At 44.6% G+C, this 103,906-nt stretch overlaps 8 protein-coding genes and 2 long non-coding RNA genes across 39 annotated transcripts; 6 read left to right on the forward strand and 4 right to left on the reverse strand.

Moving 5' to 3' along the window:
• Window positions 1–4,368: 4,368 nt before the first annotated feature.
• On the forward strand, window positions 4,369–18,735 carry LOC130522482 (sodium- and chloride-dependent GABA transporter 2-like). Of its 5 annotated transcripts, XM_057026922.1 has the most exons (15): window positions 4,370–4,516; window positions 5,119–5,349; window positions 6,348–6,482; window positions 11,633–11,773; window positions 11,861–11,948; window positions 12,019–12,151; window positions 12,471–12,605; window positions 13,270–13,373; window positions 13,728–13,852; window positions 14,503–14,615; window positions 14,701–14,838; window positions 14,932–15,034; window positions 16,725–16,825; window positions 17,017–17,187; window positions 17,264–18,735. In XM_057026922.1, exons 1-15 carry the CDS (start codon window positions 4,447–4,449, stop codon window positions 17,399–17,401), a joined length of 1,926 nt encoding a protein of 641 aa, XP_056882902.1. In that variant the 5' UTR covers window positions 4,370–4,446; the 3' UTR covers window positions 17,402–18,735. The 5 variants fall into 5 exon arrangements, 4 of the variants coding, with proteins under 4 accessions (XP_056882902.1, XP_056882900.1, XP_056882901.1 ...); XR_008949634.1 differs by lacking the exon at window positions 17,264–18,735 and adding an exon at window positions 15,194–15,397 and having other exon boundaries at window positions 4,369–4,516; window positions 11,633–11,948; window positions 17,017–17,034; XM_057026920.1 differs by having other exon boundaries at window positions 11,633–11,948.
• Window positions 6,489–7,004, reverse strand: LOC130522490 (uncharacterized). The gene is made up of 2 exons (XR_008949638.1): window positions 6,869–7,004; window positions 6,489–6,828 (listed from the first exon to the last, which is right to left on the reverse strand). It is a non-coding gene; the product is annotated as an uncharacterized LOC130522490 (long non-coding RNA).
• A 2,895-nt stretch (window positions 18,736–21,630) lies between the features above and the next one.
• LOC130522697 (A disintegrin and metalloproteinase with thrombospondin motifs 5) lies at window positions 21,631–36,213 on the forward strand. Its single transcript, XM_057027336.1, has 8 exons — window positions 21,631–23,797; window positions 30,017–30,149; window positions 30,332–30,499; window positions 30,571–30,854; window positions 31,698–31,881; window positions 31,976–32,151; window positions 32,233–32,408; window positions 32,525–36,213. The coding sequence occupies exons 1-8, from the start codon at window positions 22,730–22,732 to the stop codon at window positions 33,207–33,209; spliced, it is 2,874 nt and encodes a 957-aa protein (XP_056883316.1). The 5' UTR covers window positions 21,631–22,729; the 3' UTR covers window positions 33,210–36,213.
• On the reverse strand, window positions 23,711–27,401 carry LOC130522698 (uncharacterized). 3 transcript variants are annotated; one of them, XR_008949685.1, is made up of 5 exons: window positions 25,740–27,401; window positions 25,554–25,624; window positions 25,376–25,397; window positions 25,065–25,216; window positions 23,711–24,977 (listed from the first exon to the last, which is right to left on the reverse strand). It is a non-coding gene; the product is annotated as an uncharacterized LOC130522698 (long non-coding RNA). The 3 variants fall into 3 exon arrangements; XR_008949684.1 differs by having other exon boundaries at window positions 23,711–24,754; window positions 24,839–24,977; window positions 25,554–27,401; XR_008949683.1 differs by having other exon boundaries at window positions 25,554–27,401.
• Window positions 36,214–38,108: 1,895 nt separating the features above from the next.
• Window positions 38,109–43,904, forward strand: adamts1 (ADAM metallopeptidase with thrombospondin type 1 motif, 1). Its single transcript, XM_057027674.1, has 8 exons — window positions 38,109–39,080; window positions 39,835–40,175; window positions 40,265–40,397; window positions 40,542–40,999; window positions 41,117–41,303; window positions 41,456–41,634; window positions 41,865–42,040; window positions 42,131–43,904. Exons 1-8 carry the CDS (start codon window positions 38,471–38,473, stop codon window positions 42,867–42,869), a joined length of 2,823 nt encoding a protein of 940 aa, XP_056883654.1. The 5' UTR covers window positions 38,109–38,470; the 3' UTR covers window positions 42,870–43,904.
• Window positions 43,905–45,720: 1,816 nt separating this feature from the next.
• On the forward strand, window positions 45,721–51,980 carry cyyr1 (cysteine/tyrosine-rich 1). Its single transcript, XM_057026822.1, has 4 exons — window positions 45,721–46,119; window positions 48,181–48,280; window positions 49,689–49,849; window positions 51,195–51,980. Exons 1-4 carry the CDS (start codon window positions 46,050–46,052, stop codon window positions 51,326–51,328), a joined length of 465 nt encoding a protein of 154 aa, XP_056882802.1. The 5' UTR covers window positions 45,721–46,049; the 3' UTR covers window positions 51,329–51,980.
• A 423-nt stretch (window positions 51,981–52,403) lies between these two features.
• appa (amyloid beta (A4) precursor protein a) lies at window positions 52,404–75,908 on the forward strand. Of its 3 annotated transcripts, none has more exons than XM_057026820.1 (17): window positions 52,404–52,649; window positions 64,485–64,652; window positions 65,494–65,623; window positions 65,767–65,876; window positions 66,178–66,368; window positions 66,599–66,909; window positions 67,458–67,625; window positions 68,876–69,009; window positions 69,475–69,549; window positions 69,624–69,782; window positions 70,130–70,258; window positions 70,656–70,755; window positions 71,425–71,631; window positions 71,713–71,766; window positions 72,273–72,364; window positions 73,286–73,432; window positions 73,682–75,908. In XM_057026820.1, exons 1-17 carry the CDS (start codon window positions 52,590–52,592, stop codon window positions 73,781–73,783), a joined length of 2,337 nt encoding a protein of 778 aa, XP_056882800.1. In that variant the 5' UTR covers window positions 52,404–52,589; the 3' UTR covers window positions 73,784–75,908. The 3 variants fall into 3 exon arrangements, with proteins under 3 accessions (XP_056882800.1, XP_056882799.1, XP_056882801.1); XM_057026819.1 differs by having other exon boundaries at window positions 52,405–52,649; window positions 65,764–65,876; XM_057026821.1 differs by lacking the exon at window positions 67,458–67,625 and having other exon boundaries at window positions 52,405–52,649; window positions 65,764–65,876.
• A 359-nt stretch (window positions 75,909–76,267) lies between these two features.
• Window positions 76,268–77,962, forward strand: atp5pf (ATP synthase peripheral stalk subunit F6). Of its 2 annotated transcripts, none has more exons than XM_057026664.1 (4): window positions 76,268–76,412; window positions 77,040–77,209; window positions 77,349–77,473; window positions 77,863–77,962. In XM_057026664.1, exons 1-4 carry the CDS (start codon window positions 76,308–76,310, stop codon window positions 77,889–77,891), a joined length of 429 nt encoding a protein of 142 aa, XP_056882644.1. In that variant the 5' UTR covers window positions 76,268–76,307; the 3' UTR covers window positions 77,892–77,962. The 2 variants fall into 2 exon arrangements, with proteins under 2 accessions (XP_056882644.1, XP_056882645.1); XM_057026665.1 differs by lacking the exon at window positions 76,268–76,412 and adding an exon at window positions 76,429–76,449.
• A 302-nt stretch (window positions 77,963–78,264) lies between these two features.
• Window positions 78,265–90,092, reverse strand: jam2a (junctional adhesion molecule 2a). Of its 21 annotated transcripts, XM_057026649.1 has the most exons (12): window positions 89,536–90,073; window positions 84,585–84,650; window positions 84,310–84,420; window positions 83,404–83,553; window positions 83,109–83,296; window positions 82,843–82,945; window positions 82,357–82,464; window positions 82,227–82,242; window positions 80,512–80,583; window positions 79,635–79,668; window positions 78,970–79,051; window positions 78,265–78,638 (listed from the first exon to the last, which is right to left on the reverse strand). In XM_057026649.1, exons 1-11 carry the CDS (start codon window positions 89,588–89,590, stop codon window positions 79,013–79,015), a joined length of 942 nt encoding a protein of 313 aa, XP_056882629.1. In that variant the 5' UTR covers window positions 89,591–90,073; the 3' UTR covers window positions 78,265–78,638; window positions 78,970–79,012. The 21 variants fall into 21 exon arrangements, 18 of the variants coding, with proteins under 18 accessions (XP_056882629.1, XP_056882632.1, XP_056882631.1 ...); XM_057026652.1 differs by having other exon boundaries at window positions 78,265–79,051; window positions 82,227–82,239; window positions 82,357–82,461; window positions 89,536–90,076; XM_057026651.1 differs by having other exon boundaries at window positions 78,265–79,051; window positions 82,357–82,461; window positions 89,536–90,076.
• Window positions 90,093–94,774: 4,682 nt separating this feature from the next.
• Window positions 94,775–101,108, reverse strand: mrpl39 (mitochondrial ribosomal protein L39). The gene is made up of 10 exons (XM_057026663.1): window positions 100,933–101,108; window positions 100,541–100,747; window positions 100,310–100,449; window positions 99,428–99,527; window positions 99,212–99,279; window positions 98,762–98,874; window positions 97,763–97,828; window positions 97,507–97,660; window positions 96,850–96,897; window positions 94,775–94,930 (listed from the first exon to the last, which is right to left on the reverse strand). The coding sequence occupies exons 1-10, from the start codon at window positions 100,967–100,969 to the stop codon at window positions 94,853–94,855; spliced, it is 1,011 nt and encodes a 336-aa protein (XP_056882643.1). The 5' UTR covers window positions 100,970–101,108; the 3' UTR covers window positions 94,775–94,852.
• Between the last annotated feature and the right edge of the window lie 2,798 nt (window positions 101,109–103,906).

The raw sequence follows: 103,906 nt of genomic DNA on the forward strand, positions 1-103,906 counted from the left end.
AAACACAAAAACGGCAGTCCTCCTGGACTGCAGGGAAGCACTAGTTCAAACTTCTGGGGCGCACAGGGAGCTCCAGTGCACAGCCAACAAAGGAGTTGGGTTCTGCACGTTTCGCAAGTCCAACAAGACGGCATGAAGACCTCAAAAGAGCAGGGAAACGCACAATTAACAAGACTCCAAAATACTCCAACACTGGCAGGCAGACGCACCCTCCTTAAATAGGTGTCCTGCCTGCAGCGCCAGCTGTTGCTCATCGACTCCTCTCCAAAAAAACCAAACAACCCGGAACCCTGGACCCCAACAACTATTCCTGTTTGGCTGCCAAACATGTAATGTCCATTTTCAGATGTCTTCACAGTAACTGTACCTTTTGACATCAACCATCCTTCCAAAGTAGTTTGTTGTTGTCCACATGATGAACTCAACATAGCCAAGGAAGTCAGAGAATTTCCTTATCATGTGCAAGCCTGAATTGTGTGTATTTTCATGTATCATATGTGCAGTAAAGATGAACATGCTCAGAGTCCACCAATTACTGTAGGTGCGCAACCACGCTGTATAAAATGTGACTGTGTCGCTTACAGGCATCCGTGTGGCTGCATAGTAGAGACAGCACACTGTGGACTTGCAACCATGGTGCTGATGCAAGACCACGGTGCCCAAACACACACAGTGTATGGGACCAGTCATTGAACCTTTTGTATAGCCACCCAAAAATGTACGTGGTACATTTGTACCACGCAAAATGCTACATTGTGACAAACTAAACAGAACTCAATAGCATGAAGCTATTGTCTTCAGCTGGAAGAGCAAGAGGATAACTTGGTAACTGTCCTTGACATCTGCTGAAGTGTGGCCATCAGGACTGGGGCAAACCTTAACAATGTGTCAAGTGGGTCACAAGGCCCAGGGGGGCTGAGGGTCTACAATCATCACCGCAGAACCCTATGGAATGTCGGCTGAAGATGACTGCCACTTGGACAGGACTGCAGCCCAGGTAGTACACTTACATGAAGCGGGCTCCGAATTGGTCAGCAAGCACTTGTGCATGCTTCCACTGCCTACAACTGAGGTGCTCATCCTGAGGAGACATCCTGAGGCAGGGTGACCCTCAGACTACCCCATCAGCATTTGATTGTGGGACTGTGCACACTCAGGACGCATGTGGCCAAAATGTAATTTACATTTGCTTTGCATTATGTACACACAGGTCCTGATACGTACACAGAGCTGAGAGCAATGTTTCCTTGATATTTTTCTCCAACATGCTTCTGTTCTGCTACCTAATATGAAGTCCTTTCCATTTTATTGGAATGGCGCGAACTGTTGTGACTGGTGACACAAAGCCAACCACTGTAGATCAGTGACTCACTGACCTCATTGTCCGACATAATTACAAGTAGCCTTAAAGCATGCAGAAATTGCACATGCTGTGACAGTTGTAATCCTTGTTGCACCAGTTTTTACGAGTGCCAGTCTGTCGGGACACAACAATGGTGTCTAAATAGAAAGACCCTGAAAGTAGTGCTTTTTGACCCCTGAGACAAAAGAGTGCATTTTATGAGGCTGTTTGTTTTTTTCGTGTTGTTCTTAGCTGTTATCCTTTCGAGTGACAAAAACATCTAACAGTCTGTTCTGACATATTTGGTAATTACCTCCACCAAGGAGGTCATCAATCTATCAATCAATCTTTATTTATTTAGCGTCTGTTACAATCAAAATTGTCTCAAGGTGCTTTCCAGAATCCCAGTGCCTGACCCCCAACAAGCAACAGTGGCAAGGAAAAACTCCCCTGTAACAGGAAGAAACCCTGAGCAGGACCAGGCTCATGTAGAGGGGGGCTGGGTAGAGAAAGAGGAGAAGGTAGGACAGGTAGAGGACAGAATAGGTAAAACATACCACGACTCCTGATAAAATTTGCCATTATTCTCTGATTGAAGTCCATGAAACTGAGCTGGTTGGAGCCTGGACTTTTCTTTTTTATTTTTTTTTTATTAAGGCCAGGGTTCAAATCAACAGTCTTTATGGCTAATTTTACAGCTTCACAGCTAATTTTGAATCTTACAAGCTATATTTATCCATTATGAACATGTAAACTAAAAACAGACGGACTCAAATTACAAACCATTGTGAAAAGCAATCAGAAGTTAGAATAACAGGGGAAAAAGAAATGCAATTTTTCTGCAGTAAAATATTTTGGTTATATAATCCCATTTTAGAAATATCCTACAACCCCCCCTTACTGTATTATTGCACATTATAATTTGTCTTTGCATGCTATTTATTTTCTCTTATTCCCTTTATTCTATTGCATACCTCTAGCATTCTAACTTTATTACACTCTCATATTATCTGTATATATGTTCTTTTTTTATATATACATGTGCTACCTTATATTTTTTATACTTATTTTGGAAAAATTACTTTTTGTCACAACACGAAGAGAAAACAGAGCTTTTCGTGCATTGGTCATTACCTTGTACCCACTGCTCACTGTAATTTCTTACATTGATATTTAGTTTCATATTTGTCATTTGCTTAACAGGAAAAGATAAAGATGAGACTTTACTCTGTTAATTCCAAAATATTCCTCAACAAAATAACGTGTTGCTTACATTTACAAATTGTTGTTTTGATATATGACTAAGGAAGTAGTAGCCAAGGGACCAGACAGGTAAATTGGTGACCGGAAGGTCACTGGTTTGAATCCCTGGACCAGCTTCACCACTATATCCTGATGAGTTGCCATGGCTACCTGGGTCAAGCAAAATTAAATTCCTAAATTTATAATCAATTTTGTTATAAAGTGCAATGATTGTACAACTATGGCCTAAGTGGTTGGCAAACATTAATAAACACAAACACCTTTTTCCGTCCACTAGCCAAACAACAATATAATTAACAATGTAATTGTCAGTGTGTGTTCACTATGTTTTCCAAATGTTTATCAAAATTTAGTCTTCCAAGGGGGTGGTGTCCCCCAAACTCCTTGGATGCACCGGTTTAGGTCATACCATTTGAGCAGCAATGCTCTTGTTTGACCTCTTTAAACTTGGTCCCAGCTTCAAGTATGTTTCAGCTAAAGGGGACTAGGACAGTGACGCATGCTGAGAACCAGGAAATAAAGTGTTCCATTACGAAACGGTCTGTGCTCTTATAATGAAAAGCACCTGCTTTTGTGTTAGCTCTCGGATTAAACCATTTGTGCGGCTGAATGAAGGGTGGCAGGGATTTTCAGAATGAAAGGGGGGCGAGATGGATGGTGATAGTGTAGATTTATTCACCATCCATCTTTATTGAGGATGATGGCCCAAGATGGGAAAATATTGAGAGAAGGGAAAAAAAGGGGTTAAAGGAAGAAGGGAGATAAAGCAATCGGTAACTCAGCTGGAATACGGGGAAAGAGTCGGTGCTGCACTTGACACTGGTGTTGAGCTACATTGTAGCTTGATGTGATTGGTGAACAATAGGGAGTGATCATTATCCAGAATGGTGCGAGATAAACATTGCCTCTCTGCAGACAGGACAGAGTATGGGAGGCAAAGGGATCATTTAAAAAAAAGCAAATTGGCATTGACATTTATGAAGGAAAGTGATAGAGAGTTAAATGAAGTCAGTGAGGAACTGAGCATAGAGGTGCTTGATTCTAAAAATAAAACAAGGCATCTTAGCAGGTGCAGCAAAAGCTATTCCAATGACCAAAGGTAATGGGAGAAAGGAGGCATTACCATGAGAAGTGAAAGGAGGTAGTGGAAAACAGAAAAAAAGGCATTTAGACAAAAAAATAAAAATACAATTTCCAACATTTGATTTAGTTCAAGAAGGCCTGGGGAGCACTGAGAAGAGAAATAAGACAGACAAAAAGAAACTTCTGGAGATAATACTGTGACTCTTGGAAAGGTAACAAAGGTATTGGAGGTATGGGGGGTGATTAAAAAGATGGCTGGAGATAAGAGAGAGTAATGCTATCGGCTTTGGTGGAGGACGGTGTCACAGCAGTGACAGACAGAAAAGGCAGAGCTGATGGCAAATACCTTTGTCAAAGTCCAGTTCAGATAATTATCAGAGAAGGGAAAGAGGGGAAGAAGAATAACTAAAGCGGAGAAAAGAGAAATATAATAGCAGGTTATAAAAACAAGGTTAAGAATCGCTACAGCAACTTAAACAGTACGCTATATATTGTGGGGGAAACACCCAAGTGGTCGAAGTGAGCATTGTTACGAACTGGAAACAGCACAGCTTGTGTTTTTTAACATGCAGGCAGTAAAGTGGTGAAAGGAAGCCGATCAAGGATGCGCCGAGGAAACTGGGAATGGTGGATGGGGGTGAGAAGGGCAGGAGGAAAGAGGTTGGTTAATTTCTGACCTGTACTGGACGAGTAAAAAGGAGATACGTATAGATAAGCGAGATAGTGGACCAGAAGGTGGCAGTAATGCAACAATATGAATGCCGGCTGCCGTTAAAACCAAAAGAAGAAGAATTTGGGACGGCAGCGGCGTTCAGGTTAGAGCGGAAGGTAGGAATAAAATACCGTTGTATTCTGTGAAAATGTAACTCGAAAGCTTCTCCTCATGCATCCCTTTCAGAAAGGCTGCGATGTCAAAATCGCTTGTGCCGTGTTCAGGTTCGTGCAGCAAAAATAAAATAAATAAATAAATGTTATGAAAGCGATATAATTGCAGCTGTTGTACAATTGCTGTTATTAAACTGTTATTATTTTTGTATTTCATTTCAAAAAGGTAACTTGCATAAGTTGGTTCATATTGTGTAATGTATAGTTTAGTCACATTCTACACTCGGAAAATGTAGATGATGGTCACATAAAGTCTAAGCATGTGGAGCTAATTAATCTAAATTAATACAATCTGCAGGCGGACATTACAGCCAATGTAATATGTAAAAGTAAAAGGGGGGGGGGAAAAGAAAAAAAAGAAGCAAGCAGCACGTTACAAAACCCAAATTATATCACCCCGTACCAGAGCCGTCAAGATAAAGGTACACCCTCACTGGTCCTGGGAGATATGCAAGAAGCAGAGGGAGCGAAATTTTGACACTTAATCCCAAGCCTTTTGCTTTTTAAGTTTAAAACGTAACTTTTTGTGCACTATTTCTCCTCAGGAGTCGTACCAAGCGTGTCTCTAATGGCAACTAAAAGACCTCTGCAGCAAGAGGACACTTTTTTCCTCAAAGCCAATACACCAAATGGAGTGGAATCCTGCAAAGATGATGGTCTGCGTGCCAGGGGACAGTGGGCCAACAAGGCAGAGTTTCTGCTGGCAGTGGCAGGACAGATCATTGGCCTGGGTAATGTTTGGAGGTTCCCCTACCTCTGCTACAAGAACGGAGGAGGTAAGAACAGCAGATGTTACTGTGGTGCTCTCTCTCTTTACCAGTAGTCAAACTTTAGGCTCCTCTTATTTTTCTTTAGTTAGTTGGATGAATGTGGGCCCCATTTTGAAGTGCACTGCCTGTAGAATGTGAGAGTGTGAAATTTCAGGTTGACTGTAAGAAATGGGCTAGATTTAAACCTAATCTATTGTGTGTGTGTGTGTGTGTGTGTGTGTGTGTGTGTATAGGGTGGAGGTAATGTGACTAGAACTCAGGTTTTCCCTCCATGCATAAGCCTGATTCAGAGTTAAAGTAATACAGTGATCACGGAGCACCTACATTATGTATAACATGATCAAATTTGTACAATATCCACATTCCTGTTGTTCAAAATGCCAGTCTGTCAAGTTGTTACATATGTGACATAATAGGTCATCTAGAAAGGAAGCCATGTTAATCCACTGAAAAGAAGGAAAGAAAGTTGGCAGTTTGGGGTCTCTTGCATATAGCTACAGCAATTGTTAAATACATACCAGGAAGAGAACTAAATTGCTTCCAAATTTCATAATGTATGAGAGCAAAAGCCAGTATTCCTGCACATGTGCTGAGCACTCGATAGCAGCAGTGCTTACACTGCATTTTCAGTAGTTTATAACTGGATTTTCATTGTGTAAGTGTTTTGTAAATGAGGGGGAATGGCATCGTTGATGAATTGATTTACTTCACCATGTGACCGCACCAGTTGTGGTCGTATGTAGAAAATCTGTTCCTTTTCTGCGCTTAATGGAAAAACGAGGACAGTAATCCAATTATTTTAAGCTTCTTTAAGCTTTTCAAGCCACAATAATGTGTTTAATTGGTTGATCTACGACGCATTAACTGTAATAATACACCATGTTTAGGGACGCCACAGCATATATTGTTGAATACGGTTTACATGTATATAGTTTAATCTCATCGTTGTTTATGAAGCATAATAGTCCTTAGATGTTCGCGCTAACTGGTTTGTGTGGGTGCAGGTGTCTTCTTCATTCCTTATCTGCTGTTTCTGGTGCTGTGTGGCATTCCTTTATTCCTCCTGGAGACTTCACTTGGACAGTACACCAGTCTGGGCGGGGTCAGTGCTTGGAGGGCCATCTGCCCATTATTTGGAGGTACTCATTCTACATCTTTTGATCAGTAGACAGTGCTAGCCTGGAGTCACACAATGACATATTTATATCTCACAGCTTTGTTCTTTTTGCCCAATTTTGTTGTTTTTTGACTCAAAACAATTGTTGTTGGTTCCAGTCCAACTCTTTTCCATTTGTCTGCCTCTGTTATTTCGTTCATGCCCTGCCATGTCAATCACAAGAGTCTCTGGTGTGAGATGCTCTATTCTATAGGGTGCCTGTAGTAGTTGTGCAACCTGCTCTGTAAATGGAGAATTGGAGCTATGTGTCACAGCCCCATTCCCCCAGTTCCCTCCTGTCCCTCTGCCCCAGTAATTTTCCACTCTCCCTGCCGCTGCTCCACACTACCTGCCTCTGCTCCACTCCACCTGCCAGCCACTCCCACCCCGTCAGCTCAACTCCACTCACCCGCAGCACAGCTGCAGCTTATTCCCAACCAGCCCGGCTTATAAGCCTCCCCTGCACGCTCAGTCTTTGCCAGATTGTTCTTCAGCGTTTCCATGCAAGACTCTCCAGCGCTTATCTGCCTGACCTCCTGTTGCCGAACCTGTTTGCCCCTGACCTGCCTGCACCGCCTGTCTCCTGATAAACTCACCAGCCTTCCGTCCCTGACCACGACATCTGCCTCAGCATTTCTGGTTCCTGTCTGCTCTCCTGGTCCTGACCGCTCCAACTGGCCCCGACTTCGCTGGTGCTCATCCCCAGTCTGCTCTGCTGCATCGTCAGCCTCATCTCCTGTAAGCCCCTCTCTGTCACTCCTGCCCGCTGTAAACGGAAGTGTACAGTTCCGAGGGTTCACGTCCTCCCCCTCGGCTCCACATTCCGGCTCTGCTCAAACCCAATCCCTGAGCCCGACACCCATAGACTTTGCGTGGGCCTTGAGCCTGAAGAACGGACGTTTCCTCCTGTGTTTCCTTGTCTGCCAGAGTTCCTGTTGGCCTGTGTACTAATAAAGGGTCACTACCAACGGTTCCAGCTTTCCAGAATGCTGCTTTTGGGTCCAAATTGCACCCATCACAGTACAATCTGGCCAAACATGGACCCAGCACACTCGTCATCACCTCAGTCTCTCTTGGACCAGGCGGAGGGAAGGCTCCAACAATTCGAGGCCCGGCTAGCCTCCAATGCTGCAGAGGCTCAGCAGGTGGCGTCGGCCCTGGAGCGGGCATTAACTTCAGTAGCCACCCAGGTCCAACAGCTGGTGGTCTCGGTGTCACAACCGGCCGGTCCTGTTCCTGCTCCCCAACCAGGCACTGCTCCAGAGCCCCGGATGGGAGCCCCATCTGGGGCGAGTTGGTCTCCTTCAATCTTCCGCCCTCCCTCGATGGACTCATCGAACTGACTTCTCGGCTGGACAGGCGCATCCAGGCAAGGAGAAGAGGGCTACGACAGGAAGGGGTGGAACACCGTTCATCTGCCCGCCTGCGGGGGTCTCCAGCCGCCCCCAACTGTCTCGCAAAGCCCTCATCTGGGGGGCCAAACCCGTGCAGTTGGGACGCACCAGCTGTACTCCTGAGGAGCGAGAGTGACGCCAGGGGAACCTCTGTCTCTACTTTGTCTCTCATTGTCCAGTAAAAGGGGAGGGCTCAGCAGTACGCAGAGGCGTTCTGCCCTCAGAATATCATGACTTCCGGGAGGTGTTCAGCAAGGCTAAGGCTACCTCCCTGCCCCCTCATCGGCCGTATGACAGCGCCAGAAAGAGAGGCCATGGAGGCCTACATTAATGACGCTCTGGCCGCCAGGATCATCCGTCCCTCCTCATCGCCTGCTGGGGCAGGGTTCTTCTTTGTGGAGAAGAAAGACAGGTCCCTGAGGCCCTGCATCGACTATAGGGGGCTCAACGATATCACCGTCAAGAATCGGTACCCTCTCTCACTCATCGCTTCAGCCTTTGAGCTGCTTCAAGGGGCCATGGTCTTCACCAAGTTGGATCTCCGCAATGCCAACCATCTAGTCCGGATCCGGGAGGGGGACGAGTGGAAGACTGCCTTCAACACACCCACTGGACACTATGAGTACCTGGTCATGCCTTTCGGCTTTACTAATGCCCCGGCCGTATTCCAGGCACTCATTAATGACATTTTAAAAGACATGCTCAACAAGAGTGTGTTTGCCTAACTGGACGACATCTTGGTCTTCTTCCGTTCCAAGGAGGAACATGTGTATCATGTCCAGGCCGTCCTCCAACGCCTGCTGGAGAACTCTCTGTTTGTTAAAGCCGAGAAGTGTGAATTCCATGATACCTCCGTCTCTTTCCTGGCGTACATTATCGGTCAAGGCAGTGTGGAGATGGACCCCTCCAAGGTCTCTGCCGTCACCTCCTGGCCCGTCTTCGAGTCCCGGAAACAGCTGCAACGGTTCGTAGGGTTCGCCAACTTTTACCGAAGGTTCATCCGGGGATACAGCACCGTGGCCGCTCCACTCACTGCTCTCACCTCCTCCAAGGTACCCTTCCGTTGGTCCCAGGCTGCCAAGGAGGCTTTCCAGAACCTCAAGGCCCAGTTCACCTCAGCTCCCATCTTCCTGGTTCCCGATCCTGAAAGGCAGTTCATAGTAGAGGTGGAAGCTTCTGACGTGGGGGTCGGAGCCGTTCTCTCTCAACGCTCTGCGGATGACCAGAAAATGCACCCCTGTGCCTTCTTCTCCCGACGTCTGTCTCCGGCAGAAAGGAATTATGACATTGGGAACCGAGAACTGTTGGCGGTGAAACTGGCATTGGAGGAATGGTGTCACTGGTTGGAGGGGACTAAATTGCCCTTCCTGGTTTGGACGGACCATAAGAACATCCGTTCAGCAAAGAGACTGAACTCCCGTCAGGCCAGGTGGTCCTTATTCTTTACCAGATTCAACTTTTCCCTCTCCTATCGGCCGGGCTCCCCCAACATCAAGCCTGACGCTCTATCTCGCCAGTTCTTGGGAACAGAAGACACTGCCCTTAACCCAGACACCATTCTCCCTGCTCCCTGCCTGGTGGCTTCTCTCACCTGGGAGGTAGAGGAGCGTGTAAAAGCTGCCTTGGAGAATCAGCCTGGTCCCAGCTCCTGTCCTGTCCGCCTGTTTGTCCCGGAGGGTCTGAGGTCTGACGTCCTGCAATGGGCCCACGGCTCCCAGCTCACTTGTCACCCAGGTATTCGGCGCACTAAAGAGGTCCTGCAGCGGCGGTTCTGGTGGCCCACTTTAGAGGAGGACACAAGAGAGTTTGTCAACACCTGCCTGATCTGTAGCCTGCACAAGTCCTCCCACCAGGCCCCTGCTGGGTTACCTGCAACCTCTGCCTGTTCCACATCGACCCTGGTCCCATATTTCACTGGGGATTCACCACTATCCTGACAGTGGTAGACCGGTTCAGCAAGATGGCCCAGTTTGTGCCCCTACCCAAGCTTCCATCGGCCAAGGAGACTGCTTAACTTCTGCAGCACATATTTCGGCTCCACGGCCTTCTGTCTGATGTAGTCTCTGATCGGGGTCCCCAGTTCATGTCCGTATTCTGGCGGGAGTTCTGCAGCCTCATCGGGGCCACCGTAAGCCTGTCCTCTGGGTTCCATCCCCAATCCAACGGCCAATCGGAGAGGGTGAATCAGGAGATGGAGACGGCGCTTCGCTGCATGGCGTCCAGACATCCCCCCACTTGGTCCAAGCAGCTACTGTGGGTAGAATATGCCCACAACTCCCTAACCAGCCCTGCCACTGGACTTTCTCCCTTCCAGTGCACCTACGGTTTCCAGCCGTCACTGTTCCCAGCCCTGGAGAAGGAAGCTTCCCGTCCGTCCGTCAAGGCCTTTATCCACCGTTGCCGCCAGACCTGGTCCCAGGCCAGGCTGCTCTCCTACGAGCTGCTGACCGTTACTCGACGGCAGCCAACCGCCATCGTTCGCCATCCTTCAGCTCAACTCCACTCACCTGCAGCACAGCTGCAGCTTATTCCCAACCAGCCCGGCTTATAAGCCTCCCCTGCACGCTCAGTCTTTGCCAGATTGTTCTTCAGCGTTTCCATGCAAGACTCTCCAGCGCTTATCTGCCTGACCTCCCGTTGCCGAACCTGTTTGCCCCTGACCTGCCTGCACCACCTGTCTCCTGATAAACTCACCAGCCTTCCGTCCCTGACCACGACATCTGCCTCAGCGTTTCTGGTTCCTGTCTGCTCTCCTGGTCCTGACCGCTCCAACTGGCCCCAAATTCGCTGCTGCTCATCCCCAGTCTGCTCTGCTACTTATTCGGCCTCATGTCCTGTAAGACCCTCTCTGTCACTCCTGCCTGTACGGTTCCGGGGGTTCACGTCCTCCCCCTCGGCTCCGCATTCCGGCTCTGCTCGAACCCAATCCCTGAGCCCGACACCCATAGACTTCGCGTGGGCCTTGAGCCTGAAGAACGGACTGTTTCCTGTGTTTCCTTGTCTGCCAGAGTTCCTGTTGGCCTGTGTACTAATAAAGGGTCACTACCAACGGTTCCAGCTTTCCAGAATGCTGCTTTTGGGTCCAAATTGTACCCGTCACACTATGTGGTTTTCAAAGCATCAATTGGTGTCGAGTAAACGTCAGGCACCACCCCAGGAGTTTTTCTTCGGCGATCTAAATACCTAACCTGGAGCAGGGACTTGGATTGGCCCCGTAAAAGTTCCTGCAATTGGCTGTTCGGGGAAGGATCCTGTAACGGAGACACATGATAGTTCTGGCACTGTCAAATTACTCCCTGCAGTGGGATCACGCCTATAATGAAACTTAATATGAATCAAAATATTATCTGTATATTGCTGTGAATTACATAAGCTATCACAAGATTGCTGGACTTTGACAGCAATTCAGAGCAGAAAAAAATTGCACTGCCAAGAGTCATGACTTGTTTTTGATCCACTATTTTCAAAGAACAACTTTATATATTAGAAGCAGATTATGTCTGCTGTATCTCCCCTTCTCACCCGTTTTAACTGGCCAGCCATCAGCAGGAGGGCCCGCACTAGCCTGCTCCTAACAGTTTCTGCCTGTTTTAAAGGGAGTTTGTTTCCTTGGCATTGTTGCTTGCTTGGGGATCAGCCTCTGGCTAAAGTTCAGTCGTGATTGTAAAATAATTTGAATTGAAGTGAAAGTTGGCACCTTGGTATCGTGGATGTCCTCTCAACTCGTATGTTTGCGCAGGTCTCGGCTATGCCAGCCAGGTGATCATCCTGCATGGCTGCGTGTACTACATAGTCATCCTGGCCTGGGCACTCTTCTATCTGGTCTACAGCTTCCAGGCGGAACTGCCCTGGTCGCACTGTAACAACACATGGAACACTGGTCAGCACATTTGGCGAGCATCAATGCACGTTTCCAAAAATGACATGTTGCATGCTGAAAAGGCAAATCTTTGGTGTGCTCCTGCAGGAACATGCATTCTCTTCAACCACCAAAACCAAACGGTCAATGGCAGCCTCCCTGAGAACGCCACCTCTCCTGTCATGGAGTTTTGGGAGTGAGTGTAATGTCACGTTTAGTGGGATCGTTGCCATAGATTGTCTGTAGTGATCGTGTGTGTGTTGTAGGCGAGAAGTTCTCAACCTTTCAGACAATTTGGACAAACTCGGTCCAATCAACTGGAAGCTAGCTCTGTGTTTAGCGGCTATCTGGGTTATCTGCTACTTTTGTGTTTGGAAGGGAGTCAAGTCTACTGGAAAGGTGAGTGGAAAGCATTCCAGTGTCACCTGTGGCCGGCTCGAAGAATATAAGTGTAGACATTATAGTTGCATTTTTGTAGATTTAAATGTTTCATTGCCAAGCTAGTTTTGATATTCAGGAGTTGAAATCAGCGTCATGCTACAAAACATGAGGGATCTGATAAGAAAATAAGAAATATTGTTTACCATTGTGTATAATAATAATAAGTTACAGGTTTTCTTAAGGTTTCTTTCTGCTTCTGTCTCTGTTGCCATCAAATCCCTCTTGATTTCCCTCCCTCCCTGCTGCTATGACCACATCCCGGTGGTGTATCCAACAGGTGGTGTATCTGACAGCCACCTTCCCTTACGTCATGCTGCTCGTGCTCCTGGTGCGTGGCATCACACTTCCGGGAGCGGGCCGGGGAATCATTTACTACCTCAAACCTGACATTGGTCGGCTGGCAGACCCAGAGGTACAAAGAACGCCCACAAATCCCCGTCCATTTGTGTAGAAGCTGTGTTATACTAAATGTTCTCTCTGAGAAATGTTTCTAGTCACTCTTGCAGAGAGTATAAAAGCTCATTCAGGCAGGGGGAGGGCCCTGTCGCTTAACATGCAGTTTTATCTCATCGGCAGTTAAACTGGCAGGACTGTCAGTGTTTGGTGAAATAAAATATATTTATTATATTTACTATATTTATTTTTGTGTATCAATATTGTGTCTGCAGCATTACTACTAGTTCTGAGATTAAAAATATCTGTTTATCTTTCAATGTTTTGTAACTCATCCCATTATGTTTCTGTTACATTTTTAGATAGAAGTGTTTTGAAACTTACTTGAGGAGTTTTGGAGGAGTTATGGTGCTATGTAATGAGAGTTAATATAGCAACAGTTATAGTTTGAAAGTATAACCTGCTTCTAAGGTAAGTTTAATGGAGTTTATGTTTCATTGCCTAATTTTAAGATGCCATTTGTTCTCTGACTAATCGAGAGAGAAATTCAGAAATCATGGAATGGATTGCTGTTTCTCAGCCCCGTCTGAGTTTTAAATTTAATTCAAGGTTATTAAAATAATTATACATACATTCAATCATGTTCTTTTCTTTTTTCCACCTCTCTTTTTCTTTTTCTCCAGGTGTGGATGGACGCAGGTACCCAGATATTTTTCTCCTATGGAATCTGTCTGGGGAGTCTCACGGCCCTCGGCAGTTATAACAAATACAACAATAATTGCTATAAGTGAGACACTGTCGCACGGACCGAATACACACTTTTTCAGATTTTCAAACACTCATATGCACACACACCAAACACAGACTTTTCAGATGTCATCTATTCACTGAATAATGTAAACTGTGAGTCCTGAATTGTTAGCTGGATTTCAGAAAGAATGGCTGGAATGGACAGAGAAAACAAACTCATAGCCACACCTCCAAAAAAAAAGGCCCTCGCTGCCACATTTCTAACACCACAGTACAAACACACACACACACCATGGACTTCACCCTAACATATTTATATAAGCTAGTTTTCCTCTAGGCTCTGTGTTTCCGTGATGTTAAAGGAACTTTCTTTTCCTCTGTGACCTTGCAGGGACTCTTTCCTTCTTTGCCTCCTGAACAGCAGCACCAGCTTCCTGGCAGGATTTGCCATTTTCTCAGTGCTGGGCTTCATGGCTGAAGAGCAAGGCATGGACGTATCCAACGTAGCCCAGTCAGGTAAACCACCTTTCTCCAACCAACAGACACTTAACTGCTAAACAGCACATTCCACTGCAGTAGTTGGTGATCCTCCAGCCTGTACTGGAACCAAAACCAGGTGGTTTTGTTCATTGCATCAGTCTAGTGCACAATCAAGTGGATGCGCTGCCTGAATCTACAACTGCTTTCTGGAAATAAACCAAGACAGAATGCACAGTGTGTGGGAGACGTTAAAGTGTGAATGTAAAACATCATTACAACAATATCTCCAATAGTTGCTCTTTTCTTGGGGTTTCCATGTCACAATTCCCAGTCATTTAGCTGTATGCTGATCTTCTGAACAGTTGGCACACAATCTAAGCTTAAAGACCGAAATTAGCACCTGAAGCTCTGGGGGTGTTGCTGATTCACCCTGGAAAGATCTCAGATTAGCTGCCCCCAAGTTTTGGTGCATCAGGATTATGGCTTTAGATCCCGTTTTTCGGGATTCCAAAAAAACTGCATCAGTCGACCCATTTGTGACACTTATGCCATATTTATGTAATATACGGTTTGGAGTGCATGACATCTAGGACGGTCTATTTTTCTTCTCTTCCAACCTAGTTAGATTTCCGGGTCATTCTCACAAACGTGCGCACAAACGAACTGTTCATCATGTGTTCTGACAGGCCCGGGGCTCGCCTTCATCGCCTTCCCCAGAGCTGTATCCATGATGCCTGTCCCACAGCTCTGGGCCGTCTGCTTCTTCATCATGATCATCATGTTGGGCCTGGACACACAGGTAGACGCACGTGCACGCGCGTGACTTCAGTAAACGACTCTGACAGCATCGAGCACGTGCAAACAATCCCACATGTGTCTCCCAGTTTGTGAGTTTGGAGGCGCTGATGACGTCGGTGACTGACCTCTACCCCCACCTGATCCGACGGGGCCGCCGCAGGGAGTTGCTGCTGCTCTTTGTCTGCTCCGTCTGCTTTCTGGCAGGACTGGTCATGGTCACACCGGTAAGTGCACAGACAAGCTGATAAGGTTGTCAGATCTCCTCTCCTCTGTGTTTTCTCGAAATGGAATAATGTGACTTTTTACCATCTATCCAGGGGGGGATCTACGTGTTTCAGATCTATGATCACTACTCGTGCAGCGGTGCCAGTCTGCTGCTCCTGGCCATTTTCCAATCTGTGGCCGTCGGCTGGATTTATGGTACAGATGCCGACTCCTCTTACCTTTTCCTTTGCTGCAAGATAGCTACTGACGGAATCTACTTCTTTTCGATAAAAAGTGCACCAAAGATATATTAAATACAAACACTTTTCAATTACTGTAAGTTGAAACTTCTGCCCTTTTTGCTCCATTCTAAAGATCATCAAAGGAGCCACTGACTCTAAAGGCATTTCTGTAGATCAGCCTCGATAAGATGATCTGATTCTTCACACCTTCACATGCCTTGTTATTGAAAACAGATGTGATCAGAATCCGATTCTGATTCCAATTGAAAACACGTGTAACATTCCAAGAGCAGAGGGGAAAATATTTAGCAGAAATCCATTGACAGCTGAAACCCAGGTATGTAGACCATATATAAACCAAATTATGAAACTTTACCACTCGCTCTGGGCCTTGGCCTCACCGACAGAAGCAAAATGCTAAAGTGTGGTGTGGCCACAGCATGAAAGTCTTTGGTAGAAACGGCAGACACACAATCCTTCAGGTTAACATACAAAAGAGGGCCGTCCTACATGAGAATATTGATTAAAAAAAAGTCAGACAACGATTCCTATGATGCCTATTAATAGGTACACAGTTCAGGATTCTGGATCTCTGGGTTTGGAGAACACACATTCCTAAACCAGCTCAGTCAAGCTGTCTACTTCCTGTCTACTTCCTCTCCATCTCTAGTCAAGCAATCCGCAGACAGTGTATTCACGCGGCTGTTGTAAAGAGACTGGCTCCTGGCCAGGTCTGTCTCTCTTTTAATGGCCGATACCTAAATCAGGCCCTAAATCAGCTGCCAGCCCGCCGCCTCTCAGTCGGGGTCAGGCGGCCCAGCGAGACGCTATCCTCACCAGGCAAAAACAGTCATTAGGCATGAGGAGTATCAAGACGTCCTATGTCTCCGGCAAATCACTGTGTAATCATGTCGGTCAGCAGAAAGTGTGTGTGTGTGTGTGTGTGTGGTGTGTGTGTGTGTTGTGTGTGTGTGTGTGTGTGTGTGTGTGTGTGTGTGTGTGTGTGTGTGACAAATAACAAGGAAGCCTATTTTTATGGCTCTCCCAGCAGTAGGTGAGTTGAGCAGGGGACTTAAGAGAGGGGGGGTTAAATAGAGGTGGGACACAATGGTCGGGACTCTCTACCCCCCCCCCCACACACACACACACACACACACACACACACACACCACTCTTTATGACTGGGATTTTCAACTTTCTTTTTTACGATCAAATTATTAAAAAAGAAAAAAAGGTTTTTTGGTGTGTTGCAAACTAAGGTGAAGTGTTTTACCTTGAAACTAATCCCTCATTAGCCTGATTGTTCCCAATTAAATAAAAAGTCCATTTTGTGTAGCTGCACTGACAATGTTTGGCCAATAATTACTGCGACTGTGATTATTGATCCTGCTAATAGGATTTTATTTTCTCTAATCCAAGTGGATCAGGAGGTTAAGTGGTGTGTTAAGGATTGTGGTGTGTCTGAAGTTTAATAAGCAGCATTTTTAGAGCAATGAGTCCCTCTTTCTGCTAATAATTTCAGCATGTTTGCTTTTCCTAGTCCGCTTGATCTGCTTCTCCTGCTTTCTAGAAAACAAAGACATTTATGAATAGGGGAGTGTACAGCAGTCACAAGTTAAACTCCAGCTGTGGTGATATCATGAAAAAGTTATTCTCACCCACAGGAGCCGAACGCTTCCGGGCCAACATCAGACACATGACCGGCAAGAAGCCCCTGTTCATCTTCAAACTGTGCTGGAAATACTTGACCCCCGCTGTGTGCACTGTGAGTCCATGCTGAGATTCTCCTGTTTGTAATACTCAAGAAAAGATGTGTAATAGAATTGTGGTACCAAATCTACTGTATATAAGTCTTTGAGGAACCAGAGAACATAGACTTATATTTAGTTGCATTTCCCATAATGGTCTACATTGAGCCCTGGTTCATCTGGGATTGTTTTGGTCTTTCTACTTAAGGCTACCTTCCTGTTTTCCCTGGTGAACTGGTCTCCACTTAGCCTGGTCAGAGGTCTCGTGGCCCCGGCCTGGGCCACCGCACTTGGTTTGGTGCTCACGTTCTCCTCTGTTTCCCTAATTCCCATCTGGGCCATCTATGCCTTCTCCGTCACCCCAGGAACACTGGCTCAGGTAACACGAGTGCCTTTCTGTAATGAATAAACCAAAATGAATTGAAAGCCAACCAATTACTTTTTATCTTCTGCAGCGATTCAAACAACTTTGCAGCCCTGCCCAGGATTTACCGGCAGCCAACCCGCCAACGATGTACATCCCCGTGCTCCCCCTGACCGAAAAAGCAAAGGAGGGGGACGCAGACCTCATGCAGAATCGGTTGACCGTGTAATGGTTGGTGACGATGCACCTTTGACTGCTGGTCAGCCAATGCCATGTGGGGAAGGGGAACATGGAAGTGAAGCCTGCTGGGTCCCAATTTAGATTTTGAATGTAAAGATTTGTTTACAGGAGCAATTACCCTCTGGTGCTTGATTGATTTTAAATGGCACAGTTAACAGAGCAATAAGTAAAAAGAAAAACAAAGCACTGACTAAAAATTAATTACATTCAATGTATGTTTCAATAACCTATTTATTGGTTCACAAGTAGCCTCAATCTTACTGTGTGTATGCTGTGCTACAAGAAGCTATTCTTATTGGATATTCATATAAGACTGAACAGTGGTTCACTGTTTAAACTTGCTATCGTTAAACTGAATTGTGCCGCAACTAACTTGCTTCACACTCTGTTTCCTGTTTTTTGTTTGTGCGGGGTTTTTTTAAAATATCATGCTGAAAGTCTTTTATTTTTGGTTCAGAATCCAATATTGTAAAGTGATCACGCTGTAACTCAGTCATATTGTTGCTAGCCATGCGGAGAGAGAGCTGTTCTGGTGCTTTTTCAGGCCACTTTTTCACTGCTGCCCATTACTGAAGCCACTCTGACGGGTTTTGTTCAAGGTTTTTACACCATTGATTACGTTCACACTTTTCTCCAAAGGCTTGTGTTCACATATGTGCTAATGCAAGGGTTCTTATGCCGTTACAGTTTAGGTAACAACTTTCATGTAACACATGCATGTATTACATAAAGAAATGTTATGTAAAAAGAAATGTTAATCCTAATAACAATAATGTTTCCCATTATCTTTGGCAAAATTGCTGCAATGTACCAATAATGCAGCAGAAAATGTGTTTTGTTATGTTCAGTAAATTTAAAATATTTCTTGATGACGTGGCGCAAATGGTTTTTATATTTTTCCTCCTATGTTCATGCAATTTACTCATCATGCTGTCTTTATTTTTCACTCCCCTTGGCACGCAGTGTGAACATGTATCAACGCCGCAGTGTCAAATGTTTTTCTGTGTTGATGTCAATCCAAAAAAGATAAGGCTGGTGATTTTCAAGGCAGTTGTACCCCCCCCCCCCCCCCCCCCCCCCACCACCACCACTAGCCCATTTGGTGGTGTGTTGAAAGTGCTGTTACTGTTGCTCTATTATTCCAGGTGTTTTATCATCATCATCGTCATCATCAATCCACCTGGTACTGTATGTTAACATGATTTTAATTTGTTGGATCAAGGTGAGTTGCTTACAGCCTTATTGGTGTGCCTCTTTTTATCATTATCTTCTTGATTTTTTTTATCTGATTTTAAATGCTGCAATACACTGTGGTTGAAAACACTCTGGCTGTGTTTATTTCTTGGTGAATAATTGAGCTGCACAGGTGTCTGCATGAGCACCTGTTTCCTTGGGGAGCACCACTCCCTGGCTGTCATGGTAACAGATGTACAGCACACGCCTCAGATGGGGAGGGAGCACAAGGGGACACCATTGCTGAGATATAATGGCGTGTGGATTATGTAATCGGCTTCGCCAATTAACTGTATTGAATTCCTTCCTCTTGCAGTCATCGCACACACACACACACGTGGCCCAGCACGCACGTTTTCACACTTGTTTTCGGCTGGCATCCGCTGCCACACATGGGATCCGGGTTTACTGCGTAATTATGTGTGTGTGGATCAAAGCGGACAGTTTCTGTCCATATTGCTTTGGCATACGTTTCCTCTTCCAGATGATGGGGATTAAAGAGGATCCAGGGAGCAGAGTGTGTGTATGTGTGCATGTTGGGGGTGGATGAAAGTTGCCTAATTTTGTGCTCTGATCCTCTGGATGAAATACGTTTCACCACGTGTGTTAATCCCTTTAGGTACTCGGTGAGTTGCTCTTCATGGTGGAGCGGAGAAAAGCATTCTTTTTCCCCACATGACTGATCAAGCGTCCTCTTTTTTATTTATTTATTTTACTGGTGTTTATTTATTTTATTTCAGGGAAACTTGACAGATCAGTAAAAAGGAGAAGCAGGAAGGCAGTGACGTGTGTGTGTGTGGGGGGGGGGGGGGGGGGGGGGGGGGGGGTTGAGGATGGAGGACAGGCGGAGAGAAACATTGGGGGCGGGGTTGTGTTGCGTAACTGCTGGGTGATTTTGATATGAAGTTGAGGACCATTCTGGATCTGCAGGGAGAAATAGGACAATATTTTACCAAGGGTGACGAGGACCCTTCCTGTCTTCCAGGGAAATGGAATAATGAGGGTTTTTGTCCTGTTGTAAGCCTTTCTTGTCCAGATCAGCAGGTAGCTGTGGAACGTCTTGAATAATGGGCAGTTTGAGTTCTGCAGAGGCAACATGCGCTCCACATCAAGCCTATGTACAACTGTAAACCCAGCTTTGTGGTGTTGGTCATTTTGTTTTCATTTTAGCTCCTCTTTTATGCTAATTGCTGTAGTTTTACATTTCTGCATGTCTTGGTTGGTTGTTGTCAGCATTCAAGATTCCAAAGGATTTTTTTTTTTTACCTGGACATGCCTCTTTTCTGTTTGTCCAGTCCAGAAGGGAAAGCTACCGCCGGCTAAGATGCTAAAGCCTGGATAGTTCAGGCACAATTCGCAAAAGTATTACAACAGTAACTTTCCAGGCCCTCACATTTCAATCCACTAAAACCCGCTGCGAGAGTCAGCATTTGGTGGCCTTCTTGCTGGGATTTATCAGCAACCGTGGCGAGGCTTACTGTGGCAGCACACCGTGTTCCACCATCCACCCACACTCTCTCACGCCTGCTCCCGACATGATTAGTGCACTGCTCAAGGAGAGCCGGTGTGGTCTCTTTTTTCCAACTCAAAGTTTGAAACGTAATATCTGTTCTCAAGTTCTGTGTGTGTGTGTGCGTGCGTGTGTGTGTGTGGGCTCACCCATCCCTCCCCCCTTCTGTGGTGGCCAAAGGTTGTAGTTGTTAGGTGACTCAGCAAATGAGCTTAAAACTTTAAAGTTTTAAGGAAAGCCACTCTGGATAGCAGCCTTCTTGGGGAGGGTTAAATCTCCAGCCAGGGATGCGTGGCTAAGTATGACATTCGACTGGCACCACTGAAAACACTTCCCTCCAGGTACATGTAATAACCAATTCTTTCTTGCCTTTTATTTTACTCGTGCAAACAAATATAGCTGCTAACTGTACGCATGCTCACAGATCTCTCTCTCGCTCTCTCAAACACACACAGACCCACACGCCATTAAATGTCTCCCACTGAAGCAGAACTCCCACAACTCTTTTTCAGGAAATGGTCTATAAATATTCTATTATGTCCCCTGTTAGTTTGCAGAAACTCTCCAGTTAATTCTTTACTGCTTTTAGCCTTCAATTATTAAAGGGGTGAAAGTGCACAAATAAAGGTAAAGCTGTTTGTAAGAGACATTTTTTAGTTGAGATATTTTTTTAGTTGTCTTTTAATGTTAAAGAATATTACTTGCTGTATCCTTGATGTTTTGGGTGGGTACAATTGAACATTCATCAATGTGCCCTTTAGCTTGTCTTCCATTTGCTGTCTTTGCCAAAATACCATTTTGAATGCATTTCCAGAGCACAGATTCAGAAAATATTATTGTGCCAATCTATTGTTATCCATATGTCTATATACCTCACGTATGTTGGAAGAGGGTGAGGTACATTTACTTACATGCTACAATACATTTTAATGGCTGAAATGAAACAAGTGCCCTCTGTGTTGTCTGTGGAGATTCTCAATCATCCAGGTCATCGTATCCAAGGTAGTTTTCTGTGTCAACTGGACTGTTTTTCTTATCTTTGAAGACATTTCACCTTCTATCCTGAAGGCTTTTTCAGTTCTGAACTCGCTGGGGACCGAGCTTGAAAATATAGCCCCTGTGGACCATTAGCACGCTAATGATCTGGGTGGTCACCTGAGAGTCGTTGGCAGAGTCGTTCACCTAGTTTCTGTTGAGGTGTCTCCCCTTTGTCTGCTGGATCACATGGTGGTGAGTCACCGGGTCTCCTGGAATGGTGTGAATGTTTGGTTTGTTGTTGGAAGCAGTGGAGGACTGCATTGGACGTGGGTGATAGGAAGTGCCTCAGCCCACCACCTCTGTTTAAGGATGGTTTTTCCAATTTGACATGGATAGCTTCCTTGACCCCCCTCTCAACCCAGCGGTCTTCTCTGGCCAGTATTGGCTGTCCTCGAAGGAGTGCCCACTCTCCTTTGGGTGTAAGTGGACTGCTGAGACCTGACCTGAAGAGGTGGCGCGTCTGTGTTGTGCCATTCTTTTGTGGAGAGGTTGTTTGGTTTCCCCAATGTACAGTTCCTTGCTTTCCTCCTGGCACTGTACAGCATAAACACATTACATTGCTTATGTCTTGGTGTCTTGTCCTTTGGGTGGACCAGCCTCTGTCTGAGAGTGTTGCTGGGTTTGAACTGAACCGGTCTGTGTGTTGCTTTTAAAGTGGATGGTAAATCCCCCTCTGTAGTACATTCACAGAGGAGGAAACAGACGAAAGTGCCCTCCAAGTGCCGTTCATTGAAGCATTTGCAGGTGCTAAAATACCATAAAGTGCCCCAACGGTGCCCCCCAGTGGACAGAATGGGGAAAAGTACTTTCTACGTTGAACGGACAATATAATAAAGTGCCCCCTCGGTTGCTTCACCATCAGAGGCAATATGTTCAATACTCAAACACAGAAACTAGTCCCTGTTTTACCCCAGTGGGGCATTAAACACTGATGGCTAAAGTTCTGAATGAACTTGTGGCGTTTACCTGCAAATCTACACCTATATTTTTCCCTCCATGCCCCTAAAGCTCCCGAGTCTGCGCCTGAGCTTGTACCTGACTTATAAACCAGGGTGGGTTCTCGTTTAGAATCACAATGAAGTTGATGGACTTCCTTCGGGGGGGGCGCAGACGATACTCTGGTGACAGCAGTGTTTAGGATTTCTCTCCTCCAGAGAGAGAGAGAGAGAATGGGGAGAGAGAGAGAAGGGGGAGAGAGAGAATGGGAGTGGAGGAGTGGTGATTGAATGCAAAGGGGGCAGGACTTTTCTCCTCGGGTCTTATTAAGAGCAAACTTTGAGTTTTTGTTCTTCAAGTTCAGCGCACTGCCCCTCAGCCTGCTCACTCTTCCTCTCTGCTTCCCCTTTTCCTTTTTTCACCCCCTTTCTCTCCGTGGTTTTGTTTGCTCCCCTGTTGGCTGCTGCCGGTCGTGGTTTCATGGGAGGTTGGGACACCGGGAGGATGCGCTTTGCGGGGAAAGGTACACTCAAACTTGCCTCTTCGGCCTCTCCGGGATTCTTTCAGTGGATTTAGATGTTCTCCGTGTTGGAATGAACAATGATGCGGCTTCTTGGTGCTCTGGCCGAGGGCATGCTCAGCTTGCGGCTACTGTTGTTGTGCGTCGTGGAGTTGGAGCTGGCAGCCGGGTTTCCCGCTTTCCAAGGTTTTTTCCTCCCACCTGCGAACGGTTCGCTTCTCGCACCTGCACGCAGGACCGACGGAGTCGTCCGGACCATTGACAGGATTTACCACGGCGGGGGGAAGGTGGGCTACCTGCTGTACCTTGATGGGAGCCGCTTTCTGCTGGACATGGAGCGGGATGAGTCCGTGCTGTCGCATCCCTTCAGCCCCCAGTATGTGTTTGCCATGATGGGAGAGAGCCCCGCGCCTTTGCAGCGGGAGTGCGTGTATCGCGGAACGGTGGACTCCAACCCGGAATCCCTGGCGGTGTTCAACCTCTGTGGCGGGGGGCTGCAGGGCTTCTTCGCCCTGAACCACTCGCGCTACAGCATCACACCCATCGTCAGGGCGAAGGGACACGAGCACGACGTGCGCACCTTACAGGACAAGGACGCGGAGAGCGCACTCCACGCGTTCACGCGCGAGAGCTTCAGCTTCGAGGCGACGCGCGAAGGGCGCGAGAGCTGCGGGACGCGCGACGGGCGCAGAGGACGCCGGCTCAGACGTCACAGGAAGGGGGCACGCGATGGCGAGGGGCTCGCGGGGGAGAGCGGCCGCCACGGGTCGCGCGGAAGGAGGTGGCGGAGTCGGCCCGCCGCTGCTCCGGCGCGCCGGCGCGAGCGATCCGTCTCTCGCGCGCGGTACGTGGAGCTGCTCTTGGTGGCCGACGACACCATGACCAAGAAGTACGGCAAAGACCTGAACCATTACCTGCTCACGCTGGCCTCCATCGCGTCCAAGCTGTACGGCCACGCCAGCATCGAAAACCCGATCCGCCTGTCGGTGGTGAAGGTGACCACGGTGGGCGAGAAGGAGAAAGGGCTCGAGGTCTCCAAGAACGCCGCGGCGACGTTGAAGAGCTTCTGTAAGTGGCAGAATCAGCAGAACTCCCTGGACGACGACCACCAGCACCACCACGACGCCGCCATCCTCTTCACCAGGCAGGTAAACAGACCCTCCATCGCTCTCCGCACTCCCACCTGTCCGCGCCGCTGTGACGTCACGGTTTGTTTATGTTTTGGTGATGCACGCGGCTGAAGATGGATTGCAATGCAACAACAACAACAACTGTAATTTAACAGCGTTGCTTTATACATGTATACACTACGTTATACCACTAAAAACATTCCTCATGCTTTTTGGATACGTGCTTCTTTACACATAGTTCATACTTGTTAATTCAGCTCAATTTAAAAAAACAACAACAGTTATTTTAATAACTAAAGTGCAGGGAGCACTTACATTTAATCTGACATACTTTATTCGGTTGTTATTCAGGTGGGTGACTTGGTTCTTGTGTACTTTTACCAAGTGTGTTCCAGACAGCCCAGGCTGCAGCCCACACGTCTGTCTGCATGGAATCGACTTGTAGTTTTCTTTGCTGAATTTTTGCTTACATAAAAAAAACAAACACACATTTCGTTGGGGCTTGTGTTTTTCCAGACTCCCCCTCTCCCCCATATACACATCCTTGGAGGGTTTTGTGAGGTCTTAGACATAATGCATTCTCCAGCCACTGACCCAACCCCATCCCCACTAACCCCCTAACCCTGGCCCTAACCTAAACTCAGTTCTAACCTTGAAACAATGTCTTAACCCTCCAACAGTCCTTTGAAGTTGGACCTGCCCAAATGCCCTCACTTCCCCAAACTGCCCTCACTTTGTTAGCAGAATGAACCAAGGACAAGAACACATACACTCTCGCTCTATATATGTATATTTGAAGGAAGAAAAGCCTTAGAGGGTCCCAGACATGCAAATGCTTCCCTTGCACTTGTGTGCACAGTGTAGACATGTCACCAAAATTCCTCGCCTTGCATTCTCTCTTCTTACTCTCTCATCATTCCAGTCTGCCCATTTTTTGCAGTTTCTTTTCCAGTGTCTGTCAGCCAGGGCTGGGAGCTGTCAGAAAAACAAATACATCCACCCTGAGAAAAGCCATTCATTTACTGAGACCACACTCATTTTAATCCCAGCTTTAACCACCATCCTGACTTTAGACATCCCAAATCAGATCTCCGTGCGTTTTTCACCCCTCCGGGCGTGGCTTAATGTGGTTAGCTCTGGTTGACGTGCCAGATGACTCGCCTTGGATTGTGGTGCATTCAGCTGAGGCAGGTTCTTACTGTTGAAAGAGGCAAGCAGCAGCTGGAGCACTACTGCAGATCTGCTGGCCCTGTCACACATTGGCAAATTGGTTGGTAGTACATACCTGAGGTGACCTAGCTGGGAAAGTGGCAAAACCCCTTTCTGCCAACATCCTGGCTCCTTACTAAGCCTTTTTGCCAGTGCAACAGGATGGGCAAGAGGAGAGGAGGCAGGAGACTGGCAAATCCTCCAGTGGTTGGAGTTTGGCAGGGTGGGCTGGGTCAGATGGGCAGGGAAACATGTTATTGAAGTACTTCAGGGCAGGAAACCAGTGAAGCATACAGGGTTGGTAAAAACAACACTCACATTTGAGTGAAAATGAAGATATGTTAAAATTACTTTGGTGAGACGCAAAGTCCCCCAGAAGAACATTACCTGAGGAAAAGTCTGAAAGCACCTAAAATACACAAACACATGCATTAGGCCTTTTCCTGAGAAACACAGTGCAATAAAATGAACGGAGAGTGGAAGGTTGCAGACAGTTTCATGTTCTAGACATCACAGACTTTGCAGGGTATTTTGCAGTTCTTCAGCATGTACATTATTTCCTCACCTGCCTGCTAGCCTTCATTCACACATCCCTCCTTATCTTGTCATTGCGTAGATGTTTGGAGAGACTATAGCCTTTTATAGTGATGATAAACAATAATTTTATGACAGTTCTTCAATTTATGATTCTGGTATACATTATAAAAGGCCTCTGTTGTGAGTATATAACATAGTAAGAAAAAAGTCTTACTCAGGTATCTGAAGCCTGAAACCTATTTTTGTCACCATGTAGTCAGACCAGTCCATTGCTCCCAGAGCCTGGGGGTGCACTTCACTTGGCTGGAGGGAACTGGTCCCTTTGTGGTCGGGTCCAATTAGTCTGACACGCCATATCCACAGTAAAACAACCCATAGTTCAGTATCACTCTGCTCCACACATACCAGCACCGGAACAAAACAAGGGTCACATTGAGACTGAGGGGACGCAGAACTCTTCCGAGGGCGTACCTCAGTACACGCATGGCTGTGCTCACTTGTTCAAGACTTGGACCGCAGACAAAGCCTCACTGTAAGGGGGTCAGAGAAAGCTCACTACAGCTCATATTTACATGTGTGTGTGTCACTTCACCTCCATTTGTTCCTTGCACAGTCGCTCAAATAGTTGGACGTCGCAGGCCATTGTGATGACATGGCTGTTCACCTTTTCAAGCACGTTTTAGGTCAGGACACTCAGATTTGTAATAATACATTCAAAATATTGTATAGGCCTTATTTTCTTCCAAAATGAATAGATAATAAGTTTGTTACATAAGCGGAAGTTCGTTATCCTGTGAGTGTGTCTTTAGCAGTTTTCTAACGTACTGACTTTTGTCGGGGAAAAAGTTGAAAGCGAAATTTATCTTCTTTTTTCTTGCAGTCGGTTTGAAAATGAATGAAATCACTCCATTGTACTAACCATTGTGCAGCACAGCACTTGGAAAATAATTGGACCCTGACAGCTAGATCTCAAGCTAGAGATAAGGGAAATGCTGTACAAATATAGATTTTCACATGACAAATCAGGAAAAGCTGGCCAATTTGAGGCCATCTGGGGAGGAATCTATACTAGTTTCCCCACCGAAGCCTTTTTTTTCTTACCCCTGCAGCCTGAGCTATGGCCGCTGCTCTAAAGCTAATTAGCCCCATGATTGCAAACAGGAGTGCGGGTGAATGTCACCAATGTATCACAGCTTGAAGGGTTATGCACGCGTCTTGTCAAGAGTTTGGCATCCAAGTGCTGTCTGCAGGCTGTCAACCCACCCCAGTTGATGCGTAGCATGTGTGAACCATCCAGACAGCCAAAACAAATACAGGGAGTAGCTGTGATGTGGGCGAGGGCTGGGAAATGTACACTTTAATGTACAGACATACAAACACGGGGAGGAGGAGGCGGAGACGAATATGAGGATCTGAACTGTGTGCACATTCCCACAATCAGGGCACAGATGGATGGCTTAACGACCTGTTTAACACATGGTGGGGAAAATACTTGTATATCTGCATGTTACTGCCACATCAATCATCATTACATAAGTACTTTGTTACGGTTTACCAAGTTTACGTGGAATCATATGGCCATAGTATAGCATTATCAGATTCTAAATTAAATGGACAGTTCACTGCAAAATCAAATTTTGAAAATGTGCTTTCAGTCTATGATAAATGCCTACTTTTTATGGCAGGGTAATGTTTATTTTAAGGTAGATTGTGACATTTATAGTACAGTTGGGCCAAACTCACGTTCTAGCTGCGTATAGAGAGAATATGAGAATCCACTCAGAAAGGCTTTGGACGCCTTGTTGTGCTCCAATCTCAATGTTGTAGTTTCACCCCGTTGGTGCCAGTCAAGGAAAGATGGAGGTAATTTCTGAAAGGACAGCCAAATTCTCACCATTGTTCCTCTGAAGACGGAACCCTCTCCCAGACAACAGATACATATAAAGATATAAAGAGATGTGGCTTTAGCTGTCACTCCACTGTGCAGTTCATACAGTCAACCAGTGAAATGATAATATAATCACTTGGAAACCTGCTGGCCGTTCTAATCAGTTGTTGCTTTTTTGTCCTGACAGTAATCTTGAGTTAAATATCTTGGTTTTGTTGAATCAGCCTGAAAGGTGTTTTCAACACGCTGACTGAAAGTAATCTCACTCTGAACCGCGTGCGTCTGGGTCTGGAAGACTGTTTGTTTAACACAGGCTTTGCCTTTGATTGCAAGAAGCACACACACACACACACACACACACACACACATGTAGCCACTATGACCCTCGCAACCAGCTTGCCACCTGTTCTCTTGTTATTTCTGCCAATATTTCTATAACTCCCTGTTCTGTGTGTTCTTCTCTTTCATTTCCTGTGGTCCTGAAGGTATTTATCTTTCCCTCCCTCTTTATGTGTGTAAGAAGCCCAGGGATGGAAACAGTATGCAACAACTACATAGCCCACGAAATGTCATTGTATTTTTGCTGCCTTAAAATCTCCTAAAAGATTCCCGTTTTTCAACATCTTGCCCACGTGTTTCCCGTTATGCCACAAACACCAGGTGAACAAGCAGGATTGAAACCATAACAATTCTGGTGCTACAAGGTGGGATTTGGATAATGAATAAATAAATGAAATGGAGGAGGATGAAAGAATGTAGATTTGAACAAGTGTGGGAAACAGACAAAATAAAGTCTCTATAGGTTTAGCGGTCCTGACTCAGATGTTTTCTAAATGTCTCCGGTAGGATCTATTTTTTAAGCTTCTGTTAAATGTTTTGAGTGTAAGTCTTGGTCTGCACCACAGTTTATCATCTCTGCGGCTGCTAAATAGTTTATCCACCAAGTTTTGCTGACAGTTTTGTCTCAGCTCTGCAAGTGTTCCTTTGTTTTAAACCCAGATGGGCCTGGACTGATAAACAGAACAGTTGCTGATCGTACTCTGGGCAACATAAGGACCCAACTTTAAAGATTTGGAAGAAGAGAAAATGTCTCCAGCAGTTTTGCTGTACAAGAGCATCAGATAAGGGTGTTTCTACAAACACGTGATTTATTTTCCTACTTTGCTTCTTGTGCGTCCAGTCATCATTTAGCAATGGCAGTTACTCTCACTTTTTACATGTGTTTCTTTTTTCCCTGCAAACACATGTTTTAGAAGCTTGCACATACACTTAGCTGCTCATCAGAGTGTTGTTGTGAACATGTGTGTGTTTTAATGCATCACGTAGTCTCAGCCAGTCTGGTCTTCCATTCAAGCCTTTATTCTAATCTGATCTGCCCGGAATGGGAAATATACTCCCCAAAGAGGCTTCTCACCCATGACCCAGCAGGCCTGTCGGTGCCTTTTAAAAGGACTATTCATCCCCTCTACAGGAGGTCGATGTGTGCATGTGTGTGTACCTCCGTGTGTGTTTGGGGTGCAGGCGTTCACGCTCGGATGAGACGGCGTGATTAAACTGATTGATCCCTGCACTCAGCAGGGCTGCGTAGCGCTGCCTGGAGGCCTTATCTGCATGGACATGTGTGGGAATCAAAAAACCCAAAGATCGATAATATGTACTTTGGAACAGCATGAGGCAGACAGATGTGGGATGCCAGTAGGAAAATCAGTGTTGTTGGGGAATTTAAGGATGACTTACTCTGCAGCTTTGTTTTGGTTCAGGCTGACGTCTCATGAGACTTAGTTTCAAACTTACACGAAGCACTGCTGTCAGGGTGGCGCACCCAGGCTTCGTTTGGTGTACAGAGGTCTCCTCTATTGATCGTGAACATGTTATTAAACCTTTTTCCAAAGGCATCGCCAAAAAAAGACTGCCTCTCATCACGCTGCATGCCTGCTGTGACTCATAAAACAAATATGAAAACAGTCAGAAGAGCACATACCTCAGTCACCTGCACACACTAGTGAATTATTGATGAATAATATTTTTGTTGGTTAAGGTAACTAAAAGAAATTTGTGTAGTTAGCACGTAATGATGAAATTATGATTGCGCACAATTACATGACAACAAATTAGAGCCAAACAAACACTGGAAACACAGCGTGCATTAGGAGCTTATTTCCTAATTAAGTTATTTTCCCTGGAGGAATTAGGCCAAACTGAACAAGTGGAAACACATGGCTTCAGTTCTGGAGAAAAATGACAGCCACAACAGAAACAGACCTCATTAATTTACTTTGAGCAAAAAAAAAAAAGTGCAAGCATAGAAGCATTTTTTTAATGGGTGAGGTTCAAAAATAGCTGTGACAAGAAAATGGATTAGATAAAATTTTAGACTTGACATAACTTCACTTGCATAACTAACCAGTTACAGAGAAGAAAAATGACACATCTGTGTTATTTGCTTTCATCAGTTGAAATTATTACTGCACGTTTAGCACTTGACCACAGCAGAGCAGCCCCGGACTACTACATTTTTTCAAAATCATTGACTAAAAATAAGCTATTTTCTCATCAGTCCCCAATGCGTGAGAGTTGGGTCTTACTGTATTTCTTTTGTCTAGGACCTCTGTGGCCACCACTCCTGTGACACCCTGGGCATGGCGGATGTCGGCACCATCTGCTCTCCAGAAAGAAGCTGTGCCGTCATCGAGGACGACGGCCTTCATGCTGCGTTTACGGTCGCTCACGAGATAGGTAGGAAAAGATCTACGTACCTGTCTCAATTATAGAGATGTGCCAGTGTGTGCTCGACCGCCTTTGTTGTTAACGTCACTAGAGTCTCACATCATATAATTTACCTGATACTTGTGCAAGGTTGGAATATGCCTCATCTGACTTCTGAACATCGTGTTCATCGTGACCTTTCCAACCCCCAGGTCACCTGTTAGGTTTGTCACACGATGACTCAAAGTTCTGCGAGGAGCGATTTGGGGTGAACAGCGACAAGCGGCTCATGTCGTCCATCCTCACCTCCATCGACGCCTCCAAACCCTGGAGCCGCTGCACCTCGGCTACCATCACAGACTTCTTTGATGATGGGAACGGTGAGTGAGGTTATAGCTAAACAGACGCAAGTCTCAAGTCGACTTCTCCAACACCTTTATTTCTTATGCAGCTGAATGTCTCCTGGACTCTCCACGCCAGCCTCTCTTGGGTTCTGAGGAACTACCGGGGCAAAGCTATGATGCCGTTCGCCAGTGTCGCCTGGCCTTTGGGCCTGAGTACACCGTGTGCCCGGGGATGGATGTATGCTCCCGGCTATGGTGCGCTGTGATCCGCCAAGGACAGATGGTGTGTCTGACCAAGAAGCTACCGGCAGTGGAAGGAACGCCCTGTGGAAAGGGACGCATCTGCCTTCAGGGAAAGTGTGTGGACAAGACCCGCAAGAGGCACTATTCGGTAAGATGGACACCGGGTAGCAGAGAGTGAGAAAGGATAAGGAAACAGGAAGATTTTTAGGATGAAACTACAATGCAAAATTAGAATTCCTATTTAGTTAAAAAAAAAGGCATATTTTACGCAAATTTGCCATATGGCAGCTATTAAAGAAGGAGAAGTGAAGAGAGAGTGAACAAAATACAAATGCTTGTCTCTGTTTTGTGACTTCATTGTGTGGGTTGATTAGTTTAAGCCAAATACTTATCAGTTTATTCTCTTCCCTTGGCCTACTTTTATGGATCTTACATGAATTTGGCTGCAGTGAGTTGGCAGGCGTGTGTTTCAGGGAGGAAAAGTTGAAAAGTAGTGTGTGCATGTGTGTTTACTTGTCACATGATGCTCAGGCAGGCCGGCCCACTCCTTGGCAGACGGCTGTATTTGTGTAGGCCCGGGTTCTGACACGCTTCATTTTCACGGCTTTGTCTGATGACCACAGTAACATTTGGGCCTTCCATTACAGATTTAGTAGGAATCTTTTCATGTACGTTTGCATGTTGTATCATGACTGCAAATCAGTCTTTCAAGTGGGATAACGGCAGATCAATATTCACTCTGTGAATAAATACTTTTTATCTGATTGTGATTAATGTAATTCTAGTTGGAAAAAACAAACTCAAAAACAATTACAGTACCGTAAGGATTTAATTTGGGGCTTTTCTCAACGTGAGGAAGCGTGAGCCATTTCCAAATTTTGTTTATCACAAGCCTCTTCATATGAAGGACCCTGGTTCCACGTAGCTTGGCCAGCAATCTCTCTGACTTCCAACATTCCTTATCTTCACTCATCTCCTCGTTCTTTTCCAGGCATCCAACCACGGCAGCTGGAGCTCATGGGGACCATGGGGCTCATGTTCAAGGAGTTGTGGAGGTGGAGTTCAGTTTGCCCAGCGCCTCTGTAACAATCCACCACCTCGAAACAATGGCCGCTACTGCACAGGCAAGAGAGCCATCTATAGGTCCTGCAATGTCACCCCATGTCCACCTTCAAGTGAGTATAAATGCCTTGGAACAAATACAAAAAAATGCTTTCCTATTTGTACGTTCAATCCATGAGTTTAACTCATTTTAAACGGAACTTTTAGCTAAAAGTTTCCGGGCGGAGCAATGTGAGGTGCGTAATGGTCCCCAGACAGACCCTAAAGGTGTGAAGACTTTTGTTGAATGGGTGCCCAAGTACGCAGGTGTCCTTCCCAAAGATGTCTGCAAACTGACCTGCAGAGCAAAAGGAACAGGATACTATGTGGTGTTCTCTCAGCGGGTGAGTTCTAACGCAGCGATGTCGTGTATTTCCTGACATGGAAAAGCAGAAGTTGACAGTAATTTTATCATTGGCGTGTAGGTGACAGATGGGACCGAGTGCCGACCTTACAGCAGCTCAGTTTGTGTGAAGGGGAAGTGTGTGCGGACAGGCTGCGATGGCATCATTGGCTCCAAACTCCAGTATGACAAGTGTGGTGTATGTGGGGGTGACAGCACAGGATGCATACGAGTTGTGGGCAACTTCACCAAGAAGAGGTATAAAAATGATTCTGTTAAGTGGCCGATGTAGGAGTCTTTTTACAAATTCAAATCATTCCTTGATACTGACAAAACAAAGTCTGCAATGTATCTGCTTTCTGTCCCATCAACAGCAAGGGTTACACGGATGTGGTGAAGATACCTGCAGGTTCCACCCACCTCAAGGTTCGTCAGCATAAGGCCAAAGACCAGACCCGCTACAGCGCCTACCTTGCTCTTCGGCGTCCCAATGGCGATTACCTCTTAAACGGAAAGTTTATGATCTCCACCTCTGAGACAATCATCCCTCTCAATGGTTCTGTGCTTAACTACAGTGGGTGGAGCCAACGGGATGAGTGGCTTCATAGCATGGGTCCTGGGGCTCTTCAAGAAGCTCTGGTAGTCCAGATTCTAGCAACAGATGCAAAAAAGGCCTTAGATATTCGCTATAGTTTCTTCATGCCCCGCAGGACAACTCCACAACAGCCATCAGTCCCACTCCTCCCTTATCCTAAACCAACCACTGCTCACAGCACGACAACACTTTCCACCATGGTCAGAACTACCAGTAGCCGCACAACATCCTCCTCATCTCCAACCTTTTTGGCCTCTGAGCCACCTATAGGTCTGGTTATGTCCACCTCATCACCGGGGCCTCAGTGGGTAACAGGCTCCTGGATGACCTGTTCTAGGACATGTGACACTGGCTGGCAGAGCCGGACAGTGCAGTGTAAGAACCTGGATGGGAAGTTGTCTAAGGGTTGCATTTTAAGTTTCCGTCCATCTGCTTTCAGACCATGTGTGGTGAAAAAATGTTGAGGTAAAAGGACTGCCACAAAACATTTTTAACACCTCAGACAATGTGGTTGGAGGGGGTCCTGTCTTTACATTAATTAGGATAATAAGCTCTGGCTGTAGGACTGTGGCCCAGAAAGCCTGTGAATGTTGGCTGGACCAGACACAAAGAGACCTTCTGGTTGATTAGCTTGGATGTACCTCTCAGTCAAAGGGGTTTCCTGGATTTGTAGTTGCTATGCAGAGTGCAAGTAATACAAAAGAAAGCTTCCATATGGTGTTGACAAGTATGGCTTTGGCATCGCTATGGACCTCGGTTGCATGTCATTTCCTCATGGACAGTCATCGAGTGTCTTTTATTTGTCTCCATATCATGGAGGGCTGGTGTGCATTTCCTTGTATCGGCATGTCATGTTGTGTTTTTGTTTTGTTTCATATTCCATGTGTTCTAATCACTGTGGGGATTTGGAAGTAGCACCCGTGTCTTTTGTCATATGAGTGTCTGAGACAGAGCTCCAAAAACTGGAAGCCTTCTTCCCACACCTAAGTTCGGCCTGTGTCATGACCTCGTTCTACGACCATCGTGCAATATTACTCAAGGACACTGACTTTTTTGTGATGACAGCTTAGGCTCGGTCCTGGATGGGGCTCGGTTTCTACCCCTCAAGGAGAGGTTTTCACCTTAGGTAGTCATGAAAAGAATGCAGTGACTGATACAAGCAATTCAAATTTGCTTGATTGTGAGGGCTAAAGCTTGGACATTTGGAGGAGCATGTCAGTCTATGTAGTTTGGGGGTCTGTTAAGAATAACCCTGGGCCACTCCCTTTGGAGGTGTTAAAGGTATCTTAATTGAACATACAGATTTTTTGCAAAGATCTATAGGTCCTACCTGGCCTCGGGAACACAATGGGCTAACATAGCCACCATTTCCAGTTACCCAATCTTTGCCTGCCACCGCTGCCACTTAACTCTGGGTCAATGTAACGGCACCTAAGCTAACAAGAAACGTGTTTTGCTCAAACTGTTAAAGTAATTTTCTGTAATGACTTAGGGATTCTTCTCCTCAGCAACTTTGTCAACAGCTGCATGTGTGATCCTGAGGGGTGGTTTGTCTCCAGGAGTGTGATCATGACATCCTTTGCCCCTCACATAATGATTAAGTCCAGCAGAAATCCAGAGAAACAAAGGCCGATTAAACTTAATTCATTTGTTACCATGATGGCAAGTACATCAAAAATGTGTAATGGTGAGTGGGCCCAGATTAGCTCATGACTCTGAAACAGACGTTTCCATTTTTGAGCTTTTCAACTGATTCCAGAAGAGAAAATTCTTCCAGACATAATAATGGCTTTTACTGGAACTTCTCATCACCTGCACGTTGTAATGACAGTGTGCCGTAATAACAGCAGTCTGGTGCTAGGACATCGACAGGGAGTCTACAGTGGCCTTTAGAGGACAAACTTTTCAAGGGCAAAGTAACCACGACATTCCTTCATATTTTAAGGAGGTTAATAACGAATTTCAATGTAACGTAATGCTTGATTCGCATGTGTGTATTTGTGTGTTTATACCAGAAACACAATTTTGTCTTCTAATGCATGTTGAAAATGTCTACAATCCCAGTTCCATCTGCATCTATCATTAAGATGCCACTGGGAGGTTTACAGATTTATCTTGTTTTATCTTGTCTGTTTATCTGTGTAGAAGGCAATTCTGATACGACAATGTGTGCCCTGGATACTCGCAACAACAACTAGAATGCTACTTTTGCAGTCCATTTCCTCCCTTTTCACCACTCACATTCTGCTCTCACGAAAACTTGCTCGCGTTTGTTTTCGGATGGGTGGCGTTGGCCACGTCATGGCATTTTAATGAAATTTAATGGGTGAGATAAAGACCTGCATAAAAAAAGGAAAAACGTTCCCCAGCTGAACCACTTGTGGAACTCAGCTACGCAAACAACCTTGGCTCTGCTCACCCAGTTTTTAGAATGATCCATCTGGTGTCTCCACCCAGAACGATGAATGGAATGTCATCTGCGGTGGCCATGGTTGAGAAAATGAAAATGCAGGAAAGACTTTTTAAGAGAAACTTGTGATTGTAGGAATTTTGACGGTCTAGAAAATGGACCCAACTACTTAAGACCCTGGATAGCCAACATCTGGAACTGCTACAATTCTTTCCTTTAAAAAGAAAAAAGACAAGCGATACCGCCCTCTGTGGATCTCCATACAGGACACTTGAAACATTTAGGGCAGCTGAGGGAAAGGGAAGACTATTCTGGCTTTTTCAAAATACAAAAAAGCTTAGTTTTCAAATCAAGATACCCATTCCTCTACAACTATGCGCTTAATTATTACATGTATTACGGGAACAGTTTATCCTCATTTTTAGTGCTAATGCTAAGCTAATGTTTTCTCTTTTTTTTTTACTATGAATGGACCAATGTGTGTAGGGTCAGTCAGGCAATTTATAAATAAGGCAGTATTCATGGAAAATGCACAAGTAATGAAAAGAGAGCCCTGAAAATGATCATTGATCTCTTGGCCTTCCTGTGTGGTGTCAAGTACCCTTCTTTAGCAGAAAACAAAGCCAGCAAGTCCCTCAGATGCGACATGATCCGGATCAACAAACCACTCTCCTCTTCCCTCCCACTTTCATATTAACATTTTCGCGGACCAAATTTGTCCTGGTTGTTTTCACATTCAACCATATTTGGTGCCCAAACAATCAAATCAAACAACCATTTCACGGCGTTTAACACTTCCACACATTCATACGCACGCACATATGCACATAACCGACGGACAGAAACACAGCACTGAACCTGTAATTTATTGTTTGTACAACATCTTTGTGTGAATAAAAGAAACAATGAGATGAGTTTTATTTATTATAGTAATTTTGTATCAAATTACTATTTAACTTAGGAATATGACTGTGCAGAACAAGTTCTTTGTAAGAATATAGTGTTTCTTTTTTTAGTCATCCACATGAATATATGTACATAAAATCTATATATTTAAATATCTGTGTGTGCAGTTTCTTTTGTCATAAACACTCATATTTTGTTTCATAATGTGATTAAGAGGAGCTTGTTTGCAGTGAGGAAAAATCAGATTGATTACACACAAAGAAATGCAACTTTGATGGGATTAACTTATAATATTTTTGATAACAATTATAACCATAAATGTAGCTAAAAAAAACATTTATAGCCATCCAGCCAACCAATATGGTTGTGTGAGGGAGCAGGAATGAAATCTGTCCCAGAAATCTTGTTGTGAGAGAAAGAAATACACCCTGAACAGATTATTAGTCCATCAGGGAACAGGGGACTTAGACCAAGGGATGATTCACCTGCAGTAACAAATAAAAAGTCCCAGGGAAATGAACCCAGAACCTTCTTGCTTATTATGATAACAACTACAACAGCAACACTACTACTACTACTACTACTACTACTACTACTACTACATCTAATAATAATACTAATACGGTAATAATAATAACAATAACAATAATGTGATCCTAGATAGATTTTATGGATTTTGTCTAGTATAGGAATATAAATCTAAACTATGCCTTTAAATCTTTGATTTACCTTTTAAATTTTGTTTAATTAATAGAGGTTAAAGGGGCACACATAAATGAAGCACCAACATTTCTCCTGTGAAATACGATTATCCTAAAATTATTAGATCAATTTGTATTTGTCCAACACTGCATTAATAGGCCACGGATGCCCCCTTGCGGTCAACAAATGACTCTCTGCCCCTGGACTTGGCCCCAAATGCTGATTTTGTGCGTCCCCTGTTGGGTGAACCCGAGAATCGACAATTATGTCGTCCGAAAATTAGTCGCGGCATCTTTAACTCGTGCCTGCCACCTTTTGGAGGACCATGTAATTACGGCTGTTTTCAATTCCGGACGCGCGGCTTTTAAGGTGGACTTCCTCGAACGTTTCATACAAAGAAAAGTTTGTTCCATTCTAAAAAGTTGAACTTCCAAATAAAGTCATTGCCAATCATTATGTTTTCAATGTATTGATGAGCTCATTTAGTCAAAAACAACGTAATCATAAGATTTACCACATTTCTGTAATTTTTGAGTATTTGTTTTAATTTAAGTAATATTTGTTGACACTGCGTTATTTAATGAGGCACGTTCTCCGCTTTCAGTGCATCGTGTTCCTTATTTCAACGCGCAGAGATGAGATTATGATTTCAGAAATGGCACTTTTTAAAGAAACTGTAGCATGAATTCTTCCCGTCCATGGAGTGTGTGTGTGTGTGTGGGGGGGGGGGGGGGGGGGGGGGGGGTAGTCCAAGCGGGCGGGGAAATCTTAAGAAGGAGAAGCTGGGAAAAGGTGGTCGAGGCCACCCGATCCACCTTAAGACCTCAGCGGCCCCGTTTCTTCTCCCTCTCCCCGGGGAGCGGCGCTGCGCAGCCGGTTTGGCAGAAGGTGCTGCCCGACCCTGGGCCGAACTTATATGGCTGCCCTTCCCAAACCCGCGGCACTACAGCGCTGCTTTGCATCAGACAATGCAGCCTTTCTACCCCCAATTATCTTGAAAATAAAAGTTTTAATCTAGACATGAGTTAGTGATAACGTAGAACCACAACTGAGAGCCCCAAGTGGTTGAGCACATGTTTTGGGCTGCGTGACCAATATCAGCGCGATGTTTTCTATAATGTGTGCACGTACATCTTCAGAGGGACCAGCAGAGTTTAGGAAAGACGGCACTGCCCTTCCCGTTGCTCTCTTCCATGCACAATGATTCATGGACATGGACGCGCTCCAAAATCACTGGTGCGTTTTTCTTTGCGCACGGGATTTTGGCAACTCTAACATCAAAGCCTCCGCAAAAAAGGGGGTGGTCCCAACACTGAGAGAATAATATATAAGGAGACACCGGCCGAGTTCTGACTGCAAGACAAGAGCAGAGAACAGACTAAAAGGGTCAGCAGTGGAAAACCCTGCCCCCCCTTAGTCACTCAGCGAGACAGAAGTTTGGGAGAGACCTGTTGGGACTAACTGTCGAGATTCTTTGATTTTCATGTAATGAAATTACTTTTTGCAGTTCAGACCTGCACACAAGTTCAGATTTTGCACTGGATCCGATCCCTGTTTTAGATTTCATGCGTCACTTTTTGGACGCAGATTTGTGGAAGTTAAGAGACTGTGTTTAGTTTAGAGGCAAGCCTTTAAAAGGATTTACTCGCTGCTTCCTAGAGAATTCGTTATCTGCTCTGTTTCAAGTTCTCGGATTGCAGCTTTATCATGTTATTGTTGCACATTTTCCTGGGCATAATCGCCAGCCTGTGCGTCGGCACGGCGCGCGGCGCCTGGGAGGAGAGCATGGTGGTGCCGGTCAGACTGGACCCGGCGACCCGACCCGAACCGTGGCGGACTTTTTCGGTGGAGGAGGAGCAGAAGCGGGCGGAGATGAGAGAGTATCGCTTGGAAGTCTTCGGCAAGGAGCTGATTTTGGAGCTCGAGCCTGACCAGACCTTCTTGGCGCCGGGTTTTGTTTTCCACATCGTAGGGAGCCCAGAGTCCGAACCGACACCAGAATCCAAGAACGGAGCCGAGCCGGGTTGTTTCTACTCTGGCACAGTGAACGGGGAGGAACACTCCGCCGCTGCGCTCAACCTGTGCCACGGGCTGAGGGGCGGATTCTACTTCCAGGGCGTAGAATATTTCATTCAGCCCCGCAACTCCAGTGACTTCGTTGGCACCGAAGAAACTGTCCACATGATCCGAAGGAGGGCCCGGGCCTCTTTGGCAGAGGAAGGAAGCTCTAAATGCGGGGTCAACGAGGACGAGGAGAGGGTGCCAAAAAATCTGGAGAAAGAAGCCGGCCGCGGAGCCGCTACTGGAGACCAGACAGGTAAGCTCAAATGAGACGCTCATTTTTATACATTTTTACGCGTTGATTCCTTCGACTCCTTCGATGTCCAGATCATTAAACTGGCCAAAGAAAAGTAGCCTATGTGGTGTTTTTGAGTGTTATCTTACACTTACTCTGCCTACACCTTATTTAATAAACGTCAAACATCCAGAAAAAAGAGCACTGCTGTCACTTTCGTGCGTCCCAGCAGGCGCACTGGACTCAGCTCCAGCCGAGCCGAGAAAGGGAGGAGAGAAGGGTGAGGGAGGGGAGGGGAGGGGGGCAGAGGAGGAGGAGGGGGGGTCGGAGGAAGGGGAGGGGAGCCCTGGGGGTTGGCAACAGCCAGAGCCCAGCGGTGCTGGGACCCGACGCGTAAACGCGCCTCCTGGTACAAATCGCACCGGCAGATAACCCCCCCCCCCCCCCCCCCCCCCCCCCCCCCCCACCACACACACACACACACACACACACACACACAAAAGGATTTTCTTTTTTCTTTGCGCACTTTTCCAAAGAGAGGGTCGCTTTAGGAATGTGGATCCTAAGAAGGGATAGTTGTGACGTTAAAACAACGGACAAGGACTGTAAAAAAAACCCTGACCATCTCGTTCAGGGTGACTTGTTCCTGTCACAGGGCACCTGACATCCAACAGTCGAACTCAATGAGCATTTCAGTTCCAATGAAAGAATGAGTATTTCATGCAGAAGTGCCAGCTTCTTATGTTGGATCATCTCTGTCCCTCTCTCCCTGAAGCCCACCACCGCACAAGGCGCTTTGTCTCCACCCCTCGCTACCTGGAGATCATGATAGTGGCTGACCAGTCCATGGCTGAGTTCCACGGCGCAGGACTCAAACCCTACCTGCTGACCATCATGGCGGTGGCCTCCCGTCTGTACCGCCACCCTAGCATCCACAACTCCATCAGCCTGGCGGTGGTGAAGCTGCTGGTGGTGTACGAGGAGGAGTACGGCCCTCAGGTCTCATCAAACGCCGCCATGACTCTGCGGAACTTCTGCCAGTGGCAGCGACAGCACAACCCGGCCAGCGACCGCCACGCAGAGCATTACGACACCGCTGTTCTCTTCACCAGAACGGTAAGGTCGCGTGGAAGGTTAAGACGTGATGAGAAGAACACAAACATGAAAGGACCCGAGCGTTCAATAGAACCTGTCTGCCCGTGCAGGACCTGTGTGGTGCCCACTCTTGTGACACCCTCGGCATGGCAGACGTTGGCACGGTGTGCGACCCTGACAGAAGTTGTTCAATTATCGAGGATGATGGGCTGCAAGCTGCGTTCACAGTGGCACATGAACTGGGTAAGTCAATATCGAGTAAATATGACCCTGTGTAGTAATAATATTCTGTTACAGCAAACTTTACCATAGAGATATTATCTATTCTACTTGTTAATATAATCCACAGCAGGATATTATAAAATGTCCCATCGTATTGTCTTGCAGGCCACGTCTTCAACATGCCCCATGATGATGCCCAGCTGTGCTCAGAGGTCAACGGCGCCCACTGGGGGTCACACATGATGGCCTCCACGCTGTCCAACCTTGACCAGCAGCAGCCATGGTCCCCCTGCTCCGCCCTCATGGTCACCACCTTCCTGGACAACGGTCACGGTCAGTGCTTGCTGGATAAGCCCGTCCGACCCCAGGCGCTGCCTCAACCTCTGCCCGGGACCGTCTACGACGCTGACCACCAGTGCCGGTTGACTTTTGGGGAGGACTCTCAGCACTGCCCAGATCTGAGCACCACATGCGCGGCTCTGTGGTGCACGGTGACGACATCCAATGGCCTGCTGGTGTGCCAGACTAAGAACTTTCCCTGGGCTGATGGGACGCCATGTGGGCATGACAGCTACTGCCTGGCCGGACAGTGTCTGACCAAGAGCCAAGCTGCCAAACACCAGGTAGGAATCCAAACACTACAAAACCAATTTCAGCTAATAAATGAATGTCTTTCTATTTAGTTTTGCTTCTTTGATCTTGTCAGCTCAGTTCATAAATTGTGTTTCTGATGCTTTCAGATTCCCGTGAATGGCGGCTGGGGTACGTGGGGTCCATGGGGCGATTGCTCTCGGACCTGCGGGGGAGGGGTGCAGTACTCATTCCGTTCCTGTGACAACCCTCTTCCAAGAAATGGTGGAAAGTACTGTGAGGGCAAGAGGATCCAGTACCGCTCCTGCAACACAGAGACGTGCCCCGACACCAACGGTAAGTTGTGGTAATAACCCCCCTGCACTTGCCATTGAAAACGTTAGGGCACCCCAAATGTGGAAGTCACAATTGTAGCTTCATCACTGGTGTGAAAATTAGGTGTCGCTCAAAGTGAGCAGGCCGTAAATCCGACCCTTCTCTCCCTGCAGGTCTGACGTTCCGTGAGGAGCAGTGCCTGGCCCATAATGACATGTCAGCCCAAGTGTCTCTGGGTTCGGGCGAGGGTGTCGAGTGGGTGCCCAAGTATGCTGGAATTTCTCCCAAAGACCGGTGCAAGTTGGTGTGTCGGGCCAAAGGAACCGGATACTTCTTTGTCCTTAAGTCAAAGGTGAGAGTTTGCAATGTCATCTTAAACCCACGCTTCAACCGTAGCGGGGTCTTTTCTTGTGACGGTGCTCTTTCTTTGTTGGGCCTGTGGATTGTATAAGTAACCACTGTAAATTTGTTCACCCTCTGGCTTCTTGCCTCACTATTACTCTTTTCTAACCGACTCAGACACATACATAACGCTTTCACCAGACTGTGCCCTAAAGTTCACTACATCTCTGCTACCCCCAGGTGGCTGATGGCACGCCGTGCAGCCCAGACTCCACCACCGTTTGTGTGCAAGGCCAGTGCGTCAAAGCCGGGTGTGACCGCGTCATCGGCTCTAACCGACGCTTCGACAAGTGTGGGGTTTGTGGTGGAGACGGCTCCACCTGCAAGAAGGTGTCTGGCGCTTTGGATCGTGCCAGGTAAACACCCACTGGGTTAGAAATGACTTAGATGTTGTAGACCTCCTCCTGCATGTAAGCAGTTTTTCATGCTGCTCCTCGCTCTTTCAGGCCTGGTTACCAGGACGTTGTAACCATACCTGCTGGTGCTACTCATGTAGATGTCAAGCAGCGTGCCACAGGCAACGGTCGACATGACAACAGCTACTTGGCAGTGCGGCGCCAGGATGGAACCTATCTGTTAAATGGCGATTACAAGCTGATGACCATGGAGACAGACGTTGCCTTGAGAGGGGCGTTGCTGCGGTACAGCGGCTCATCTGCCACCCTAGAGCGCATCAGGAGCTTCTCCCCACTCCCCGAGCCCCTCACCATCCAGGTCCTCTCCGTAGGGGAAGCTCCCAGACCCAGGGTGAAATATAGCTACTTTGCACCACGACCAAACAATGGAGCATCAACGTCCAACAACGGAGGTCGTCGGCCGTCCATCAACGCCATCAGAGAGGTGGGCGGAGCGGAGTGGACCTTGAGAGAGTGGGGGCCATGCTCCCAGACCTGCGGAGGAGGTGTGCAACAGAGAGAGGTAGTGTGTCTAGATGCCTACGGTCATCCTTCCAGAGACTGTCCAGAGGAGCTGCGGCCCTTGGCTTCCAGGTCCTGCGCCACGCAACCCTGTCCCACCTGGCTTCTCGGAGACTGGTCGGTCTGCTCTAAAACCTGCGGCCGAGGCTTCCGCAAACGCCAGCTACGCTGCATCGGGCACGATGGGCGCACGCTAACTAATGAAAGCTGTGACCCCAAAGACCGACCACGACCTCTCCTGGAACTGTGCACTCAAGGTGCTTGTTAAAGGTCCCTTCCATAATGTCCTACCAGAAAGACATTAAAAGACTCTTGTCTTCATTGCCTCTGGTTTCCCAAATGAGGCAGATGAATGTTTACATGCCAAACGCTGCCATTTCTGGATAGTTTCGGGTGATCTAAAGGGTCCAGGCTGACTTTAAAAGCCAATCTTTGCCAATTCCCTCCAGTTGGACAGATGTTGGGTCCCTTCTAGACACAGTTGGAGCAATAAGGACTGTTTTGAGCTTGCTGCCTGTTCGTGCAGCAAAGGCACATTCTTTCCCATTAGAGGCAGAAAGCATGGACATTCCTGATTTCCTAAAGGAGCGTGCTGCTGCCCGTGAGTGTGAGAGATTGTGAGACTGTGTCATTTTTTTTATTTTTTTTAAATACATGTTTTTAATTGTCCAAGCTGGGCTGGACAGACACGTGAGGGTTGGGAGGAGGAAGGTTATTTCAGAGTTTATACAGAAACTTATTGCAGAGAAAAGATCATATTTTACTAGGTCACCCCATCAGGTATGGAAAATAAAATAGTTAATAATCTTAGCGTCCCAGTCTATGTTTATTTAACACAAATCTGTAGCACTTCCTTTTTGTTTTTGCCAGCGGCACATTATAAGACCCAGTCGTATTTAAATGTCTGAGTTACAGTACCTTATCCTTTAGCCATATCTTGACCTCTTCCACACAAACTTCAATGAGGGACCTCTGAAGACCAAAGAGAAGTGTGTGAGTGTGTGTATGGAGACGTAAACAGGGACTTAACTCCTGCTACTACTTCATAAGTAAGTCTTTCCTGTCTTCTGTGAAGGCACTTTGTTTTTCTCTCATTTCCCCCCTTTTGTACAGAATATGCAAACATTATTTATTTTTGTACAGCCTGTTAAATATAATCATGTGGCTTTTAAAGATATTTTGTTTGGTATTGAGATTACAGAAGGGAGTAGAATATAAAGATTATTTATACAGTGTTATATATATATATATGGTCCTAGATACATGAATAAATATGAATAAAATATCTCATTGATTTGTGCAATTAGTTTATCCAGACTGGTTTGTTTATTGGACACACACACACACACACACACACACACACACACACACACACACACATCTTGTACAGATCTTGAGATTGTGAGATTTGCCATTGACTAATTTAAACCAGAACCATCAAACTCCCAGAGCTCATAAATATATCTGCAAATTTTTAATGACTATCATTCAAAGCACAAATACAACCACGATTCTAACTTTAATAAGCCGGCCAGCTCTTAGAAGACAAAAAAAAATTCCAGTACTGTATTACAAAAGCGAATCTTGCGCGATGTTTTTATGACCACTAGATGTCAGGATTTCCCCATTTGGCCTCTGTTATCAAACAAGTGCATTTAAAATACCACTTGAAGCTAAATGGCCTCCGCACGTCCACAGTATACATCAAATCATTTGCCACATATGTATCTTCCAAGCTACTGTGTATCCACAGGGATCCTTCCAAGCTTAAAAGTCTAATACCATATCACTCAGGGTTTGGAAAAAGCTTAAATGTCCGAATTGAGAAGAAATTGCCTTTAAAACGATGAATGCATCTACTTTTGATTTGGACTACAAACAATGTCAGGATTGTCAATGATAACCAGAAACCTGGTGTCACTTCAGGTCGGACCCCGAGGTGGATAATTGACTGCCAACATGGCTCCCTGTGGAGCGCAGTGGCAATAATTATCCTCCTGCCATTATCAATGGTTTAAAAATAAGCTGCACAATGACAAAATTAGTTACCAGAATCTAGAGCAGATGCCCACAGCATGATTTTATAAGTGACAAAGAAAAACACACAGCCATGCAGCAAAATCATCATTAATATAAATGAAGCCTTCTGCTGCTTGTTTTTTCATGCCACTGCGTCACATCATTACATCTTAAAGGGAACATCTGGAAGGCATCATGAATCATCACACTCAATGTGGGTGGCATTTAAAAGAATGCTCTCCACTATTTGCCACCCTCAGTTGCCCATAAGCTACTTTAAATATTGTATTCAAGTAAATTAATTCTAATTGTTGTGTTAATACATTGAACCCCACTGTGGCCAGATGCAAAAGAGCTGTGTAATACATTTATATGAAAAAAAAAAACAACAAACATCGATATTAAATCAAGCAGAGAAGCACGGTGAATCCTTAACTTTTATTACTTTTCATATTTCATGTTTTTAGCATTTGCAGTTGTCCACAGCCTGCCTGGGAGCCTTTTAACTACCATAATTTAACTTTCAAATGATCTATTTTATGGCTGTAACTTGATCTCTGCAGGTCAGCACATATGCAGCAGCCCAGAGGAAAGGGGGACGACTGCCCCTTTACCTCTGCATTTAAAACAAGGAAAAGGACTTTCCATCATTTCAAACTAGAGCGTGATCATATTCCAAACATACATAAGGAATTAAGCAACTTGTCAAAGGTTTTGTTGTTGTAGATGTAGTTGGAAAGTGGCACTGAAATTTGAAATGAATTTATTACAATGTTACAAAGGCTGCCAACATACAGTACATTGGTCTGGCTAAATTAGCAACATGCTAGCAGCCATAGAGGGGGACCGAATGTAATCAATACTGATTACATATATTGTATATACTGACTTGTATGCTATCCCACATAAAATGAGTGTCTGGCTGCAAAATTAATTGGAATAACAATCTGGCTTTGGTTCCCTACTGCGGCCCTAGAGGGCGGTAAAAGCCCTTTAGTGTTACTTTCGGGAAACTTTTTTCAAAAAGCTGTTTAGAAATCATGGATTAAAGCCTTATTTTGAAAATATCCAGCCGCCTTCTTTTGAAATCATCAGAGTAATCCGAGGAAGCGGGGGTCCGCGGGGGGAGGGGGATAAAGGGAAGACTTAGCCGGGTGCGGAGAGCGAGGTGTGGGCGCAGGACGGCGGGACGCGACACGTGTTGAGGAGGAACCGGAGCTCCTGAAGGGGGTCAACCGAGGAGCTCCGGCACAGGACAGGACAGGACAGGACAGGAGAGGACAGCGATGCACCGGGGAGAGCCAAAGAGGTGACTGGAGGCTGCACGGCGCTGGGAACAAGCGCTTTGGTCGTCTTTTACTGGACAAACAAGGTTTAGTTTTGTGTTTTTAAAACGCCACAAAGTGGACGCAGAAGAGCCGGAAGGGTCATGGAGAACCCCTGGAAGAGACGGAGGACGCTGTGGTTGAGAAGCTCGCTGCTTCTTTGTTTAGTTACCGGTGAGTTTGTTTTATTTACTCTCACTTTGTGACGCGCAAAATAAGGAAATGTGGGAAACTTCGACGGTAGTTTAATTGTCTGATGTCATTTTTTTGCACCAAGATAAAGGAAACAAATGGTCGGTGTGTTGGTGTATTAAAGGATTTAGGACCTCACATGAGAAAGACGGTAGCAACACTTTTCCTTAGATTGCTTTCAGATAAAGAAATGAACTCAGTAATCCTGCAGTTAGTATGTTATTACCCTTTAAAGGTAAAAGTCTAATTTTCCTTTAAGAATTTTCCATAAAGGAGTAAAAATGTTGCTGTTAGATCCTAAACTTAAATACCTTTATTTTCTCAGATGTTTTCTCAAGTTTGTAGGTTTGTAGTTGTTTTTTTAAATTATTAAATCTATGATCATCAAAGATATTAGCAAGTTTTTAGTATTGATTATAAGCATCTAGCCTAAAAGCTAAAACTGTGTGTTTGATCTCTGACTTTATTTCCAGGTACTTCTGGCACAGAACACATTCACAAGATCTCTGGTTACTGTTTTTTACAAAACATTAATTATCTGCTAACTTTTAATCTTGTCAAGTCAGTAAAGGGGTGTGTGTGTGTGTGTGTGTGTGTGGTCACAAATGACCGAGTACTGTCTCCAAGCGTGTGGAGAGACAGGAGCCAGGTCCTGTTAGGACCACCCAGACAGAGCAGCACCACAAGGCTCCCTGTTGGGACCTCCAAAGTGGGGCCATTGGCACAGAGACACGAGATTGTTTGAAGCAGATATTCAGTGTTAAATTAGAGCGCAATCTCCTGGCGCTTCTAAAAAGAAGCACGTAGAACTTGTGTTTAAGTGAAATTAGCGGTAATTCCAATAAGTGGGGCTGTGAAAAACTTGTCTCATCCAGGGAAGAAGCTGTGATCACAATAAATCTGCTGACCAATGAAATGCTTCTCCATCTCTTTACAGCTTCTCTGTATGTGACCAAAGTTACCTAATAAGCAGAAATGCTAATTCCACTCTGAAAAGGAGCATTTTGCATATGTGTGTGCATGGATGCCCCTAAATACACACACACACACACACACGCTTCATCTGGTGAGGAACAACTGTGTGGTGGCTGCATGTTCAGATGAGGATGTGAGACCAATACAGCTGTGTATATGATGCTTCAGTGTGTGAAACAACGCACGCACAGCAGCTATGACCCCCGCGCTGGGTCGTGCGCTCGTCTGGCGTCACGATTCCGCTCCTCACGCGCAGTTTTCACACTTTGCATCCTGTCTTCCTTCAACTGCTGAACAGATCCGTGCGTGTCACTGCCGCAGTTCTGGGGCGTCCGAGAGCGGGTGACTCAGAGCATCGAGTCAGCGGCTCCGATCATGACTCTCAGAGTCAAAAACATCGGACTGCGCACGACACGTTGTCGCTGAAGGTCAGGCATCCAGAAGAATTCTAAAATTCGTAGCGGCCCACACCAATCGATGCTCGCACGGACACTCATTTGACTGGTGACATACAAGACGATGCGTCATTGCTTCCATTGGGCATAAATGAAGCCAATGAAAACGCTCCCATGCTGCTCATCTCAAAAGAAAGGTTTCTTGCCTAATCCGATGCTGAGTCAAGCATGGGCGTCTGCCACTGCAGCGGCATCAAATAAGAAATGAGGAAGCCCTTCATCCGTGTTTTTGTCTGCTTCAAGCTCTCATGAGGCCGACCGGGGAGCGGAAAAGCAAATGGAGCGTCTCCACTGTTAACTCAGCAAAGTGCTCCGTCGCTGTTGACACGGCAGCCGTTGCCGTGCTAACTTGGCACTGCGTTAAATATTGTCTTTGAGGGGAAATATGTCCTCTTGGAAGACTCTGGAAACATTACAGAGCAGAGGAGGATTTTATTTTCCCCCTTATTTAAAAAAAACAACAACTCAGGTTTTCTTATTTCCAGCCACAGAGAGATCTCAGGCCTGGGAAAGGGAATCTGTTTCAACTGGAGCAGTTTTCTTATTTCTTGACTCGTTTAACAAACATTTAAGTTCTGCCACTTGTCTGTTTTTGTGCACCTGTGTGTTTCAGGCAGCAGTGAAGCTCAGTGTGACGGCTGCTTGGAGTACTGCTGCGATGGATCGCCACCTTTCTGCTGCTCCTACTACGCCTATGTCGGCGACGTCCTCTCGTAGGTTGCCACCCACTCGCGAGTTCTTTCACACAACCTTGAAGTGTAACTACACCTCAAGAGCACTTTTTTGAAGTAGCGTTGTTTATTGATTACTCCTCAGCATCGCCATAACTGCTCAAACTGGTACGGCTCTGGTCCCACGTGGTCTCTGTGGCAAAAGTCCATGCTCCGAATACTCTGAGTTGCTCATGGTCGGCTCATAACCTAGCTTATGTGTGTGCTTATTAATTATTCTCTATTGTGTTTGTTTTTGCGCCGGTGTTTATTGGGGAGGTAGAGCTGTTGGAGAGTTGCTCGGTTATTTTTACTGCTCCTTGGGCACCCCCCAGCCAGGGGTCTAGTTACACTTTAAGGCTTTTGGGCATCCAAAATACTGCCCAAACTAGCTTGTATGTAAACTGTTTCATCATCATTCTACACCAGACATGAAATTGCTATGAAAACTGAAAGAGCCAATTATGTTTGACACCCAATTTCTACATCAATCTGTGAATCAAGAGCGACTAATGGTGCTAGATTAAAACACACACACACAAGAACTGCTGCTACTCCCACAATATTCTGTGATTCAAACACTTTACAAAGTACCTGAAATGATAACTAACTCAATGCTTGAAGAAGGCCTGCAGACTAACACTGTCCAGTCATTCAAGGGACATAAAAATATGTCAAAATATGTATTTGGGAGAATAATTTATAGCACCTGTAATGATGTGTTTTTTGCAGCCCCAAAACTTCTTGCAGCATGAGACTCAGAGACACACTTTTGTGCGAGACTGACAATAGACCCGCAAAAGCAACAATTCCCAACAGTTAATATAGAAGGGAAGAAGCCTCTTGGATAAGAGGTGAAACGTCTTTGACTAAAGGAAGTCCAGTCGAATTTCCTTAATCCAAGAATTCTCTTCGACCTGGATGACTGACAACATTCCGCAACGTGTGTTGGGTTTGTTTTTGCTGCTCCACCAAAATGTGGATTTGTCATGAAAGACCAGTAGAGACACATTTGTTTCATCCACCAAGGGCTGGGTCAGTCGCTAACGTTCCACCAAACATCACCAGCTACTGGCTAAGAATGTTCGTTTCAGTCGTTATCGTGGATCTATTGTGTGAACGCGGAGCGTTTTTTTAAAAAAGCAAAGCAAAAAACTTTTCTTTTTCAGGTGAAAACGCCATGTAAATGTGGCCTTAGTCAGCCGTGTACATAGTTTTATATCAAGCCAGTTCACACGCCGCTCCTCGCAGAACACGCCACACACTTTCTGACACACACCCACCCATCTCCTGGCTGAGTTACATCAATCGCTGCAGTCTGTCTGTATGGAAGCTGACATGGACAGCTGCCACTCATCACACTTGACCGGGTGGCTCACTGTGTGTGTGTCTGTGTGTGTGTGTTTTCCAGGGGCACTGCCATCTCTGGCATCGTTTTTGGCGTGGTGTTCCTGATGGGTGCGGTGGCGGCCTTGTGCCTGTGCCTGTGCATGTGCATGAAGAATGGGCGAGGGGCACGTGTTGGCGTGTTCAGAACTTCCTACATCAACACTGTGACCCAGGGCTATCCAGGTAGGTCTGCAGATGCCTGGAGCGCCAACAACCTACAACAACAACCTAGAAAAGAGAACAAAAGGTGCTCAAGGTGAAGGTTCCATTTAAGGGGATTTTAAAGTGATCTTATGTCGGGGAAACGAATGGGATAAAAGAGAAACTATCCGACAAAATGAAGTGATGTGTCATCGGAATATTGCCTGAAATGGTCACCAGTGTCACCATGTTGTTCTCTTATGCGCACTGTCAGGTGACACCCCCATTCATCACTTATTTATCCTGTTTTTATTGTCCTCCTCTGCCACCGAAAGCCTATCTCTGTTCTGATCTCTTTATATAAACATAAAACTAGAACACATAAAGCCAAGGAATACTAATTTTCTGTTGCTATGGTGACAGAGGTCATATAATTTATGTGTTATTTGTTCATTTAAATGACTGATAATTCAGCCTACTAACTTGTTTTATCTCAGCCATTTAAAAAGATAAAAGGCTAGAGGAAATGAGTGTTGAGTATTGGGTGTTCAATGGCAGTTTTCCGGTTTTTGCGTTCAATTTTGCTGTAAAAATGAATATAGTCCCTGGCCTTAATTGGTTCATAGGCACTCATGCTACATTTATTAAAGTACAGTTAATGCATATTTGATTTATTGTGGTTTTCCACTTCCCGCTACCTTACGTTTTCACTCCTCTAAACTCGGGAAGCATGTGTCATATATTTTATCTATTATTCTGTTTTTAACTTTTAGAATTCGTAGAGTGTACACTCAATCTTTTGTAGATTGTGGTATATTTAAAAGGGAATATTTCAATTTATATGGTTTTTATTGGGAAAAGGGTTGTGATAGAACTTATGGATGGATATTAGAGCCAGTAATGAAAGATGAATGTGTTGTGAAATGAGTCACATTCTAGCTTTCTCAACTGTTTGTTTTGCATTTATGGTCTCAATTGTCTTTCATATTATTATTTCTATAGTCACTGTTACCTTGCAGAAGTAGCAATGAATTTGTTTCATCAGAACCAAAGTGAGGATTACATCAGTTAATTTGAATTGTTGCTAAAGGAAAAACCCACAGAAAACTTTCAGAATAAAAGATTTAGAATGTAAAAATGCCCATTTTTGGTTTTTAGTTTGTATTGTTATCCCATTGTATCTAGGTTATTATCAGAGTAAATATTTCAAAACAAGTTTTTTAAGTTTTTAAGATGAACACGCGGCAGTTTCCCTATATGTCCACGAGATGGTGCTGTATTCACACAACAATACTGTTTATTTCCTTTTTCCTTAGTTTCTTGAATAAAGAAAAAAAAATCCTTCCAACCCCTTTAAACCTGCTGAATCTACTTCTCTTTTCTTTAGGTCCTCCTCCTCCATACAACTATGACTATGAGATGTACCCTCCGTCACTACACCCCCCGCCATACACTCCAGCTCAGTCCCAGCCGGCCAACTACTCCCCCCCTCCACCGTACCCAGGCTGCACGGGCAAATGAATCCCACCAGGGGGAACTCAGAGGAAACTGGAAATATGCAGATATGTTGTGGGGGTTTTTTTTGTTTGTTTTTTTAAAGGTGATCCAGTGCAATATTCAGCAGTACAAAAGTTCCTATTGGGAAATAAACACATGTTTATTGGGATCCTGGTGGACCGGTATCACACCAAGCTCCTTATCCCGACCCAGCTGTGCACATGAAAGGCATCGTGCCACTTTAAAGGTGAAGACCACTGTTGTCTGCATGGAGGAAATCACATCCCTGGAGAAGTAAAGTCCAGACTCTCTCTCTCTCTCACTTACACACACACACACACACACACACACACACACACACACACACACACACACACACACACACACACACACACACACTTACTTCATCTTCAATTAAGCCAGTAATTGATGTGAAGGTTCTCATCTTGCTCATCAGCTCCGGTTCTGTCCATAAACTTGAATGTAAATATTGAAGGGCCAGCACTGAAGAACTGAAATGTGTTTTTGCTTTTCTTCCCGTACTTGAAACTCACAGTTCATTTAACCTCAAATGGAGTCATTTTAAAGCTGAACATAAATGTTTCTGGTGAATTCTAAAAGTTCTCTTGCTGATTGTGTGGCTGTACTACAAATTAAAAATGCTGAGGAACTTAAACTCCTTATGTTCTGGCCCTGCTGCTATGAGGGTGTGCATTTATTTTCTTCCTTTGAGTAATTTGGTCAGTTTACTTTAAGTTAAATAGATGTATAAGTGGTTGACGAAGTGAATGAGTACAATCAAACACTATAATCAGTTAGATTACAGCATCGTTGTCCTGTGGTTCAGTATTGATTCCACCAGAGATAAAAACTGAAAAAAAAAACTTTGCACCATTACTAAGCAAACAACTAAATCATGTTTACCTAAAACAAATGTATTTAGCAGGTAATTGGGTTTTTTATGTCGAGATAAACCAAAATCAATTCCAAATATTGACACACTTGACACGTTTGACCACATAAAACGTTTTAGTAGCCGCATTCCTTTTCGAATAATCGTGTCTGGTGAAGGATTCACGCTTCTTTGTGTGCGTGCGTGCGTGCGTGCTCATCCCACTCGACGCCGGTCAGGTGATCCGACCGAGAGCAGCTGGGCAGCTTCGCCATCGCTCAACATCACCGCGGTCGTCGACAGCGCCGAACGCTCCGCTCTCTGCCGACGCAAACGCTCCCACCGCCCGCCGAAACGCTGCCGCTCGGAGCGCCGCCTCAACGCCAAGAAAAGATGGGGGACAGTGTCGCTTTGCTGTTGCTGGTAGCAGCGGCGTCGGCCCTGGCTGCGGAGGTAAGGGAGCTGCTTCTTTAGGCTAGAATTTGCAATATTTTCCACCATAACCGAGCCGAGTCAAGCTAGGCAGCGACAGGAAGGAGTCTGAGCGGAGGTTCCTCCACATTTAAAGCTCGGAACGTGTCGAAATGGATTCAAAACGGCCGCGACACTGAATTGTATTGAGTTGTAACAAGGAAAAGTGAAATAATTAATTTACCCGATCAAGATCCAAGCGGCCAGACCTCATAAAGCTTGTTTTACGTGGCATTTGATTTAATCGATGCGAATTCCGTAGAGCTTTGGGTTTACCAATAACTATTTTAGGCTTGAGCTTTAGGTTTAATAATAAAAATCATAATAATTTATTTGCCGGTATGTAAATGTGGAAAAATAAGATAATTGTGCTGTTAAAATGGAGGCCGATCTTGACACTTTATGTTGAAGACTTTAACCGGAAGTGTGTTATAGAACACGACTATGAGGAATAGCGAGGAATCTCTAAATCACAGACCAAACCCTATTTTATTAAACCCAAAATACTAAATCTCTTTAATGAAATTTCGATAATTACCCCCTCTCTTAATTTTCTACTATAGATGATCGAGTTTTTGACGAAAGGACATGTCGTAGAGAACAATACGTGTGCTCCGCTGGCATTTTCACCACAGTCTCCCCTTTAAATCTGTTATTTTGGGAACAGCGAAATGTTAATATAAATATACCAGTGACATTTGTGTTAATGTGCCCACACAGTGATTCATCTTGTAGCTTAAATCCAAGAAGCAGTGATACAGAATTTTGGAATGTCCACTCTTGATTTTTACCGTGAAACCTACTGCGGTGATTGTTCTGAACCATGTCATCGTAACACGCTATTTAGTGTCGATTTTATTATTATTGAAATATATATATGTATAGCGTAAAATCCATCACGGTGTTTAAAACGAAAAGCGTTGTTGTCTCTTTTTTCATCACCTCGGGGCTAAATTTAAGAGGGTGGGCGTGTTTGAGGAATGGAGGAAAAAAGACAATGAGACATCTGGTTCCATTATGTGAAAGTCTTGAGGTCAAAATCCGGTATAACCAAAGCCCACAGAGCCTTAGAAATTTCGGTTTTATCTGAAAAGGAACATCAGCCGTGTTCTCCTTCATATTTCAGCCAGATGGGGAAAAGAATGGGGAGGTAAGATGGCGGCGCTGCACTGCAGTGCTGATCTGAGGTCGGGAAACGAAACCAAACACTGGCCTTGTGGTCATTGTTGCGCTTCAGCTTATATTTTCTTTATATTCCTTTGATTTATGTGATTAGAGTTTCTAGGTTGGGACTTAAAGTATTGCTAAATTATGCCCTCCCAAGTTCCTGTTGTCCATTTTCTCTTATTCCATGGCCATATCAAACACACAGATTTGTTGTCACTGGGGAGTATGAAAAATCAGAAATTTGTGCGGAATTTACCGTGTCAGTTTACCGTTTTACGATAGTTGTAGGTTCCCTTTTTGATTTCTGAGAAGTTCAAGTGAGTCATGGGAACCAGTCGTGAACCACGCTTATCACAATATCTCAGATTTGGCCATGATATGGGTGTTACTATCTATTATGACACTGTTGACCAATGTTGGATGTACTTCTTCGAGTCATTTTTTTAACCGCTTTGAGCAACTGTTTTGTGCTTAGTCAGAAATTATGCCACGTGACCATCATTTGTCACGTTTCCATTGAGACATAAAGTCCAATTCAGCTTCACACAGGACCGTTTGTAACCATAGCTACTCAGCATCAGTACGACATCACAAAGTGGGTTGTGATGTTGTTTTCATCTGTGTTACAGCATAAGTCATTTATTTTGGAATTGTTTTTGTAATTTCTTCCATGCTTTCAGCTGAAAAAAAAATGCAGAAAATTACAATGGTCCTAATATGAAATAAGCACGCGTGTCAACCGAACGCAGGTATTGTTTGCTATCGACTATAATCCGGTCTGTCAACACAAAAAGTGTTGTCTTTATTTGTAGTGCATTGTTAGTAAGGCACACTCACCCATTTGGGTTCTGCTCATCAAAGGAGGGAAGTTATGAGGCATGAATAAGGTGGCAAGATGAAATTTAATTTATTGCTAAAAGTTTTTGATCTTGTTATAGCCCTCACAACTACACACCCACACCCACTAGTGAGCACACAGTATTTTCCCGCCGGCTGCTTGGAACACAGTAACTGGACACCTGCCATTGTGTATTTCTATAATGCTTGAAGACTGGCTCTCAAATGTGTGCATTCTGCAGTCCTGTAGCCTGCAGCTTAATGCCATTATTGCTGTTGGCAGTGCTCTATCTGGCACCTCCTCTGCTGCTTCTGCCACAGTTAAGAGATTTTTGGAATTTCCAGCAAAAACAATCCCAAACCATTGTGAGAGTGCTTGCACAGAATAAATTTCTTTAATCCACGATCTTGTGACCGAGCTGTATTTAGGCCTGCTGAAGCTAATATCAATGAGTCATTCAGTTTTCCATTCTGTTTGTTGACCTGGCAGCAGAAGCGTTTGATTAGATTCTTGGCGATAGACGCCAAAATGGCTTCTTTCGCCACACCTATTTCCTGCTTCAATATGACTCCTCTTGAAATTCTAAGATGGATATTACCCGTGATTGTCCATCCATCTTTTAGAGTGCCAACTGTGCTATTTTTACTTGCTTTTACAGGAATCAATAAGTAAATATAATATACTTTCGAGCTGTTGGTTGAACCGAATGAGTCATGCCACCTTGAGCTATACGACTTCATCATTAGAATTACAATGAAATGATATATTTTTATTCTGGTTCATACTCTACACATTGTCCATCTCAGTTGGGTCAACAGCAGACGTCTCATTGCACCACTTCCAAATCACTTTTCCCTTCATCCCCCCGTCTGTGTAGGAGAAAATAATTCTGCAACCTTTTGATAATGTTGTTTCCGTTGTCATGGGCCCTGCATAGAGACAAGAACGAGTTGTTTTGGGCTTGTGTTTCTACTGTTTTCCTTCTTAAGTCGGCTCCAGGCCTTTCAGGCACGTTAACCTTCACCAAGCATGACGCAAGTCAGGTTACCGTTGGCGTTTATCTGCTCTCTTGTGTTTTTCTTGTTTGCCTTTTCTACACAATCATGAGTTGCACATTTTTCTTTGAAAATATCTCTGTTTCAAGGGCGTGCTGAGATAGATATCAGATATAAGGTGTTGTTAGAAACGTTGTTGGCTTGCTTGAACTAATAGAGGATTCCAGAATGTTAGTGTTGGGATAACACAAGATAATGAAGCTACTAACAAATATACCAATGGTATGAAAACAAAAGCTCCCCAGCCAGATAGGTAATCATCTTTGCTTTGCAGTGCTTTAATTTTTGGACCTCTAGTTCAAATGTTGGGCTCGAATAAGTTGTTCAGCTTTGCCTGCATATACGGTGCAGTTCAAAACGTGCGTTGGAACCTAGTGCATTAAGTTCAGTTTGTGAAAAAGACCTTGGAGTAGGTTCAGACCTCAGTCCAGACTTTCATTTTGTTCACTTGCGTCCTCAGTTGTCTACACCAGTTACCCAACTCATTTGCTTCTTCCGTCAAACACGAGCTCACTCTGAGCTTTTATTACCTGTGTTCATCTGGGAGCCCATCAGTTTCTTCTAATCTCCAGAATGTCCCTCTGTGCAGCAGCGGCATTCATCACTGTTGGACTGTTGTTTTCCCTCTGTGAATTTCAGCACACTCCTGACATATCAGCCTTTGCTACGGTCTTTGAATAATAGGCTTGGAAGCCTGGCTATGGCTCCTGTAAGCTGCAGCACGTGCAGGGAACTCTTCAGATGTATCCCCTCCAAGGTTAAACTGTGTCTTTGCATGTGTGACTGATCTGCCACCTCACATGGCAGACAACCTTGCCATAAAATCTGACTGATACCATTACAGTCCATTTTTAATCGTGGATTTGGCCACTCATGCAAACATTAGTGTGTGTGTTATGAGTTAGGTGATGAATGGTTAATAATTTTTTTATGTGCTTTTTTCCCATGGCGACACTCATACATGAGCCTCAGGCCAGACGCTCCTTTAGGGACTCTTGGGTTCGATTTTACCTTTTAAAAATATTAATTTGATGTACCTTCGTCAACAAACAGAGTAATAAATTATTGTAAACCAGTCACCTCTGATTGTAGATGAATTATGGTGGATGTAGAATGGATTTACTAACAAATAAACAATATTTTTGGTGGTATTGTGCTGGCATAAAGGAGCTACTCCAGCCGTTGTAATACTGTAGTTAATTCTATAGTGTACACACATGTGCTTACTGTCTGTGGGACATCTCAGACCCAGACACAGTGGGAATTAATACCGCATCCGCTTCAACAAGCTGCTCATGTCGGATCACAGACGGAATCTCCTTTAACCCATAGAAGGCTCTGCTCATCACAGCTCTCGGATGAGGCCCAGGACTGACACCAGGCTAGTCTAAAGCTCTTCGCCAGTTTACACTTCCATTTTTTTCCATTTACCTCCCAATATGAGACATTCTACTACTGTAGAGTAGTAGTAAAGAAGACTAATACATTTATGCAATTTCTTTTGTTGTACCAGAGATTTATCCATCTTGCTATAGTGTTTAATGCATTACCACTATTGCACATGTAGCTCACCTTGAGGAGTCACCCTCCATGTCGAGCGACATAGCATCCATCATAGGTGTTGAGTTGTCTGGCATTTAAGGGTGTGAAATTAGAGCACCTGTTTTAAAATGGCAACTTGTTTTCAGAGCATGGGAACAAATGTGAGAGTAGATTTTCATCTGAAAATGGCTGTGCATTCTTGGCTATTCCTGGATCTGTCTCCTGTTTGTTCTCTGTGATAACACACACTTCCCGTGTTTGTGCTGTGCGAGTGATGGTGTGTGTGTGTGTGTGCACGCGTGCGTGCGTGGTTCAGTCTCATGTTTAGGTTAGCACCTTTTGAAGGAGAACCCAAAGTAACAAAACTCATCACTGGTGTAAATTTATTTTGCCTATATTTTATTTTTAGTTCTTAGTGGATTTCCTTGTGTAAATCCCAACTGGTTTCCAAAAATAATGAGTGAATCACTAGTCAAAATACTGTTAATGATGACGTAAGAGATCAGCATCCTCATGTTTACGGAGTGTTTCATCAGTAGGTTCACAGATAGTGAATGATTGACCTTCCTTTCCATTAGCTTGATTTTAGTTCCAGGTGCAGAAGGAGCTTCTGCATCCTGGTCAGTAGCTTCATTAACACATATTTAATGTGCAGGAGCAGCCTAGGTAGATGATGACATACCAGCTCCCAGTCGAGTTGGATAATTGTGCTGCGCAGAGGGGGATTGCAACAGACAGTTTCCTTGGGGTCGACATGCAGGCAGTCTTCGTATCCATAGTGATTATAACCAAGGAAACCAGGAGACCCTTCATCACTTTTTTTACAATTTGTTTAGGCTGATCTTTTCCTTTCATCTGCTTATGACACATTTATCTGAGATTTCAGCAAAGTCTCCAGGGAAGATTAGCTTAGGCTTCATGCTAATTGAAGATTCCCTCTGGAAGCAAAAACCTCACTGACTCCTGAGTCATCTAACAGCGCTGGTACTGGAAAGTGCTGTTATTGTTTGCAGTTTTCAAGGTTCATTTATGCCAAAAAGGATCTTTTTTTGTTGTTTAACACTATAATAAACCTATTTACTCTATATTTGCCCAGAAGGGGAAATCCTGTTATCTCCTTTTTTTAAATCAAGCACTTTCACAAATCGATGTTAATGAAAGACTGAGCCCATTGATTCCAGAGGCGCTTGAAGGAAAATAATGCAGCAAAGTCAGCAGTCCACAAGCTGGTCAAGCAACAGGTTTGGCCTCATTTACTGAAGCTAAAACCAGTGACTTTGCCAGTAAAATGGAATTCTAAAGCCATTTATCCACCAGGATCTACATGTGTCAGCTCCGATGTCTGTGTTTTATTGGCTAGATTTGTTCCTCCTGGCTCTAGATCGGAGTTTTTGAGTCCCATGATTGAACCCAGCACTTGACCCCGTGGAACAGCATGCAGAGCAGTGAGTCGGCATGGAAGGGGAAGAAGGATGGTGATATTTACACAACAGCAACAAGATCCCTCTATGACTAGAGATAGGAGGGGATCAGAAGCTTCTGGCAGTGCGTGCTGATGCTGAAATCGTCCGATGGGTGGCAAGGGCTTTGCTCACATAGCAAGCACCCAAAGACCACAGCACATTCGCTCTAGCTCATAATCAAACTATCTGCAGTGTGACATAAAATTTGTTTGTTTGAAGCAGAGACTCTCCTTATGTGTGCACAGATAAATGTAGAAAGGAGAGAGTCTGGAGATTCTCTGGGATTCACATTCTTCTAGATGTGCTGCTCAAACATCATGCAATGATGGCCACACCCACACACACCCACACACACACTACACCGACATTTTTGCAATCTTATCTTGAAAATTAGGCACTGAATCTCTTGCTGGGTTTAGGAAATAGATTTTCACAGTGATGCGGCTCACAAACAACCCACAGGGAGCCACATTTGTCCTTATTTTTCTCATAACTCGAAGATTAATGGCCGAAAGCGAAGCGATTTATTTTTATAGTGTTCCATATCACGCTATCAGAATCATAACGGTTTAAAGTCGTCCAATGTCTCCTATTTTTTTAATTCTCTCTTTCTCTTCAGCAGTCACCAGCTGATGTTATTTTGGTGCATCATGCTGCAGCCTGCACCACTAATAAAGTCGCGCCTCATGATACTGGCTCGGATTGGGATAAAATGTGTCTGATAACTTGTGTGGAGCCACATGACACATCTTACTTTGCAGGGAGGTCTTCCCCAGGGGTTGAGAGCTGATCTAAGACACCCACCACCCTCTTCACCCAACTCCCCCACGGCAGGCCTGGGCCTCTCGGATAAGACTTACAATTAATAGCACTGTTGAGCTGGCTCCCATAAGCCCACTTGAAAGATTGCTGCTGATCATATATGTAAAAGGGCCGGCCAGCAGTGTGGGCACATCTTATACAAGACCCTTCATATGTAGAAGGCGAAATGAAAATGCAACCATTTGCATAAAAGATTTATGCCCATCAAGAGCCCACACATATCTGATGCCGGGCTGCTGGAGATATGTGAAAATAATCTTTTCTCCATGAAGGCAGGCACAAAAATGGCTCAGGTCAAATCCCATTTTAATCTTAATGATGCGTGCTCTGCCTGTATTCCAGCAGTTTGGAGCCCTCACAGACCCTATATCAGATGGAATATATAGCTTGGGGGGACGGGTTGTTGGAAAAGCAGATATATTTTTGTACTGCATGGTCACTGTCTGAGCCTTTTATTTCAGACACCATGTTTACTTCTGCAGCTCTGGGTGTATAATTTAGTTATTTTTATGGATTCAATGGAATCATAGCTTCTTACGGCACACAGATATTGATGGTGTGTTTCACAGCAGAGCAGATAATGCCACATTGATTCGAGCTTTAAAACTTAGTCTAAGTACTGTTTATTGAGCAAGCCAAAAGTGAAACTTTAAACAGCATGTGACCATACTTCCAAATATATATCCTGACGTGATTGGAGCAGAGATTGCGTTACAAGGTTCTGCTGAATCTGATGGATGTGATTTGGGTCACGGTTTCCAGCTGTGGAATGAAAAATGGGTCACCTGAGATGGAAAATGCAATTTTAAATTAAAATGTCAAAAAAAACAACCTCCACCCCAATACACATAGCTACTGTGAACTGATGCATTGGATTTGTCATCTTCATCACAGACGACCTTTTAGGTAGGAAAACACTCTGTAAAATTGCGGCAGCATGTAATCTCCCTTTAATCACCGCGTTACGAGAAACTTGTATGTTATTACATTATATTATTAGATTTGCCTATTTTTCTGTCTTTTTATCTTCCTCCCTTGGGGTGATGAATTTAATTTGTCTTTAAATTATGAGGGGTAGTTTTGTTCTTTGTTGTGTCCCTAACCAGAACTATATGTCATGAACAGCATCATCATGGTTTGTGTGCAGCTCTAGGTTTTCTGTTTTGGTACATTTATGAAAATAAAAATAGAATTTTTTTTTAAAGCAGTAAAACAAACAAAGCCTCTCTGCTGCAGTTGGAACACATCAAATAACGTACGCCTGCTGGTACTGCTTTAATTGAGCTATCTTGGATAAGGCCGGGCAGTGTTCTTCAGAATCAGCTTTCTTTCCTTCGGCTTATTCCGTGCCATTATGATGCCAGATTGAGACCAAAAGGGGGTATTTGTCCTGACCAGGCTGCAGTCCTAATCCTCGGTGTCCAGATTACTGATTATTCCCCTTTCCTGCTGGATGATGGACTGGCAGGAATGTCAGGTGGAACTGGATGAAGGAAGCCAGGTGTCGTCACGTTTAACATGGCTGCTGATAATGTGCTTTTGTCTGCTGTTTAGTGAAGATCCTGTCTTCAGGGCCAAAATAAAACAATACTTACACTCGCCTTAATTGCTAAATATACATTTCTTAAAATGCTTGTGATTTTAAGGAAAAGGATGAAATCAGCCTAATTATAAACGGATACATTTGCACACAACTAGAAAATGTGTGCGGACCTGCCATTTAACATGTTGGCGTTGTGGTGGAAAAGCATTTAACTGGTTCCACTGTTTTTAAATGTAAAGGAAAGGACTTTTGTCAATGTTGCTGCAATTGGAGAAAATCCCAAGGAGCAACAAAGATAGGCCAGAAAAGATTTGAAACAATTTCACAGTTGTATAATAGTCACTGGGATCTGTGGAATTTGCATGAAATGCATGGAATATTTGAAGCGCTCTTATAGTGCTGCTAAAGAATCAACCATTTCTGAATGTAGCCTGTCCTTTTTCTGTAAACTACATCTTTCTGATAGCATCATTTCCTCCAATCTCTCACAATTTCTCCTGGCCTTGGTCATTGTCTCTTACCCAAATGTTGTCTGTCTGACATAGTGCTCAGCCTTCTGTTCCAGTCCCAGCGCTTGTTGTTCACTAATCTTCCCCACCATTTGCTCTCATGGCTATTGTTCTTTTTCCGTCTCTGCCTGCTCTTGTTCCGCCACTGTCATCCTGAAACACTGATTTATAAGCTCACAGTAAAGACTTGGCCTACCCCCTTCCTTCCTTCTGCACCTTCAGCTGAAAGACAGTGGGGGGGAGGTAGCCATGATTAGGCAGAAAGCAGAAGAAGAAGTGACTGGCAAGGCTATGATTTGCCAGCCAAATAGAAGCTGAGACTAAGAATTTGAATGTCAATGAGCAGCTGGTGTTGATTTGCCTACGTATGCCTCAAGCAGAGGGGATGTTGGGTAGTCTCGCGCCCCAAAGCCTGTACAGACATGGTCAAACTGAAACCAGACACCTTAAAGGTGGGCTAATTAAAAGATAAGGCAGACAGATGATTTCTTTTGAAGATTTAAAAGGTCTGCCTAGAGTCGGCCGCAGTAGAATGACCCCCAGTGCACCCCCAACCCCCCGCCCCATGTGGTGCAGATGGTCAAGTGTCAGGACTGATGACCGACGGTGTTATGCCGCCATGTGGTGCAGTTAATGCGGGCTGGGAAGGGAGGGGGATTTTCTTGCTTTGTGCACGTGGGTGCTCTTGCGTGAGGGATTTACCCATTTCTGTGCCACTGCAGCTTGCACAGAGGGGTGGGGGGAAACAAAGGTGCATATTTGACCTGAATGAAGGTGCATATTTGACTTGTGGATTTTCCATTGGTATGTTGGATTTGGAATTGTTAATCTGGGTCACATAGAATCTGACGTGTTATGCACACATTTGGATTTCATCGTATTTTCCTTTGGATGGAGGTCCTTTTGTCTGATCCCCTGATTAGATCTTTTTGCTATGTCGGCTCATCCTTGAAACTGTAACGTTGGCATTTTTCTAATTATTTGATTTGATTTTTGAAGTAGAATTCTGAGGTTATCCAACATATGCCCTGGAAGTGACAGTTATTTTCCACAAAATATATGAAACATCTCAGGGCAATTTTTTAGTAATTAATCAATTTAAGGTTGTGCATCGTCACTCCTCCGCAAGTAACAGGACACTCCTTTTTAATTTCCCAATAAAAATATGGTTTTAACTTGTTTGTTTGCGTGGTTATTGCTTTGCTCATGAATATGAGGCACCCAAGTACACACGTTTGTTGACACCCCAAGTGTATGGAAATTATTCTGGACACAGTTCTATGAGATGGTAGTATAGATCTTGTACGGAGGCCATGCTGCACAACGACCCTGTATTATTTTTGTTTGTGAATCTTATTACCACTTCTTCCCCTCAGGACTCTGGAGGTTGGACGTGATATTTGGCTCTGTCTGAAATATGATGCAATGCAACACCAATAAAAAATCACATCTGAATTACTTTTGTGCCACCTTCAGCACATCAGATTGATTTATTACAGTCCACCTTGGTATTATAACTTTTTTTTTTTGCATTCAAATCCTTGAGGGCCACAGGAACGAATCCCAAGTATAGCACTTCACTGTAGTACTTCATTTGAACCTGTTACAAATCAACTTTTCCTTAATATTCAGCCCTACGCTGGATGCTCAACATTACCTGATTAGTTGGTGATTCCATTTTCACAAAATACTGGACTTCTAGTAAAGAACTATGCACTTTGTGATTTTGTTGAAAGGGATGCACTTTCGCTCGCCCAGGTTTGATTGACTATAATTGAAAAGGAAGTCAGTACTCAAGAGTATCCATCTGTCTGTGCAAATACAACCACTGTGTACAAACGAGCCGTAATATAATCCATTAGAAATCTAACATGCATGCATGCCATATTGATTCAGGGCTTTAAAGCCAGCTTGATGCCCTCCACCACCAGTTAGCCTCATAGTGGAGGGGGCCTTATGGTGGGTTTGAGAGAATCAAGTCTGGGGAAAGAAATATGCTATCCATCACACAAAACATTTGTTTGCCTGCCAGGGCCCTCAGAACCATTAACAAGATTAGGCAGCACACAAAGGCAACAGGACCTTTCCTCTCTCCTCATGTCTCTTGCTCTTTTCATCCCTCTCTCCCCTCCCATTTTGTTTTTGGCTCATTTGCCAGCACAATGCAGACATTCAGTGGTTTGTCTTCACCTCTGATCCTGAGGGAACTCGTACACAAACCCTCCTCATGCGCTCATGGCAACACAAACATGCCAGCCGAGGCTCAATCGCACACACGGTAAATTAACATAAAAATTAATGCATTCATGCTGAAGGGAAACTTGGCGATACCTCACACATACATTTGCGCACACGCGCACACACACACACACTGCTGTTGCCTCCAGCCAACCTGCTGTTGTGCAGAGTCTATGGTGTACTTGAATAAATCAACCAAAAATGAATCTGGGGTTATATAATGAAAGTGTCCCAAAGAAAGCTCTCCAATACTGCCGGCATATATAGCAAATGTACAGAATTCCCATCTTGTGTACCACAGAGTTTAGCTGTGGAGAAACAAAATAAACAGTTTTTCTCCAGGCCTGTTGTTTTTGGCAGTGCATTCTGAAGCTATTGATTTTAGTGTTCTTTGCCCTTGTTTTTCTTCCTTTATTTCTCTATCATGTTCTTCAGAGGAGTTTTGGCACATTTAATTGCTCTTAAGGCACTGTGTGTGTGGATCATTACAATGAGAAACCAGAGTTATTGATGGAAATGTCATTCTTATTGCCTTCGCTGTTACCCTAATGTGACTCGCATTATCTTATAATCTGTTTAACAGCCTAATCGGTTATCTTTCACAAATGGAACATTTTTCTTTCTGGTCTATCCCCCTCAGGTACCTACAGATGTTTCCATGGGTCTTTTGGCAGAGCCCCAGGTTGCCATGTTTTGCGGCAAACTCAACATGCACATCAACGTGCAGAGCGGCAAATGGGAGCCGGACCCCTCAAGCACCAAGAGCTGCATCAGCACCAAGGAGGGCATCCTGCAGTACTGCCAGGAGGTACGATGTGGGTAGTGTGTGGGTAGCTTAAAAACCGTAGAATCAATTGACTTATTATGCATGTTTATATTTATTTACTTATTTAGAGCTCATGTGTAATATAAAAATTCCTTCAAGGGGCAGATGATATTCTAATAACCCAATAAGTAAAAAACAGTAGTACTGCAATAAACTCGGGTGTTAATGCTATGCTAAATGTACTAGCTCATAGTAACTTCTTACCCATTATTCCCTGTAGGCAGACTGATTATCGCATATACCAAATAGAGATGTCTAATATTTAACTAACACTACTAAGCTTATAACTGAGCATTGTGTTTTTTTCCTTGTACTGCATCAACATAGTCCATTTTAAATGTTTGAGCATGAAAATGAAGTTATCCTTGTGAGTTTAGAAGTGCAGAGGACAGCACAGATGTTTTTGGGTTGTTTTTTTTTTTTTTTTTTTTTAAATGTAACCAGAATTCCTAATTTGGCAGGATAAGATGAGCCTAAAACTCCTAAGTAAACAAAGTGCTTAAGTCCATGCAATTTCATGTTTTAAAACCCTTGGATGACTTTTAATTAGACGGTGTTTGTGACACCAACTAAGCCAGAAATTGTGTAACAAACACACTGCGACCTTATTATTTCCCCCAGATGACTAACTGTGAGCTCATGGCTGATGGCAGCTACTGTTGTGACTGAAGCTGTGATACTTAATTGTATGACACATTTTGTGGGATTTTCAAATATTTTTGTCATTTATCCAGTGATGCTGGATAACTTAAACCCACCGTCTTTTAGTCCTCTTTAATGTCTTGAAACAAAACATCTCTAAAATGCATAATACTGTGTGCAGGTGTACCCCGAGCTCCAGATTACCAATGTGGTAGAAGCCAATCAGCCTGTCAGCATTCAGAACTGGTGCAAGATGGGACGCAAGCATTGTCGCAATCACATGCACATCGTGGTGCCCTACCGCTGCCTGGGTGAGGCCCAAATATTGCTGAAGATTGCAGGACTTTTTTTTTGTTTTTTATTAGTTTTTAGTTATTAGTTTATTGATGTAAGAATGCTGAGATGAAGCTCATTTTGTAGAAATTAAAAATTGATATTGCTTTTGCTGCAGTAGGAGAGTTTGTGAGTGATGCCCTGCTCGTTCCTGACAAGTGCAAGTTCCTGCACCAGGAGCGCATGAATCAATGTGAGAGCCATCTGCACTGGCACACTGTTGCCAAGGAGGTGGGTGCAGACCTTGCACAATATTCACAGTGGGGGGACTATGTGGTCTAAATTATGAGTACATTTATTTTTCTTTAGAATTGTATCAATGTTTGTACTTTCAGTGCTACATGTCTCAAGTTAACATTTCTTTTGCTGTGCCATGTAACAATATTATTCCCTCCAATATAGCCTGAATTTTCCTGTCTATAAATGTGTTTATTTCTGTTTTGTAAGTGGATAAGATGGTTGGGTCTGAATGTATGTAGTGGGAGACAGAGCTGCCACTCAGGAACAGTCACGGCTTTCTTTGTGTCTTTAGTCCTGTGGAGACCGCACCATGAACCTCCACGACTACGGGATGCTGTTGCCCTGTGGCATTGACCGTTTCCGAGGTGTGGAGTTTGTGTGCTGCCCCGCGGAGGCGGAGCGCGACGTGGACAGTGCCGAAAAGGACACTGACGATTCCGACGTGTGGTGGGGGGGAGCAGAAAACGACTACTCGGACAACAGGTACCAACAGTTGGTGGTAAAGTGATGCGTCAGAAAACAGGCAGCGGCGGAATGATACATCAGCGTCCCTTTTATTTGTCTGCTTGGAAGCAAGAAGCAGACAGGTTTTAATTTAACATCTCCCTGTCCTTGTCCTTCATTCCATCTTTGCATTACCCTGCCCACCTCTCCTCTCCATATTCCCTCCTTTAAATTTACTGACTTCTTTTCCTCCATCCATTGCTTCCCAGCATGATGCGGGATCCAGAGCCAGTGGCGCAGCAAGAGGAAACCAGGCCATCTGTCATAGAGGAGGAGGAGGAGGGGGATGAAGAGGATGAGGAAGAGGACGAAGTTCTGGAAAACGACCAAGATGGAGATGGAGAGGAGGACGAAGAGGTGGCGGAAGAGGAGGATGACGAGGAGGATGATGAGATGGGAATCGATGAGAGCGACATATTTGCAGAGCTCGAAGACGTTGACACAGACGAGCCTACGACCAACGTTGCCATGACGACAACCACCACCACCACCACTGAGTCTGTGGAAGAGGTTGTCAGGGGTGAGGAACATTTCTGATGTGGGTGTGTGTTTTCTAGTCTTGGTAATTGTTTCTTCACACATGCGAAACAAGCCCGTAAGCGCAAATGTGTTTTCTTATCAATTAATTTCCTGCTGTCATTTTTCTTATTGTGCTCATTTTTCATTTCTGTGTGTTCATTAGCCACATCCCATTAAATTAGAACTGGATTTTTCCCCCAAATGTTCAGTAGCTGTTAAAGGAAATTCAGAACCCATTAAAAAGAAAAAATAATGACGTTCTATATAAAGCATAAACGCAAATTAAATGCAGGACAACTCATCACTTAATTGAAAATAACATTATGTCAGGTGAATTGTTTCATTGTGGCCATTACATGTTTTGCTGGTCATTCCAACAGCAGAGAGCTCTGTGGAAACTATTTAATACTTAATCTTTTAACCCTTTTGACTTTGGTTTAGGTTTTAAAGGTATCCTGGTTTGTAAATGAGGTTGTGAGATCTGTAACCCTCCACAGAAACTACTGTTACTGTGTTACGACAGTGAGTCTGTGTATGTTGTCCTCCAAGATGTGTGCTGGGCCAACGCAGAGACTGGTCCATGCCGGGCCTTGCTGCCCCGCTGGTACTTTGACCGCGAGGATGGTCGCTGTGCTCAGTTTATCTACGGTGGCTGCGGAGGCAACAGGAATAACTTTGAGTCAGAGGAGTACTGCCTGTCTGTCTGCAGCAGCGTCAGTAAGTCCTGCCGGCAGCAGCGCCTGATTTCCTCTAACTCTGTTTACTGGCACCCAAATATTAACGGCCTCTGGAAAGCTTTTCTTTAAAATTTCAATTGCACTTCTGATCTTTCTTTTTTCTACTCACCTACTGTGTGCAGTCTCTCAGCATACTAGCAACATGACATATGTACATTTGTTTAAGGACTGTGCCTAAAGTATCTTCTATTTAAACTATTTTAATTGTTTATAGTTCAGTGTCATTGTCGAACATGGTGGAAAGAGTTGGCCTGGTTTGTATTTCACATTTTACAGGCATCTTATGTATTATATATTTATTTTGATGGTATTTATTTGTGCAGGTAGCAAAAGATAATGGCTCACCACCTCTGCATCACATTAGGATTATTAGTAGCAACATGGGAAATTAGGATTTTGACTCACAATTGGCCCACCTTGACACGGAATGATTTATTTTCACATTGTAAAGCCAATTACCAAACAGACTTTTCTTTTGCCTTTGTTTTTCTGAAGTGTGTGTTGTGTGATTGTGTATGTGCGCACATGATTACAGTACTGTGTGTTATAGATTAGCAGAGGGGGTAGTTTAGTGTTTAGCCGTATTGCTGTTTGCAGTGTTGTATGAGGCTCGGCGATTTTGGTCAAATTCTGCACACACGTGCTCATACATGATCCGCCTTGCAGCAAGACGCAAACACCTCACTATATTTTTAATTTCTTTTTGTGTGTGTTTCTGCAATGCTTTAGTTTGACATAAGGTTTTTGTTTGAATATTAAAGCAGTTTGGATTTCTGCTATGAATTATTCAGCTATATGCTGAATAAGTTTTTGTTTTATTTGGTCACATTGGATCAAAGAAGGAACTCCACCGTGTGAAACATTCAGCTGATCGACTTTTTTTGTGTCTCATGCGGTCTTATCCATTTTCACACGATACCCATGACAGTCATGCATGCTCCCGCACAAACCACTAAAACCTTTATTCGATACTGAAGAGAGTTAGTTATGTTTTGTACTCATTATATCTTGATTTCATGGATTTGGGGGACTGTGTGTTTATAGTGCTGCTGGCAAATTTGCATTTTCCTGTGTGGAGGTTTTATCTTTGTCTTTTGGCTTTCTTTTCCCCCTGGTTTCACACTGACCCTTTTAACTCTATTTTGAATTGCTGTGCTGTGCCTTAATCTAATTAAAAGCAAACCATCGTCTCCCCGCCAATCTCCTTCTCTGCACTTGTGTTTCTCCCAGTACCCACAGCCTCGCCCAGTTCCTCCGATGCCATCGACCACTATCTGGAGACGCCTGCCGATGAGAACGAGCACGCCCACTTTCAGAAGGCCAAAGAGAGCCTCGAGGCCAAACACCGTGAGAGGATGTCACAGGTATGAGAAGGGACAGGAACATCCCAGAATAGAAAATTGAAGTGTAATGGGCGCTTCAACTAAATCTAATACATGCACTTGTTAATCCCTCCCTCCTGAGCTGACCCAGCCAGTTCAGCATTAATTGTGTTCTTCAAACGTGCTGCTCACTCTGCAAAGTTTGCAACAGTCCCACAGTTTATACAGCAACATTGTTTTTCTTCTCTTTTGTTTTTTGCCAAATACTTTGTCATTCTGATGGCATTCATTTGACCTCATTGTGTTTTACCACAGTGCTGTTGCATATGGAAGTGAATTTGTAACATCTCATTTCTTGGACTTGCAACAGTGTTATTACATCAGATCTTTGGCTGAATTAAAGGAACATTTTAATGAGTCAAACAGAGCCATTGAAACCGACCACATGGAGCAGTAAAGCAAACTGAGAGTTAGAACTGAGGGTTTCTTTACTTCTCTTATGTACAGGTGATGAGAGAGTGGGAGGACGCCGAGAGGGAAGCCAAGAACCTTCCGCGTGCCGACAAGAAAATAGTCATCCAGGTGAGACACGGGCACAGTCACATCAGAGAGTCGTACAGTGTATCTGTTTCCTCAGCGTGCATGTGTGTGTGCAGCGTTTCCAGGAAAAAGTGGAGGCTCTGGAGCAGGAGGCAGCCAGCGAACGACAGCAGCTGGTAGAGACCCACATGGCCCGGGTGGAAGCGCTGCTCAACGACCGCCGCCGCCTGGCTCTGGAGAGCTACTTGACCGCACTGCAGCAGCAACCACCCAGGGTACGTTCAACAAGGAAATGCTTTACTGTCATTTTTTGGAAATATCTTGCAATTCTGCTGCTTTCCAAATTTTTATTGTTGCTTTAAAAGTCATATGAAAATAATTTTTGATTTGGTCCTTTGAAGCGAGATATTTTTAAAAGTCCTTTAATGTGACCTGCTGTAAATTATCAGTCACGTTCCTATTTTTGTTCCGCTTCAAGGTCCATGTTGTCATATCGAGTGTCTGTGCTTGGTGCCACAGATTCCTGAGGGATTATGTTTTGATATGGCTTCATTTGATGAATGTATTGAGGTTTTAGGGTTTGATCTCATCACAATCAGTCTATGTGTCTTGTCTTTGGCAGCCTCGTCACGTCTTCAGCCTGTTGAAGAAGTACGTGCGAGCCGAGCAGAAGGACAGGCAGCACACCCTCAAACACTTTGAACATGTTCGCATGGTGGATCCCAAGAAGGCTGCACAGATCAGACCTCAGGTGAACCTTTGTTTGCCTTATTTGACTGGAATTTAAAAAACAAAAGAAATGAATAGGTTGCTATCAGGTCAATATGGACAAAAAAAATCTTTGCAAAATGTTTCCAAAACATTGTTGAACGTATGCCATTAAGAATTAAGACAGTTGTGAAGGCAGTGTGCTGTCCAAGCCTTTACTAGGAAGGTGTACCGTACATATAAAGTGGCCAACGGGGAAAAAACCCTTCAGATGTAGTTAAAAGGAGATGGTGAAAGGACAAAAGTGGGGGAAAAAGAATAAAGCAAATAAATAAAATGAAAAGAAGGAAAAATGAACAACAAACCTGCAAATATTACAACCTGGCCTAGGTGCATTAAATAGGTGTCATAAATGTTTTATTTGTTCTCTTGGTTGTTAGGTGCTGACCCATCTGCGGGTGATTGAAGAACGCATGAACCAGTCTTTGGGACTTCTCTACAAGGTGCCCAGTGTGGCTGATGACATCCAGGACCAAGTTGGTGAGTTTGATATTTGGTTGCCTTCAACGTAAAAATCTAATTTGAAGAAAATGATGTCTGTCACGGTCAGTTATCCAGTGAGAGTCCATTCAAAATCCATTAGAATCGCCACAACTACATCACATTTTTCCTATCTTTTGACCTTGGCATTACAGAGATACAACAGAAGACATTTTGTTCTGGTTTTGACGCATTTATCAGGAAGACTGAAAGTTCCAGCCTTCATAATGTGTTTTCGTTGATAAGGGCACATGTGGCCTAATTCTAGTACCCAGAAGCCCCTGAAAATGAAGATAAATCCCTTCCCTCTCTCTACCCCTTCAGGTTTTTGGTGTGTGTGTGGCCTTTTTTTAATTGGAGTTGTGTGCGTCACGCAGCCATCTGTGTCTTCGTTCAGAGACTATCAGACTCTGGCAGAACGCACACGGTAGAAACAGCCTCGTTCACTTCGTGCTGTCTGCAGGTCTATTTAAAACCATTTCTTGGGGTCCGCCTGTTCCTGTGATTTTTGACCCAACCTGAAAATCTGTATAAACGGATCATTTATGTGTAATGTATATAGTTGCGCAGGATTTTTCTTAGAGTTTTTGAAACTTGATGAAACAGCAAAGTGAAAGCTAGAGGGTATTATTTGTATAAATTCCCCATTTCCTCCGCTCTTTCTCCCAGAACTCCTGCAGAGAGAGCAGGCAGAGATGGCTCAGCAGCTGGCCAACCTGCAGACGGATGTGAGAGTGAGCTACGGTAACGACGCCCTGATGCCCGACCAGGAACTGGGTGACGGTCAGACTGACCTGTTGCCCCAGGAAGACACCGCGGGAGGAGTGGGCTTCATTCACCCTGAGAGCTTCAACCAGCTCAACACTGACAACCAAGGTACTTCTTTGTGACAGAGATCACGTTCCCCAATAGACTAAGATTATTCACTCTCTCTCTCTCCTCTCTCTCTTTCTTTAGTGGAGCCAGTGGACTCTCGCCCCACTCTTGAAAGGGGTGTTCCCACACGGCCAGGTAGGAACTAATGTCTCTTTTTTCCACTGTGTGTCATTTTTTAACTATTTTTGCTGCCTGATGCACCACTTTGAAATTGTTTCCAGCATATGTGGTTATTTATTATCAACATTGCCAAATACCAATGTTATCATATTTAAGTTTTATTGAAATTGAACAAATCATAGTTGAAAATTAAATTACATGAAACATAAAAAATATCAAATCCTACATAACAACAAAATACCAGTTCAAATATTTGCTTGTTATTGTTACTTTCTGTTTAGAAATGAGACATTCGTACACTTTTCTGCCCTCTTTTGGTCATTGTTTGCAACCATCCATCTCCCCTCTACCTTCATTATGACACAAAAGCAGCTTTAGGAAGTGCTTAAACGTTTTAATGTTCATTTATGTGTTATATCCTGCTTTCAATGTCATGTCTTTATTTTTTTGTGGGCAATTCTTGGTAAGAGATGTGAAATATGTCATCATCCGTAATGTCTTGCTTTTCCTCCACCTGTAAGTGACTGGAAAGTCGATGGAAGCTATTCCCAACATGCGGATGGAGACGGAGGATAGACAGAGCACTGAGTATGAGGTGCACCACCAGAAACTGGTAAACACACACAGGTTGCCATCATATACAAGTTTAGACTCTGATCTCACTTTCCCACGAGGCCGCGTCTCCAGTCTGTCTTCCCTTGTAATGTCCCAAGGTTGTCACCATGGAGACGGGTGTCTGTGGAGACACCTCGATGATGCGCCTCATCTGCTCCTATTAGAGTTACATTTTGTGCCCTTTGCATCTGTAAATATTTATTCAGGCAGCCGCAGATTGTTGTTCTGTACCAATTCTGCATTCAGTCATTAATATCATTCAGGATTGTAAAACCCACAATCCACCCTGGTCGCATACAAATCCCAAACCCCTCTACCTTATTCCTCTCACCTAAAGGCTTTAAGCTCTTAATCCCCGCATGTTATTACGCCTAGCATTTCTTGTGTTCACAGTGAGCAGTCTGTCAGGTGGTCCCCTTAATTTGATATTTTCCTTAGTCCAAATCCGCTTTGCACAGGATTATTGTGGAAAAGAGCTCAGAGCATCCACACAGCACACTGGTAGCATTGTTGAGATCTGTATCTGTAGCATTTATTTAAAATTTGTGCCATCTGATTGTAATTATGTTCATAGGTGCCAATGCAACAAAAAAATGGGGAAAATAGCTTAATAGAACAGCAGGATATCATATGCTGATTTAGGACCTGTAGGACGCTTTGATCTTACCTCAGATGAACTTGAACACTTGATTAACTTCTAAAGAGGATCTATTACACCAACTAAATCCACAGGATGTCTTCATCATGTTGCCATCATGAGAAGTGGAAGCTTGTCTCTAGCAAAGTTGGGGGAAATCTGTCCAATTCTACACTATAAATAAAGGTCCCGGTGCTGCTTCCTGCTCCTCACGCCGGCACTGACGGCATGTATGACTAAACCACAGGCCTCCTGAACATCTTGCCCTTTCACCTCCCACAGGTCTTCTTTGCTGAGGATGTGGGCTCTAACAAGGGTGCCATCATTGGGCTCATGGTTGGAGGTGTTGTTATAGCAACCGTGATTGTCATCACCCTGGTGATGCTGAGAAAGAAGCAGTATACTTCCATCCACCATGGAATCATTGAGGTGAGAAATAGCTGACCTCGGCATGTGACTACTCTGTGTGCATGTGCCGGTGTGTGTACGTGGACATGCTGTTCTGGAGAGGTGGGGGGGGGAGTGCAAGCCTGATGGATGGATACAGCGTGGATGAACGGCTTGAAATATAAGTGAAATCGCTTAAGATGTGAACTTGGCTCTAAATCAATTTCCTATTGAAATAATGGTCTTTGAATTTCCTTTCTGTGTCACCCCTTGTCTCACGACCCCCTCCAGGTGGATGCTGCCGTCACCCCAGAGGAGCGCCACCTGTCCAAGATGCAGCAGAATGGTTACGAGAATCCAACTTACAAGTTCTTTGAGCAGATGCAGAACTGAGAACGTCATCGCCGGTCCACTCCCACAAACACAAACATCTCCTCTCACACATCACCTCCTCCTATCCTTCATTTCCTCACCCCCTCCCATGTAGGCAGAAGGCAGCACAGATTAGATCATGGCTGAAAAAAGTCACAAATGCTCTGATTGAAAGCAACCGGGTTTTTTTTTTTTTCTCCATTTTTATCTTTATTTGAATATTAAATTTTGTTTGTGCGGACAATGTTGCCGAGCCAATTTGCACCAAGTGTTTTCACTTTATTGGGGCTGGGGACGCCTTTTAATTACATTTCTATAGAGGTGTTTTTATTTATATATCTTGATATGTTCCTCCATCTGGTCCTGCTGCCGTGTGGTTAACGGCGTCCCCGCACCACCCAGAGAATCAAAACAAACGCACCCTTTAGAGTCAGAAGTGTGCATTGTTCATGCTGAATCAGGAATGCTGGTGGAGACTGTTTTCATGGCTTGGGATGGTTTTAGTTGAGGACTGATCTGCATGTTCACACTCATCTGGGCCTCATTGATAAAATCTCGCTGCAGAATATCCAGATGTCAAGATTATTCATTTCTATTCTGGTTTTAAAGATAATATAGTGGAATGATATGTGAGGGTGAAGCCCAGAGCCGCATCACGACTGCACTCTCTCTGCAGTCTACACTCGAGAGTACAGGAGCATCTGTCCCCTCTCCCTACCTTCTTTATCCATCTTTTCTCCCGTGCATTTTTACAACAGCTGGGCTGTGCTTAAGTCACACAAGGCTCCCGATGATAACTGGAGATGGCAGTTATAAACTGAATATTGGAGATTTCCCTTCTTTTTCTGTTCCGAGGTTTTGTTTTTAAGAAAAAAGAATATAAACAAAAAAAAACAAGTCGACCGATGTAAAGTCCTTCTTTTTTAAATTGTGTGTAATGTTACTGAGGTAATGCTGAAGTCTTATCTGTTGCTATGTAGTGCATGACATCAGGATTTAAAAGATAAAAAGATCTTATTGCTGCGCACTCTTGAGATCCTCTCACTTATAGATTGTCATTCTAGCAAGATTGTACATTTACTATCTACTCGTGATCACGTGACCGTGATTGGAAATATCAAATCTACTGTAGACAGGCTTTAAAATCATGTATGATACACACTTAAAACAGATCGGTGTGTTTGAACTAAAAATGCTTTTTTTTTTAACCTCACTGTTTAGAAGCTACACGAGGGGCACTGGATGGATTCATCTCTGTGTTGGTTAGATTTGCCTCATGATCACCAGTCTGTCAGTGTTGAATCGGTGCATCCCTATTGAAATCCGTAAATAAAACCATTTTATTTTGAACATTTTTTTGTGGTTTATTGCTGGAAATGGCCGGACCTGGGTGTCCGGTGAGTTAGGAGCCTCTGAATGTTCGTGCTTTTTGTCATTTTAAGTCTGATTTTTTTTTTTTCTTTTCTATCCAGTCTTTGGACTGTCTGTTCCTTCCCCCCCCTCTTTTTGTCACCATTTTGCTGTTTGCTGATAGAACAGGTGGAGCATTTAGAGAGGAAATGACTTGCAGTTCCAGATGAATAGTCAGCCAGGCAGGCAGCCTGTATAAAATGGATTGCATTCACACTTCATCCTCCCCTACTACCCCCACCACCTCCTCCACTCTCCCTCAGGCATGCCGCTCACCTCTCCGCCATCAAAGCACACCGTTTCGATGCCTCAGAGGCCCAACTGTATAGTCTGCGTATAGATGACTTCAGCATTGAGAGAGAGGGCAGCGGGATGTGAAAGCAGGGAATAAAACATCAGTCAGAAATTCGTGCTTCATATATTCGGGTCACATTAAAGGTCTCATCATCTCAGTGCAGCATCAACAGAAAGACAAGCAAATGGTAAGTGAAGTGTACAGAAGGAGGCTTCAGTGTCTGGGGGGCGGTGGCTCCTTGGTTTTTCTGAGGGTGCTCATTAGAAGCCCGACAGAGGGCAGTAGATTAGAAAAGGAAGCAGGATTTTCTTTCTACCTTTTCTGTGGATTATATATTGGTTTTTGTTTTCCGCTGTGTAATATTGTGCAGGTCATTTACATTGACTGGGAAAATGCTTTCTACACTGTATTCCATAATAAAGTTTTGAATGTACATACAGATATTGTCTTCTGTTTTTTTTCTGCAGTGACTAGTGGTTTCAAAAACAAATAGCAAAAGGGCTACATACATAACCTCAGGGTGCAGCTATTTTAAATACTTTGACCAATAAGCTTTACAATAAGGCCCTATATAATGAAGCTAAATCATTTAAACTCAAAATGTCATACAATATACATATCATATACAAAATTCAATATACACAATTTTGTCTCAATCATGTAAAGACCATTTAAACAGCACATAGTGAATTACCATAAACATGGTCATCAATTGAATAAACTGTCGTCCGTAACCATAAAGCGTTTTAAAATATAAGTGTTTACTGAAAAAAACAAAAGTCTTTCACGCTGACTGCGACATTGGTTTGGATCCTCCCGGCCACCGTAGTGTCTGCGCAGATGAAGCGCAGCTTTGATGCCCAAGAACGTCCCCGTCTGACTCCGAGCACCCACAATCCTCCGCGGCGCTCCACATTAGGATCTGCCTCAAGTGTCAAATCCAAGGTGAGTACGAGGTTAGAAAGTAACGTATTATATACAGGTAAATCCAAATTGTTGTATATATATGACTGCATTTTTGTACGTTAGTATGTAGTTAGCGGAAAAATACCTATTGTAGCACAATGAACGGCTAAAAGCTGTGTCGTGTCGGTCAAAGGTATGCTAATAGCTTAGCGTATTAGCAGATTTTAACTGTCAGGCATTTAACAGTAACTAGGGCGAAACTGTGAAGATTAGTGATTCAACCAAAATAAATTAACTGCAAATATTTAGACGAAAATCCTGTCTTTATTAACGTAGCAAATTAGATGAGAGGTTAGCTGCTATCTGCAGCTTATTCGGTGTCGCCGAATAGCTTGTGTACATTGTATCTTAGCCTGTTAGCTAGTTGTAACATTTTCTTCAGTCATGATCATTTAAAGTAATTAATTTAATATGCGGCATTTCAAAGCTGTAATTTTATGTATCATCGGCATCGCAGTCTCGGAAGACCATAGATTTCTTGTGCCCGGCTACGGCTTAATAAACCCATCTACCCTTGCAGCGGCATATTGCTAGCCGACCATGTAAATGAGGTGAGATGGAACAGCAACTAATTTCTTCCCAATGTTTCGACTCTTCCTGGTTTAGATGGCACTTCATCGGTTATTCCAGCTGTCCTCCGTTCTGCGGTCCGCGGTGACCCTCACCCTGCGCCGGAACATCGGAATGTCCGCTGTCCTCTTCAACCGGGCCAAAGAGCTCGACCCTGTCCAGAAATTGTTCCTGGACAAGATCCGCGACTACAACAACAAGAGCAAGTCAGTTGTTAATTATTGTTATTTAAGCCACCAGATTTGTGATCCACGGACCGAGTACATTTAGACTCCAACCTCCATTAATATTAACAGAAATGTAGCATATATTTGAGTTAATTATTTGATTCCTTGGCTCTGTTAGGGCCTCTGGTGGCATTGTAGATGGGGGACCGTCTTATCAGAAGAACCTTTCTGATGAGGTGAGCAAACTGCAGAGACTGTTTGGAGGGGGAGACTTCACCAAGTTTCCTGATATAAAATTCACAGGTAAGATAAATGTGTTTTCATTGTGTCGCTTGAATGTTTGTTTAAATAGCCAGTGTTTCCGTTAGCACCTGCTGAATCTTTTTCCAATATCAAGGTTTGTCTGGTCATGATGAGCATTTGAAAAGTGGGAAAAATGACAGCATTGTTCTTCAAAGAGTTGATTTCTACTCATAGACGCACACAAAGCTAATTTAATCATGTTAGGCCATGAAAATGCTCTTGTGTAGGGCTGATATTCACTTTGGGGTGATTCTATGTTGTTTATAGGCTTTTCGATGTATGTTTTTAGTCCTTTGTGTCTATAAATAGTTATTTTGATGAGCTTGTTTATTCTGAATTCAGGATCTCATTCTACACTGTCATTAACTGCTGATTGTTGTTCTTTCCAGAGCCCAAGTTTGAAGAAGGAACCAAGTGAATGCTGTCCATGTTTATCTCCTACATGTCACACATATGTTGTATTATATAATAAAATTAAGGTGTCATGGGTTTAAGTGTGATGTTTTCCTTAATCATGATATATTGCATGATCACCTGACAGGGCCTCTCTGCCCATCTGCAGGAGGGCCCTGGTCCTGTTAAAGGGGAGTTTGATTGAACACCCTCATTGCAGTGGTTGTGGGTTTTGTGCCCTGATTGGTGGCTCTGGGTGCGTCCTGGCACACCCCCCCCTTCATGTTTTGTCTGTGCTGAGTCTTGAATCAGGAACCTTCTGCTTCTCAACGCAGGACACAACAGACTGAGCTATCACCACAACTACTGTAGTAGATTTCAGTAAAAAGTACACTGTGTTTAAAATATAAAACATTTTATTGATACACCAAATAAAACTCTGAACAACCCATTCACACTAAAAACACATTCCACACACAGTGGCACAAAAATAGACAGAAAAGTAAGGCAAGATCTCTACAAAAAAGTGACCCATACATAAATATGACAAATTAAAAAAGGCACAAGGTATATATATATATATATTTATGTTTGTTTTTTTAAAAAGACCATGCAGGCACATTAGGATGAAAAGGGTTGATCTCTATAATTGAATCGAATCATTGTGGATGATGGATGAGTGGCGGCACCGGAGCTCCACAAAACATGGCAGATGCTGAGGTAAACGGTATTTACGCTGACATCCAGAACCCTGTTATGATTGGGTCAATCACTGGTGAAAAGAAAAAAAAAAGGTTGGACCAGAATAAACCAAAGGTAGTAAACGACTGATGCGTAGAGAAGGGAGAAGTCCCTCAGTTCGACTGAAGTGTCGACGTTTGACCACAAGGGGGCAGCAGAGCATCAAATACCGTTCACTTGATCCAGAGCAGAAAAAGTCAATGACAGACATGAGCCACACTGCAAAGCAGAAGACTGAGAAGAAGCCTCACAGTCCATCGGAACGGAGAGGAAGAGATTGATTGAAATTAGCATTAAACTGGAAGACAAAAAGCTCATTCAGAGTCCAGAACGACTAAAAATATAGTATCCAGTATTGGCACCTTTATCCCACAGGTGAAATCTTCTGAAAGGAAGGCCAGCTTCTCAGAGCATGAATGACTGGGTGTGTTTAAAATCCTGGGGCTGTGGGACAGAAATGGATCAAATCAGGCCTTCATCAAGTAAAAGTACATTTACTCTAAATTAGTCTTACAGCTGAGAGTATGTTACTGTTTGTTATCACATGTATGTCCCACTAAAACCAGCTAATGTAGCCTCGGTGCTCTCAGTCCCACGAGCATTTCAGCACAGTAAACACCCACTAAGGTAGTCTCAACTGTAGTGGCTCATTCACATGACAATGCAGAGATCGTCAACCTTAATTTATAACGACAACTGTGTGTTGCTGTGATTGGCAACTGAATGCAGTGAGATTCCATGGTCAAAAAAAGTGCTGTTAATAATTGAAAATGGCACGAAAGACTGTTCAGAAAAGTCCCAGCTGCAGTATTTTGAGGGAAAGCCATTTATATTTTTTCCCCCCAACACTATTTTTAAGCTTTGAAATGCCTTTTGGTACTTGTGTTGAGATTTATGGCCGTCTCTAATGGCGTTAGGATTTTAATCAGAAACGGGAAATATTCATTAGGATAAGTGCAAGCTGCTTGTGCTCAACTCAGCATTTTGCTCAGATTGAGAAAATGAAAGGGTTTAAAAATAAACTTACTTCTTGGGGAGGAGGGACATAGTTGACGTTGGACCTGAAAGACAAAAGCGCGATAAACAAGACGCATAGGCGGACGGCTGTGTCCTGAGTCACATCATGCCCTGCATCAATAATGCACATCATACATGGTCACCCCGCCCCACCCACAACGTGACTCTGGACCAGTGGGCCAGACTTGAAGCTGAAGATTAGCGTAGAAGGTAGCTGGAGTTCAGTGTGTGTCACTTTTTATTTAGTCCACCTAGCAACACAGTCTAACCGAATCAGAAACCACGGCCTTTGATGCGGTTACAGAGCCAGTGGAACCGCCTGTGACTGGTCCTGGCTGCCTACGGAGGCGACGCAACAGCAAAGCGTGATCAGTTTTATTCGCCCACGTTCAAATTTGACCAGAGCTGATTACCTAAAAGCAGTTTGACATTTCGATAAGTGACATCGAGCTCGTGTCTTGTCCGGCACGGCTCCAAAAAGCTACCGCAACCAGCCAAGAAATGTCCCGTCATGCCTAGCGCGAGCACAAATTATTAATTCTCATATATTGTTTGACTGAGTAAACAAAGCTGTTTATTAGCCAGTCTTTTAGATTTTGCCAAGTAGGGTGTTGTTTTTTTCTCCTGAGGCACATGAAGGCAACCAACCACACGGAAAGCTAAATTCTCGGGGGACTACTTCAGGCTACGCTAGGCTATTTTCTTGTGGACTATATGGGTGCTGAAATGCAAACAGGAAATCATTTTTGAGAGTAGAGTTTTTCGTACTCCATACATCATCAGACTTTAGACAAAATTAATGACTTTTGTAAAAAAAACAACAACAACCAACCACACAAAAAACCCAATGGATCTTTTGGAAACTAGCCTGACGTTAAAACACTCACATTTCTTCAGTTCTGTGCAGGTTTTGGCTGCTGATATGGGCTCCACCGTGACAATGAGAGATCCAAAATGACCTGTAGGAGTCAGTTTTGCTGGGTCAACAAAAATAGTTGTTGTTTTTATTTACTGCCTCTGCACTCCATGCTTCAATGGGACGGGGCCAGGACATCATTAGTATAGAGGAGGATTCATTATTCTTAAATGTGGAGCAGACATGCTTTTTAGATGTGAGCCTTCACAACTTGGCTAAAAATAGCCAAATGTTGACAGCTCATTGAGGCAAGAGAGAGCAAAACGAAGTTTCAGACTAATTTTATCTTCGGGAGAAATGAACACTGAAAAAACGTCCAAGACTCCACAAGACCAGCGCCACAAAAACCATTTTCAGGTCAGTCATTGAGGAAAAGTATTGAGTAGTATTCAGGTAGCAGAGCCGCACACACATGCAGCAGGGGCGGAGCCGGTCCTGCGGTGAGCCAATCACATGCAGCCATAGAACAACACTGTTTTCTAAAGCCCTGCAGATGTGTCCGACCAGATATTAGCAATCCCGGTGTTCCTCAAGGCTCTGATTTGGGACCCTTTATTTATTCATTTATGCTTGCTGATGAGTGCATCACTGAGTTTTGCTGGCAAATATTATATGTTGGAACAGAAAGAGGCTAAATGTTCTGCTGGCGGCGGCACCAAGTACGGAACAGGGAGCTGGTTGAGAAAATAAGGGCAGAGTCTAATGTTGGCTTAAGCTTTGAGCTTGATTTTTAAATGAGGCTTACAATAAATGATGGCAAACAAGCAGTTCATTAAAGCTGTACATAAAAATATACCTTAAATGCCCCTCACTGGACAGGGGAGAAGGACACTGTACTGGTTTCTATCCTTAAACAAACCTGGAAAAACTGAAGAGTAACTAATTCCTCACAGTTGACCAGCTTTTTCCTCTAAATCCTCCTTCGTCTGCATCCTCCACCCTATTAGCTTGTGCCCACTATTGATGCATCAGATATCCTGTCACTTTGCCTCCCAGCTGTGAAGAAGCCCGTTCTATAAATAGGAAGTTGACACTGACAGCTCCAGTTAGCTCAGTGGGATAAGCATCAGGCTCGAATGGAGACAAAAGGGCTTTCGTATCGGCTCATAGGCGGTGCGACCGCTGCCGCCACTCCCCCGTCCACCATGCTGTGCACTAACAAGCCCATAATCAGATAGTGTCAAGTCAGGATGATCTGGGCCAGTCACGTGAGGACGTGCGCTCTGTGCTTTAACTGACCGGTCGTGCATCCGACCGTCCTCACGTGTTTACAGAAAGTGAACGGACCGGCTCTCTGCCTCATTTCTTCCATATCTAAATAATCCGCTTCAAATTACCCCATCCAATCAGTTTAATTGCTCTCAATTCTGTCCACTGCCAGTAATTAATCCATAATTACGCCGCCTGCTCGTGCTTCCTCCGTCACCAGGCTCAAGTTGGATGATTTGTCTCCCTGAAAGCGGGGAGCCCATCAATTTAGGAATAACAACCGTCCCTCCGCGGTTTACGCATCTGTCAGAGGATGAGTGAAACACAGGTGTAGCGTGCACACACACACACACACACACACACACGGAGCTACAGCTGTCACTGTACAGTCCTGACTCAGCGCACAACAACCACTCAATCTCAGAGTTCGCCTGTTTGTCGTTCCCGTCGATGTTAATGTGATCACGGAGCTCTTACCTTCCTCTGTGTCCTGCTGACGGATGGGTCCAAGGATGCAGAGAGGGGACGGGAGAGAGTAAATGTCACTTGTGTTCCTTGAGAATGAAAAGACTGATGCACCCGCACGCAAGTCAAGAGAAGAACTCACGGCCAAAGAAGCCGCTGCGGTGGAGCAGGAACCCCCCGCACACGCACGCCACCACCACCAGGCAGACCACCGTCGCCGCCGCCGCCACCGCCGAGACGTTGACATCTTCTGGAGGGGACACGGAGATGAGAGTGAGGGCTGAGTTATGCGTCCTGAGCAGTAAACAGATGGAGGAAAGCTCTCCAATTTCTTTTTACCGAAGCAGCGGGTCAGAAAATACGAGCGTGCGAACGGTAAACATCCAGACGCGCTTTAACGCGGCTCCGTCTCCTCCTCTGTGTAATTTATTAGGAGCATAAAAAGGCTTCTGGCATTAACCTGGAGGACATATTTACTCACATGCTACAGCCCGGTGAAGCACAAGACCACCAGTATTGTCCAGAAGCTCATTAATCAAACAATTATTGACCCCCGTTTTGGAATATTTTGTGTTGTTTGGTTATATAGAGCACGTAAGGCAAAGTGTGTGGCGGCGCGGACACACACCTATCGTCATGTGTTTGCCCTCGCACATCTTGGGTGGTCCCACCCCGTTGGAAGCCAGGCAGCTGTATCGGCCGGTGTCCTCTTTGGCTACGGATTTAAACTCCTGCAGCAGACACAGAGGAGGTGGAAAACTTTAATCTGCTGTGCTCCTGCAGCAGGATCTGCTCTAGCGTCCTTAAACAAGACCGGAACGCCACCAAAGGACGGTCGCTCACTTCGGATAAGATAGGGAAGTCAGCGTAAACTCTCTCCTAGTGCACACTCACCAGTATTCCCGTGTGGGAGTTGATTACGTAGGTGGCGTTGGCGTAGCGGGGGGTGCTTATCGGCTGGTTGTCCTTGAACCAGGAGTAGGTGGCGGGGGGGACGCTCTGTTGGTCACTACAGCGCAGCTGCACCACTGAGCCCGTTACCGCTGCGCTGGGGACCTCACAGGACGGGGTGTGTGGTGGCACTAGAGGTCAGCACAAGAGCAGAGTTAAAGCGGCGAGCGCGGGGAGAAACGCCTCCCGTTCACCTGTAGGTGCGTTTGTTCCTATCAGAGTCGTGCTGCAGCGGTACCCAGGACTTTGAGAGTGACGTTGGTCTCTCCCAAGGTGACGGTGTCCAACGGCGCGCTGATCTCACAGCGATACTCTCCGGCGTCTTCCTGGGTGACCCTCCTCAAGGTCACCGTGGCGCCTTCGATGCTCGCCCGCCCCTCAAAGGAACCTGAGGGCCACAGCAGGGGGTCAGGAACAGAGAGGGTCTCCCACAGCTTCAGCTGGTTCTACTTCTGAAGGTTATCATTGGTAGTTTACACCCTTTCTTGTCTTTTTTTGGACTTTAGTATCCAATCCAAGCTTATTTGTACGCTGTGATCCCACTCACAATCTTTTCATTTGCAGCATTTGTGTCCTTGTCATCGTTTTCATCACAAACCTCGAGCTGATTCTCAAACCACTGCGTGAAAATTGTCACACTTTGTCTGAACGCTGTCACCAGTGACTCTGGTAGGAGGTCACTGAGCTGCTTCGGGTTTCCCAAAGCTGATCCGATTCATTTTTAGAGGTAATTTAGCTCATCTTTCCAAATGAAACACAGAAGAACAAAGTTATTCTGTGGTGTTGTTTGATGGTGAGCAACCAGAAACAACAGCTTGAGCCCCTTTCTGGACCCGGCTGAGTTGGTAGAAGGGACCGTGTTTTCTTTTGATTCTTTTTAACTCATAATCTGTGTTGAGACATTTTAAGCTTTTAAGGGTTTGAGAAACCTGACAGACAAGTCTACTGTCAACTAAAAGCTGCCGTCTGATTTATTATTCATTCCAGCTGTTAAATCCACATCTCAACTCACAAAGGAGCAGGAGGACTGGAGACAGGTTCAGATTTTTGTCTTGACACCAGCGGCTAATACTTTATTCATCACCCTCTTCTGACCATGTGACGACCTGTGGAAGAGCCCAGGGACGCTCGGCTGCACTCTCACCTCTGAAGTGGCCGTCGAAATACACGAAGGAGACGTCTTTGCCCTTCTTCTTCCACTCGATGCGCGGGTTCTGTTCCTTCTCTGTGTGGAACACGCACGACAGCACCGCGTCTGGAAACGGGGAATGGGACCAATCAATGACACATTTATGGCAGAGCAGTGCGAACTTTCCCTCAGCCACAGAGTTGTGTGTGTGTGTGCGTGTGTGTGAGAGAGAGAGAGAATCTGAAATGGGGAACCAGAGTAAAGTGACTGGAAAGATAGAGGAGCTTCACCTGTGTCCTCGCGCACCTCCACCGTGTGTCTGTTGGTTGATACGACGACGGGAACGCAGGAGGAGCCTGATAGGAGGGAAAAAGGGGGGGGATGCAATACCACTTGTCATTCATTAGAGGGCAAGGTGAACTGGCTAAAGTGCTAAACGTCCGCCAACTGCAAGAGGAGAATGCTTAATAGCCGACATTGGTCTCTCTTTGTGCGACAGTTGGAGGCAAACAGCAGCCGGCATCTTTCTCCGCAACAGATTTGAGGTAAGGGGGGGATTAACCCCGCCTCTCCACTTTAATCCCGCGGGGTTAAGGAGCATCCAGCCGTATGTTTATTTAATAGAACGTTAAGGCAAGGCCAACAATCATCTCACTAGAGGCTTGTCTAGATTAACCTGATGTGTTGGGGGCTGGGTGTGGACGTCCGCCTCCCTTTTGACGTCTGCGTGCCACAAATACACCCACAAACAGGAATAGGAAGGTCTGCGCTTCCTCCGACTTGATGGGTTTACGGGTTTGGATTATCGTGCGGTTGCCTTGCTGTTAAATACAGGTTAAATGCGGGTGAAGGGCATCGGGGGGGGGGTTAGGATTGTAGAGAACGGGAGATGCACGAAAAGCCTTCGACCGCTCCCAAAAGTCTGCAAATTAGGTAAAAATGGAGGAGTGATTTCGAGGCTGGAGGCCATGCATTTTTAAGATACTAATAAATGTTGAATGGGCCTCTGGGATGCTTACTCAGAGTCCTACCAGCTGCAGCGAACCCCCCCCCGGAAACCTTCCAGTTCAGGACCTATTCTTCAAACACCCATATATGCTTCCTGCTATTGTTTCCCCACTGTTTCAAATCCCAAACATTTTAAATAAATGCCTCGCCAGCAGTTGTCCCATTTCCTGTTTGTCAGTATTTCCTGTTTGAACCCATTGTTAATGGATTACCGAGACTTACACAAGGTTTCTCTTGCGCAAGAACGGCCGATGTGGAAGAATGGAGGCCAGGTCGTGACAAGGCGCAGGAAGTGCGGAGCAGAAGAGGAAGCGGGCCACGTTGGGCTAATGTGAGTGGTTTCTACGCCCAAAGCTCCCACTCATATGAATTCCAACTTTTAAATAAACAAAAGTATTATACAATAATAATGTCATTTGCCAAATTCAGCCCCCCCACATACACACACACACACACACATGCACGCATGCATGCTTAAGTCTTTTAAAAGCTTTCCTGAAGTTCAATTTACATTGGCTTCACTCGGTCAGACTCCCAGCTAAGTCTATTAAAACAGCACACTCTCCCTCCAGACACTCAGGCGTCCTTTAGCTTCGCCGTGTGTTGACGTGCGGCCTTGGAGATGGATTATCATGGTAGCCTTGCTCGGTGCACCTCTACACCCTCCGAGGAGCACCGTCTCGCTTTAGGGATGAACGCGACCGGAGAGCGAGATACAATGAGATTAATAAAGAAAAAAAGCGGATGACAAGGAGCGACAAAGGAGGGATGAGCGTCCCTAAGAATAGAACACAAATGAAATGGAGTGGAGGAGTGGGTGTGGAGGTGGGGGGGTCCGGGGCAGAGGCCCGCAGAGGCATGAATAAAAGAGCGAGTGGGATTGAAGGAGAGGGAGATCTTCTCAGACAGCGAGGCTGTGAATGGGAAAAGCTCTTGTCACTTAGTGTGAGACCAGGCCCGCCGCCACCTACGAGGGTTGTCTCGCTGAGGGGAAGGAAATGTAGCGGGCGTGACAATGCGCTGGAACTCTCTGCTCACACACACACACTCTGCATAAAGAGAAAGGCGAAAGGTTGTGAGCTGTGCTACTGTGTAATGCTGTCAGCTTCAATGGCCTCTATTCCTCACAAACACACCGGAGCAGACAATGAACACATGGCCTGTTCAGATCACTTCACCAGTGCACGGTGGGTAATTTGGAACCTGGAGCTTCCTAAATGAGACTCATGCTCAGTGACTCCTAGAGCAATTAGTCTTAAGTCAGTGTTTTGTGCTTGGATTTAGATCAACCTGTAGCATGTGTAAGACAGTGTCAAACACACACACACACACACACACAATCTTTCACCCTGTAATCTGATGTCTAGCTCATGTCATCCCAACACAGTAGAAGACAAGCAAGACATCCAACAAAGCTAGTCTTTAAATAAAACCCTGAAATAATCCGTTTTATTCTTACTGTAGTTGAAAATTAGCTCTCAGTGGTGTTTTTAAACTTGAGACCACACCACAAGCTTCTGGATTTACGTGCTTTAGCACAATTGTTGTGACTGCCATGTGCATGCAGATCTGTGGAGATCCAAAATTTGCACGTTCTGGCAAAAGGTCATGTGGTATGAGTGAAGGTCGGGATGTAAAACATAGATAACTCCATTCTGAGAAAACCAATCGGGATTCATTTCCAAGCAACCCTGGTTACTTTTTGCAAAATTGGCAAATTATATGGCAAAATTTACAGGCGCGATGGGAATCGGATCACTAATCATTGGACGTCAACTATCAGGATTCAACTTCTTGAGGATTACAATGATCAGCCATTAGCCCAGACTAGATTTCTATACAGTAGAAACACAAGACTGATCACGAGACAACACGCCGTAAAGCACGCGACCGCCGTGAGTCAAAGATGGCTGGAAACTGAGCCTCGGAGAAGGGAAGGATGGACTCGTTTGGAATATGAGCTCCTGTTAGCAGCACCCAGTGCAGACCAGTCAGTCAGCTCTTGGAAAAGCTTCAAAAGCGCGTCTCTTCACTTTTCAGGAACGAGTCCAGAAAAACAGGAACGGTAGACTGGCGGCTGTCGAGTCATGCGTGTGGCCACCTGAGAGGCTGGCAAAGGAACGCCGGCCTGAATAAACTCATATAGTGCTCTTTTTTTTGGAGTGCAAGCCTGAATCACAAACTGAGACGGCTGTTAGAGAATTGCTTATGTTCTGGCAGAAGGCAGACTCTCTTTTTGTTTTTTTTTGTCTAGTGCTTCACACCAGCAGGCTTCTGATGGTCTGCCAGCAAAAGAGGCGTCAACAAACACGCGCACCCACCTCGTGTGCGGCATCGACATCAAGCGAACGCCGCGGATGCATCGGTTCATGGAGGGACAGCCGCCCCCTTTGCATGAGCACAAAACAAAAAGATGGCACGCTCGCTTCCTTTGGCACGCAGCTTTTGTTTCTCATTACGCTGCGCAGACGAGGCTGGGCACAGCCTGGTTCCGAGCTGAGGTCAAGAGCACGGCGCACTCATAATTATAGCACTTATATGAATTAACAGGGAGCGGACTGAGAGAGAAGGAGACGGGCCTTTAAGACGTGCCCCGTCTGACAGTCTGGTGTGGATAACGATGACGGTGGACGCGTCTTCAAGGCTGAGGTGGAAAAACAACGATAAATACCTGAAATGTTCCCAAGACTCATTTTTCGCGGCATCAATACCAGGCTCCAAACCAGCAATTAGCTTCATCAGTCAGTCTGGTCACAAGAACACAGACACCCACCTCATTTTTCAAGTTATCACCTCATCGAATCTATTCCGACAGTTGCCAGGAAGGACCCAATACTGGCGTTCCTTCAGTACTGATGCTGGGAGGACGGGCTGGTGCTAATGGGATTGGCCTTCTAATTAATTCTAGATTGATTGGAATGTTTTTATTTGATGTAAATGTTTCATTTGATGTAAATTCCAATTGCTCGGGTGTCGATCCTGATTGCAGCATTAATATTTGCTTACAATAGTAAATTAGCATTAATAATATATTCATCAGCTAACGAAATTCAACACTGAGTGGTTGTTTTTTTCTTGCCAGGGTTGCTTGATGGCAATAATTATGGGATCATGCCTATTGATTACTATGGCTGCATGATCACCCCCCCCCACACACACACACACACACACACACACACACACACACACACACGAATACGCACGGCACTGACGCAGTTAAAGACGTCAGTCCTGAAATGTTGAACATCCTGGCCGATATTTGAATGTGTCAACATTAAAAAATTCCAGCGTCAGGATAACACAAGTGTGGTTTCCATTAGAACAAAAACTCTTTGTATGACTGAGCAACAGCTGTCTCAGTGTGTGTGTGTGTGTGTGTGGTTGAAATGGGAGTCTGTGGTCACAACCCAAAACATTTCTTTGTGCTTTAATACACCCCACAGAAGATTGACCCAAACTGCTGCTATTTAAACCATTGACATCGTTCTGCTAGCCAGTTATGAGTAACACACACACACACACACACACACACACACACACACACACACAGACACACACACAGAAAGAGACAGAGAGAGAGAGAGAGCTCTTAGAACTTTGACCTGACAGGTGTCTAAATGTGGACAGCACAGTGGAGACTGTTGCTCTCACTGTCTCATCACATCCATCAGGTTCTACTGACCCCTCCTGACACCAACTAAAGTCCAGCACATTTGTCTGATCACACCCATGTACACTCCCGCCTTTCTGGGTTCCAATGTCCTGCTGTGACTGGAACCCGCCCCAAAAAATAACAGAAACAAAAAAACATTTGCCATGGTCACGACTCCGTCCAAAACAGTCTGACATTCCTGGTGCGGGTCCAAACCCGTGACCTCACGCACCGAGCTTTGACCCGTTATCTGCCAGGGACCGGCGCCCACCTGCCACCAGTGTGGCGCCCACACCCATCGGGTGGCACTCGGCCAACAACAACTTCAGAGCCAACTCGACTGGGCGCATCCACACCACAGCCCCCTCCCTCAGCGGGGCTTTAACACGGCACAAATACAGATTTCAAACCAGACTCAAGACTAAAAAATACACCCTGAAATCAAAAGTACTAGAATCATTTTAAAAGACTTTGAACTGACTTGCATTTTTAGCTACATCCCGGTAGGCTGGAGAGACATCTCAATAACACAAATAGAGAAGGACGTGTTTGAATGAATACCTTGCTTTTTCCCCACTTACATTGCATCAGTAAAATAACAAAAGGGAGATACAGGGACGCCCCCTCCATTATCATCCACAACTCTGCTCCAGGCTTTTCTTCTCTGGACGCTGTAGAGAGGCGCGACCCGAGCCTCAGCTTTCTTCTCGCACTTGTTCGCAACTCTCCAATAATTCATCCAGCTTTCAAAGAAGGAACTGTTCTCCAGGGGTTAAATGGAAGGCGACAATCAACGAGCAGATCCGACCCGGCGCGGCGCGGCGCGGCGCTGCTCGTCGGGGACGCGGAGGAACGGGACGCACCGGCGGGAGAGATCGGGTCTGAGACGCGGGTAGAGGCTCTGGCTGGCGAGCGGTCCCTCACTTCAAGTGTCTGACTCGGGTGATCGTGGCGTGCTAGTGCAGCCTCGGCGCTGATTAAGGTGGAGATGGAGCCGGAGGGAGGGCGGAGTAAACGAGCGGCGCGGCGCAGCGCCGAGAGCGCAGCGCCGCGTCCAAGACGCGCACTGCACTGATAAACGGGAAAACCAGCACGGTGGCACCGATCACAGCTCAGCGGGACCCCTGTATCACCCTGGGACATTTCATGAGTCCAATAGGGGGGGAAAGAAATCAGAACTGAAAAAAGAATCCCACAAATTGACTAATAAGCAGGAAGTGCGTAAATATTGCTTCATCCGCGTCAGTGGGTTTCATTTGTCTTCTGTCAGGAATTCCTCGGGGGCACGTCATCATTAAATTTGTAACTAAGGAATAGTCAAGTGCGTAGTTGGGATGTCTGTTGCGTTGGCAGATGTGTCAAAAACTCGGCGAATGGAATAAGATTTTAGTATCTGAACATATTCATGTTGAGAGGGGGGTGAACACAAACGCCTCCAGACGTCCATCAACATGACTGCGAGGATCTCTAACTGTCCCGTAAAGTCTCAGCAACAGCAAATACAAACATCCTTGTGTCTGTGGTTAAAGTCATGGTCGACCCGTTCCATTACTGGGCATCAGCCGCGCTGATGGTTTAGGAAACCGCTGTCGACCGACCGGATCAAGACCTCGGAGTAGAAAGCTGGAGCGGTATCCGAGGAGGACGGATGATTGAATGACCCAAAACCAAAACCTGATGTGTTCCGAGTTCAGCCGTTCAGACTAATTTGATTTGAAGGCTGTGTATTTATGGATCAAGCGCGTGGCTCTTGGAAATGCAAAGCGACTCTGACAAATTTAGTGCAATTTCACAGTTGGAGAGACACTGGTGGAGTGAGATTTCTTTTAAAGGCGTCTGACCTTGTTTCTTCTGGAAGCTGCTCAGCTGGGGAGCTTCGAGGCTCTCTCATATTTTTTCCTATGGTATATATTGTATGCATGCTCTCCTGCATCTTTAAGCACGGTGAAGCCTTGGATGCGGATGAGGAGGCTTGGCTGCATTCTCGGGAGCTTCCCGCTCATCAGTGATTCAACAGTGAATTATTACAGAGGAAGCAAGTGTTGAAATTCAACACTGAGTGCCTGACAAACACTCACTCCTTTCAGGCTGCTCCCAAACCCAACCAAGCAACCCCGGAGTGACAATTTCCACAACTTTGTACAGCAGTAGCTCTATTATGAATTCATTCTTGGGGATGCATTATTCCAGGGCGTTTTAGTAGCTATTCAAGTTTAATTAGCAGCAGAGCCGCAGGAGTTGGGACTAAAACCCTGCGGAGCTCCGCCACAGGGACCGGGCCAGGGCACGGAGTCAAGCATTTCCACTGGTGCTGGTGGTGCGGCTGGTTTTGTGTGTGAAGCAAATGTCGCTGGGTGCGTCCTGCATGTTGCCTGTCGGCGTGGAGCGGGGTGAGGGTGGGGTCCTGGTGGGAGCGGGATGCTTGAGTAGATGCAGCAGCTGCGCAGCGGCTAATATTTCTGCCCCGGGGCAGTAGAGGAGTGCACGCTCAGGAGGAGGCGCTTTGAAGCCGCTAAAAGCAAATGTTTGTCTCTGCATTTCCCTGTTGCTGCTTCATAAAGAGAACTACTGCTCTGTTCAAACGTACAACCCAATATGTGCGTGGCCATCTGGCCTCTAGCCCCCCAGGTTTTAAAGCACTGTATTCAGGATAACAATATGGCTGATGAACATGCATGTAAGATGTATGTGTCAGTTCTCCCCTCCTCATGAATCCGGTCCTGCCTAAGGTTTCTTCCTGGTGAAAGGGAGGTTTTTCTCGCCCCGGTCAGGGTCTGGGTTTCCCTAAAGCCCTGTTGAGCCGCATTTTGTAATAAACGTCCAAAATGTCATAACTTTTTCATTTCATTTTGTAATAAACTGCCCCAACGCGTTTTGTAATAAATTTTGCCGCATTGCGTAATAGTTATTACATTTTGAGAAGATTATTACAAAATGCACTTGCAACTTTTTTTTATTCTCCTCAGAAAATGTAATAACATGGTGCATCACATAATAACAATTCTAAAGCATAGTTTATTTGTTTGTTAATTGTGTAGAGCTTTGAATTTGGCCACAAGTTATTGGCCTATATAATTCCAAACTTCAAATAGTCAACTAAAGTTATATTTGGAGTATTCTGTCATACATACATTTATTGGGCTACATAGCTCGAAGGGAAATTGCATAAAAAACAACAAAAGTCACTCTTGTATAAATTGATTGTTTAACAAACAACAATAATAGGTATTATTACATAATGCACCATGTTATTACAACAACAGGATAAGAGTAAATAAGAGTAAATAATAATAAGAGTAAAGCTCAGATGAACGGACTCACTAAATCTGATCACTCCCGAGTTTGTGCGTCCTAACCTGAGCTGCCAGGAAGCGTTTAGGACAAGGGAATGAGACGTTATTGCCAGAAACAAGTTTTGAGTCACATTTCCCTACACGTGCACTCTTCCCTGGGTCTGAGTAGTCTGAGACACAAAACATATCAGACCCCCAAACCTCAGTGCAGCTACAGAAACCTTAAATGACGAAACTTACAATCAGATTGAGGGTTATAGGAATGACCAGCAATGGGACATACGCTACCACAGAGCTCCTTCAGAATGTTGCAGCGCAGACGCAGGTCGTAGAACCCCCCAGTCTCTGTGCTGGCCTCCGTCTGGACCCCAATAGCAACAAACTCCAGCTGGGACCCTCCAGTGGATTCTGCTTGGATCTGCTCAGTTCTCTCACACTTGTCATTATTTTTCTGTTCAGATCTAAAAACGGTTTGCTGTTTTTTTGGCCAGCAGGGTTTCACCTCCCACGCCCTTAACGTCAGGGGTAGATATCGTCCCGATGGTAAGACAGCTGTTGAGTCTTACAAGGTAACATCTGTCAGGATCCGGGTCCATCAGAAGCTTCAGATTGGCAATTTCTTGATGTGCCAATTTAATAATGTCGCAGCAATTCCTTTACAGCCTTGGTTTTGTTGCTTTTGAGGTTTTAACACTTCAGAAAAGCGCTCATCATCTAAACTTTCCACAATTTTCCATTTGTTTGCAAAGTGTTCTGCCCTCGTTTAATGGCTGACAATGAAGAAAGCTCTATGATCTGTTTGGATCTTGGATTTTTTTGCTGCTAAATATCAATGACCCTTATGTGGGCCTGGAAAATTCTATTCCAGCTCCTGACAATAAACACATCAGCCACCACAGATGGATTTACAGGGATATTCACCTCAATTAGAAAAAACACTCCAAAAATCAGAATCTGCACAGAATATGTCAACAGAGGGGAGGATAAAGAAGGAAATTCCTTTCTTAGAAATCTGCCAAATTAAGATCAGTGCAGCTTTCTGAAGAAAAAGCCCTTTAAAAAAATGCAATATTTATTGGGGGTTTTTCACACTGAATTTACACAGTAGACAACAGGGAGAAAAGTGGTGCTTCCCTCCCCCTCCTCCCCCTCTCTGTATCTACCTACAGGTACCACCAACTTCATAGCTGTGGGCTGACCTCTGACCCCACTGAACGCTTACACAGACAGCTTGTCATCCATCCATCCATCCATCCATCCATCCATCCATCCATCCATCCTCTACCGCTTATCCGGGGTCGGGTCGCGGGGGCAGCAGCCTAAGGAGAGAAGCCCAGACTTCCCTCTCCCCAGCTGCTTCTTCCAGCTCATCCGGAGGGATCCCCAGGCGTTCCCAGACCAGTCGAGAGACATCGTCTCACAAACGTATCCTGGGTCTTCCTGGGGTCTCCTACCGGAGGGACATGCCCTGAACACCTCACCAGGGAGGCGTCCAGGGGGCATCCTGACTAGATGCCCAAGCCACCTCATCTGGCTCCTCTCAACGCGGAGGAGCAGCGACTCTACTCCGAGCTCCTCCTGGATGGCAGCTTGTTGTAATTAATATATTTCCCTGATCTCTGCTTATTCTCTCCCCTACCTTCTCTACCCAGCCCCCCATCCGCAGGAGGGTCCCCCTACATGAGCCTGGTCCTGCTCAAGGTTTCTCCCTGTTAAAGGCAAGTTGTTCCTTGCCACTGTTGCTTGTGGGGGGTCAGGCCCCGGGATTGTCAACCCCCTGATATGTCAACTAAAGCACATGGAGGAAATTTTGTTTGTAACAGACACAATATAAAGATTGATTGATTGATTAAGTAGACTTGTGATCGTAGTTGGTCAGTTAAGGGATGCTGAGGGCTGTTAACGTTTCTCTCTGCGAATGAAATAGTAACTAATGAGAATAGAGCTAACCTGAGCTAACATCAGCCACCCTTTTGTAAATACCGTACTTTAAACCAATAGCAACCACTGTGACTGACAGGAACAGCTAATCCAAGTCAAAGACACTTAAGTTTAACTTCCAGTTGCTCACGATAATATCAGGTCATTTCCGCTTGAGCTTTGAATGAGAACACATAGTAAATGCGTTTTCCAGTGGTTTATTATATTATTTTAACTTAACTGTGAGAGAACATAGTGTGTGTGACCGCGTGTCCAATTTGGTTTAGAAAATACAAGTTAGTGAATTTAAAAACCTCAGAAACCACCAGGTGTTGTGTCTAATGTGCCCAAAAGAATGGAATCATGGGAAAAAAAGAGAATAGTTGCTCGACCCCAAAGGCTTGAACTTGCTTCCACTTTCTCACACTTGACTCTCGACACACACTGATGACTGATGCCACCTGTTTGACGACTGACGGACACAACAGCTGTGCAGCCCCTGACCTTCAGCCAAAACACACACACACACGCCGCTTTTGTTATACAGCAGGCCGCTGACACACAGGCACACGTGTGCTTCAAGATATCAATGGTGGGACAGAAGCAATGTGTTTTTACACATTTATTGAACAAACAATACAGTCAAATACATGTCAGCATGTGTATGTGTGTGTGTGTGTGGGGGTTACAGAGCTGTTGCTGGCTGACTGGAGGTGGAGTCTGGAGGAGAGGCCGGAGCCGCTTCGGGCCTCGACACCTCAACCTGTGCAAAATGAACAAGAAAATGTCCGAGTGTTTTAGGTCATCAGGGCTGTCTTTTCTCTCTGTGAGGGGTGCAGACAGATTGACTTCTGTATGTGCTGCGTGGGCGACTGTGTTTTCCGCGCCAGCTGGAGGCGGATGGGGGACAGGCTTCCTACAGCCTGCAGGCAAACAGAGTTCGCCCACGCCTCACCGTGCTTGGCGAGAGATGGACCGTAGAACACGTAGAAACAAAGCTACAGATTTCTACTGCAGGAGGAACGACAGCAGCCTGAAGCTGACTGATGTCCAGCACTGAAAGGTGCGTTTGTGCGCCTGTTTACTCCACTTTATGCTCAAACCCGGAAACCAAAACTCAACAACATGAATTTTAACCAAATCGAAATATGGAATCCAAATGAATCAACAGCTATTATTTTGGCCAAAGCAAAATGATCCAACTTGCTGATAACAATCACTCTCATCTCTTTCCCTAGTTGTTTTGACTGAAACTTTCTTTGATGTCGTAGACTCGCCCAAAACTATTGTCTTTAGACACTGGAATAACACAGTAATAATATATGATATACCACAGGAGGCCATTGATGAAGTCCTTGATGCTTCTATTGCATTTTTAAAGTGAGACAATAGTTCAGATGAAAGAAAATGCTGATTTTGCCCAAATTAACAGTTTAGCTGCCAGCTAACCCGAACATGTGTTGCTATAGGGATAATACGCTATGTTTAATGCAATACAGCTACAACTCCACTTATTCAGCCCCGAGATGCAGGACAGAACAACTAGGCTGTGATGTGCAGCAGAGGATTTAGGCTAGAATCAAACCCGAGATGAAGCAACAGCGGCTCAGCTTTGATACAATCCTCCCCCCACAATAGTGAATATTGTCCCGCGGAGCGATTGGCCGTGACATCCTTGTGATTGGATGCAAGTTGGGAGGCCTGCGATTGTAAATACTGGCAGCTGGGAGAAGATTAGGAGCTTGTGGTGGATGAAGATGTCACACGGGGGATTTTCACCAAAGAGTGTAGCGCTCATGCAGGCTTTCTATTTTTAGACCCACTTCTTTAATTAAAAACAAGAAGGAAAAAAACCATCATTGCACCTACTCTATCCAAGCCTCAGGGCCCTCACAGTTTTTAAAGGTCTACAGATTATAGTTTGGACGACCTCTGGACGGACACATCCAGCACTACAGCCACAGCATGGGGGGATAGCATCGAACCAGAGATCCCGCACTTGTGAAGTCTCTGGAGATGACCTAAATATATTCTGCTTTTTTGTTAGCCAAACGCTGACGTCCCTGCTTTTGTCTTTAATAAAGCCTCATTTCAAGTCCCTGAATATTTGAATGTGTGAAAATAAAATGTAGGCCACTGAGCTCCATATGTCATCAGCCACCAAATCAAGCATGTCTATTAATGAAAACACTCCCCCCCCCCCCATTATGCAATCAGTGATGCACAGAACGACTGTGGAGAAACGTATTTCGCCTACATCCAAAATTAACCCGCAGCCTAGTTTGGGTTTGAGGAATTTAGATTCCTGTTGAAGTGGAACTTTGCTCTCAGTCAGGGGGGAATTGGCTGCATCAATCTGAGATGCAGATGTCTGGAATAAGAGCTGTGAACCTGGAGGGATTTAAAAATACAGCCTGCCTGGATCTGGAGTCGGAATCTGTGTCGACTTTGATGTGGAGTTCTGAAAAACGGCTGTTTGTCCTCCACGAGGAGGATGAAGCCATTCTTCTTCCTCAGTGACATCACTCGGAATTTAAAAGCGTGCGAGTCGGCTGATTGTGGACCAGCATTCAGACTCTGACAATCCTACTCTGCTAATTTGGCCTCAGCGCCGCAGCTTTGATGTTGCTGCTGTCGGGCGAGTGTGTGCGCAGGAAGTGTGTGTGTGTCTGTCGCTCTCACCAGCTTCTCTGCACGCTGCCTCAGCTTCCTCCAGACTGTGTGATGAGCCTGGACACAAGACAGTGACCCGAGACAAACCCTCCTTTTAATCAGGATCCCCTTTTCAAAACTTTTGATAACACACACTCAATTTGACTCAAAAATACTCAAATTTATTTAGACAGTAATATTGGTAAAAATAGGCAAACTTGAAAATGTTTGTGTTTCTACTCAAAATATGTTTTCTACTGTCATTTTAATCTTGTTTGTATCAAAATGTGTTTACATTTTTTAAAAATCTGAGGGACAAACAGACCGAGGGGACTGTGCTCTGTGATCTTTGATGCTAAAATTGATATTGTTGCCATGGTGACTGGTGTAATATTTAGAACTTTGAGTGACATATCAACAGAAATGTACACTCATCTCTGGCGCCTGCAGTTTTCTGGAGAGAAGAAGACATCTTTACAATAAAGGTTCCTTTTTACATTATGGGGATGTTTTAAAAACAACTCAAATGCTAACTATAGCTTCCATTTCAAGAATAAACCTAAAAAGTACTAAAATGCTGCTAAAAAGGACGATGAAAAAAGATCCATCAGCACAATCTAAACCCCCGTCGGTGGTTTATAATTGCCATTTTAGAAAAAGGTCCCAATGCCCTCGTTCTTCACTGACCTGCAGCTGCAGAGGAAGGGAGAGCCCCTGTGCTCGACGATGGAGGCCCCAGGGACCCTGGCCCAGACTGTGGAGAGCCGTCACCTCGTACTGCAGGCACAGACCCGTCCTGGCCACCAGAGGGCCTCCACTCAAGAGTACATGGTCACCACATCTACAGAGGATATAAAATGAAATAATAATGAGGCGACGTGAACGGATGTGAAGTGAGGCACTGCAACAAAAAGTTAGATCTACACGGTCGTGCAAAGCTCACCTGTACAGCATCACTGTGCCTTTAGGATTTTCTGCTGCTTTCTGTTCTATTTCTTCCTGTTTACACCTGAGACAGAAAGAAAACTTAAAACATGAGGAAGCAATGCGTAAAAAATGTATGTACAGTAATAATGAATGACCCTGATATGTCAACAGACATTAAAGAATGATGTTCATTTTTAATAGCTACTGTATATCACAGACAACATTAGTGAAGCCAGAATAGTCTCCTTTCAAATGTGTCAGCCCATAAATCATGCTGAAGTTTCCATGTTGTGTTTCTGTCTGCTGGTTTCCAGTTACCACTAAGCTTCTGTCGCCAATGATTCAAAATCCCAAATGTCTGATGTTCCTAAACCTAAAAAACCTCGTTATAATTCCCAACAACATCATGACATCATGAAGTCTGTAAAAAACAAGGATCTGTATTGAAGATGCCCTTTAAAGGTGCAGACAGCTGCAAATGGAGAAGAATTTGAATCTTTATCTCTCCTGGACAGGTAAGTTTCAGCTAAGCTTGGCTGACTTAATGCTAATTAATGTAGGCACAAACATTTAAAAAATGATCTAAATTTGAATGTTATGAATGCTCCATTGACTAGGTAACAAACTAAGAAATAATAACAGCGACTTGTGTTTGCCAACATTAGTAATACATTAAAAGCGCACATTTCTCTGGCATCATGCCGAGATGCTGCGGGAAAACTTATGGCAATATGAACAGTAATATAGACAGTACATCGATCACCATTCTTGCTGGATCCAGCAACCTAACTAGCAACCTCTACTTTTGGGAGGGGCAAAGGGAGACTGTGCTGCAGAGTAATTTCATTGTGTTTGCAGTCCCAGCTTTGACCACCAGGTTACATAGTGCTCCTTTAATCATTAATCAAATGTAATATTTATGTGAGATGGGGAGGAAAACACCAAATGACAGTAGAACAGGACACAGTTATTAGGCTGGCCCATATTTCCTGAGGAGTTCTTGTGCCCGGTTTACCTGTGGTGCGAGAAGACCTCCAGGGCCACAGAGGGCACTACTTCCAGAGGCTCCCAGGCCAGGTCTTTCAGGATCAGCTGCTGGGCTCCTTTGGTCAAAGAGCGCAAAGACTCCTGCAGACACACACAAATGATTAGTTACAGCACAGATACCCGGACCTTCTCCTCCTCTGCAACTGTTGGTGACACAGGCACTTAGCTTCAAAAGGTGACAATCAATTCTGCCTTAATTGCACCAGCTGTCTCACAGAGAAACAGAAATTTAAATATGAGACACTAAAAGAAGGCAAAGGTCATCTGTATTCTAAAATAGATCATGGGTGCAATGTTACTTCATGGAGAAACTCAGGTTTAATTCACCTCTAATGGTCACAATGAATGACTGCTAAATACATAGTCCTCCCTTTTGTTTCAACTGTGCGAGTATTCTAATAATCTATCGCTCATTCACCTCAGATGGAGTCCAAGAGTCCAGCTGAGGGTCAAGGACCACGTCGCAGCAGAACGCCCCTGATGTGACTGCAGGATAACACACATCTATCAAAAATGTCTGGACAAACTGACCTAAGTAATAACAGTAATCCATGATACAACAGCCATGTTTTCATTTGGATTTGTTAGATTTTACAGGCTTTCTGCCCTGTGTCGGATATTTCATGTCATCTACCTGGCACCTCCACCGTGCTGAGCAGATCGACATTAAACTCGTCCTTGAACGCCGTCTCCAGGACCTGGCCCAATAAAGCAGCGCAGGAACGCCAGTAAGCCTGAGAGGGGAAAAGAGAGCAAATTAAATGTGCTGGAATCCATTTTAATGTGATGTATCCAAAACTGTGATTTACAGAGAACACAAACCAATTACAATCAGCATTTATATCTGATTAAAAAAATTATAAAGCACTTTAAATGTAACCCGACTGCCAGCAAGAGTATAAAAACAGGTAATACAGGTGAACATGAACCAGGGAGTGGAAACAGCTAAGACTATAGGCTGAGGAGGAAAAGGTGCTGAAGATGTCTAAAATAGGTAAAGAATGCACGTATGGAGTAACTGCGTTCCAGAGCGTCGAGCCCGTAGAGCTGAAATCTCCGACTAAAAAAGTTCTGAGCTAGGCGTGAAGGCTGGAGAGCAGGTGAATGTTCGAGGAGCAGGATGAGATTGGTGGTATTAGATCAGAATGATACTAAAGAGCAAGAGCACAGAGGTGTTTGTGGGTGAGGAGGAGGATTTTGTAAGTGATACGGGACTTGAACAGTTGATGAGGGTTGGGCTGATGTGTTGCCGGGGTGTTTGCGCCAGTGTGAACTCTTGCTGCTGAGTACCTGAAATATTGGAGCAGCTCTAGGTCGTTGCTGAAAACCAAGAACAGGACGCTATTGCAAGAGTCCAGACTGTACGTGCATGTGAGATCATAGCCTTTGTTGTGTTAACGTTGATCTCACCCAATATATAGCATACACATCTCAGATGTACAAAGCATAAACCATTAAAAACATACTTACTGATAAACCACTCTGTTTAAAAATGAAAACTGATTTAAATGGTTACCTCATTGACTACTGTAGGGTCATTGTCTTTAAATGTGAGCAGAGAAAGTGAGCAGGAGTGAGTGAGGGGCCGGTGCAGGGGCCACAATTCCCCATCCACCAGAGCCAGGACCGAGTTATTCACGTGATACTCCGTCAGGTCTGGAGAAAAAGAAAAGTTTAGTGCATTTAGTCATCTGCAGCTGAGATGCAGGGAATGAAAATGCAATTTTGTTTCTGTCTCTTCACTCACGTCTGGCACAACTTAGAGGAGTGGATATTCCTTTGTTCATGATCAGCAGCGTCCCATCCAGCCCTGGGCCATGCATCGATACCTCTATCTTTTCTATGCGAGGATACAGGGCTCTCTGTCTGGCCTGCTCCCGGGAGAACACAGCGTTTCGCTGGCTCAGCATCTCAGCTGGAGGGGGACGCACGGCTGCAGCAGCTGAGGCACAGCCTGATGGAGTCAAGAAATATAGAAACAGGCACTTAGAAACTTCTATAGAATACATATCTCTTATGTTTTCTTATAAATGACGTCTTCGTGTTTAACCGGAATGCCGAGCGGAATACATGACATTCCAACCTAGCCTACGCTCGCTTCAACTACGAGGTTAACGTAATGACTCGGACGCTACTTACGGCGCTGGAGGAATTGACACACCTTCCTGGTTACCATTTCAAAGGATGCTTTTATAATATTAACAAGCTAAGAAAGAAACGTAAATATACATAAACGGATAGTATATCTACAGTAGTTACTTCTGTCTCTAATTGAAGGACGCCATGCCTCGCCAGTGTGCACTACATATTTAGTTCCGGGTAGAAATCGTACGAGTGGCAGAAAAGGTCCGGATAATTCAGAATTACAACCACAGTTCTGTATATTGACAGAAGATGTCACTGTTGGTACAAATTAATTATTTTCCCCATTGTTAAAACACAATTTTGCAAACTATGCTGTTTTTTGTAAGACAAGACAATTCACAAAACCACACAACGAATGTGGTGTGTTGTGTGGTTGGAATGTCCACTCCTCAGAATACCTCATATCCTGCAAAATAAAGTACTACAACCAAAACTACAAAGTGCTTTAACAAAATCAAACTTTTGCACCAACTGATACACACTTCATTCATAATTACTATATTTTTGTCTAAGCAACTGTATGCCTTTGTGCATTAAAAAAGCACTGTAATCTAGTTTGTTACTAAATACTGAAATGCTTAACCCTCATATTATGTTAAGGGTCAATTTGACCCGTTTCAGATTTTGTGTTGTCCAAAGTGCTGGCTATCCTTTTTTTTCTTCATGAAATTTGGTGACTTTTCCTCGTTTAGGGTCATGAACAGGTTTGCAAAATCTGGACACGTTGGTGTCTCTTGTCTGTGCACTGTTACGTTGATGATGTTGCGGGTCAATTTGACCCGGACATGTTAATAGGGGAGTGTGTAATGTAGTGTAATGAGTACAATGCACAAAGGTGCATCTCTGAGCACTAAAGATGACAAGAAGCCATAAATGATCCTGGATTATAATGCCACTAAAGGAGGGGAGGACAATCTGGTCAAAGTAACAGCAACATACAGCTGCCAGGCAAGACTGCCCATTGGCCTTTGTTGATCTTTTTTTGCCACATTTTGGACACATCTGCTTATAATGCCTATGTCCTTTGGACTGAAATCAACCAGCAATGGAAATCCAACAAATTGTACAGACTTTGGCTTTTCCTGGAAGAACTCAGCAAAGCACTTGTCACTCCCAAGATCCAGACACGAGCCAGGCCAGTTCGATCCCCAGTGGCTGCCGCCATGATTGAAAAGGTCAAGCTCAGGTCACCCACCCAACCAACGTCCAGTGGACACAGGTGGGGAAAAAAGGAAAAGATGCCAGGTCTGTCCATCCAGAGTAGACAGTAAAACAAGTACCTCTTGTGTGAAATGCAAGAATTACATCTGCAGAAGGCACACTGTAACATTCTGACCATCATGAGGAGAACAGTGAAAATGTTGAACATTGAATGTTAAAGTTAAAAAGAAATGTGTTCATGAAGAGGGAAAAACCTAAGCCCCGTGCTTTCTTTGAGTCAAGAATGAAGACAGAAAAGAAGGGAGTAGAGGAGGATGAAGAGAGAAGAAAAAGAGGATGAGAAGAAGGAAGAATTGCATCATTTTGACCTGGGAGGATGACAGAAGGGTTTGGCTAAATAGTCCTTAAATATAGTTTTGCAATAAATATAGTTTGAAATTAAAAATGATATTGATTATCCATTTTCTAACTGTTTCTATAATCTAAAATAAAGTAGTTCTTAGTTTAACTTGTTTTCTTGACTCTTTTGAGGCATTTACAAAGTACGGGTCAAAATGACCCGCAACATCATCAATGTAATTTTTTTCCCAACATAATATGAGGGAATGGTGGAAATGTCTTCAGATTGTTTACACAGAAATATTTGCAGATACACACATGTTGCTGAAACATTTTTATTATTATGATTTTTCCATTGGAAATTCAATGCAATATATGCACAGCAGATATATTAACATTACAGTGAACTAAAATATGTTTACAAAAAAACAAAACGGTCCACCGAAAAAGAAAATTGAAGAAAAATATATTCAAAAAATACAGAGGCTAGAAAAACTAGGCAGCATCTTGCCGCACAGCTGGGTCTGGCCACAACACATCACAGGCAATATCTCAGCTTGCCAGAGATCGGTGGAAGAAGCACCGTGAGTCCAGCCCTGAATCACACCCGCATCAATTTCATCACATCTCTTTGAGAGGTTTTGACAAATGCTGAGTTTGGGAGAAGGTATTGACGGAGAAATGGTGTGTGGTCAGCAAACCAGTCTTGGGCTGGGGCAACACGATAAAAGCTCACATTGTAGCGTGCTACAACATACCAGTTTCTTTGATGGTCTTCATCATCTATATGCTCTATTAGAATGGTTGGGAGACTGTCCAGAAATACCTGGGCAGTGTTTGACGTCAGCCATTTGGGAAATCACCCAACTGATACACTATTATGTGCCTTGTACAACATTGTGTGAAAGAAATTTTGGTTACATACCTCTTCTCCAGTCAAAATGTCTGGATAAGAGGAAAGTAAAATGGCTCATTGTGCTGCACTCCAGCCGCTCTCAGTCTCTCTTGTCAGCCCGGAGTTGGTGACATGATCAAGGTTGCTCTGATTTCATTTGAAAGTTGTTGTCTTCTTTGGTCATGAACTCTTCTATCAGCTCTGCCTCTCACTCCTCACCCCCTCTCATACGGCTCTTCCTCTCTCACACACCTGTGGTCCTTTTGCTTCCTTCCTGATTGAAGTGGAAACAATTCACCATTGAGGTACTTGGCCAGGTTGCACATTTGTTGGCTCATGTTTTGAATAGCAGCGTTTAGAAATGGCAAACATTTGACTTTGAGTCAGACTGTTTGTCTTAGAAAACTGTTTTCGCTGCATTTAGAAAGTGCCATTTTAAATTGAAAAATTTGTGTAAAGCAGAAAAACGGTTCAGAGTTTTGTAGACTTGAGCAGGAGATTTTCTCTCTGTGTGTCAGTTTAAATACTACTAATAAAACAATCATAATAAAAACTGTAATATTCAGATGTTAC

The sequence above is a fragment of the Takifugu flavidus genome, chromosome 3 (genome assembly GCF_003711565.1).
Source record: "Takifugu flavidus isolate HTHZ2018 chromosome 3, ASM371156v2, whole genome shotgun sequence".
Taxonomy (NCBI): Eukaryota; Metazoa; Chordata; class Actinopteri; order Tetraodontiformes; family Tetraodontidae; genus Takifugu; species Takifugu flavidus.

Coding starts and splice junctions, on each gene's coding strand:
- LOC130522482 (XM_057026920.1), top strand. CDS start 4,447: ATGCCGGCTGCCGTTAAAACCAAAAGAAGAAGAATTTGGGACGGCAGC. Junction 4,517..5,118: donor CGTTCAGGTTAGAGCGGAAG/GTAGGAATAAAA, acceptor ATTTCTCCTCAG/GAGTCGTACCAAGCGTGTCT. Junction 6,483..11,632: donor CATCTGCCCATTATTTGGAG/GTACTCATTCTA, acceptor ATGTTTGCGCAG/GTCTCGGCTATGCCAGCCAG.
- LOC130522697 (XM_057027336.1), top strand. CDS start 22,730: ATGATGCGGCTTCTTGGTGCTCTGGCCGAGGGCATGCTCAGCTTGCGG. Junction 30,500..30,570: donor CTTCTTTGATGATGGGAACG/GTGAGTGAGGTT, acceptor TTTCTTATGCAG/CTGAATGTCTCCTGGACTCT. Junction 32,152..32,232: donor ATGTGGTGTTCTCTCAGCGG/GTGAGTTCTAAC, acceptor ATTGGCGTGTAG/GTGACAGATGGGACCGAGTG.
- adamts1 (XM_057027674.1), top strand. CDS start 38,471: ATGTTATTGTTGCACATTTTCCTGGGCATAATCGCCAGCCTGTGCGTC. Junction 40,398..40,541: donor CACAGTGGCACATGAACTGG/GTAAGTCAATAT, acceptor ATTGTCTTGCAG/GCCACGTCTTCAACATGCCC. Junction 41,635..41,864: donor TCTTTGTCCTTAAGTCAAAG/GTGAGAGTTTGC, acceptor TGCTACCCCCAG/GTGGCTGATGGCACGCCGTG.
- cyyr1 (XM_057026822.1), top strand. CDS start 46,050: ATGGAGAACCCCTGGAAGAGACGGAGGACGCTGTGGTTGAGAAGCTCG. Junction 46,120..48,180: donor GCTTCTTTGTTTAGTTACCG/GTGAGTTTGTTT, acceptor TGTGTGTTTCAG/GCAGCAGTGAAGCTCAGTGT. Junction 49,850..51,194: donor TGTGACCCAGGGCTATCCAG/GTAGGTCTGCAG, acceptor TCTTTTCTTTAG/GTCCTCCTCCTCCATACAAC.
- appa (XM_057026819.1), top strand. CDS start 52,590: ATGGGGGACAGTGTCGCTTTGCTGTTGCTGGTAGCAGCGGCGTCGGCC. Junction 65,877..66,177: donor GGCACACTGTTGCCAAGGAG/GTGGGTGCAGAC, acceptor TTGTGTCTTTAG/TCCTGTGGAGACCGCACCAT. Junction 72,365..73,285: donor AGGTGCACCACCAGAAACTG/GTAAACACACAC, acceptor CACCTCCCACAG/GTCTTCTTTGCTGAGGATGT.
- atp5pf (XM_057026664.1), top strand. CDS start 76,308: ATGAAGCGCAGCTTTGATGCCCAAGAACGTCCCCGTCTGACTCCGAGC. Junction 77,210..77,348: donor GACTACAACAACAAGAGCAA/GTCAGTTGTTAA, acceptor TGGCTCTGTTAG/GGCCTCTGGTGGCATTGTAG. Junction 77,474..77,862: donor TCCTGATATAAAATTCACAG/GTAAGATAAATG, acceptor TGTTCTTTCCAG/AGCCCAAGTTTGAAGAAGGA.
- jam2a (XM_057026645.1), bottom strand. CDS start 89,590: ATGATAATGGAGGGGGCGTCCCTGTATCTCCCTTTTGTTATTTTACTG. Junction 84,651..89,535: donor TGTTATTTTACTGATGCAAT/GTAAGTGGGGAA, acceptor CCCTCCTATCAG/GCTCCTCCTGCGTTCCCGTC. Junction 82,465..83,108: donor ACTCCCACACGGGAATACTG/GTGAGTGTGCAC, acceptor TGTCCCCTCCAG/AAGATGTCAACGTCTCGGCG.
- mrpl39 (XM_057026663.1), bottom strand. CDS start 100,969: ATGGTAACCAGGAAGGTGTGTCAATTCCTCCAGCGCC. Junction 99,528..100,309: donor ACCCTACAGTAGTCAATGAG/GTAACCATTTAA, acceptor TTCCCCTCTCAG/GCTTACTGGCGTTCCTGCGC. Junction 97,829..98,761: donor GAGGTCTTCTCGCACCACAG/GTAAACCGGGCA, acceptor TTTCTGTCTCAG/GTGTAAACAGGAAGAAATAG.